The 144,179-nt window shown below is 45.1% G+C and overlaps 2 protein-coding genes across 2 annotated transcripts in view; one reads left to right on the forward strand and one right to left on the reverse strand.

Moving 5' to 3' along the window:
• Positions 1-2,899: 2,899 nt before the first annotated feature.
• Positions 2,900-101,950, reverse strand: reck (reversion-inducing-cysteine-rich protein with kazal motifs). Its single transcript, XM_054751395.2, has 21 exons — positions 101,748-101,950; positions 55,365-55,423; positions 40,364-40,438; positions 38,500-38,536; positions 37,884-37,969; positions 37,748-37,795; positions 36,793-36,826; positions 36,486-36,683; positions 34,936-35,200; positions 34,685-34,858; positions 33,280-33,492; positions 30,929-31,065; positions 30,423-30,566; positions 30,164-30,352; positions 29,730-29,846; positions 29,171-29,342; positions 21,925-22,114; positions 21,497-21,707; positions 21,354-21,427; positions 14,085-14,240; positions 2,900-5,419 (listed from the first exon to the last, which is right to left on the reverse strand). Exons 1-21 carry the CDS (start codon positions 101,815-101,817, stop codon positions 5,216-5,218), a joined length of 2,853 nt encoding a protein of 950 aa, XP_054607370.2. The 5' UTR covers positions 101,818-101,950; the 3' UTR covers positions 2,900-5,215.
• Positions 101,951-141,415: 39,465 nt separating this feature from the next.
• Positions 141,416-144,179, forward strand: part of LOC107382602 (holocytochrome c-type synthase) — a 5,693-nt gene continuing 2,929 nt past the window's right edge. Inside the window, exons 1-4 of the mRNA XM_054751392.2 lie at positions 141,416-141,602; positions 143,172-143,284; positions 143,483-143,616; positions 143,704-143,852. Of these exons, the coding sequence (XP_054607367.1) occupies positions 141,517-141,602; positions 143,172-143,284; positions 143,483-143,616; positions 143,704-143,852 (482 nt within the window). The 5' untranslated portion in view covers positions 141,416-141,516. The remainder of the gene's footprint in view (positions 141,603-143,171; positions 143,285-143,482; positions 143,617-143,703; positions 143,853-144,179) is intronic.

Below are 144,179 nucleotides of genomic sequence, written 5' to 3' on the forward strand. Positions count from 1 at the left end.
TTCAGAAATGGATTTAATTAATTGGTCATTCAACGAGATTGGTAAGATTTTTTCTACGATGAGAATGGAGGAGGGGGCTCGCGCTTGCCCTCACGGGACACACGCAGCGGGATATATGCTCAATTCCTGGAAGAAGTGGAATGTCATCTGTCTCTCTCAGCTGTCCATTGACGACATAGAAGATATATGGATATTTGGCCTGATGATCACTGGATTTCTTCTGATTGGAGTGGGAGGATATCTGGTTTTCCGAAAAATTGGGATGACGGGAGCGATTGGAGGGCGAACCGCACCCATGGGCGGCACCGTCCGGGCGGAGACCTCACAAACTGGGACGTTACTCGAAGTGAATCGCAAGCTGGACAATGTCTTAGCTGCGTTACCGGTGTCAGTGCGTAAAATGGATGTCATCTCGGAGAGGGTCACCCGACGGTGTGGAGATGTTTAATCACCGAATTGGCTTCACTGGAGGACTTGAATGATCAATACAGACTTTAAGGCAGAGAGGAAAATTATCTCTGCCTGACCCAAACAAAGTCCTGTTATCCAATCTGACGCCATAAGCAGCCTTGGAGTTGCGTGCAAAACCCCCCACGATGGAAGGAATGCAGACAAATGCTGTGAAACCCTACCTACCCCCACGTGAAACCCCCCACCCCGCCTTCAGATTGTGGTCTCTGCATCGAGGTCATCAAGATGGAAGCACTAACTGTGCTTTGTGCTTTCCCATGACCTCCCACCCACCTGTGGATTCAGTTGGCCGAGCGCCACACAGGCTGCTCCCGCTGAGGAAACCAGGGTCCCAGGCCCCCCCCCCCCCCCCCCCCCCTTTCCGGGTCTCATATTGTGAACTGTGACGTTCGTGCTTATATGTTGAGGTGTTTTTTTGCATAGTAGAGCTACACCCTGCCGGTGTAACTCTGTTAATGCCTTTTTCTCCATCCCCGAACTCTCCTCATGTAATCCCCTCTTCATCTATTGAAATGAGCGCCGTTATGGCTGCTCTCGTGGTCTGCCTGTATCTGTCCTGTCTAAATGTGTGTGTGTAATCTTGGTCAGGCTGTTCTGTGGAGTCAAGTTCCTATGCTCTGGTTCGCTGGAGCGCTGGCAATAAAACTCTTTCTGATTCTGATCTCAAACTAAAAATGATTCAAATGTGAGTAGAAGCCTTTGATGTAACTTTAGTTACTTAATTTAGTTACTTAATTTAATTAAGTAACTAAAGTTAGCTGAAGTTAGCTTAGTATAGCATGAATACTGGAGATAGACATTTGGACAGAAGTTATCAGAAACATGCATGTCTGTGTGTCCCTGTGATGGACCGGAGACATGGCCAAGCTGTCCTCTGGTGACACAAGTCCCCCATGACTCGACTGAGAGGTGGTTTAGATAACAGATGGATTTTAAAAGGGTACGAAGTGCACAGAGGCTTCCAGGGGAGCCTCTGAAATGGGGGACTATTTTCCCTTGGTCACCACTGGAGCATGGGTGACGAGCTCCGCTGCAGCGTAGCGCCTCAGGCACGAACAAAAGACAGAAAGTACCAGAGAATATGAGCGGACATGAACGATCGTGTGTTAACTGTATTTTTCGGTGGTGCCTCTTTGAGAATGTTGATGTAGCCTTGAGCAGGATGCGGCTGCCTGGAGCGCATCAACAATCAGCGCTCTGCGCCCTCTCCACTAAAAAGAAGTCCTGGCATGCTGAGTCCGTATAAATAATGTAACATAGGTTGAAACAGGATCTTTTTTTCGAGCTCGCCCTGGGTGTGTAAGTCGAGGGCATCTAGGGGAGCCAGTCACCCTTTTAGGAGAGCCAGGCTCCCCTTAGCTCCCCGTGAGTCCAACCCTGGATGTTAGACTGATCTGACAGAAGTGAGTAAATGTTGAATTTGGCAAACTGAAATACGAGCAACAAGTGAATTCTGAAGCTGCCTGTTTCTGCAGGAGTGATCTGGGTGAAACCCACTTGGTGGTGCAGCTGGAATGCCTAACAGATGTCGGGTCTCCCAGGCTTCAGAGAAGAGTGTAAAACCAACACCCTATCTTCTGTAGGTAAACTACAGCTGCTGCACATCACCAGCTCTGGCGGTCATTGACTTTTGGGGCTAATATTGATCCAAACCTCAGAACAAGGGGATGAGAATTGTGTGATAAGAATTGAATGAATGAACTAAACCTCCTCACCTTTGACCCTTCTGTTAAATCCGGTTTTGTTTGTTCAGCTGCAGCTCCGCCTGCTGTGTGGAATCTGCCCACAGATTCCACACAGCAGGCTGTAGTACACAACACACGAACAATGAGTTTGGTTTGAGTGTTTCAGACTAATGCAGACTCCAGGTTACACCCGACCTCTGATCTTGGTTTCTGACCTGATGCAGATCAAGCAGGGGCTGAAACGTCGTCACTAAATGAGTGTGCAGGTTTACAGCGAAGAACCTTCTCCTCAGTCCTGTGTGTGAACATTGTGAGCACGTTTTACAGTTTTTACACAACCACACGGAACTTCTGAGTTGAGCAGCACAATATTAAACGTGACCCGATGCCCAGCAGTGTAAACAAAAGCATCCATGTTTTCATCTCTGCTCCTTTTCCAACAGATCCAGAACAAAGACCTTCCTCAGTGGATATTTAGATGAAAAGGGGAGGTTTTATTATTTTTTTGTGAGGCTCTTAACCTGGAACAGTTTTACCCAACAGCAAAATTAGAAGACAATTACACAACTTATGGTCCTTGAACCCCCCAAGGTGCTTTACAACACAGCCGTTCAGAGCTAATGCAGGTCGGAGTCCAATCAGAGCATGCGTGGCGTGGTGCAGATCCACACGAGGAACTGCAGAATCTTTCTGCATGGTTTCTATATTTTTCAAGATGCTGCATGAATGATCCACACAGGAAGTGAGTGTGCCTGCATCCGGTTTATTTCAAAACAAAACCTGGGCTGCCTCGTTCTGTTGGCTTCTGTTATTGTTTTGAACAACAGGGATTTTAGTTCAGTGTGTGGTTGTCCACATTGGTTTTATTGGTGTATGTTCAGGAAGGTTTCAACTCATTCCAGCAGCAGAAGAAACATCATCTCAGACTCAGAACCGGTCCAGGCCCTGGGTTAGACTCTGAAACACGCGCTCCGTTTCACAAAGACATGATGTGAGATAAAATTTATTGATCAGAAAATATTCTTCTGTAAATAAAGTTCAAAACAATCAAAACAACAAAAGCACTTTTACAATTTGACACAATAATAGTAGAGATAATATTAATTATAATAAAAATACAAATAGTTATAGGTGAGGGCTCCCTGCTGCAGAGATGCCCAGCACTAATACTGTTACACACACACACACACACACACACACACACACACACACACACACACACACACACACACACACACACACACACACACACACACACACACACACACACACACACACACACACACACACACACACACACACACACACACACACACACACACACACACACACACACACACACAGGTATAAAGAAATTGTCACAAAGGTGATCATCAGATTCATATCAAGTGTCCTGAACAAACAGGAAGTTATTGCATCATCATCATCATCATCATCATCATCATCCTTTCATCTCAGACCCAACAGAAGGCACCATGAGGAGAACTCTGCTGAATCAACAGCTGATTGTCATCTTCTCTCAGTCAGGAAACCGGTCCTAAAGGCGCCCCAAGACCCACAGGCACTTTGGTTGGAGTGGTGCTTATTAAGCCCCGCCCCCCTACAGCAAACTTCCCTCTGCAGGAGCTGAAGTTTGAGATGTGAGTCAGAAAATACTTTTGAAACTGAAACATTTTTATAAATTCTGACAGAGTCAGTCATGATTGTTTAACTCAGCTCTTGTCATCCAGAGTTGACATACAGAGTTCCTGTGTTAAGGAGACTGTGGAGATGAGCTGTTAATGACAAGCTCTGGGAAGGCAGCAAGAGCATTCGATAAACCTGAGAAAAGCTGCTACGGTGGCCCAGAGGGCCAAACAGGGAGAGGGGGTAAACACAGAGTTCATCAGGATTGTCCACGCTTGGAAATATGGCTGTGTGTGTGTGTCCTTATGGATGTGCAGCATATACGGTGCGTGTGAGTTCAGCCTTGGAAGGGTAGCAGGTGTGTAAACACAAGGTAAAATAAAAACATCCCTGCCAAAAGGTTTGCACTAAATCACAAAAAAATCCTGATTTTTTTCATGTTCGTTTTTGTGATCAGGAGCAGAAAGCTGAATAAAACCATGGATTTGATCAGTGAACTCATGTTTCCTGCCGGACTAGCAAAGAGCTGCAACATCTTCCTGTTTTATTCTAACTAAGCAGCTTCACAGTCTCTGAGCTTCCTGGTCATAAAGGTCTGGCTGAGACACGGAGCTGAAAACACCCGACTCAGGTGTGTTTGAGTGACTGAATTCTTCCTGAACACCACATCAGCTGATGCGGGTCCAGGTTCTGACCCAATTTAACAGAAGCGCTCCAGACTCAGGGCTGAAAGCAGCGCCAACAGGAAGCTTCCTGTAAAAAAACACCAGATTAACAAACAAATAAATAAATGTGGAAATGAAACAAACTAAATAACAAAAGTGGTCCCTATATTTTATTTTTAATATATGATGAACTGTATCTCAGTGATATTCAACTTTGACATTTTGATGCTTTTAATTTGTAATCAAATGTAATAATTTATAGTGTTTGTTAATAGTGCGAAAATTAAACGTGAAAAAGTGAAAAAACTATACAAATGTTGAAAAAAAAAACCCAAATCATCAACTTGTTCCGATCTTCATATTTCTCTGTGTGTTTGCATTTCCACAAGAATTTATCCTTCAATGTTCCTCATCTGTGTGTGTGTGTTGTCCTGTTGGGCCAGAAGTGATTCTAGAGTCTGGATCAGTTCTGTCGAGGGCTGACTGTCTTTGAGCAAGGCACTAATACTGCTGAGGTTTCACATTCAGACATTAGTCTCACACACACACACACACACACACACACACACACACACACACACACACACACACACACACACACACACACACACACTAATACTTTAATATAAAAGCTCTGTAATAACTTTTCTGACAGCTTGATTGTAGCGACGCAGGTGAGTCAATTACAATGATTGTCATTAAGCTGCCCCACCCCCTTCTACCCCAGGGGACGGGGCTCTGGGACACAGGGGAGGAAGAGCCAGGCACTTAGAGCAGTAGGAGACCTGGAGCTGCTGCAACAAGGAGAGCCAGGAGGAGAGGAGGTGAAGGCACGGAGCTCTTGGAATGGATGGAGGAGGTCCTGATTTCAGAGCTCAGGAAGGCTGACAGGGGCACGTGGGACACCAGAGTGGGGCTGGCGTAGTTGATGAGGGCGTCGATCTTCTCGGCCTCCTTACTGCAAGCTTCAACCTGAAAACCATGACATGTTTGAGGTGAGGAGTTAAAATGGACTCAGGTTTAACAGAAGTGTCAGAAAGCAGGTCGCTATGGTTACAGATGGTTCTAGTTAAAGTCACACCAACACGGATAACGAGGCTCCGCCAAGCTGAGTTAGGCCTGTTCCACCTCTCTGTCCGCATGCTCCAGTTATTCCCAGATTATTCCTGTTAATGAGTCAGGTGGAAACAGGAAGTAAACCATAATGTGGTGGACGTTCAGACCAGTCATGCACGCTGCCGGCTCTAAGTTCGACACCTTTTTAAAACTAGTAAGACTCCAGCGGTGGTCCCTGATGCCAGGAATGACAAACACTTATTTCTATTTATGTCTCTTCTACAGTCCTGCCGCTTGTGGTCATGATGTTCTTCATGATGTTGCCAGGGACAAACGGGAGTGGGCTTCAGGAAATGACAGGAGCAGGAACACGTGTCTGTGACCAGTAACCACACTGGTTTCTATTAAACCCACTATCATTTATGGGGCTGTTCTGTAAACAAGAAATAATCAAGATGACTAAATAATGAAGAGGAAGCAGAAAAAGACAGTGAGACAGATGGACCCTCCCCCTCAGTTTACCACCGTAAGCCCAGCAGACACAAACACAGCTATGCTGTTTGTGTTGTGCTCATTTCAGTAGAAGAAGAGATGAAAGCCAAAAGGAGCACCTGTTGTTAGAGCAGCAGATCATGTGCTTCCTGTTACAGGTTAACCAGAGATCAGCTAAGCAGAACTCTAACTACAGCCTGAATCTGGAGCTTCCTTCCCTCAGATGACACAAGAACAATCAAGAGTAAATGAAACATGGTAATAAAAGACTACTCAAACCTCTCTGCCTCTTCCCTGGGGGATGCCACAAGGCTTGATTCTGGGACCTTTACTTTTCTCACTTTACATCCTTCCCCTGGGCAACGTTTTTGCTAATTCTTACATTAACTACCACTATGTATATCCTGGCAAGTCGTCCTATATATGAATACACAGTCTAGCCATGACCCATAGAGAGAACTCAGTTGTAGGGTGGGATCTACAGTTGTCTTTTAAACCATCTCCGCATTGGAGAACCATTGGGCACTGAACAATATGACATTCTCACCACTACGGATGTTAGTCAACAAGGCCGTCTGCCGTACTGTTGAAGAAGATGCACATACGTCCTTTTTCTAAATAAAGAACTTAAGTACTTCTATCAGCTCTCGACTCAACAACAAGCCCAAGCCTAAATAGTAAAAGGTTGACGCTAAAGCCATTTCAAACAAGCAGCTATTTTTGTTGTTCCGCTCTGTTCCATCATCCCATCCACCAAACCAATAGAGTGCTGTGATTGGCCAGAAGAAAATACTGGTCTAGCCTGCTGAGGCTCCTATGACGTGTGACTAGAACAACTTGCAGCGTTAAATCATTTTGCTTCGACTACCGTCTGTCTGGATTTCTAGGTGAACATCTATGCTGATGACTACCAAACCTACCTGGCTTTCAATCTACTTAACTTGATTCAGTCATTCCTGGATTGTCTCTTGAAGGTCAAGAACAGGTTTTCTGTTAAAGCGATACTAAGCACCATGGGACGTCACAAACAGGAGTATAATGGAAAAAGTTGATAATAATGTGTCTTAATATTAAAAGATCAACCCCACACCAACATACATTCATAGTCGATTAATTAGCACAGCATGTGTGCAGTGTTATGTCTTGTGAATCTGGTGACACTACAGTGTACAAGACTTTTAATGTGTTATCATGAGCCGTTTCTAGTGTTTATATTTGCTGACGGTGTCATGTTCTGTGTCCCTTTGGTCCCCAGCCCCCTCCAGGTTTTCCTCATGTTCTCTTAGTCTCCCCACTGTAGTTTCTATAGGTTTATTATTTCAGTTCCTTAGTCTCCTTTAGTGTGTGTTCCCTTCCCAAGTTAGGTCTGGTTTCCTCCCCTGCTCCGTTCTGCTCCTCCTCTCTGTTATTAGTTTCACCTGTACCCAATTCCCCACGTACCTGCTCCTCGTCTCCTATCACCCCAGCCCTGAGTATATAATCCTGTCTGTGTCTCCAGTGTTTGTCGGTTCATTGTCTTTTGTCAGCGTTGCTTTGTCCCCCTCTAGTAACTATAGATTCTGGCTCATGAGGGAGCTTTTTTTTTTCTTCTTTTTTTTTTTTTGAACTTTAGAACTTTGGCTTAGAGTCCTGCAGTTTTTGTTTTTTAGTTCTCATCCTCATCCTAAATAAAATGATTTTTTTATTTATACAACCTCTCCAGCCTTGAGTTGTGGTGTTCTGCGTTTTGGGTCCAATCCTCCTGCGCTCGCAGCGTGACAGACGGCCCCTGAGAGGAGCGGTTGTATTAGGTTGTAGCTTTTTCACTTTCTTCTGCCACAATACCAAAGAGGTATTCTGATCAGAAGGTATTGAGGTGTAAATGTTGCATCTGTTATATCCTGCCAAATTTACTGAAGTTGTAAATGATACGTAAATACGAGCAGATCAAGTGTAGCAAGGATGGGAGGCAAGATTTAACCAGGATGGATGGGAGTGGGTCGAGCTGACAGGTCGAGCTGACAGGTGGAAGGCTTGGATTTGCAAATTAGGTCTGAGATAGAAGAGGCGTCAGGTGCTGAAAAACAGGAAAATGATTCAGTGAAGGTCAGATCATCAGAGGGAAGTGAGTGGAGGTTAGTTAGACTATGACTCTGGTGGACTTTGTATATTTTCTGGTTAAAGAACGAAAGAATGCTGTTGCAGGTGTCAGTAGAAGTATAAAGTGTGTGTGTGTGTGTGTGGGGGGGGGGGGGGGAACAGAAAGTCAGGAAGGGGTTTAGGCAGACGGTAAATAACAGCAATAATGGTGGGAGTTGGTCCAGGGAGCTGAAATGCCAGGCATTCCATAGAGCTGAGCGCAGGAACAGGCATGGGGAGGACTTTCTAAGTTTCACGGTGTATGACCGCGAGACCGCCTCCTCGTGATCCGCGGGATTTAGAAGTGTAAACATAGCCTGGTGGAGTAGTGTCGTTCAGCAAGGAGAAGTCGTCGGGATGTTGCCACGTTTTGACCAAACAGAGAAAATCCAGATTGTTGTCGGAGAGGAGATCGTGGATATGATGGCCTTTGTTCGTCAGGGAGTGGATATTGAGCAGGCCAAAGTTGGCGGCGGAGGAAGACTGCAGGCCATCTGGAACGTTAGCCATCCTGGCTGGGTAGGCTAACGCAGAGTGGTCGACGCGGCGGGGAGGCCTCCTTGGAGGGCGACGGGTTGCAGACCAGAACGAGTGAGGAGAATTATGAAATTGAGGTTGTGACTTCTACGGGTGCCCTGGTGTATCTATCTCCGCCGGGGAGGGAGGACAATGTCAGGGCACCAAAGCAATCCAGGAGGTGGAGACCCGGCGTGGGAGGCCCCAAGTCGGAAGAACTCAGCGGCCTGATACAGGCCAGTCACCGGATGAAAACAGTCAGGAAGGAGGGCAAAGAGGAGGACATACAGAGCAGCGATCTTGATAGCCCACATTACGGTTGGCTCGATCCGGCAGGTGGTTGGAGTCTGGGTGTGCAGCAGGTAGGCTGATCACTGTGTCTCCAGGGTCCGCGGGTGTGGGCGGAAGAGCAGGCGGCCGAGTTACAACGTGGAAAGGTTGTAAAATCAATGTTAAAAGCCATATAGTCCAGGTGGTAGAGTCGTAGGGTCGGTCCTGACACTGAAGATTTAGTGTGGACTCAAAACATCTAGGAGCCAGTACAGTCAAAGCTCAAAGGGTCCGGTGAGCAGCGGCAGCCATTCGCGCCAGCGTCCGCTCTGTCCCGCTACTGTGCTGATCATGGGCTCTCATAACACCTGAGCGGTGCCACAGACTGACGGACTGTCGCTGCATGCTTGCTTAGTATGAGGATTGCTGTAAAGACTCTGAAACTAGTCAGTGACTTGATGCAACCTGCTGGTTCCTTATATAGGAAACTTTTTACTGATTGGCTTATTGGCCTGAACTGTATTGAAATGTTTACTGTGTGAATTTCCTTGAGACGGCTCTTGGCGCTATAAGAATAAACGGAATACTATTAAAAATAGAATAAAGAAGCTTGCTTTTTGTTGGCATCATGATGGAATCTGGAATTGAAAGTTAGGGAATTATTTATAGCCCACACTCTTTTGAGGAAGCTGAAGAACTGACTGATAGTGGCCTGGTTTTGTTGCCACCGGACTTTTGTCCAACAGTGTGAATCTTTTGACTTCGTGGCTTATTTAGTAACACTTGACTTGTGTCAGTGTTAGCTCGTTGTTAGTGCTAGCTAAAGCAGGCTGCTGTAGGGTCATTTATGACAGTTCTAATTACACTTTCAAATTAAATGATGAAAAAAAAAGACGCAGTTGTTTTTTCTTCTAAGAAAATCTCCTAAAGGTTCAGAATGCCGTGGCTCAGTTCCTGACGAATACGGACCACCACAGTCCCATCTCTCCTGTACATGCAGACTCGCATTGGCCCCCTGTGCTTTTTCGTATCAAAGTCCTTGTCTTCATCTATAAAATTCTTAATGTCCGGGCCCCTTCCTACCTTTCCAGAATAATTACTCCATAAGTGCCATTGCAATCACGGGGACAGCGGATACATGCTCTTATCAGTACCCAAGGTACTTCGTAGGAAGTGAGTGTTTTCTTACGCCACCCCAAAACTCTGGAATGAGCTTCCTCTGCACGTGAGGCAGGCCCTGGTGATAGTTTGCATGAGTCCACTCTTCACGCCCAGTACTGTTATCGTTTGAATGCTGATTTTGTCTCCTTGTATTTCACTGTGTAACTTTTATCTGTCTAGTATTTCATGTTCTTTTCATCACTGCTGAGTTCTATATCTTTGTTGGGCTGTCATGCTGTTTTTAAAATGTGTTAGAAATAAACACGGTATGGTAACAAGTCAGGTTTGGTCCTGATGATCCACAGTAAAAGAGCCTTGGTGCTAGCATGCCCACCTATGTCTCTCCTGATGGATGTGTGGTGGGGCACCAGGTTCCTGAGGGGTCCTGAGACATCAAGGACATTCTGTGGTTCCAAACTGTCGACTAGATGTTTAAAATAAAACCTTGAACCACTTGAAACAGTAAAGATCCATGGAAGACGTGGTGGCAAGACGAAGCTGGATTCTGTAAATCTGTTAGATGTCGTGTCTTTAGAGAACAGCGATGAGACCACATGGTAGACTGGGACTAAAACCCAGAAGGCTGATGGTCCAGCCAACCCACGCTGGACATCACTTCCTCTCTGCTGCTTCCCCTCAGACAAAAGGTTATTTATCGAATGACAGATTTATTATTTCTCATATTCTAGATAAATTCTTGTGACTTCAAGGAAGTAGTCCTATCAGACTGTGTCACAGCTGGACCGGCGACCACTTGTCTGACCAGGCCTTTCCACTGGACCTGTAAGCATCATGTAACATCCGTGAAACGTGGTACGCAGCAATCAGTAACCGGTAAAGTGTTTGTGTGTTTCCACCGGCTGTGGTGTGGAGGTTAGTGTTGCTTCTTTTTATATGCTTCCAGAACACTTCAAGCTCAGCGGTTCAGATTGGACCAGACAGAAAGTGAAACATGAAAGCAGAGTAAAACAAACAGACAACATTAAAATAAAAGTCATGTGCTGATTTCCGGTTGTTTAAGTACCGTATTTTCCGACTATAAGTCTCACTTTTTTTCATAGTCTGGCTGGTCCTGCAACTCAAGGTTGGTTTATGCTTGACGCGTCCGCGAGGTCCGCACGGCTCCGCGCGGCTCCGCGCGGCGAAATTGCGTCGTTTTACCAACCACGCCCCTTCACCGCGCCTCAGCACGGCCCAAACTTTCCTCACCGCGCACCTCGGAAAATTTCTAACCACGCGGACGGTCGGACGCGGAAAAACATTGCGGACCGGCAAGAACTAGTATGGCAGAGGTTCGTAAATACAGCTCTCAGAGATCACCGTGATCAACATGTTGTTAATAATTCTTGGAAAGAAATAACTCGCACTGTCGGAAAAGACGAGGACGCTGTTAAAAATGCTGGAATGCCATGTTGTAAACAGTAATTTCTACTTCTACTATGGTGTAGTGTTGGATGCATGCCATAGAGCTCCATGCTGCCTCCTACAGTTTGGGAGAATATTGGCTCACCGCAGAGACAAGCCGCACGAACCATAAACGCTGCGAGTTGTGAAGCGTGTTCCATCCGCGAGCCGCATCACCAAGCGGAAAGTGAATGCGTCAAGCATAAACCAAGCTTTATACTCTGGAGCGACTTATAAACCAAATTATGTAGGCTATACCGTGCTGCTGCGGGCCGGCTCCAGACCAGGAATGAGCTCCCCTGCCCCGCTGTGAATACAAAACACACAGCCATCACCTGCCGGAGCCTGTTGCGCGTCGTTGCGCGCTGGATCCGGCCCAGATTTCAGCTCTTCTGCCCCGCCATCACCTGCTGCAGCCTGTGGCGCGCTGCTGCGGGCCGGCTCCAACCCAGGAATGAGCTCTTTTGTCCCACTGGGAGGGTTTGAAACACCGCCATCCTCTGCTGGAGACTGTGGCGCGCTGCTGCGCCCTGGTCGTTTATTCTGTTATTGTTACCAGTACTTGTCTTGCAATGTGAAGCGCTTGGTCTCAGATTTTGTAAGAAAAATAATAAAGTTTCCCCCCAAAATGCGACTTATATATGCTTTTTTCTTCTTCATTATACATTTTATGGCTGGTGCGACTCAGGCCCTGTCCACACGTAGCCGGGGATCTGCCAAAACGTAGATATTTTTCTACGTTTTGGCCTGTCATCCACACGAAAACAGAGTTTTTTCACACGAAAACGGATCTTTTTAAAAACTCCGGCCAAAGTGAGGATCTGCGTTTTCTCCGTTTTGGGTGTCTGCATGTGGACAGACAAAACCGGAGTTTTAAGGTCCGCAACGTCACTTTCCGCGACAAAAAAATGCTGACATCACGTGTGCGACCTGTGTTTACACTAGCCGACAGCATGGATGCCCTCGGAGCTGCGCTCGCTTTATCAATTGTCCAAGCGCTTTTTGCTTGTTTGTTTTTGCAAGCGGAATTACTGCTCCTTGCGGAAGACCACAGACGAAGGACAAGGTTAAGAACGGGGGAAGTACTGCCGCCTACAGGTCTGGCATGTCCTTAACAACGTATTTATCCGGGTACGTGTGGACAGTTTTTTTTTTAAAACGAGGTGGTGAGGATGCACGTTTTTGGAGGGGCGGATATTCGTAAAAAAAAAACCCGGCTACATGTGGACTAGGCCTTATTCTCCGGAAAATACGGTAGTAAAAATGTACATCTATTCCTGTGAAAACTCCGTAGCTGAAAATTAACCACAGACCTTTTTGGTAACATGCTGCCATCTTTCTCCTGGCTTGTTATTGCATGAACTTTTAAATTTTAAGGTTCTTTTAATGGTTCTAAATGTCTTAATGGTCTTGGGCCTTCTTATCTCTCAGAACTGCTTCATAAATACGAGCCTTCGCGGTCCCTGCGCTCCTTTGGCAGCCATCTCCTCATCATTCCAAAAGTCAGGACACACTCCCAAGGCGAGGCATCCTTCCAGTTTTATGGCCCTCGCCTCTGGAACAGTCTGCCAGAGGACCTCAGGGCTGTAGAGAGTGTTCTTGTTTTTAAGGCCAGGCTCAAGACTCACCTTTTTAGTATAGCTTTTAAGTGATTTAGATCTATTTTAGCCTGTTTTACCATCTTTTATGTATTTTATCAGTGCTTTATTACTTACTCATTTACTTAAATGACACATATTTTCTTATATATTAATTTTAACTTGTAATAATTATTAGTTTTAACCAGTATTAATAATCTGTTGTACAATATTTTTATATGTTTAATTATAAGTTTCTACTTGGATATCTTTTATCACTGTGTTTTATTTAGATTTTTATTTATCAGCTGTTTATGTTTAATATGTTTCTTAACTTATCTTAGTCTCATTAGTAAACTAGTGTTTCCTCTGTGGGGGCCGGCTGCCCCGGGGGCAGCGGTGGACTGTGGTGAACGGGGTGCTTCCCGTGTCTACTCTTACCAAGGCTATTGCTGCCAATCTTGGTGCTCCCGGTGCAGTTGGCTCCTTTGATGGCATTTTCGTCTTATTTGTACCTACTACATCTCCATTCAGCCAGGAGGCCTTTCTCTTTTAACTATGTGTGTGTGTGTGTGTGTGTGTGTGTGTGTGTGTGTGTGTGCGCGCGTGTGTGTGTGTGTGTGTGTGCGCGTGTGTGTGTGTGTGTGTGCGCGCGTGTGTGTGTGTGTGTGTGTGTGTGAGAGAGAGAGAGAGAGTTTGCATCTGCTTGGGACGGGATTGAGGGTGGGAGAAGAGAGATACAAAAGGGATCTTGTTTGCGAATCTGTGTGGGAGGGGTGGGAAACCAACTGCTTCCTGTTTGTTTTTAATATTGTAAAGCGATTTCAGCTGCATTTGTACGAAAAGCGCTTCATAAGTACATTTAGATTTTTTGATTGATTGAAATGTTGAAATCACGCGTGATCCTGCAATTCTCTGGACATTTCATGACCTAGCGGGACCAGCTGTGCGCAGCGCTTTCGCTGCTGTTTGGTGTCTAAATCGCGCTGCTTACACATCTAATGGAAATGTGGGTTGAGACCTCCGAGCTGTGTGTGTGTTACCTGCAGCGGGGTTGGATGGTGGTCCACTGGAGCGATGAGGACCACCAACTGGTTGTTGATGCTCAGGTAACCGAAGACATCACACTGTGGCACGGAGACATAAAGCCTCAGAATCTGAAGGACGTCTCGGACTGTCACGAACTGGTTCTTATTCAGCTGCAGAGGAAACAGAAAACATCAGCGTAAGTGCTGCAGGTCAAACCCACATAGCTTTTCTGCTTGATTAAATCTGAGGTTGATGTTTTATTTATAATAATTTATCTTCTGAAGGTTAGAAAAAATCAGTTAATGTTTACAGTGACCCAAAGGGCCAAGATTAAAAGTAAATAGAACATTTTAAACTTTATCTTATTTAATGGAAAGTGTTTCTAAAATATCTAATCAACTTGAACAATAGTTTAACTCCTCTGAACCGCTACCTCTACTTGTTAGCTTTCATTCATCTCAGAATTATAAACATTCTCTGAATCATTGGAACATTTCAAAGCAACTGAAGGAATTCGCAAGAAAAACCTCAGTGCTCCTTGCAGGTCGAGTCGTTCTAAAGCAGCAACAGCCTCCTCTGTTCTGAATGCTGCTGCTGCTGCTAAACACGAGTATAACTCGTCTCATGTTTGAATGCTGGTACGGCATTCTCTACTTCTTCCATACACTTTTTGGAACAGTTTCAACTACTTCAAACTTTCATCTGTTATTGCAAATTTGGTATCAAAACAAGTTAATTCGCAGTTCATTCCAGGCATTACTTGTGTTATTTATAGCTTACATTGTTTTTTTGTGGGTTTTTGGCCCGTTGAAAGGAATGCAAAAGTCCACAGATCATTCAGCTTTTGGGATTTTAACTACTTCTGCATCCTTAGAGCATTCAAGTTTTAAAACGCTCACACGACTTTCAGCTACTACCACATGATTCAGCTTCTTGACATCTTTCTAAAGTCAGTTTTATGTATGATTAGGGACTGTTCAGAAATTTATAATGACAAATGGTAGATAAGTGGTAAATGGCCTGTATTTGATATAGTGCCTTATAGAACCCCCCAAGGCACTTTACAACACAACCAGTCATTCACACATTCACACCCTGATGGGGATGAGCTACGATGTAGCCACAGCTGCCATGGGGCGCACAGACAGAGGCGAGGCACCACCGGTCCCTCTGACCACCACCAGTAGGCAAGGTGGGTTAAGTGTCTTGCCCAAGGACACAATGACAGCGACAGACTGAGCGGGGCTCGAACCTGCGACCTTCTGATTGTGGGGTGAGCAACCTGTGCCACCATTGCCCCAGCAAAGTGGGAGAGCTGACCCTTCCATGCTCCATTTTAGACAAATGTCCTGGGAGAACTGTAGGTGCTATCAAAATGAGAAGAACAGATAAGTCTGCGTTTAGCCATAATTTATGAATGAACTCAAAAACTGTGGTGGTTGCGTTTAAAACTACTAATTTTTCACTAACCTTTAGCTTCACATCTTCTGTAAATGATTTTTACCACACCCACACTGAAAGAAACGATACCTTGAAATGTAGGCCTTTTCGTCAGCGTTTAGGGCTAGAATTTGTTGGCTGTAGGAATTACGGTTCTTCGGCTACATGCCTCACGGTGAGATGAGTGCCATGTCTGCTGTCATTGAGCTCATGATAAAAAAGGCCAGTCAAACACCTCTCTGCAATGCCTGCGAGTGATATCGGACACAACGGCTCCTTTAAGAGCCAGCAAACAGCCTCAGACGCAAAATACACTCCAGCTCCCTGAAGACAACCCAGACTAGAAGGGTCGTATTCTCAGCTGGCTACGAGCTCCAGTACCAGAGGTCCACGCCATCTGCAGTGTCCATCTCGACCTCCTGACCCCCTGGATCGCTTGGGAAACTTCACACAAGGGTGCGTAGATTGGCACAAATGGTGACGGATGGTTTTATAAACAAATCTCTAGCTTATCAAACCATACAGCCAAATAGATTTTACCACCCAGACTTCACAAGCCATCTCTGATACTTATAAGGATTTACTAAAACATCTACAGTCAGGTCCATAAATGTTGGGACATCGACCACAATGCTAACATTTTTGGCTCTATACACCACCACAATGGATATCAAATGAAACGAACAAGATGCGTTTATGTGCCTCCCACTTGTTAAGGGACCAAAAGTAAAGGGACAGAATAAGAACCATAAATCAAGCTTATACATTTCAATACTTGGTTGCAAATCCATTGCAGTCAATTACAGCCTGAAGTCTGGAACACATAGACAAATCAAAAATCAAATCATATCACTTTTATTGTCACGTCACACGTGCAGGTACACTGGTACAGTACATGTGAGTGAAATTCTTGTGTGCGAGCTTCACAGCAACAGAGTTGTGCAAAAATACAGTAACGTAAAAACGAGCAAAATATAAAAATGGCTAATCTAAGTAATAATATCTATAGTATGTAAGGTATGTACTTTCCTAAATGTGTGTGCTAAGTATTTTATTTTTTATTTTTCTACGTGTGTGCGTGTGAGTGTGTGTAATGTGTATATACATATTTAACAAATGAATAAAGTAAACAATAAAATAAGAGATATAAAATGTACAGAGGTTGGTATGTGCAAAACAGTGGCATTAATGTACAGTATGGAGTGTGTAATGTTGGAGTTTCAGTAGTGAGGGTGAGGTGTCTGTGAAGTGTTCAGCAGTCTGATGGCCTGATGGAAAAAGCTGTCTCTCAGTCTGCTGGTTCTGGACCGGATGCTGCAGAACCTCCTTCCTGATGGAAGTAGTCTGAACAGTTTATGGCTGGGGTGACTTGAGTCCTTGATGATCCTCCCTGCTTTCCTCAGGCACCGCTTCCTGTAGATGTCTTGGAGGGAGGGAAGCTCACCTCCAATAATCCTTTCTGCACACCGCACTACTCTCTGGAGAGCTTTGCGGTTGTAAGCGGTGCTGTTGCCATACCAGGTGGAGAGGCATCCAGTGAGGATGCTCTCAATGGCACAGCGATAGAAGGTCCTGAGGATGCGGCGGCTCATGCCAAATCTTTTCAGTCTCCTGAGAAAGAAGAGGCGCTGCTGTGCCTTCTTCACTGTATTGTTCGTGTGCACTGACCACGTAAGATCCTCTGCCAGATGAACTCCAAGGAAACGGAAACTGCTCACCCTCTCCACAGCGTCGCCGTTGATGGTGATGGGGGGGTGTATTCCTCTGCTCCTCCGGAAGTCCATTATCAGCTCCTTTGTCTTTGTGACATTGAGGGTGAGACTGTTGTCCTGACACCAGTGGGTCAGGGCGCTGATCTCCTCCCTGTAGGCCGTCTCATCATCGTTGGTGATGAGACCCACCACTGTGGTGTCGTCCGCATACTTCACAATGATGTTGGAGTTTCTCGTGGCCGTGCAGTCGTAGGTGTAGAGTGAGTACGTTGGGTTTCTTCCCTGGTGATGCTCTGCCAGGCCTCTACTGCAACAGTCTTCAGTTCCTGCTTGTTCCTGGGGAATTTTGCCTTCAGTCTTGTCTTCAGCAGGTGAAATGCATGCTCAATCGGATTCAGGTCAGGTGATTGACTTGACCATTGCAAAACAGTTCACTTCTTTCCCTTCAAAAACTCTCTGGTTGCTTTTGCAGTATGCTTTGGGTCATTGTCCATCTGCACTGTGAAGCGCCGTCCAATGAGTTCTGAGGCATTTGGCTGAATATGAGCAGATTATATTGCCTAAAACACTTCAGAATTCATCGTGCTGCTTTTGTCAGCAGTCACATCATCAATAAATACAAGAGAACCAGTTCCACTGGCAGCCATACATGCCCACGCCATGACACTTCCAGCACCACTGATGAGGTGGTATGCTTAGGATCATGACAGTTCCTTTCCGTCTCCATACTCTTCTCTTCCCATCACTCTGGTACAAGTTGATCTTGCTCTCATCTGTCCATAGGATGTTGTTCCAGAACTGTGAAGGCTTTTTTTTAGATGTTTGGCAAACTCTAATCTGGTATTCCTGTTTTTGGGACTCACCAATGGTTTACATCTTGTGGTGAACCCTCTGTATTCACACTGGTGGAGTCTTCTCTTGATTATTGACTTTGACACAGATACACCTACCTCCTGGAGAGTGTTCTTGATCTGGCCAACTGTTGTGAAGGTGTTTTCTTCACCAGGGAAAGGATTCTTCGGTCATCCACCACAGTTGTTTTCCGTGGTCTTCCGGGTCTTTTGGTGTTGCTGAGCTCACCGGTACGTTCCTTTTTCGGGAGCAGCAGTAGTACAACAGGTTGAGCGGGTTGTCCAGTAATCGGAAGGTTGCAGGTTCGATCCCGGCTCCGGACAGAGAATTCTGCTGTTGTGTCCTTGGGCAAGACACTTAACCCACCTTGCCTGCTGGTGGTGGTCGGAGGGACCGGTGGTGCCTGTTCTCGGCAGCCTCGCCTCTGTCAGTGCGCTCCAGGGCAGCTGTGGCTACATCGTAGCTCATCACCATCAGTGTGTGAATGTGTGTGTGAATGGATGAATGATACACTGTAGTGTAAAGCGCTTTGGAGTCCTTACTCTGAGAGGCGCTATACAAGTGCGGGTCATTTATCATTTATTTCTTTTTGAGAATGTTCCAAACTGTTGTTTTGGCCACGCCTAATGAAACCTGATAGGTTTCTTTTGTTTTTTCAGCCTAATGATGGCTTGCTTCACTGATAGTGACAGCTCTTTGGATCTCATCTTGACAGTTGATAGCAACAGGTTCCAAAATGCAAGTAGTACACTTAAAATGAACTCTGGACCTTTTATCTGCTCATTGTAACTGGGATAATGAGGGAATAACACACACCTGGCCATGGAACAGCTGAGAAGCCAATTGTCCAATTACTTTTGGTCCCTTAACAAGTGGGAGGCACTTATGCAAACTGTTGTAATTCCTACACCGTTCACCTGATCTGGATGTAAAAACCCTCGAATAAAAGCTGACAGTCTGCAGTTAAAGCATATTTTGTTTGTTTCATTTGATATCCATTGTGGTGTATAGAGCCAAAAATGTTAGCATTGTGTCAATGTACCAATATTTATAGACCTGAATGTAGGTCGCATTCCATCATTTCATTCATACTTTGTCATGTACAATCATTTCGTTTAGGAAAATAGAATTAAAATCATTTTTATAAACTATATTCTTGACTCTGTCTGGATTAATGTGAAGTGTGTGTTCCCTGAATAAGTCAAAGAAACTAAAGTCTTCTGGTTAAAGATCCAAAGACCAATCAGACTGATATTTCATATTTATATGGAACGTCACATCTAATTGATCCTTTAATAAATAAGTGACCAATCCTGACCGCTACATCACCTCGTCATATCCCCTACAAATACTAAGCTAGGCACAAACATTTACACCGTAGACCACTCAAGCCTTTAGCCGCTCATGGTTTTAAATGTTTGTACACCAGTTTTTGAATACAGCGTTTCTGTTTGGACCTTACAGTTTCGGGTTTTGGCTGCAGCTGTGACAGACCTGCAGCATATCAGTGATGTACTAATGAGGCGTTCTGGTTGGTTAGAACTTCCACGCCTGTTCCTGTCTGTCATCCCAACTCAGGGAGTGCTCTCAACAGCACAGTCCTACTGAGACCTGTGGTGTATTTATCAGTATGTCTGTCTGTCTCTCCCTCCTTCTATGCACCCCGAATCCACCATCCAACATTACATCCACCCATCTCTCACGCTCTCTCACGCACTCAGTTCAAGGATTTTTAGTTGTTTGTGACAAAACAAAGTCAACATTCTGAACATTTTTGGCTTTTAACGTAGATTTTACTATGCCCTGCCTTCTTTTTTTGGTCATATTTAGAGAAATGCTTTAATGGTTTTGGGAATGTTTTGGCTTTTTAACTGCAAAAACCTTTAGCCAGTTTTTCAGGACATTTGAACGTTACAGTCAGAGGTTTTAGCTTATTGCTTTTCAGAAATGTTTGTTTTTTTAAGCTTCACATTTCAGCTTCAAATTATAAATCTTCATGAACTTTCTTCAATTTTTACATTTGAGCTAATCAAGTCAAATTGACTATTACACCCATTCTTCTAAAATATTTGCTATTTAACTCATTAACTGCCATTGATGACTAAAGTAATCAGTTGTATTTTTTAATGGGGCGAACCTGGGAACAAGCCCCCGCACCATCAGAGTAAAAGTCACGGCTCTAAACCTTCACTCGTGTGTCAAACGTCACATGATCAGGAAACAGAAAATCCATGAATTAGGAGATCGTTTTGGGACGCTGCTGAGGCGCTAACCGGAAAAGCTTCTGCAGCTCACACTTCAACAACGGATCTTAAAAGAACAATTAGCACCAAAACACACCGACTCTTCCTGATGTAAGAAGTGAGTCTGCTCCTTTTTTGGGTAGTTTTGGTGTTTAAATGATCATAGAGCACAATGTTCGGTGACTCTTCAAAAACAGTAAAATCGCTCAAAAACGCAGACAGTCAGGGGCGCTCTGATCAGAAAACGGCTGGCAGTGAATGAGGTAACCAGTGCAATATTGTCCAGGACTCAAACTTAGTTCAGATGTTTATGCTTTCTGCTAATTAGGACATTTTTTTTTACCAATTTTCCATGACATCCTGTTAACTTTGACAGCTGAACTACATTTTAGCTTCACTTGAGTTCTTAGGCCTCTTCAGCTATTCAGCTTTCAAACAGCATTTCTGCAACAAATGCAATTCATTTAGTTATATTTTGTTGTTTTGTAGAACCACCATACGCAAACATCAGAACATTATTAGTCTGATTTTCAATAAAGTTATTTTTATTAATGAGGAATATAAGAATATAACATTTCAGGTGTGTGTTTGATACCACGCTGTTAGTCTGTATGGGAGTAGAAATGGTGAACATGTAGGTGTGCTGCCCCCTGGTGGATCAGCATTAGAATGACTGCAGAAACAGCTCAAATTCATAAGAGAATATCATAATTAAATTGTTAGCTTTACTTATAAGAGGAAACAGACATTGGTGACATTTAAACCGTCGTTCTAGCTTGTGTCCTCTATAGGGTGTAAATCAGGGTGGTCCTCTAAAGCCTCCATCCAGGTGAGTCGCCGCTCCAACACACCTGATTTTAACCAGCAGGGGATCATCAGACTAGTGCAGAGCACGATGAGACGCTGAACAGGTGAAGTGTTGGAGCAGTGAAACAACTAAAACATGTAGGATAAGGACACAACACTGATACGTAGCAGCTAATGAACATCTGCAGCGTGTTATTCAGTAACAACAGCTGAACTCTGAACTTCATACCTTTGAAAAGGTGTTCATTTGCTTCTGGTTCCAGATGATCTGTAGCATGCTGGCGCATATGGGACAGCAGGCTCCTGGAAACCAGGTCAGAGGTCAGGGCTCGGTCTGTACTATGGGTCTGTGCCACCTTTATAACAGCTCACCTGGTGGGGTGATGGGGTGGCAGCCTGGGGTGGACACAGCTGGACAGGACACCAAGCTGCAGGCTGAGTCAGGGGCCATGCCAGACACGTGCCCCACAGCGTTGCACGGGCCCTTGTAATCCACCGCCACGCGGTCAGAGAAGGCGTGGCACACTGTGTCGTAGGTCTCACCATTATGACCACAAACTTGCTGAGGTTTCCTGCAGGCTTCCTGAAACAAACACAACGTTATACTGATTTAGAGACATTTATTAGAAAGATTGGAAGATAAAATGTGACTAAAAAATAACATCAAACAGACCTGAATGAGGTCCTACTGTAGGAAAACACAAACTAACCCTAACCCTAGTCCTAGCTCCTGGTTTGGTGCAGCAGCTGGAGCTTGTAGAGGTGAAGCCCAGTTCTGCCCCAGTTCTCCTGGTACCTACCTGACACTGACCCTGGTAGGCCAGCGTCTTGCCCGCCTGCTGCAGGTGGCAAACACTGGAGTGGACCTGGCCGTCGGTGTCACAGACGGGCTCAAAGACGTTCTTGTCACAGGCGCCAGGACGGCCAACGCACTCATACTGCTGACAGTCTGACAAGCTGCTCAGACACACACGACGCTTCAGGACGCACCTGGAAACACACACACACACACACAATCACACACACACACAGGATGGGGTCACATGTCCGTAGAGGCTGAGGGTAACACCTCCTCCTTTAACATCTGTTTGAATCTAAAATCGTGTGTTTGGTGATGATGGAGGTCATCCAGCAGATCTGACCGATAGGTGTTCCACTCACTTTACTCTCCTGAGAGATCTAGGTAGAAGCTCTTGACATCAAAGCTAGAATAAACACTTTGACCCATCTGTGATATGCTGAAGTCATTAGGAGCTGACTCTGATCCTGGGCTTGCGCTGCAGTGAGGGGACACACCCACATGTAGAGGCAGGATGCTGCCACTGGGGGCAGCATCTAGTCTTTGTTACCATCAACCAGGAGAGGTCGTCTCCTGGAGCTCTGAGGAGACTTTGGAGCTCTTAAAGGTTTCAGCAAAAAAATCTCTAGAAGACTCATTATAAGAATAGTGTTGCTTAAAAAAAGTCTTTAATGCAAGTGGTTGTGTGTATGAATGAATGAACGAATGAACGAACGAACGAAGATCAGGTTGTTTGGTGCTAACAAGGATTTTAAAAGGTTTGTTCTCTGAGGTGCATGTTTTTTTTTTCAATTCAATTTAAAGATACTTTATTAGTCCCAGAGGGAAATTAATTCACCTCCTGTTATTGATCTGACTGGCTCACACCTGCAGCCTGTCACTCACCCACCTCACTTAAGGTGAGTCTTAAGCCTGCTCTTGAAAACGTGAACATTCTCTACGACCCTGAGGTCCTCTGGCAGCCTGTTCCAGAGCCAAGGGCCATTAAATTGGAAGGACGCCTCGCCACAGGTACAGTATGTGTCCTGACTTTTGGGATCACAAGGAGACGGCTGCCAGAGGAGCACAGAGGTCGCAAGGGTTTGTAAGGTAAAAGCAGTTCCGAAAGATAAGAAGGCCCAAACCATTAAGACACTTAAAAACCATAAAGAGGACCTTAAAATCGATCCTGAAACATACGGCGAGCCAATGCAGCAATTCTAAAACTGGTGTCATGTACTATTACGTGTCTTCATCAGGACACGTGCTGCAGAGTTTTGTAAAAGTTGTAAGCCCGAGATGCTTTTTTGGGAAGACCAGAAAGCAGGGCATTACAGTAGTCTATTCTACTGGTGATAAAAGCACACATCAGCATGTCCGTATTGGCCCGAGGGAGAATGGGGCGGACTCTGGCGACGTTCTTTAGATGATAAAAACCTATTTTAGTGATGTTTTTTATGTGTGGGATAAAAGTAAGCTCAGAGTCGAAAGTCACACCCAGGTTCTTCACTTGTTCAGAAGGATTCAAAGACATTGATTGTATTTTTGGTAAAAGTTTCTCTCTCTGGGCCTCAGGACCAATACTGAAACTTCAGTTTTGTCCTGGTTGAGCTGGAGAAAGTTTTCTGCCATCCAGGATTTGATGTCTAAAATGCAGTTAAAAAGTGCATCTATTGGCCGTGTGTCATCAGGAGACACATAGATGTACAACTGTGTGTCATCAGCGTAGCTGTGGAAATTCACCCCATGTCTCCTGATGACCCCGCCAAGAGGGAGCATATAAAAGTTAAAAAGCACTGGGCCCAAAATTGAACCCTGGGGCACACCACATGTAATCCTATGAACCCTAGAAGAGCAGGTATCCAAACTCACCACAAAAGTCCTGTCTGTGAGGTGGGATGTGAACCATCTGTGAACAGCACCAGAGAGGCCGATCTGTTTTAAACGAGTTAGAAGAATAGCGCGGTCTACTGTGTCAAAGGCAGCGCTAAGATCCAGTAGAACCTTTTCGTGCATCATAACTTACTCTAAACCATCATTTAAAGTCTTCAGGAGGGCCGTCTCCGTGCTGTGGTTCACCCTAAAACCAGACTGAAATTTCTCTAGGGCATTATGAGTATTGATAAAACCACTAAGTTGAAATAAAACAAGTTTTTCTAGAATTTTGCTTAAAAATGGTAAGTTGGATACCGGTCTGAAGTTTTTTTTTAATCATTAAAATCTAACTAGCTCTTCTTCAACAGGGGTCTCACCACCTGTTGAAGAAGGTTAAAATCTCACCTCTAAAGGAATCATAGAATTGTGCAAAAACTAGTGGGAATAGGGTCTGGGACACATGTATCAAGACTCTCAGCGCAGACGAGAACAAAACTGTCCAGTGTTTCCTCAGGTAGACACACACTATTCAATTCATCACAAACCATACTGCTTTTGGAGTATAAAATATCACATCTGATGGTGTCTACCTTCCCTCTGAAGTGGGCTGCATCCTCCACACAGAGAGCATCTGAGGGGTTTTCTGAAGAAAGTTAGAGTTGTGATAAAAAATATTACCAATTGTATCAAAGAGAATTTTATGATTACCGTATTTTCCAGACAATAAGTCACCTTTTTTCCATAGTCTGGCTGGTCCTGCGACTTATATACCAAAGTGACTTATATACCAAATTATGTATACCGAGCTGCTGCGGGCCGGCTCCGGCCCAGGAATGAGCTCTCCTGTCCCGCTAGGAGGGTTTCAAACACCGCCATCACCTGCTGCAGCCTGTGGCGCGCTGCTGCGCCCTGGTTGTTTATTCTGTTATGGTTACCGATACTTGTCTTGCAATGTGAAATGCTTGGTCTCAGATTTTGTAAGAAAAATAATAAAATTTCCCCCCAAAATGCGACTTATACATTTTTCTTCTTCATTATACATTTTATGGCTGGTGCGACTTTTACTCCGCAGCGACTTATAGTCCAGAAAATACGGTACTCAAGTGTTCTGAGATGATTTAGGAAAAGTAATCGTTTCTGGAATTTCTAACTGCTTTACTATAGGGTTTTAGTAGTTTCGTGCAGGGCTGTGCAGAGACCTTTGAAGGGGCGGGTGCTCAAATTTAAAAAGGGGCACACAGAATAATATTTTCAAACACCATGACATAACCACAGTATACCTGGCTGAATAACAATTCATATTTATTAGAAATTCAAAATGGAAGCGAATCATTATATACACCATAAGGACAATGTAAAGCAAAAGTAACTTGGTCTGTATTTGTATAATGCCTTCTTAGGGTTCTACAACCCCCCAAGGCACATTACAACACAATCAGTCATTCACACACATTAACACACTGATGGTGATGAGCTATGATGTAGCCATAGCTGCTCTGGAGCGCACTGACAGAGGTGAAGCTGCTGAGCACAGGCGCCACTAGTCCCTCCGACCACCACCAGCAGGCAAAGCAGGTCAAGTGTCTTGCCCAAGGACACAACAGCATCAATCTCTGATTGAAGTCAGGATCAAACCTGCAACGTTCCGATTACTGGACAACCTGCTCCACCTCCTGATCTATTGCTGTCCTATTTTACCTGATGATGGGGTACAATGTAGCTGTTGCAGGGTTGCTCCTCTTGCTGCTGCTGATGATGCTGGAGGGCAAGGCTGTGTTGATCTCAGACTGTAGGTAGTAAAACGAACAGAGGAGAAATGTTAGTCAATTACAAAATTAATGTAAGATAATAAAAAATGGCAAAAATTGGTGAAAACTCTTAGAACTGTAAGACAGAAATATCAGAGACAACACCTGTGGTGAATAAATGGAAATCTAAACATTAGTGGATAATAGAGGAGTTTATGTCAGAGATAAGAATGTGACAGTAATATAAACAGAAAGAGTTGTGTGTGTCTTCAATCTCCTCGTGTGATCTATCACGCTCCACCTGCTGTCCATCTGAGAACAAGGCAACATTAGCTGTTGTATGAATGAATTATGTAGTTATTCACATTTAACAGGTCTTGCACCTAATCCATGATCAAGAGGCTAACAAAAAACATTTTCTGGCATCAAAACATTGCAGTTGTGTATATTATTGTTTCTACACTTGTTGCTGTGATGCAACTTACCTGTACTCTTTTTTTTATCCAGCTGGTGAGGGACCCACTGCCTTTAGCTGCCTCACATAGCTCTTTCGGTCGCTGCTTCCTCCTCCTGTCCTTACGAAGCATGTCTGTACAATGATATATCATAATTAATTTACAAATGTTTTTTCATGCATATAAAACTCATGCATACACATACTGGGACATTTCATTCCTTTTCCAGAAAACTAACTGTATATAATTTGGCCACAAATTAGCTTCATGATGCTGATCCAGAATATTTCCATAATATTTTAATCATAGTGCTTTAGTAATTATAATAAAAATAAAGAATAAAACAATGTTTATGCTTTCATTCAGTTTTACTATCTACTTTGTGCAAAACAGAGAACTGTACAGATAAAATAATTTTGCTGTGAAAACAGTAGTTTTTTTTTAAATGTACATCTTTAAAACATAATGTTTTTAATACAATGCATTCAAAAAGAGAGCAAATATAAACTCCAACATTGTGAGAATATGCATAGTATTAGTGAACTAAAAAACCCACCAGAAGGGCTGAGAAACCTTAAAATCTAAAACAAAACTATGTTCCCTAAAACGCTGGACCGAATTTACAGACAAGGACTGAATATTTTGTAACACAAAACTTGTGACGGATGTTACCTTTAGTATTTTTCTTATTTCCTTTCACAAAAGGTAGCTAAATTTAAAATTTGTTCAAGTTTTATTAGTCCGCGAACCAGGAAGTGATTGTGTAAACAGGAAGCAGGGCTGTGTGAGACCCTAGTCACGTGACACGCAGCAGCAATAGGAATGCAACTTTGCGGTACCTAGTTAACAACAATGACATTTTATTGGCAAATTCCCAATATTTAAGATTGAAAAAATATTTTCGTACAAGTACTTATGTACAGAATGTTTTTGGTTAATCCTAAAGTTACTGAGGTTCAGAATCGGTACCCAGCCACAGACACACACCCAGCTAGTTATATATCACACACCTAGGGCCACAAAACAACTTAATAATGTACAAAATAATCTAATAACTGTGTATAGTAGCGTGCATCCTACTTACCGGTGTTAGTCCGTTTCTCCCAATCAATATGTATGTCCTAAAAGCTCTGCACCACTCGCTCGGCCATGAAGAAAATGTGGGTGCTTGCTTGCAGCTTGTTGTGACTGGCTGTGCGCTCTGGCGTGAGGAAGAGACGGAATGGTCACGTGACGGTATGGTCACGTGACTCACGCCAGCCATATAACATTATTAAACAGAAATTTTATTAATTATTATTTTTGTTATTCTTGAGGGGGCACCAACAGAAAATTCTTAAAAAATAAAATAAATAAATATATATAAAAAAATCATTAAACCTCAAAAAGGGCACTTTGGGCACATGGGAGAAAAGGGGCAGGGTCTCAAGCACCCTCCGCCCCCCCCCTCTGCACGTGCCTGGTTTCGTGTATATCTGCTTATTAGTTGTGTTTTTATTTTTCCTCCATCTCCTCTCTGCCACCCTGCAATTTCTCTTCAGCTGTTTTAGGTTTTCATTTCTCCATGGTGTTGTAAGTTTTGACTGTAGTTTTTTGATTTTGAACAGAGGAAGCAAGTCAAGAGCAGCTTTATGTCTGCTGTTAAAATCATCGACATTAAAATCACACGAGGCAGATCAATTATTAGGAGGGATCTTTCTAAAAACTTCCAGAAAACCAGCAGCCACTTCAGGGGTTAGATGGCGTTTTATTAGTTCTGACAGAGGTCTCCCAGAATAAAAGTGGTGAGGTTAAAAAACACACAATGATGGTCAGACACAGCCAGGTCTACAACAGAGGCCACAGTGGTGGACAGGCCATACGTGATGACCAAGCCCACGGTGTGTCCTCTGTTGTGAGTTGGCTGCATGACATGTTGAGTAAAATCCATGAAATTTAAGATACTTAAAAAATCTAAGGCTAGAGGATCTAAAAGGTTATCTACGTGTAGATTCAAATCTCCCGCTGAAATAATCCCATCAAAGGAGTTGAGTAAAATAGATAAAAACTAAAAATTGTTGAATAAACAGTCGTCTGCTTCGGAGGCCGATATACTGTGACACATACAAACTGAGGCATACTAAAAACAGCTGCAGTGCACTCGAAAGTGGTCAAACTTTCAAATAAAACAGATTTTGCAGGAAGTGTAGAAGAAGATTTAAAAGATTTCACCTCCGTTTTTCCATCCCTGGTTGAATAAATAAAATTTTAGTTTGGTGTGGAGGCCTCTGTGAGAACAGCAGCAGCATCTGAACTCAGCCATGTTTCCGTTCAAATGAAAGATTATTGTCTAAAATCGGTCATTTATAATAAAAGTTTTGTTCAGCAGAGAGCGAACATTTAAAAGAGCCATGTTTATAGCGGCTAGAGATGGAATAACTGTAGGACTTATTGAACGTGGGACTCTGGACAACTGTTTGAGATTATTAAGGTTGGGCCGGTTAGTGTTCTGTTTTTGTGATCGCTCTCTGCTGATGACAGGTATGTGAGTTACTGTGAAAACCAGGACTGGGTTCATAGGTGCCTGGACCGGGGGGGGGGCATCAGGATGCGGGGGCAGGAGGCTGAGGCTGCTGAGATGAGCATACAGGAAGCTGTGCGCTTCATGTCAGAGTCTCCAAAGCAACACTGCTGACTTATGGCTCTTACACATCTGGGCCAGTACGGTTGGGGAGGATTGCATCAGTTTGGTCTCGTACGGGCAGTGTAGCGCTCACATGCAGCTCTGAGGAACGCAGAAATCCCCGAGCATGTGGGCGGTGTTTACGAGCGTGGGGAACTCTGTGGTGTCCTCCTCATTAAGGTAAACAAAGGCGGGAGTGAGCTGTTGCTGGATTAACTTTGTCCCTCTTCTCTCACTGCCATGTGTGTCCTCAAACTCCGCCCGCACACACACACACACACACACACACACACACACACACACACACACACACACACACACACACACACACACACACACACACACACACCACACACACACACACACACACACACACACACACACACACAAACGCTGCTCTCACCTCCCATTGAGACAGAGATGTTCGCTGCTCAGATAAAACCACCAGACCTTCTTCAACCCAAACCACCTCAAGCAACAAGTGTGTGTGTGGTGACGGTGGGGGGGGTTGTGCATCTGTGGACGTACCTCTGGTTTCTGGGGCAGGTGTTGGTGGAGCAGGGGTTGCTGAGGTGGCACTGGCCGAAGACGTACTGGTGGTCTTTGAAGCCCATGCAGCGGGCCACACAGCCACTGGGGTAGGTGCGGCCGTTAGAGGCACAGACTGGGATGAAGTGGTCGGGACAGCTACAGGGGAGGCCTGAGGGAGACGGCGGGGGAAACGGGGAGCGTTAGAACAGACACCAGCCACGCGTGATTTTAGACCACTAAGAGTTGATCTGAACACCGTCTGTAGGAAGCTGCAGATACTGAAGTAGACCTAAATAAAACTCAGGTCCTATTTTAGAACTCATCAGTCAGCAGAACCAGAACCTGTTCCAGCAAATAAAACAACATGTTCAGGTTCTCCTCTCTAAAGCTGACGCCCCAACGCCAGGGCCACAGCTCACATGTCATGGCCTCCTCTCCACCAGAAGCTCTGCAGCAAGCACTGAGCTGGTGACCCTGGTGACCCCTGGACTAAAGTGTGATAAGCACAGATCCCTTCTGGTTGATCACTGATTAAAGGTAAGAGAGACAAACCAACCAGCGATGTGGCCATCACTGGAGAAGCTGGAGCCCAGACATGTTCTGGTGGAGCAGATGGTTTCCCCTGAGAAGCAGCTGCAGGTGTTACAGTCTGTCTGGAAAGAAGAGCCATGGTCTGAAGGTACCACAGCCAGAAGACACCAAAGGCAACACGTCACTGGATCTGTTCCCATGAATCACCTCACACATCACAAACCAGGTCAACTAGAACAGGTGTGTACTAACTTCTTTCTCTGAAGTAAACATTTGAGGATTATTAAATAGCTGGGACAGAGGTCAATGAGGTCACACAACCTGATGACCTCATTGATGACCTGAGGGGTCGTGTTTCACAGTCAGATCACCCTGGGATAATCCAGACCATGTCTAAGATGCCAGAATCAAACCTACGTCTACATCGTGATGTTCTATGATGAACCAGGTGTGTCTTACTCTTCCTCTGCCCTCCTACGATGCACGCCTTGTCCGTGTCCACACAGGGCATCTCCACGCAGTTCTCCAGACGCCCACTGGGACCACAGACACAGACCTCGTAGCAGCCAGGAGAACCAGCGTGAGTTGGGACTTGGATGCGAGCGCCCTGCTGCACCAGGAACTCTGACGCTTCCCCCAGTTTACAACCTTAAACAGGCGGGTGGTGTGAGTCTAGGGTGGAGGCAGGAGAGAGCTGTGGATTCTGGGAGGGCCGTACCTGGCTCACAGACGTACGGCTCACAGCTGCTCAGGTCGGCACAGCCCTTCCTGTTGACCCGGCAGATGTTGTTGCTGGAGCAGGGGTTGGGGTTGCATGGGTGGATGACCTCCTCCACTATGCTGTCGCCAAGGGAACTGGGCACTGGAAGGAGAAACCAGAACCAGAATCAGAGCCTGTCTGAAGACCAATGAGCACAGATCCAGATTGGGTGAACTTGGCTTGTTTGCTTGGTTCTAGTTGGACGTTTTACAGGAGTTGGACAGAGGGACCATGCAGTGTCTGGAAGTTTCCTCCAGATAGTAACTTCCCACAGAACTACTCTGTAAGTGAGCTGGTGTCCTCAGACCGCTGGCTGAAAGCGCTGAACTGAAATAACAGGTTGTGAGTAATTTATGGTAGCTCCTCTGACTTCTAGACCCAGCAGCTGGTCCTTTAGAGCCTGAGTAGGTCTAGATCTGCTGGCAGAAAGAACACCCAGCACAACCTTCAACAGCACCACTCACTGAGGTATCGATGGAGGGGGATACAGCGCTCAGGATCATCGATGGGAGACAGAAGCTCACAGATCCTCTCTGGAGTTTGTCCTTCGTGGAAACGTTTCCTGTCTCCACATTTGGTCAAGATGTCCACACAGTCGGACCTGGGAACAGGGAGGAGGCACAGGCAGTCCACCCTCAGCACCATTTCTTTTTTTTTTTAGTTTATTTTCATTTATTCACAGTTAAAAATAAAACACAAAACAGGTTTGCAAAAACAAAAAAAATGAAAAAGGAGCGGAAAAAAGCAAAACTTGTGTTATCTGTTCCCCTTAACCAAAATAAATACAACTGACAACAAAGTTATTATAGTCAAAAAAAATGTCATACCTGGTTTACGGTTAAATATGTCTATCTCATAGCATCATAGCATCATAAAAGCTAAGTATTCATTTTTATGTTTATTAAAGGTGTGGCGAGGGCCGCCTCAGGAACGCTCCCATGACCCCCTCGGTGGCCCTCTTAGGGTAAACAGGAAACCGCGATGGTCAAACAGAAGACATTCAATTAAATTCAAATTCAAAGATACTTTATTAATCCCAGAGGGAAATTTAAGTTTCAGTACACACAATTCTGAGATCAGACGTACATACATAGGCATAGACACATGACAAGAATTGGTGACTGTGGTCATTCGCAACCCGAGTCGCGCTACCTTAATAGAGATCAGAGGGTTTACATGAGGACTGGTCAGGTGGAGGAAAAAAAAAGGCACTTCAGAGTTACCCTCCACAGGGAGGGCAGCTTTGCTATGCAAAAAACACCTCAGACAAAAATGCAACAGACTTTAGACATTACACAACATAAGTGTCCACTAGGTGGGCAGGTGGGGTTGGGGACTTTCCACACATCAGTGCATGCAGCCGCGATGAGCAATGCTCGTCACCTCTGTTTGGACAGGGGACGAAATTGGGTTAGAGACCACAGTGACTCCTGGAAACGGTTCCACGACCTTCACCGGTCTCAGTCCCGCCCAGGCTGGGATAGGGAGACAGAGTTGCCATGGCGACGGCAGCATTCCACATTTCTTCTGAGGGGGGAGGTAATCACTTCAGCCTGACAGGCTCAAGGGCACCAGATTCAGATAAGAACTTGTTTTGGGGCCAGACAGAGATAATTTCCTCTCTGTCTTAAAGTTCAGTTGGTCTCCAACCCCTCTAAATCCAATAATGGCATAAATTAATTTATTCCCAACCGTGCTGACCCGTCAACTTTCTTCTTGATCGAATCCACCTTCTGTGCCAGAGTCTGAATCTCAGCCAAAGTTCCAAGCTTACGACTCATCTCGACAATTATATGAGTTTGTGCGTTCATAGCGCAGTGTAATCCATCCCTGAGCTCCGGGATTGAGCCTATATTCCTCGACAGCTCATTAATTTTCCGGTAAGCCAGGTCACCACTCAGGCCAAACAGCAAGAAACCTGACACCAACACCACGGATACCCAGACGTCTTCAGAATCCTCTACAGACAGTTGAGAGAGGCAGATCAGGTTCCACTGTTTCCAGGAGTCCATGATACGCCCAGCTGGCTCTGTCCAAGAGGGGCAACCGGGAGCCCCTTCTCCCATTCTCATGATGTTCAGTGGGACCAGGTTCCGGATCTGAGCCTTCCTGCTAAAAGCACGCAGGAGACGCAGAGGCTTGGAGATGCATGAAATGTGCGTCACCCCGCTAACACCTGAAAACCACTGCGACACCACTGGGCGACAACATCTGCCCTCAAATGTTTTCAACATGTTTTGCACCTTTGTAAGCATGAACTTGACTTCGCCTTCATCTAGTCTCAGAATGTGGTTACACACCTATGCTGAAGACAAAAACAACTCCATGTCACATTGTCAAAGAGTCGGGATGTGGTTACAACTTTAAGAACACATAACAGCCCAAGCTGTGGTTACGCCTACGAAGTAAAAGGTCAACGATGTCACTGTCCCCTCATGAGCCAATGAAAAAGTGACCAACAAAGAACGAACAGGGCTCTCAGGTGCGATAGAACAGAGAGTCTTGCAGGACTTTAGAAAGCGCTCTGTGTGTGCGAACCATTTTATAATCAAATGTGTAATGAGCGCTGTGAACACGGGCCGCACCAAGACGGCGTAAAGGATCAGCGCTTTAGGCGCTGCATTTATTCGTATGCATATCCGTATGTACATAACCGAATGAACTACAATGAACCAACTGAGAACCACATTAGACCCAGTCTCCCATTAACTGGATGTCATGGTTTCTGTCAAGGCCCAGATGCTTCTGTCATGCTTACTCATGATGGTCCCAGACCACTGGGCCACACAGGAGAGGAGGCAGAGAAAGGACCTACTTGCATATGACACTTCCTCTGGATTTGCTGTGACACGGTTTGATCTGCAGAGAACAGGCCACAGCCTTCCACATGTCGGGGAGACACTTCCTGATGTCCAGAACCGGAATGTTCATGAACGGCATCCGAATCGTCCCGTTGGACCACAGCTTCATGTCGTTCATGGCTCCCTGATCAGACTGCACATTACAGCTGCGGAACAGCTCCGTAGGCCTGAACACACACACACACGCACGCACACACACACGCACACACACAGTGAGTAAGTGAGATGTGAGCATGCCATGCTGCACTGAAAACAACTTCCACCAACTTGTTGTGGTCATTAATAAATGAATCTGAATCTGAATAAAACAGCAATAACTAGGAGCAAAGGTCCATTTTAATCTCCAACCCGGTCTTGGAGCTCCACTATCCTCCCGCGTTTTAGTTGTTTCCCTGCTCAAACACACCTGCTCATCATAGCTGCTCATCCGTGGTCCAATCCTAATCCTGGCACTTCCACAGAGTGTCCCCATTCTCAAGTGCAGAAGTTGATCACTCCCCTTTTGCACCATGGATCCACACTTCACCCAGTCCACATCGATGCGGACTTGGGCGAAGGGTATTACCCACAATCCATTGCTGCAGGAGAATATGAAAATATGTATTTTCTAATGAAAAGAGTTCATTTATTGAGGTGATTAGTTGATGCTCTGAATGTTTTAGACGGAGCAGCAGTGAGTGTAAATGTATTTAAAATTATTGTTTGTGTGTTTGAAAGTTTTTCATGAAGGTTTTTAAAAAAAGCAGCACCATCATCCCAGAATGAGTTGCAGTCGATGCCCCAATTCGGTATTTGCACACTTGTGCACCACGCACTCGAAGGCTTATTGCGCACTTCCTCCAAGGGCGCAGTGCGAGTGTTGGGATTGGGCCTGCCTCTGCAGAGGCCTGTTAATAACCTGCTGACTAAAAACAGGTGTGTTGGAGCAGGGAAATAACTAAACCATGCTGGCTGGAGGGCCCGGGTTGGACACCGCTGCTCCTGATGCTTGATCAGTTTGGGCTCAGCCGAGGCAGCTGGGTTCCATCTGAACGTCTTTGGTCACCTGGAGGCGAGTCTGATCTCAGATCAGCGTGTTAAACAGCTGACTGGTATTAGAACCATACTGGTGTTCAGATGTATCACCACATAAAACAGGTATGAAGGCAGAGGAGCTCTGAAACAAACCCAGTCAAACCAGTTCTGGACCTCAGAACCACGAAGAAAACCACACGTGTGCCTAAATCTTCTATCAACATGAAAAAACTGGGACATCTGTGATACTTCTTTCTGGTGTGAACCTAGAGGGCGTTCTGCTGAATGATGAATCCATTGACCTGACTTGTTCTGGGTTCGACCCAGAGAAGAGCGGAGACCCACCTGTTGTTGAAGTTGGTGCAGTAGGTGAGGTCCTTGCAGCCCAGCTGGCAGGGCTCTCGGACATCTGCCAGGCAGGCGATGAGCTCCGTCTCCACCGGGCTGTACTCACAGAGCTGGTCAAAGTCCTGCCATGTCTGGCTGCCCCAGTGGGTGCTGATCTCTTTACACATGTCCCTGTCACAGCACAGAAGCACCAGTCATCAAGTCAGCCTGACTCCAGCCCGAGACCTGCGCTGAACGTGCCGCTGCACCTGCACAGAGACGTGTTCGCCTTGGAGCAGCAGTGAAGCTTCGCATAGTCCATCTTGGCAGGATGGGGGGGTTCCTCCTCAGGAGGTGGAAGAGGGTGGGCGCTCCCCAGAAAACACTGCCACATTGGGTCCTGAGGGAGGGGCTGGGAACCACACTCGCTTATCAGACCCTCTATGATCTCGTGCTCTGTGTGCAAGGTGTGGAGGATTCTCCGGCAAGCGTCCTGGCAGTGGGTGGCCTCTGCCCGCTCACAGCAGTACAAGCCTGCAGGACAAGGTCACCGGGTCAGATCAGAGCCTGCTCTGTGTGGTGGAGGCTCCTAACAAGTTCATAAGTAGAGAAAACATTTCACTGTGACATGCTGTAGTTGGAAATTGAAAAAGTAGCTTGAGATATTTTAAGAGCTGACTATCTGCTTCTAACTCACCATTAGCGTTGTTAGCTCAATGTTAGCCTCTAGCCTGCTTCAACAGCTTAAGAGTAAAATAAAAATCGTTTTCCTTTCTTTTGCTTCTGGGCCGCTCATGTTACTGGCAGCCTTTATTCTGCCAGCACAGACTCGAAAACCCTCAATATGATTGGCTCCAGATCCAGGAAGTATGAAGAAGGACAGATTGTAAACAGAGGGTGTTTCTCAATGTCAAGGCACCTGGCCTTGCGAGGCGATGTCTTACAAGGCCAGGCGCCTAACACGGTCCTTCCTTGGCCATAGAAAACGGTTAAATGGAACAGACTTGCATTACGTGACCACGGCGGTCACGTCACGTGACGCGGAGATAACGTCATATTTTTTATGTATTAGTTTCAATATAAATATATAACGAGCCTTTTAGTTTTTGACTTGTGTATATGTTTATTAAATTTAATATATGAGCGAGTTACTACCCGCTAGCCACCAAAGCTGCAACTACTAAGCAACTCACCAACAATAGATGACTTCTTTAGATCTAAAAAAAAATTTTTTTTAATTAGTTTACTTACTTTTAAACTTAAAATTTGCCCCCGAAGTAGCTGCCGGCTTCTGATCTGCCGTCCTTCTGAAAATACTGCGGTGTATTCTGGGTAATTTCTGACCAAGGCTAGGCTACAAGACACCTCCCGTGTATCCTTGCTCAGCTAGCTAAACGGCTAACAAACGGAGAACACACGCCTCGGTAGAACATGAACATTGGAACACGTCTTGGCGGCTCCCAATGACGTATCTCCTAGGCAACCGGGGCGGGGCCAAGACATCAAGGCGAGGTTCCTTGGTATTGAGAAACACCCAGAGACTTGTACCTCTTTAGCTTTTTTGAAAAAAAAAAAAAAAAAAAAAAACTGGCCTCCACCCAGCTCGCTGAGGATGAAATCTGTTTCATGCAGCCTTCCTTCCAACAGGATTGAGACATTAGAATGTTTTGGGATAATTTTGCTATCAAATTCATACGTATTGCATCTTTAAATAAAGAAACAAGCTCAATGGCGTCAAACGAAAAACAACAATGAACTCATGAAGCTCTCCAGAGCAGAATCACGGTGTGTGAGGGTCATCTCCAGCACATGGACCTACTGTCAATGGGACTGCGGGCGGGGTAGGACTCGGTGAAGTTGTTGACACACTCGACTAGCTTATGGCTGTGGATCTGGCAGTAGCCTTTAAAAGCCTTGATCTGGGACTCTGTGGGGGTCGAGTCCGTCCTGAAGATGGCCTCACAGTACTCTCTGCACGTGGTGTGACGGCCTGCAAAGCTGCAGCATGAAGAACCCACTGGAAGAAGACGGAGGATGTGGTAGACGGCGTTAGGATAAACACCAGCGATATACTGTGTGTGTGTGTGTGTGTGCGTGTGTGTGTGTGTGTGTCACTGACTACTTACTTTCATTTTTGGTGATGCAGCTGTAGAGGGAGTTCTAGAGAGAGAAGAGACAATTAACCCTAACCCCATATCAGACACAGCTAAAGGTCAGTCTTGTGTCAACAGTAAAGAGGGTGTGTGTGTGTGTGTGTGTGTGTGTGTGTGTGGGGGGGGGGGGGGGGGGGGGGTAGGCTCACAGATGAATGAATAAGGAAGGGTGCTTAAATCCTCCCAGTCTGGTGATGAACAATGTCTCCTCCGGTATGGTGGAGCACCAGACCGGAAACGGTGTTAGGCTCCAGGTCCAAGAAGCTCCCCAGACCTTAATCCCACTGATGTCCATCCTCCAGAGGCAGGAGGAAAAACACAAACCCACCAATTCTGACAAAGTCCAAACACTGATGAGGAGTGAGCTCCATCAGTCAGGATCATGTAGGTAACCTCACACCGAGGACCTCACCAGTGATTCATATAGTCTGCCTAAAAGGAGCTCATGTTGTGAGTCCGTTCATCCTGGAATCTCTCTCCAGGTCCATGCTTGCTAACAAAAGGTAGGAGCTTTGGTTTATTTCAATCAACCAGGTCCCGTCACACACAGGGTCGGCTGATCTTGTTTCCAGGTAGGGAGGAAGATTGCTCAGAGAGGTGCTGGTGGCTACTTCAGCAGAGCGAGTGAAGTCTCCATCAGACAAAGGTACAGTGGAGGAATGTGATGCATGCTGTTGTGTGGTTCCAGACTGTAGTGATTCTGGTGATGAATGCACACACCCAATGGTCAGCTAGCTTCATAAAGACGGGTTCAGATGAACCTTAGCCCCCCCCCCCCCCCCCCCCCCCCCCACACACACACACACACACACACACACCACACCCTCTTTACTGTTGGAACAAGCCTGAGAACTGGACAGCAGAGGGCAGCACATCATTCTGTCATCTCCACAGCTCCCCCCCCCCCCCCCCCCCCCCCCCAGCTCACCTCTGTCACCTTCTTGCAGATCTTGGTAATGTCATTTTTAGACGACGCCTGCAAGAGAAGCATCAACAAACATTTGTGAAGCTTTTGCTCACACCGGCGTGGAAGAGGTCGATGAGGTTGACGCCGCAGCGCTCACCTGTCTGCACTCCCTCCGACACTCAGGGGAGATGGCTAACTCACAGCAGCCCAGCCCGACCCAGCCATCGGACTTCCTGGAGACACCTGGACCAGATTTAGACAGAACTGAATAAGCCTGAACTAACGGAGGCTTTTATTAAAGCCATAAACACAAACTGTCTGTGACTGCAGAAGAACACACTCTGACAGAAAAACAAAGTCCTGGCATTTCAAAGTTTACACTAACAGAGTAAATGAGTCAAAGCTGCAGGAACACATCAGAGGAGAACGTCCACATCAGGTCCGATCCAACGGATTCCTAAGAAACCAGACCTTAACAGGTAAACATCGATAAAAAGGCTTTCCAATCTGGAGCAGGTTAACCTTCTGACAGGCAGATCGTTTCCAAAGGCCAGCAGCAGGACGGAAACTTTGATCCAGAGCCTGTTTTCATCTCAGCTGTTCTGAGTTTACAGCTCTGACAGGCTGACGCAGACAGAGCCTGGATGTGTGTACACAGTCAGAGGGCTCCTTCTGGTTCCAGACTCAATCTAGCAAGTCTTCACTAAACATCTGATGTTAATCATCATTTCTTCTCTGGTGGGTACCACAGGTGGTCCTCACGCGGGCCTTACCTGGGAGTGTAGAGTTGATGCACGTCCAAAGTTCATTCTAGAGAACAGAGAACATCAGTTAGTTGTCATTAAGAAAGCTCTTAACACCTTCAGGTCACCTGCAGCTACGACAGGTAGTCTGTCGACGTGATGACACCTGTAGGGACTTGAAGGCTGTCCAAAAACTTTAACAAAGTCCAGCTGTGGGTCTTCATCTTCATCCTTCCAGCTAGGTTTCATTCTGACCAGAACACAATAATGTGTGACTACATTCCTACCAATTACAGACGTAAACTCCTAATTTTTTATGGCCGAGAGAAACAGAAGGTTACGTAGTGACGTCCTAAGCCTCGCCAGGTCCAGGAGAAAGAGCAGTCGACTCTCCTGCAGCCTTCAGAAGGTCTGATCAAACATCTGATCAGGCACCTGGGAACAGGGACCTGCAGGGTCTGCCTGAGGCGGCCAGCTGGCAGGAGCATTTTGTCCTTCATAGGCTACCGTAGCAGCTCTTCCCTGCTTTTAGAGCAACAGTCTGTCCATGCGCTCTTCATCTGACCAATCAACCAACTAGAAGTTTAACTCGGACTCCATGTGTGTTTTAGTCTGAGTGGGTTAGGGTTACTTTTCTAAATAGTCATGATTACAGAGTAAAGCTTGTGTGTGTGTGTGTGTAGCTCAGTTTTGATGTGTGTTTGATGATTTGTGTGACAGCTGATAACTGATACAGCTGTGGTACACATGTTAGTGGGTGTGGACAGTGACCAGAACCCAGCGTCTTCAGCTGGAGCCATGCTGGGTTTGCAGCTTTCTTGGCTCACACTGGGGCCTTGATGTTGGTGTTAACCCTCTGATGCACATAGGATGGGCTTGACTGGGGGGGACTATCACTTCCCTAGATGCAAAGCCCCTGGAGAGAGGGTAAAGGACACACTAAATAAGCTCCATATTCCTAGAAATCCTCCTCAAAGGATTCTTCAAACCAAATGCCGAACACAGAAAAAGCCGTGAGAAGGTTTTATAATGTGACGGAGAACGTTAAACCCGGCTGAAAAACAGGAAAACATGAGTCTGTTTCTACTCCCGCTGGGCTTGTGTGAGATGTTGTGGGAATAATCATCACAAACAACTCCGTCGGTCTCCTCTGCCAACGTGTAAGGACGAGCTCCAGGAGGCTGAGCTGTGAAACACCACCACTGGTTTGTGTTTCTGCAGGGCCGAGCCCCGTGTAGAGCTGCTATGGACCAGGGACAAACATCTCCATCAGCACCGTAACAGCATCTTTACCCAGAGCCTGAACCTCAGATTTTACTCTAACATCTGGACGTGAGACAGGACCGTCACTCCAACCCTAACCCTGAAGCTCACCCTCCCTGTGATGATCATTTCTGTGAGTTTAGAGAAAATCCCACCATGTTTTATTGTTTTGATGATAGAAGCAGCCCGTCTGGATAAGAGGTTTTACTCGTACAACGGGTACTGTTCAAGCATCTGGCCTTCAGGACTCCTTGTGTTTAGCGATGAGCTTTAGCTGCTCTGGATCCAGGTCCTGACCTCCCAGTCTATTGGACATCCATGACCCATGAAGACCAGGCCTATCCCTTAAAGGCTGCAGGGCCAGAGATGTGCTTACCCAACATGGTAACAGGTACACCAACCAGGCCCCCAAATCAGAGGAAGTGTTCCAACGCTAAAGCTCCTCTGTAGCTAGGGGACTATATTGGGTTAGGAACCTGTGGGCTGTCCTCCTTTACTAGAGCCGACGAGGACCACAACCAGGACCTCAGAATTACAGATCTGTTAGTGAACTACTCTCCACAACCACCACCACAGCAAGGAGCTGCTGGTATCTGTTCTAGAGTGTTTAACGCTGTTGGACCGGACTCACCATGGACTCTGGACAGTAACCAGGCAGACTTTGCAGAAGATGCTTCAGACGTGACTCACTCTTGATGGTGGTGAGCTATGGGATGAAAACAAAACTTCAAATATTTTATACAATACAAGCAAACACATCAAATCCATCACAGGCGGACAACTTTCATCATCATCGACATCTTCATCCTCATTATCGTTGTAATCATCATCATTGTAAATTCAATTGAGTTTATTTATAAAGCGCCAAATCACAACAAGAGTCATCTGAGGGAGCTTCACACAGTAAACACTCCAATACAGGTCAGTTCATTAAGCCAATCAGTAAAAAGTTTCCTATATAAGGAACCCAGCAGGTTGCATCGAGTCACTGACTAGTGTCAGAGTCTTTACAGATATCCTCATACTAAGCAAGCATGCAGTGACAGTGGAGAGGAAAACTCCCTTTTAACAGAAAGAAACCTCCAGAGGATCCTGGCTCAGTATAAGCAGCCATCCTCCACGACTCACTGGGGATGGAGAAAACAGAACACACACACACACACACACACAAAGTAATGTGTCCATAGTTATATTGTGATGTCTTAGTAAATATTCTATTTGGTGAGAGATAAACTTTATTGTATTTATCCTAGTGGATCTATAATTCAACGGGTAAACTAGTAGTAGCACATTCAATGTCAAGGAAAGTAAAATGTTATTATCAGGAGAGGGAGAATGATTAAATGGTTAGCAGCAGTGTTCAAGACGATGGCCCCCTCCATGAGGCCACCACAGCTCAGCAGAACATCATTGTAGCTTCTTCTGGCGAGAAAAGTTAACAGCTGAAATAGCAGGAAATTATGCAATTAGAGAACTGGTAGAAGAAAGTAGCAGCGTGTGGAAAGTGGTCAGTATGGCCTCCAGCAGTCTAAGCCTATAGCAGCATCACTACAGAGATAACTCTGGATAACCTAGCTCAGGGGTCGGCAACCCGCGGCTCTGAAGCCGCATGCTGCCCTTCCACCCATCTGATGCGGCTCTCTGTGTTTGTAAATTAATGAATGAATATTTAATTAAATGTATTTTATTTTACTGCATTCATCTTTTATCTGTATGCCAGTTCTAAATGTAAAAATTGTCATCTGTCGAAATCTAGACCTGAAATGACAGATCACTGCTTGTGCATAATTAGATGTCTCTATAGGCGCTTTCTGAGCTGAAGAGGATTAGAGATTCGGGACTTTTGCCTCAGACAGGCTCATGGATGCGTCGCCACATTGGAGACAGGAAAAAGCGCTATTCAGCCAACGTTTCATAATAAGGGAACATTTTCTAAGGGACAAGTCTCTCTGAGAGACAGGGTTTGGAAAACACTCTCTTCAGTGAGGAATCTTCCCACATGCGCTCTGGTTCTTCTGCTGCCTGTGACCAACGTGCTACAAGCCACTCTCCACATCTACAGCTCGCTGTCCGCATTATTTGCATGCTGACAGTCAGCTGTGTTGAGCACAGTGTCCAGTATAATGCTCAGATGTTTTGATGGGAATCTTTTCTTGATTGATTTAGCTACCTCTGTGATGTGTGTAACGATTAAAATGTCAGTCCATCTGCAGCCTTCAGGAAAGGATGCTTCTAATCTTAGCAATGTTCCAGAGATGGAAGAAGGAAATCCTACAAACCTGTTTAATGTGGGATTTGAATGACATGTCCTGGTCAAAGATCACACCAAGGTTCTTTACTTTTTTTCTCGGAGACTAATTTAATGCCTGTCACACTCTGTCCCATCTCCCCGTTCTCTTCAGTCATGTGTCCCCATTAATTGCTCCCACCTGCCTCTCGTCACCCAATCACCCAATCTCCCAGCTCCTCATATATTTAAACCCTCTCAGTTCTGTGTGTCTTGTCGGTTCATTGTTTCTATGTCCTGCGTGCTCTGTGTAATTAAAGACTTTAGACATTCAAGTTAGCCTGCTTCTTCCCCTGCATGTGGATCCTCACCTCCGGCTCAACTCACCTGCACGTCGTGACAGAGTGAACCGACCAGACGAAGGATCCAGCGGGGAAGTTCTACCCTGGAGTACCTGCTCCGATGGCTCATCCCGAGCCACCAGCCGGCTTCTCCTCCTCCAACGCAGCCACGCCGCCGATGCCGCCATCGAGCCTCAGCAATCCTCTCCACCCTTCCGGAGCCAGATGGGAGGTTGGACTGGGAGACGCAGCTGGACCGTTCTTGCGTTGTGGGCACCAGGCTGGCTGTGTGGTCCCCCGGCATTGGCCCACGGTAGCGGGAAGGAACCCGGGCCCCACTAACACCACCAGCCCCAGAGCGGCACCGCAGGTTCACCGCCGCCTCGGCGTGCCAACTTGGACCCGCCTCCAGTCAGGTTGACGGTCCTGCCTACAGCGGACCCACCTCCAGTCGGGCCAGCGGCCCCGCCTCCGGTCCAGTCAGCACCTCTTTTGTCTGCAGGCGGAGGGGCCGAGTCTGCAGCCCATTGGACGGAGCTCGCCGGCCTCGGAGAGGAGCTAGGCTGGCTCCGTCAACTCATCAACCTCCAGGAGTTCCAGCTGGATACTCCAACCCCCCTGGTTCTCCAGGAGGGGGTTTCCATCCAGCCAGCGGTCCTGCCTCCAGTCCAGTCAGCAGCTACCTCATCTCCAGGCCAAGGGACCAAGCCGACAGCCAATCAAACAGAGCTCGCCGGTCTCCGAGCTGAACGTCAGATCCTCAGCCTCAAGGAGTTCCAGCTGGACACTCTATCCTCCCTTCTTTTCCAGTCATCGGCTCTGCCACCGGTCCAGTCATCGCCAGGTTCTGAACCTCCGGTCTAGTCATCGCCAGGTCCTACGCCTCCGGTCCAGTCATCGCAAGGTCTTGCTCCTCCGGTCCAGTCATCGCCAGGTCCTGTGCCTCTGGTTCAGTCATCGCCAGGTCCTGTGCCTCCGGTCCAGTCATCGCCAGGCCCTGCACCTCCGGTCCAGGCTGTCCAAGAGGCTCCGCCCCCAGCCCAGCCAGTCCAAGAGGCTCCGGCCTAGCCTGTCCAAGAGGCTCCGGCCCAACCAATCTAAGAGGCTCCGGCCCAACCAATCCAAGAGGCTCCACCCCTGGCCCAGCCAGTCCTGTCGTCAGCGCCTAGTCCGGCGTCTCCAGTCCAGTTTTCAGCTTCTAGTCCGGCACCTCCAGTCCAGTCGTCAGCGCCTAGTCCGGCGCCTCCAGTACAAACGTCAGCGCCAAGTCCGGCGCCTCCAGTCTAGTCATCAGCGCCTAGTCTGGCGCCTCTAGTCCAAAATAAATACTGCCACACCACCCTTCCTTAAAACGAGGAACAGTTTTGAGCTGTGTGGCTAAAATAACCAGACATTCTGCATTTTTCCAATAGGACTACAAAAATCTTAGCGAGAAGAAAAAATGGCAGATTGGCTGTGTTTAGCCAGAGGGCCATTGACCATATTTGGTAGTTATCCTGATGACATAAATTTCAGACGTATTAGGTGTTTTGAAAAACTGAACAGGTGGACAAATATGCCCAAAACTTAATAATCAAATATCTAAATACTAACTCTAGTGAACAATATAAGCCTTTTTGCACACTTAGACACTTAAAATGTGAAACACACTGTGTTAATGGATAAAAAAGTGAGTTTTTCATGTTATGTCTCCTTTAATATGAGGAATGCTGTAAAGACTCTGACTAGTGTAACTTGGCCAAGGCCATATATTTGTCCACAGCCACACCGGCTAGTGTAACTTGGCTGTGGACAAATACATGGCCTTGGCCAAGTTACACTAGTCAGTGACTCGATGCAACCTGCTGGGTTTCTTATATAGGAAACTTTTTTGTGATTGGCTTAATGACCTGACCTGTATTGGAATGTTTACTATGTGAAGCGCCTTGAGACGACTCTTGTCGTGATTTGGCGTTAAATAAATAAACAAACACATTTAGCCGAGTGCTGTGTGAACACACGAGGTGAGAGCCTGGGAGAATATAACTGCTGCCAGAAACCTCTGCGTGTGTGAGGTTAGGAAACCAAGAGGAGATTCACAGCTTCACCACACACACACACACACACACACACACACACACACACACACACACACTCTTTTCTCATCCACAACTCGTAAAATGAATTGTGACTGAATTCCAGAAATGCTTGATGGAGACCATCATGACTCCAGACCATCCTTAATCCACACTGACTGGAAAGTGATGAGTTACTATTAGTAACAGATATGTACAAGCAGGCTCTAGGGTTTAATTGAATTCAGTTAAATTCAAGTTTATTTATATAGCACCAAATCACGAAGAGTCGTCTCAAGGCACTTCACACAGTAAACACTCTAATACAGGTCAGTTCATTAAGCCAATCAGTAAAAGGTTTCCTATATAAGGAACCCAGCAAATTGCATCGAGTCACTGACTAGTGTCAGAGTCTTTACAGCAATCCTCATACTAAGCAAGCATGCAGCAACAGTGGAGAGGAAAACTCCCTTTTAACAGAAAGAAACCTCCAGAGGATCCTGGCTCAGTATAAGCAGCCATCCTCCATGACTCACTGTGGGGTTTAAACAGTAATGAAAGACTAGGTGGAGACTGAGAGGATCATTTTGCATCAAATGCTTAAGAGAATTAGTTTTCTAAGAGCTAAAGCTAATCTGATAATGTCAAGAAGACCTCCTGCTATTGCAGACCATGGATATATTCAGTGCACATATCTGTATTACCAAACACCAGTTTACCAACCATCAACCATTTTTATTTAAATTGGGTCTGTCTTTACCATATCATACCATACCAAATGCATTTCTAAAGCACATTAAAACACAGCATGAGAGCTGAGTGAAGTACTACACAATAAAAGCAGGCTTAAGATACAGGAAATAAGTCTAATTAATCAATGATGAAGCGTGTAGCAAAATTAAACAATCATTGGCCAAACGCCAAGTCACAGAAGTTGGTCTTCAGTAGTGACTTGAAGCAAATGAGGGACTGTGCCTGTCTGACAGAATGGGGAAGAGCATTAAAGTGTGAGGGCCACAAACACAAAGGCCCGCTCCCTCCGCGCTTTGTACTTCGTAGTGAAGTAATATGAGCTCAGCTGAAGTAGGGGTGATCAGGTCGGACAAATAGACCGCGGCAAGACCATTCAAGTCCAGAATGCGCAATCCTGGTCCTAGAGGGCCATGTCCAGCAGGGTGTGTTCCTCTGATCCAACACACTTGATTCAGTGTTTAAATCACCTGTTAAAACTGGTAATCACCAGTAGATCAGCAGCTCATCAAGCTCTGCAGAAGCCTGTTAATCACCTGCTGATTGATATCAGGTGTGTTGAAGCAGGGTTAAAACTAAAACCTGCTGGATACCGGACCTGCAGGACCAGGATTGTGCACCTTCTCATTTAAGGCTTTAACGCTTCTACTACGGTTGTGTCGGCGCCGACACAAAACGGCTTCCATAATTTCAACTACCGTAACTCTTCAACCATTTACGCAATCAATGTAATTCCAACGGATTTTGAAAGCTGAGCCTCTACGCTTTCCAGTGGTATACAACACTTATGGTAATGTTACGCAAGTCCCTGCCCAAGAACCAGGAAATGATCACAATTCCTCGAGGAGCAGAGGAATTGTTTGACGTGTTTTTTCAACTTCTATCCCTTCTACTGATATAAATAATAAATATTTTAAGTAAATATCTTACTTTATGTTTGTATATAGTAATTTTAGGAAATACTGAGTAATTTTTGACATTGTTTTGCCGTGTTTGTTTTCGTTTTACCACTCGTAGTTTTTTTTATCAGCTGCGTTTTTCACAGAGGCTTTTGATTATTTTATGTTAGATTCGTTTTTCTAAATAATGAAAGAAATCAGGAAATCTTCTAGAAAGAGGAAATTTCCCTCGAGATTTGTTGATGAGGAGCAAGATGTGCCTGCATCATTTTTCCGTCACAAATGCAGTATCTCTGCACTAAATATTTTCCACTAAACACGTTCCAGTTTTTGTTGTCTAGTACTTCTGCTAATACTATTATTATACTATTATACTACTACTGCTACTTCCAGGAAAACAAAACCTACGTGTACATCTGTAGTTGAGGATTCAGGTGTGAGTGAAGATGATTTCCCATCACAGCTGCAGTGAGTTTATCTACAGTTCAAATATATTTCTAGCTTTAGTTCTGTATTTTAATTTATTATATTCAGTTTTAATTTTCTCGTATTTACTGCTTGAATAAATGTTATATAATTTCATATATTTTTAATTTTAGAGATTCTTCTGATGAAGAGTCATCCACCATCACCAGCAACAGGCAATGTCAGAGACAGGATGCTGCTGGAGATGCTCCACATCTTCTGGACTCCTGGACAACAAAGTCAAACCCAGGTACCGCCGACCCATGCCACCCAGATTTATCCACAGCAGAACCCCTGGCTATCAGCTTCCCCTCATGGATGAAACAGGTACACTCAGTGCAAAAAAACACACTCCCTGGATGTGCAAAGAGTGCAAGAAAGGGTTTTGTCTGCAGCAGGACAGGAATTGCTCTGCAGAAGACCACAGCAGCTAAAAACGCCTGAACATTGACAGAGAATATCACCTGAAAGTCAGACACTGAAAGTTGTACATGTAAAAAAAATGAATACAAGGTTGTCATGCATGTTAGGTTACATTTATGCTATTTCAGATTTTTATTCATGTACATTTGTATTTTCTATTCATGAATTTTTGAAGAAAAATCAAATCTGTTTTTTTTTCTGTTATTACATTATTGTTTTGGGTAATTTCAAACAAAATAACTGCACAATATTTACAGATATAGAAAGCTAAGCTTGTCCTGATAATGAGGTAAATGTTTTTGTTCAGATATGACCTTTTTTGACAGATTTATTTAAAGATGAAGATAAACATGGCCAGGCGGACTTGAACAATGGCAGTACAAATGTCAGGACCTTAAACATCACCCTAAAGTGAACTGTCTGGGAGCCAGTGCAAACGGGTCAGGACAGGAGTGGTGTGGTGTTGTTTGTTAGTGTTTGTTAAAAATCTGGCAGCCGCATTCTGCATCTTCTGCAGTCTGTTTAGGGCTGAGGTGGGGACCCCGATGAGGGTCGAGTTTGCATAGTCCAGCCGTGATGTAATGAAAGCGTGTGTGATAGACTCCAAATGATGCTGCTTTAAAATTGGTTTAAGGCAAGCTAGGCAGCAGTCTGTAAATGATCAGGAGTCAGAAACTTCTGATGTTGACCCTGAATTAGTCTTGGGCGGCATACCGGTTCATACCGGTGTTTATTTTTGTTATGATATGAATTTTTCACATACCACTATACCGCTATAAAATCTGCTGACCCTGTGCAACCACTGACTGACTGCCTGAGTGACATCAGGTCCTGGCTCTCAGCTAATTTTCTCCATCCTAACAGCTTCAAACTGGAGGCTGTTTTCTTTGCCCCTGCTCCCTCTCGACTGTGGAGCCATCTCTGCCCTCTTTATTGTCAGTTTTGATGAAGCCGACAATTACAAATTTGGGGGTCACTCTGGATGCTTTTTTTAATGGATGCACAGATAAATCAGGTAATCAGATCGTGTTTCTTTCATCTTCGCCAGCTGACCAAACTAAAATCTGTCCTGAACAAAAAGATCTTCAGTCAGTTGTTCATGCTTTTGTAACGTCACGTCTGGACTATGTCAATTCTCTTTTATATGGTATTCCCTCCTCTTCAGTGGTACGTCTCCAGTTGGTACAGAATGCTGCCACAAGGTTTCTTACGGGCATAGACCGACGGCAGCATATCACCCGTTTTGGCAAATTTAAACCAGTTCAATTTCGGATTAAGTTAAAAATTCTCCTGTTGGTTTACAAATCTATTCATGAAATGGCCCCCACCTATGTGGCACATCTTTTGAGTCCCTATATTTTGGCATGAACCCTGAGGTCTTCTGACCAGCACCTACTGCTTTTCCCTCCTGCCCGCTATATGGCCTGTGGCGAATGGGCATTTTCAGTTTGTGCGCCTAAACTTTGGAACAAACTCCCCCTGTTCACAAAAGTAAAAGAAAGACACATAAAGAAGTTAAACAAACTCATAAACAAGAAAAAGAGGGAGGAAATACAAGATAACTCCACACCAAACACATGGGTATGTAACTTTTCACAATACGAACTAACAGAAGCAGAGGAGAGCATATTAAAGAAAGGTTTAAACTTTGCAGTCACACCAAAAGAAATACCATATGATGAATTCATTGTAGCAACAGAACTAGCATGTCAACAGATCACAGATGAGGGAAAGAAAGCAGAACTTAGAAATATCGTAGTTGGGATATTAAAAAACAGCCAAATTGAACACAGCAATATTACAAAAGAAGAACAATCAGCCATGACAGCTTTATCCAAAAATGAACAGATAATTATTCTACCGGCAGATAAAGGAAGAACCACAGTGGTAATGGACAGAGAAAAATATAAACAACAGATGAACCAGATGCTACAGGACAAAAATACATACAACATACTTAAAAAAGACCCAACAGAAAACATTAAGAAAAACATGAAAAAATTACTGAAGCCTCTACAAGACAAAAGCAAAATAACAGAAAAAATGTACAAACATTGGATTCCTACGGCGAACAGAACGCCAAGAATATATGGAACGCCAAAAATACACAAACAAAACACCCCACTTAGACCAACAGCTGACAGCATAGGTACACCAACATACAACATGGCAACAGATATCAGCAGAATCATCAGCTTGTTATTAGGAAAGACAGATCAACACTGCAAAAACAGCATAGAACTGGCAAAAGAACTAAAGGAGATTACAATAGAAGACAACGACATACTCATCTCACATGACGTCACATCTCTGTTCACAAAAACACCAGCCCAAAAAACCATAGACATAGTAGTTAACAGAATCAGACAGGACAAGACTTTACACAAAAGAACAAACCTCACTGCAGACAACATAGCACAACTGATAGGACTGCTAGCTAACTCCACTTACTTCACATACGACAACACAATATACAAACAACTGGAAGGCTTCGCCATTGGTAACCCGCTATCAGCCACCTTGTGCGAGTTTTTCATGGAAGACCTAGAACAAAAAGCCGTAGCCACTGCCCCCCCAAACTGTAAAATAAAACTATGGAAACGCTACGTAGACGACATACTGGAAATCATACCAAAAGGACAAACAGAAACACTAACACAACACTTATATAACATTGATGACACGGGCAACATAAAATTCACTTATGAGTTAGAAACAGAAGGCAGCATAGCATTTATGGACATGAAAATCACCAGGCAGACCGACGGGACCTTAAACATAAACACATACAGGAAACCAACACACACAGACCAATATTTATTATGGACATCAGAACACCCTACCATACACAAAATGTCAGTAATCAGAACATTATATCACCGAGCAAACATAATAACAGAAGAAAGAGACCGTAAATAAGAGGACAAACACATACAACACGCTTTAAAGACCTGCGGATACACGACATGGGCAATAAACAAAGGAAAACAACAAACAAAAACAGAAAGAAAAGAACAACCTAAGCAAAGAACCAGAAACCCAGAAAGACAAGAACCAAAACCAGTGAAAACCCTACCATACATCAGAGGCATAACAGAAAAAATAAGAGCAACAATGAAAAAACACAACATAAACACACCAACAAAACCATACACAACAGTTAGAAACAGACTAGTGCACCCAAAAGACAAAATATCAGCTGGACGTAAATGTGGAGTCATTTACGAAATCCCATGCAAACTCTGCAATAAAACATACATAGGAGAAACCGGTCGCCAACTCAACACACGAACAATAGAACACAGAAAGGAGTGCGAGAAAGAGGCACATCGAAAACACACAAGAGCAGCAAAAGAAGAAGCAGAAAGCACAATAAAGAAGTCAGCCATAACAGATCACTGCACAAGAGAAAACCGTATACTGGACTGGGACAACACAAGGATCATAAACATTGAACAACAGAAATACATAAGATGGATTAAAGAAGCAATCGAGATAAGGAGACGTGGATGTGGGACCATGAACAGGGACGGCGGAGTGTACACGTTAGACCGTGCATGGGACTGCATCGTCGGAGAGGGGAGAGCGGGCAGCAGAGGGCGACAATGTCCTCTGCTGCCCGCGGATAAACGGAGAAGGAAGTGACACGCCACCATCAGCGTCAGCCTGAGGAAGCCTGCAGCTGCCGGCGAAACGTAGCTACAAAACAGGTAAACAAAACTGTTTCTGTGTTTTAAAAAGAACGAAAGCATGGAATTAGAACCACGACACAGCAAGAACACACCAAAGATGTTCAAAGAGAAACTCCCCCTGACGGTCCGTCCGACTTGCCCCCTCCCTTCCCGCTTTTAAAGTACGTTTGAAGACATATTTATATTCCCTGGCCTTCCCAGCTGAGACTGTTTAACCCTTGTGCCTTCCTGTTTTTTTGTTGTTTTTTTATTAATAGTTTTTATTTGTTTTATCTATTTTGGTGATGTATTGTCTTGTACAGCACTTTGGTTGGCGTTGTCGCCGTTTAAATGTGCTTTATAAATAAAGGTTGATGATGATGATGATAATGATACCGGTGAATGGGCTAGACAAGGTACAGAACGTTCATAGTAGGAAAGTGTTTCAGCGGGGACTCATTTCACTGCTACACTCAAACACCACAGTGTGGTGAAACCAAGAACAGCGGCTGGCGGGAGCTGTCACGGCGACATCGAAACTTCGAACGCAGAACTTATTCCAAAAAGAGGAGCCACACCTGTTGCTTGGAGGTTTTTCGGGTTTAAAAGTTTGGATGTGGAGCAAACAACTATTATATGCAAATGCTGTCGAGCAACGGTGGTAGCCGGCGGGTGTAATACCAGCAACATGCTTCATCACCTCAGCCAAAAACACGTCTTGGAATACCAAGAATGTCTCAAGCTTCGATCTGCACCCTCCACCTCCTAATTTGGTACATATTGAATATTGAGCGATGCACATGTTACACGATGTTATTTGTGGAATTCAAACACTACTGTTAATTTGTTAAGGTCCTTGGTAGCCTAATTTAATTTGTTCTGTTTTAAACATTTGTACAATGTTTGATAGTTTACAAAGAAAATAAAACTTAATTCCTTTACTTACATCAGTGTTTCCCTTACATAGGTGTAGCCATGGCAGCCCGCCACGGCTGAAATCCCAGCGCCACGCCTACAAGATCCCAAGTTTTATTGATTTTTTTTTTTTTTTTGCGACATTTCCCGAAGAAGCAGCGGGAACTACTCTGTTGTTGCTTGTGATCACAGCCGGCAGGTAGCAAGGAGGAGGAGGCAGGGCAGGGTGGTTACAGCTAGGGATGAGCCGGATACTCGTTTCAGACGTGTATCCGGTACGGAAAAAGCATTTTTGACGAATACGAGCATGACACGAGTAAAACTCGTAAATATCTGTAATCGTGCTGAAGGAAAATCCTCATTGGATAACTGACTGTCTTCACGCTCTGTGATTGGCCAGTCACATAGAGCGCCCGCCCCTCCCTACACACAAAACTGCAGCCGGGAGCTCAGTCCATCCGGCCCATCCACGCACACACACGCACACACGCACACACACACACACACACACACACACACACACACACACACACACACACACACACACACACACACACACACACACACACACACACACACACACACACACACACACACACACACACAGTAACTGATCTATCTGTGCTTGCTTCACTGTTGCTGACGTTTCTTAAGTGCTCCCTAGGTTTTCCTCAGCTCGACTCTTTTTTGCTTGAATATTTAAAGTTACTTTTTTCATAACGTACGTGGTGCATTTGACAAGACGGAGCTGAAAGTGGCTCGTGCTGCCTCCGCTCCGGTAGTTTTTTTTTTTTTTTGTTATTATTATTTTAACTCTCTCTCACACACACCTCAGTCAATGTTGTTTTGTTTAACTGTGTGTGGGAAAAATGCCAACAACGTTAGGAAAAAATCAGTTTAATCAAATAAGAATAAAATGGTTCTAGTATTTCATATTTCCTAGTTCCTACTGCATGAGTCCAGATGCATTAATTCATGCATTTAAATATTAATGTTCTGATTTTACTGAAAAACTTGTTCTGTAATAGTTCCTTTACTATTGTGATCAAAACTATTTAATCTCAATTCTGAGGCTGCTCTGTAAATAGTTTTCAAATAAACAATACACATAGCAACTTCTGATCATTCCATATCAATTTCAGATTAAAATAATGTATCGATGTAAACCACACCCACTAATTTCCAAATAATAAGGTGCATTCATCTGTGTATGCCCTTTGATCCGCATTAGTGATATTTTCAGCACCAGAACAATGAAGCAAAGAAACAGATTCCTGATTTTATGCTAGTAATTTTATTTATTAGGTGCATCTGACCTGTTCTTTTTTTCTCTGAAATGAGATCAAATCAGTGCTTCTATGGGTTGTCTCCTCTCTGCACTAGAAAATTTAACTTTATTATAATGTTCACTGCAATGCATCTTGATGTTCTTAACAAATAAATTAAATCAAAGATATCGGTCAATAATGCCAAATATGTAAATTTGTGTTTCAGTCATTTTTATACTAGCTTAAAAATACTTCATTAATTCTACTAAGCCGGGGTGTTGAATGTTTTTAATAGGGCCAGCCCAGTAATGATCTTGGACCAAAATAAAGGGGGCAGAAAGTTAAATAAGGGGGGCAGAAGGAGATGTTTTTCCAGACGCCAAGAAAAATTAAATAGCCCCCCCCCCCCCCCCCCCCCCCCCCCCGTGCAAAGTGTGTCACTGAGAGTTTAAAACAAAAATTATTTTTGTGCAAATATTGGTGTACCGGTATTCACCTTTAATACTAGTTATTAAAATGCAGCAGTTGCTGGATTGGTGCTGATCAAAGTGGAGTGCATCAAATAAAACAATATTAACATAAAGGTGAGACGTAAAAAGTCAGTAAAATATACAGTAAAACACCTTCAAATCCCAACGGTAATGGAACGTACAACCAAAACTTCATTTTACCGCATTCAGTAACCGTTAATTGTGAGACTGGATCAAACTGTGTTTTTTTACTGTAATAAAATGTTGAAATTATAATTATTTTCTGTGAAAATAAATAAATTTACATAAATTTTACAATTAAATTTTGTAACGTTGAAAATGTCTGAAAACCTTAAATTTTACGGTATTATTCAAGTAAAACTACATCTTTTGGGGTTGTGCATATTGGAATTCACAGTATAAATCTGTAGATTTTAAGCAAACAAAAACCTTAATTTTTACAGAAGCAAGATGTTAAAAATAGGGTCCACCGTAATAATACAACCAGTAAATACCATAAAAAAGCAATTATCATCAGTAAAAGACAATACAATTGCTAGTAAGCTATTTTTAATTTTAAAAATCTGTACATCAGTAGACCTATAGACCTAAAAAGTTAGGCCTGCAGTATATCATTGTCCACCTTCTGATAAAAAAAAAAATCAACAGCAAAATGTGTTTAAAATAAAGTTCATGGTTTTAAATAAAATTAAAATCAATAATCTTTTTCAATTATTATTTTAAATCAACTTTATGTTATGTTTCACGCCATATTATCAGACCATCTGGGTCCGCCTTAACGAGCAATCACATCAAAATCAACTTTTTTTTTGTTGATAACTAGTATAGATGAGTGTCTAACAGTGTTGTAGACATGTGTAGTTATTTTTGCATTTTGATGAATTTTCTTTGAAAACTCTAAATTCTGTCTAAAAAAACGTCAGTCTAGCACCATCTTCAGCTCAAAAGTATAGAACATGTTTACTTTGAGTCGGTTTTAGCCAATGGCTAACGAGAACAATACTACGCATTTCAGAAAAGTACTACGTAGCAGCTCTGTGGCTGTAGGTTATACAGGGAGTGCAGAATTATTAGGCAAGTTGTATTTTTGAGGAATAATTTTATTATTGAACAACAACCATGTTCTCAATGAACCCAAAAAACTCATTAATATCAAAGCTGAATGTTTTTGGGGAACACATTCTTGCTTACAAGTGGTTAATTGATTGTTGTTTAGGCTCTATTAACATGTGGAGTTTGGTGTGTATTTAAATAATACCAGAACATAATCTTTTTGGTTATTAATGCAGAATAACTATTCCCCTTGAATTACTTCTTTAAAAGCTACATATTGATTTGAGCTAATTAGCATGTGAGTTAATCAGCAACAACCCATTATGAATGGCTTATTTTGATAAAACTCTCAATTCATGGCCTGTTAATATTAGAATTACAGCATTGGTAATAAGCACCTAATAACAGCTTAAAAATGACTAATTAAGACTTAGTAGTCTACTAATAAGCATATTAACTGGTAGCTAATTAATGGTTAATTTGTGTTCCCTAAGCTAAAGTGTTACCCAGGTGTTTTCTGTTTGCATTTATAAACTTTAGTTTGATTGGAGTCATGTTTCATATCACCCAGTGACATTCGAATAATCAAAAGCATTTTTTTTTAGAAATTAAAAGAACTTGAGTTTACAAAAATAATATCTGTGTCTATCATTCGATTCTCTGCCTCATTATTTTATTTTTTCTCTCAATGGGATCAAAATGTGATTAATCAAGATCAAGCTTCTGATTAATTCAGGACGTTAGGTACCAACACAACACAGATGCAGAAATATGGAGGAAAACATCAAACCATGCTGTTGGAAAAGGCCTATCTGTCTCTCTCCTTGTAACGGGGGACTGGAAGGTCACCTATGCCCAGGTGAAGTGGGTGGGACGAAATTAATTCTGCATGCCAAAAAACCAGGAGACAAAAACTTTACACAGTTCCCCTTCAAACTCTCCATTCATGTGCCGACTGCAGCCAGTGGATGAGTGAGTTTGGTGTGTGTGTGTGTGTGTGTGTGTGTGTGTGTGTGTGTGTGTGTGTGTGTGTGTGTGTGTGTGTGTGTGTGTGTGTGTGTGTGTGTGATCATACCTGGTCACAAGCTTCTTTGCAAGGTGATGGCTCTGCGGCATGTTGGCAGCAGGAGGGATCTGCAGACACAGACAGTAATGACAAGAATCGGTTCTGAGGCAAAACGCTCATGGGGCTAGATGATTTCAGAGTCAAGAGAGAACAAGGTCATCCTGTCATCAGGACTGGACCAGAATGTGATCAACCAAAACCAAAAGAAAATATGTTTGCACTCAAAAAGTTGATGTCTGAGTTGAACAGTTAGCTTCTGCTAGCTGAGACATTCTCAGTTGTTTCCTGGACGCTGAACCAACAACAGCCTTCCCCGTCGTGAGTCAAGATGGGTGAGTCCATGAATGTTAGTGACAGTGTGACATAGATCTGTCAGGATTTTCTAATCCTAGAGTTTGACCATCTGTTTTCTATCAGAAGCTAATGCAGGAGATAGGTGTAGGAGACTATTTTCATGTTCAGCCTGCATGAAACTCTCAGAGTGACCCGTTAGAATCAGAAATAATCATTAAATGTTTTTTTTCAGTGGTCCACACTTTTAAGAGTTTATTGAAAGGAATTCTACACTATAGAACGGCAATAGATGTACCTGGAAAAAGGGCCAAGGGAAGGGGTCAAAGACACCCGAGGAGGACAGAAGGAGGTGGTAACACCATCATCACCATAATTTTCACCATCATCATCATCATATTCATCATCATCACCATAACCACCATAAATATCATCATCAACATCATGAACATCATCACCATAATCACCATAATTTTCACCATCATCATCATCATCATCATCATCATATTCACCATCATCACCATAATCACCATAAATGTCATCATCATCAACATCATGAACATCATCACCATAATTTTCACCAACATCATCACCGTAACTTTCATCACCTTTATCACCATAATCATTAACATCACCATCATCATCATCATCATCATCATCATCATATTCATCACCATAATCATTACCATCATCATCACCATCACCATCATCCTCACCACCATCATTATCATCATCATCATCATTACATAACCATCATTATCATCACCATATTCATCACCATACCATCATCATTACCATCATCATCATCACCACCATCATCATTACATAACCATCATTATCATCACCATATTCATCACCATAATCATCATCATCATCATCATCATCACCATCATCATTACCATCATCTTCATCATCATTACATAACCATCATTATCATCACCATCATCATCATCATCATCATATTCATCACCATAATCATTACCATCATCATCACCATCACCATCATCCTCACCACCATCATTATCATCATCATCATTACATAACCATCATTGTCATCACCATATTCATCACCATCATCCTTACCATAACCATCATTATCATTATCATCATCATTACCATCATCACCATTATCCTCACCACCATCATTATCATTACCATCATCATTACCATCATCACCATTATCCTCACCACCATCATTATCATTACCATCATCATCATCATCACCATCATCATTACATAACCATCATTATCATCACCATCATCATTACCATCATCATCACCATCACCATCATCCTCACCACCATCATTATCATCATCGTCATCATTGCATAACCATCATTATCATTACCATCATCATCATCACCATCATTATCATTACCATCATCATTACCATCATCACCATTATCCTCACCACCATCATTATCATTACCATCATCATCATCATCACCATCATCATTACATAACCATCATCATCATCACCATCATCATTACCATCATCATCACCATCACCATCATCCTCACCACCATCATTATCATCTTCGTCATCATTGCATAACCATCATTATCATTACCATCATCATCATCACCATCATTACCATAACCATCATTATCATTACAATCATCATCACCATTACATAACCATCATTATCATTACCATCATCATCATCACCATCATTACCATAACCATCATTATCATTACCATAATCATCACCATCATTACCATCATCATCATCATCATCATCATCATCATCACCACTGTCATTATCATTACCATCATCATCATCACCATCACCATCATTATCATTACCATCATCATTATCATATTCATCATCATCACCATAATCACCATAAATTTCATCATCATCAACATCATGAACATCATCACCATAATTTTCACCATCATCATCACCGTAACTTTCATCACCTTTATCACCATAATCATTATCATCACCATCATCATCATCATATTCATCACCATAATCATAATCATCACCATTATCATTACCATCATCATCATCATCATCAACATCATCATTACATAACCATCATTATCATCACCATCATTATCATCATCATCAACATCACCATCATCATTACATAACCATCATTATCATTACCATCCTCACCACTGTAACGTGAGGAAATATGGGTTTTCTGTGCCAAAGGTTGTATTTGGCCCGGCTGGGTCAGAGCTGGGTCGCTCAGAACTTTCACCCACAGATTAAGACCTTTGCCGACATGAAGTCTGCAAGATTCAACAGAAACCACAACATCTAACACCTACAGTGCCAGAAGATGGAGTTCTCATGAAAGCTAGTCATAATAAAAGAGTCTTACGCTTCCTTTGTTTATTAATAATAAATAATCATTTTTCCATTTTACTCATAAATGTGTTTTAATCAAATGAATTATTATTATGCTTTGGTTAATCATAATAATATAATGAATCAATGCTTAATTAAATAATGTTTTGAAGAAGTTTTAGTGATGACCTTCACACTCGCTCACACAGGTCTACTCTCACAGTAAACTCCAAAACACATTTGCTCTGACGCACACGTTTGCTTAGGAAGAGAACTGGGTTTGGTAAGTTTCAGTTCATGATTCAGTTCATGTTTGACAACGAAAGAGGGAGGACTTGTGAACAAACGCCAACGGGGAACGGGGCCGCCGGCTCCCCCCCCACGCTATTCCTGTCAAGCCAGACAGGATAGCTGAATTGCAACTGCTAACGCAGACTCGTCCAGAGTCTTTTGATTTCTGAGTAATTTAAACTTAAGAAAGCGCATCTATCAACCGCTTCATTAACGTGTACCGAGGTCAACTCTGGACCGGAGCGTCGGACACCTTCGTCTTCTCTGCCAGCCAAGGTGTCCCCTGGATGAACATCCTCCGGTGACGTCTGGATCTGAAAAGGGGGTCCTCGTACGGTGAGGCAGTACACGACAGATAGCGTTTGATGCCTTTTCCTAATAAGACCTAAGTTTAATTCAAATCATCACTGTTCACTCAGACACTTGTTTCTTCCTGAAGTAATCTCAGACACCTGCCCACACTCATTCATATCACATCATTCTCAATCTTAGCACATCCAACACAAGGTCAATTTGTGCAAGTTTAAAATATCAACTGTTAAAGATTGTCCAACAAGGTTGCCAATGTTGATTAATTTCCTATGCTTGTCCTTTCAAATCATTAGTTTAAATTAAGAATTAAAATTCTTAACTTTCAAACTTGTCTCTCCATTGACCTGAAACACAGACAAACGGATATGATCGTCAGTTTATCGATGAAAACAACCTTTGAGTCTTCTTAATTCTATAAAATTTGGTTATTAATTTATTAAAATTAATATCTCAAATTAATATGTAGGATGGTTTCTCTTTCATAAAAAGCATAAACCATTACACTACACCACCATCAGTATCATCACCATCATCATTACATAACATCATTATCATTACCATCATCACCATCATCATTACATAACATCATTATCATTACCATCATCTCCATCATCATTACCATAACCATCATTATCATCATCATCATCATCATCATTACATAACCATCATTATCATTACCATCATCTCCATCATCCTCACCACCATAATTATCATTACCATCATCATCATCACCATCATCATTACATAACATCATTATCATAACCATCAGCATCATCATCTCCATCATCATTACCATAACCATCATTATCATTACCATCATCATTACATAACCATCATTATGATTACCATCAACACCATCATCCACACCACCATCATTATCATTACCATTATCATCATCATCATCATCATCTCCATCATCAATACCATAACCATCATTATCATTACAATCATCATTATCATTACCATCATCATTACCATAACCATCATTATCATTACCATCATCATTACCATCATCATCATCATCATCACCATCATTACCATCATCATCATCACCGTCATTATCATTACCATCATAACCATCATCATCACCATCATTATCATTACAATCATCATTACCATAACCATCATTATCATTACCATCATCATTACCATAACCATCATTATCATTACCATCATCATTACCATCATCATCATCATCACCATCATTACCATCATCATCATCACCGTCATTATCATTACCATCATCACCATCATCATCACCATCATTATCATTGCCATCATCATCACCATCATTATCATTACATCATTATCATCATCAACATCATCATTACCATCATCATCATTACCATCATCATTATCATCACCATCATTATCATCGTCAACATAATCATTACCATCATCACCATCATCATCATTACCACCATCATCATCATTACCATCGTCATCGTCTTTTCTTACGGCACTCGCTGAGTACAGAAGCCTCTGCTTTTGCTCCCTTATCTTTTTTTCCCAAGGTTCTTTGTCCTGTCTGCCCACAGAGCGCTTCTCTGCATTTCGTCTGAAAACCCCCATTTTTTAGAATGGATTTAATTAATTGGTCATTTAACGCGATTGATACGTTTTTTTCTACGATGAGAACAGAGGAGGGGGCTCCCACTTGCCCGCAATGGACACAAGCAGTGGGATATATGCTCGATTCCTGGAGGGAGTGGACGATCGTATGCCTCTCTCAGTTGTCCATTGAGGATGTTGAAGATGTGTGGATATTTGGCCTGATGATCACTGGATTCCTTCTGATTGGAGTGGGAGGATATCTGGCTTTCTGGAAATTTGGGAAGACGGGAGCGATTGGAGGGCGACCCGCACCCACGGAGAGCATCGTCCGTGTGGAGACCTCACAGACTGGGACGTTGCTCGAGGGGAATCGTAAGCTGGACAATGTTCTAGCTGCGATACCGGTATTAGTGCGCAAAATGGATTTCATCTCGGAGAGGGTCACTGGATGGTAAAGGAGATGTTTAAAACCTGAATTGGCTTCATTGGAGGACTTGAATGATCAGTTTCAGACTTCAAGACAGAGAGGAAAATTATCTCTGCCTGACCCAAACAAAGTCTTGTTATCCGAATCTGACGCCATGGCAGCCTTGAGAATGCCAACAACAACCCCCCACGAAGGAATGCAGACAGATGCAGTGAAAACCCGACCTACCCCCCGCCTTCGGAGTGGTGGACTTCAGCCTGGCGAGGTCATCAACCTGCAGGTGTCAATGTGCTCTGCGCTCCTCCCAAGATCTCCCTCCCACCTGTGGCTACAGTGGCTGAGCGCCATACAGGGCCGCTCTTGCTGGGGAAACAAGATCCCAGCCCCCCCCCCCCCCCCCCCCGCCTTCCTCTCTGTGTCTCATGTTGTGAATTGTTGACGTTCGTGCTTATATGTTTGAGGTGTTTTTTTTTTTTTTTTTTTTTGCATAGTAAAGCTACGCCCTGCCGGGAGTAACTCTGGTATGCCTTTTTTTTCCCTCCCCCAATTTATCCTCATGTAATCCCCTTTTCATCTAATTGAAATGAGTGCCGTTATGGCTGCTCTCGTGGTCTGCCTGTATCTGTTCTGTCTACATATGTGTGTAACCTTGGTCAGGCTGTGCTGCGGAGTCAAGTTCCTATGCTCTGGTTCGCTGGAGCGCTGGCAATAAAGCTTTTTTCTGATCATCATCACCATCACCATCATTATCAATACCATCATCATCACCATCATCATTACCATCATCATAACCACCATCATCATCTTCATCGCCATCATTATCATCATCATTACATCATCATCATCATCACAATCACCACAACTTTCCTCACCATTATCACCATAATCACTATAAATTTCATCAGCATCAGCATCATGATCATCATGATCATCATCATAATAATCATCACCATCACCATCATCACCATCAACATCACCATAACTTTCCTCACCATTATCACCATAATCATTATCATCACCATCATCACCATAATTACCATACATTTCATCATCATCGGCATCATGATCATCATCATCACCATCATCATTATCATTATAATCATCACCACCATTATCACATCATCATTACCATCATTATCATTACCATCATCATCATCATCATCATCATCATCACCATAATCATCATCATCATTATCATCATCATCATCATCATCATCATCATCATCACCAATGTGTGTCACACACACTCACTTGGTAGTTCCACCTGGAAGCCCACTATTTCTTCCACCAGAGGAAGTAATCAGTTCTGCTGAGCCCGTATCGTCTTGTCCTTATTAGGAATTTTCACTTCAGCCCTGAGGACACTTTATAGAGTAAAGGGTCCAGCTGACAGAAACCACAGCTCCTTCTTATCGTGGTGTGTTTAGTGCTCACTTCAAGTGTGTGTGTGAGTGTGTATGAGAGCGAGAGAGAGAGTCTCCTCCTACAGAGAATTGCTGTTGTTATTTTTCTGACGTCCTATTTAAACTCTGTTATGGTGTTATTCTACCCCTGCCCTACAGCACACGGAGCATTTTGCCGACAGTAGCAGGTGACATAATTGGGGGGGGGGGGGGGGGGGGGCTGTTCAGTCATGTGCAGAATGAAGCTCATAGCTGGCTGCTAATGAGCTCTGGCCTCATTCGAGCTCTGCACAGACTCAACAGGGATAGTTCTCATTCTGCAGAGCCGGACAGACATACTGGTTACCTGTACACCACACTGGGGTGGGATACAGGGCTGCATGGGCGATACTTGGAGATAAAACTTTCAACAAGGACTGATTGTTTGATGTCAGTAAATCTTAACGAGTAAATTACTTGACACCCTGTTTGGACTTTCTGAGTAAAAGATGAATGACCTGCACTTCTACAATCCTGAGTCAGAGCCCTCAAAGCACTTTACAGTAACCATTCAGGGTAGCCACAGCTGCCCTGCGGCATGCTGACAGAACCCAGGCTGCCGTACACAGGCACCACCAGCAGGGGGATTTGTCTTGGACACTTTGATGGACACGGATGGATCTGGGTTCAAACAGGCAAACTTCTAATCCCTGAGCCACCATCACCCCCTCTCCTCCAGCTATAAACTACTTCCTGAAACCTGAGCGCCACGAAGAACGACTCACCAGGCATTCATTTACTAGAGAACACTGCAGATTTATTTATTGACCTTAGGGATGAGCGAGTACACCACTATCTGTATCTGTATCTGTTCAACCATCTAAATTATCTGTATCTGTATCTGTACTCGGAGTGGGCGTAGCCTAACCCGGAAGTGGGTGTAGTTTACATCAATACGTTATTTTAAGTCTGATCAGAAGTTGCTATGTGTATTGTTTATTTGAAAACTATTTACAGAGCAGCCTCAGAGTTGAGATTAAATGTTTTTGATCACAATAGTAAAGGAACTATTACAGAACAAGTGTTTCAATAAAATCAGAACATTAATATTTAAGTGCATGAAGAGAGAGAGAAGAAAAGATATTTTCTATAGTGCCTCTCAAGATAAAAATCACAGGGCGCTTCACAAAAACAAAACATGTAAAATAGAAAAAAGAATTGAGAAAATGATTAAAATATATTTAAAATGAGCAAAAAATAGACAATTGTGATTAAAAAATGTAAAGAAAGAGAGAGAGTGAATAGGAAAGAGGGAGTGGATCCTGAGGAAGAGGAGAGAGAGAGAGAGAGAGAGAGAGAGAGAGAGAGAGAGAGAGAGAGAGAGAGAGAGAGAGAGAGGAAAAAAACCCGACTGGAGCGGAGGCAGTGACTTATGCAGCACGAGCCGTTTTCAGCTCTGTCTTGTCAAATGCACCACGTACGTTACGAAAAAAGTAACTTTAAATAACTTTAAAGTAACTATAAAAAGAAGTAAACTGAAGAAAACATAGGGAGTTCTGAAGAAACGTGAACAATGAAGCAAGAACAGAGAGATCCGTTACTGTCTGTGTGTGCATGGATGGACATGACGCGGACTGAGCCGTCAGCTCCCGGCTGCAGAGTTTTTTGTGTAGGGAGGGGCGGGCGCTCTATGTGACTGGCCAGTCACAGAGCGTGAAGACAGTCAGTTACCCAATGAGGATTTTCCTTCAGCACGATTACAGATATTTATGAGTTTTACTCATTTCATGCTCGTACTCATCAAAAATGCTTTATCCGCATCGGACACTCGTCTGAAACGAGTATCCGGCTCATCCCTAATTGACCTCTCCTTCCAGCTGTCATGATGACTTTAGCTGCAGCATTCTGACTTCAGCTTGTGTCAGGTTGGATGGTTGAGGACTAAAAATCTGTTCCTGTGTTGTCCGCCTCACCTGTCATGGGTTGACTATAAGGCTGGGAACACCAACAGCTAGCAGATCACGCCAACAATAGAAGCTACAACAGAACAGACTAAAATAAAACAACGGCAACTGTAATAATTATTGAATTTTATGAAGAAACAGAAACAACAGCGTAGCTGTAAAAAATTATGCCTTTCTGTTCAAAGCTAACATTGCTTTACATCAACATGATTTATGTTTCAGTTTCTCTACAAATAATTTATTTTTTATTGCAACAAAAGATAAAAAACAAACAGAAAGTCTAAAAACAATTTTGCTTCAGTTTTCTATTCTGCCAACACTCAAGAACGTTGGTTACGTATTGTAACCCCAGATTCTATGAGTCAAGTCTCAGCCCTTAAGCTAGCTGCTATTGGAAGGGTGATCTCAGCATCAGCCAATCATGAAGAGCTTAAATGTACGCCCACCAATGATGGGCACCCCTTGTGGGTATATAAGTGGAGCGACTCCACTGTTCGCCTCCGATGGCTCTTAGTCCTAACAGAACCAGTGAGGCCATTGGCTTAAGGGCTGCAACTAGACTCAGAATCTGGGGTTACAATACGTAACCAACGTTCTATTTCGTCTAGTCTTAGCCCTTAAGCTAGCTGCTATTGGAATAATGCGCAGCTGGATGGGTTTACGCCACACTGGTTAGCTTAACCAATGGACACACCCAACATGTCTCCTTTTAGCGAGGGTCGCTCAGCCTCAGCCCAGGGCTTAAAAGGTTGAGGCAGCCAGAGACAAGAGTGGGGTTCCCACTAAAATATCATCCACAAGATGATGAAATTCATTCAAGTAGGGCTGATGTGGTGCCATAATGCTTTCATTCAGCCTGCTTAGGTCCAAGCACTGAACGAGAGATGGAACCTGAAGACACATCTTGTAAATAATAACGAGTAAAGGAACATGGGGAAGCCCATGAAGCAGCCTGACAAATGTCTTCCGTCGACACACCACTGTGGAGCGCCATAGAAGAGGAAATCCCTCTGGCTCAGTGAGCCCTGAGTGTCTCAGGAGGATCCCACCCTGAAGATGTGTAAGCGAGTGAAATGGCGTCACATAGCCAGTGTGAAAGATGCTGGGTCGACAGCGCTTGCCCAAGAATCTCTGTAGTGCACAAACAGGCTTTGTGAGTGGCGAATCCCTGAAGTGTGTGACACATATCGTGCGAGCGCGCGCACCGGGCAGAGAAAGTGGGAAGCCGACTCCTCATCAGAGCCGCCGCCTCATCAGAATTATGGGGAGGAGGAAAAAGTCCAGCCAATGAAAGTGACCTGGATTTGAAGGAAGTATTAATGTTTTTGGGCACAAAGGCTGGGTTGGGGCATAAAACAGCAGACTCGCCATCTTCCCGGATCCTGAGGCATGCGGGAGCCACTGAGAGGGCGGTTAGGTCACTCACTCTCTTGGCTGATGCCAGCGCCAGCAGCAAGGCAGTTTTGAGTGACAGGAACTTGAGACCTGGTCCAAGGGTTCTAATGGGGCTTCAGATAAGCCGCGCAGAACCACCGTTAGGTCCCACTGGGGAAATAGCGGGCGGGACACAGGTCTGTTCCTTCTGACACATTTTAGAAAACGTTTTGTGAGGGGATGATTGAAAACAGATCTATCACCAAAACCCTGGTGACAGGATGAGATAGCTGCAGCATATGAATGCAAGGCCCCTGTCCATCAGCATCTGCAGAAACGATAGGACATCCGCCAGCTGGCAGGAGAGCGCTTGAACATTCCGCTCTGTGCACCATTTCTGGAAAGCTGCCCATTTAGCAGCATAAGATGTGACGGTTGAAGGCGCCCGCACACTCTGAATCGTGGCGACCACATCATGCGGCAGCCCAGAAGCCTCTAAGCGTGACCGCTCAGCGGCCAGACCCACAGCCGTTGGCCTATTTCTGGAGGATGTTTGATTATCCCATTCACCTGGAGAAGGGCATCCGCCCTCCACAGGAGCCTTCACTGGGAGACGGACGCTCTTGCAGGTCCAGAAACCATGACGCGGACAAGCGTCTGGGAGCTACCAGAATTACAGAGAGCTGTTCCGGCCGAACTCTGTCCAGGAGACGGGGAATCAGTGGGACCGACGGAAATGCATACAGGAGCGTCTGAGGCCAGGGCTGGAGTGAGAAGGCGTCCGCTCTGAGCGGGGGGGGGGGGGGGGGGTCCCAGGGACTCAGGGAAAACCATAGGCAACACTGAGCGTTTTTGCGAGCCGCGAACAGATCCACAAAGGGTTCCCCGAACTTGATCCAAATCTGTGACATCAGTGCGGGATGCAGATGCCAGTCGAAGTCGCTGGGTCCCCCTCTCGACAGGATGTCTGCTGCCACAATCAGGACCCCCGGAATGTAGGTGGCTTTGATGGACAGCAGGTGGACATGTGCCCAACACAGTAAATATGTGGCTGCGCGCAATAGTGGGAGGGATCGAACTCCACCTTGGCAATTTATTTAGGCTGCCGCCACCTGGTTGTCTGTGTGAACTTCGACATGACGGCCCTCGAGAAGGGCAGCGAAGTGTCTGATCACATTCCTCACTGTCATAAGCTCCAACACATTTATGTGCTCGTGCGTGTGGGAGGACCAGCGATCTGCCACCGTATGGGACAAGCACATGCCCCCCCATCCCAACAGTAACGCATCCGTAAAAACAGATACGTGTGACGTAGGACGTCCGATGGGGACCCCTTGTGAGAGGATGCAGGGATTCCCCCAGTGAGCGAGGTCCCCGCCCACTGAAGGGGGAACCCTCAACAAATGTCTCCTGTGATGTATCGGGTGTACCCGGAGGCAGATGAACCAACGCTGTAGGCGTCTCGTGTGCAGTAAACCTAACGGCACCACAGCGTGGGCTGCAGCCATCATGCCCAGAAGTTTCATGACTAACAGGGCTCTCACAATCTTGCGGGGTTGCACGCGGGAGATCACTGTGGTGAGATCTGCTGCTCTCGCCGGTGACAAATGTGGTCTCATTAGGGAGGCGTTCAGCTCCACCCCGAGAAACACAATCGACTGGGGTGGAAGGACGGAGCTCTTTTCCCAGCTTATGGAAAACCCTAGAGTTGACTGATGCTCTATTAAGTTCCCATAGCTCCAGCTCCAGGGCCTGCAACTGTTCCTGTGACGTGAACGTCGTCTCCACAATCCCATTGAAGAGAGGTGAAGTGGACTGAAAATGGAGTGTGTGACCGCAATGAATGGTGTCCGATATCCATTTGCTCAGAGGTGATGGGGCCTTCCAGCATCTCTCTGTGCAGGTTTTCAGGAATGGAGGGCAGGGCCTTGAGCCACAAGGCCCGCTGGATAAGGGTCTGCGAGGCAGCAATGCGAGCAGAACCGGTGAGTACAGCAGCGCACAGATTGAGAATGGCATCAGCAGTTTTAGTAATGATGGTTTTCGACTCGTCAGGCACGTCACGCTCTTCCACCATTTTGGAAAATCCAAAGGCAAGAAGGGTGATGTTATTTCCTGCAGCGCCAGTCTGGAAGGTGCACTGGTGTGCGCGATCGGTGAGCTGCGTCAGCAGCTGGTCATGCTTAGATGCGGGAAGTGCTCGTGGTTCAGTGAGGTGGTTCTTGGCGCCCAAACAGCGAGGCCAAGTCCGGCTCCAGTGGAGGAACGGATGGCCAGCCCTGGTCGGAGAAGCACTCGACTTTGGTAATGGGCGCATATATGGAAATTGGCACCTTGAGCTTAGCAGGTTCGGAGAAGGCGGCGGACCAGCAGCTCATGGCAGCAGGGAAGTGCGGCCAGATGGGGTATGGACAGCGCGTTTGTGTTGCCCCAAAAATTCCCGCCAAATCATCTGCTTCAGGCGGAGCTGGTTCTGGCACGGCTAGCCCCTTGTGGACCGCAGCCGCGGAGATGATGACAGGCAGCTCCTGGAGCAGCGCTCTTAACTGCTGGCAGGGAGGAGCGAGAAGGCACTGGAGCAGAGGAGCCCACTGAGGGAGGCTCGTCGACCTCTGTGTTGTCCAGGAAGAAGGGCTATGGCAGCCAGCCTCGCCGTACTCCTCGTTGTCGATGACATTGTCTAGTCGGTAGGAGCCAGCCGGCTCCTGGCCAACGCTGAAGAACTGTAAGGCCTTGTCCAGTGAGTACGTGTTGGCCACCGGAAATTCCTCGTCGGTGGCAGGGGTGAAGTACTCGACCCGGTGGATCTTTTCAGCCACTGGCAGAGTGGCACAAAATGGGCACGGGCCTGGGGGGTCAAGGCCAGGCCAGCGTGATGAGCCCCGAGACAGACCTCACATTTGACGTGCAGGTCGCCGCTGGAGATGGAGCCCGTCTGGCAGGCCGGGCAGGTCCTGGCGTCGCTGGACATGGTAGGTGAGTTGAATGTTGTTTTAAGATAATTTGCTCTTTAAAGAAAGCTCTTAAGTTTGGCTTGAAGAGATAACGGAGGCGAACAGTGGAGTCGCTCCACTTATATACCCACAAGGGGTGCCCACCATTGGTGGGCATACATTTAAGCTCTTCATGATTGGCTGATGCTGAGATCATCCTTCCAATAGCAGCTAGCTTAAGGGCTAAGACTAGACGAAATAGAACAGAAAGATTTCAGGGACAGCAGCAGCTCAGGAGGCAGAGCGGGTTGTCCAGTAATCAGAAGGTTGCAGGTTAGAATGCTGCTGTTGTGTCCTTGGGCAAGACACTTGCTTGCTGGTGGTGGTCGGAGGGACTGATGGTGCCAGTGCTCGGCAGCCTCGCCTCTGTCAGTGCGCCCCAGGGCAACTGTGGCTACATTGTAGCTCATCACCAGCGTGTGAATGAGTGATTGTGTTGTGAAGCACCTTGGGGGGGTTGTAGAACCCTAATAAGGCGCTACACAAAAACAAGCCATTTACCACTTACCATTGTAGCCTGCTCTGCAGTCTTGTTAGAGTTGCAGCCTGATGTTTATTGATACATTGGGCATCAATCGTGAGTCTAAACTTTTTCAACCCCTGATTGGGCAATGCTCGAGCACAAGCGGTAATCTTTTTAACTAATTTCTTTCTTAATCTTAATTTATGCATTAAATTCCCTTTTTCATACATCTACTCTATACAATATACGTGTGGTACACATGTCTACTATTTATATGGTCCCCTAATGCAGGAAAGACCCATGATTAAGGTTCTGACCTTGTTTTGACCATTACAAATAAAGAAAAATCATTTGGAGTCATGTTGTCTGGTGTGCTTTAGGTTGTGTGAAAAAAGATCAGCAGTTTTTATTTTACACAGAAGCTCTGTCAGTGGTTGTCTATAGTTATAGTGGAAGATCAGAATCTGAACATAACTTAACATCAGATCTGAGTTAGAAAGCCAAACTAGACAAAGCATAACTATTATTTCTTTTTAATTTTTTTTATTTTTATTTTTTTAAATAAGAGAAATGAAAACACGAACCAAAATAAAACTATCTGAGCATCTAAATGGATCCCAACATCCTGGCAATTCCAGAACGTCCCAGGACCCTTTAGATCCGCCGCTCCACGTTAGACCGACAGGAAATCAGCTACAGCTAAGAAAAACAATCTGCAGCGGCAGCCGCAGAGCACCCGATCACAGCAGAGGAATCTCAGCACAGCCCCTCTAGAAAACCTTCCTCTGGCTTCCTGACACACTCTTTCCTGTGGCTGAAGGACAAAGCTGGGCAAGTCCGCAGCTAAACATTGGTAATGAGTCAGTAACTCTGCAGTTTACCACGAGTTCACTGTAGAGTCGAAAACAAGTTGCAGAACGGAACATGTAACTGGGTTTGGGTCAAGTTACCACTTCCTGAGTTTCTGGAGCATCCAAACAGCTAGGAGGACATTTGATCATGATGGGTTAGAATGTGGTGATGATCTGTAGAACCAGCCAGAGATGTTCACAAGCCGTTTTGTTCAAGTCAAGGTTCCTCTGGTTCGTTCCAGCCCCTGTGGGACACGTGGTCCAGTGAAGGCTGAGTTTAGGGGAAAATCACAAGTCTTTCAATATTTTTATTATTATTTATAATAATTCTGAAAAATACTCAGCAAAACATTTTCAAAAGTAAGTGACATAGTTACGTGAGCATGAGCCCAACACACACAAAAACAGAAAACTGGTGGTTCACACATTTTCTTCTGCATCCCCACATGATCAGGGGGAAGAACACTTCCAGAATTTTTTTTAGCAAATTTTAAAGGGGCCATGTGAAATTGTTATTCCCTCATGAAAAGTATGCCAAGCCCATTGTTGGCTGCATTCCTGCATTTTCCTGTCTCAGCTGCAGTTTTTCAGGTTCTGAGGTGAGACACAATGATGGAAACTAAAGCCTGGTTTATGCTTCTCCGTCAGCTCCGCAAGGGACAGACACGCACGGACTGACGGAAGCGTTTTGCTCTTTTACTTCTCCGTCTCCTGGAGAGTGTTGCAAAGCAATTGCCTGACAGGACCACAGAGGGCGTAGCGCTGTTCTGTGGTATCCTGTCATGTATCGGTCCAAGATCGTTTGTTTATATTATGTTTTTTGTGTTTATAAGAGACTTTTTAACACGGACATATTTGTCTCTCATTCTCCCACCGCTTCTTGCGCTCCCCACCTCTAAACCCACGTTTCCTGTCATTTCCGCCCACAAATAAAACGCTTGCTGCGCATCTTTTCACTCATCCAGTCACGGGAGAATTAAACGTTCATATTTTTAGAGTTTTTTCGCGAAGTATTCTTCAAGCTTCTCCGTGTCTGCCGCTAGTTATCCTCGGCTCTCTTTGCAATGATGGCGCTGTAAACAACAGCGGCGTCCTGACCAATCACAAGCTTGCGTAATCCGTCTCGTTCGACGGATGTTTAAAAAAGTGGGCTCGACTCCGTACGTACTTGCGTGCCTGCCGGAGCCCTACGCAAGGACAGATAATGGCGTTGCGTGTCTCCGCACTGACGCAGACGGAGAAGCATAAATCAGGCTTAAGTGTGTCATCAGGCCCTGCTCCTCCCCCTGAAGTTAGTCTCAGTCTTATATTTGTAATTTATATATACATATAAAATGTTCTTTTAAGTTTTTTATTTTTCATATTTATTTTGACCTCATTCTGGAAATGCTTTACAGCCATATTTGACATGCAGATTTGTTGGACTTATTTAAATTCAGGGTTGACCTTCCCTTAATGCAATGATTATTTGATCCGAGGAACGTTCCTTATGTGAACCAGTGGCTGAAATTTGTAGAATGTTCATATTGAGTGTTACATACTTTTACTTTTACTTTCACATCTACCGCATCTGTCCATATTTGCATTTTTTATTCATTTTTTACATTCCCATTACATCTGTCACCATTAGTGACATTAGTGGCATTTTAAAATTAAAAACCCAAGACTAAAATCTTAAAATCAATCCTAAAACATACAGGCAGCCAGTGCAGGAAGCACAGGATAGGGGTGATGAGGTCATGTAGTTTGCTACCGGTGAGCCAGTATTCTGGAACGTCTAACCCAACATCGGCAGCTAAAACAGTCCAGTGCAAAGGTTCTTAAAGCTTGAATCACTGTTTCAAGGCCTTCATATGGCAAGTATGGTTTGACTTTGCTTATTAACTCCAAATGATAAAAACTTGACTGGACCACTGCACTAACCTGCTTGTCAAATTAAAAAGCAACCTCCAAATTCCTGGTAACAGTACACTTTAAAAAACCTACAAGACCAACAGAACAGCTGCATTCTGAGAGCAGGTATTAAAAAATCCAACTCCAACCAAGTTGTCAGCTAAACAGTTGACCAGATTTTGGACTGAGTCAATACCAGTTGACCCTATTTTGCACATCTTCTGCAAAGCAGTGGAAGGTCAGACCGTACTTTCAAACGTTCAACCCCAGGGGAATCATATAGAGGGAGAAAAGTATAAATCCCAAAATGGGGCTCTGAGGAACCCCTCAGCTCAAGGGGGCCTCAGACGAGAAGAACTTCCCAGAGAGACAGGAAAGCAAACCAGGTAAAAGCCGTGCCCTTACGACCAACAGACTGATAATAAAATCTTATGGTCCACAGTAGAGCTGAAACAAATCTTTGAATCATTCGAATGGTTCGATTCATTTAATTCCTTGAATAATTTTTTTCTGAATTGAAGCATCGTTAAAAATGCGCACAACAGTCTGAGCACATTTTACTGGCACACAATGTGGAAATCTAGGTGCTGTGGAGGCATACAAAAAAACGTACAGACAGCCAGTGCAGAGAGGACCTAAAGAAACCAGCAGATACAAACATTGTAAAAGGCTGAAATGGTCCAAAGTTTGAGATCAAGAGTGAAACTACGAGTAGAATTTCTAATGCTGAGCTAGCGCGCTCACGATCAAGTGTGGTTCAGAATAACGCGATGATTGTGAATGTCTAAACTTTACAAGTGGAAGAAAAAACCCCAACATCCCATTTTTTTTGTAGATGTGTGCAGCTGCAGCACAATAGAGCAGAGCTGCAGCTTCTAACTGGGTTGTTGTTATGAGTCTGCTCTACACACCGCTGCATGTAATTCACAAACTCTTCTATACTTGAATACGATTTAGGCTGGATTATGTGGCCTACCTGTACATAATTTCATACATAACCACCTTAACAAGTGGGAGGCACATGCAAGTTGTTGTAATTCCTACACCGTTCACCTGATTTGGATGTAATACCCTCAAATAAAAGCTGACATTCTGCAGTTAAAGCACATCTTGTTCGTTTCATTTGATATCCATTGTGGTGTATACAGAGCCAAAAATGTTAGCATTGTGTCGATGTCCAAATATTTATGGACCTGACTGTAAGTCGCTCCGGAGTATAAGTCACATCAGCCATAAAATGTATAAAGAAGAAGAAAAAAACATATATAAGTCGCACTGGACTATAAGCCGCATTTTGGGGGAGAATTTTATTATTTTTCTTACAAAATCTGAGACCAAGTGTTTCACATTGCAAGAGAAGTACCGGTAACAATAACAGAATAAACAACGCAGGCGCAGCAGCGTGCCACGGTCTCCAGCAGAGGATGGCGGTGTTTGAAACCCTCCCAGCGGGACAGGAGAGCTCATTCCTAGGTCGGAGCCGGCCCGCAGCAGCACACCACAGGCTGCAGCAAGTGATGGTGGGTTAGAGGAGCTGAAATGTGGGTCGGATCCAGTGCGTAACGGCACACAACAGGCTCCAGCAGGTGATGGCTGTGTTTTTTATTCCCAACGGGGCAGGGGAGCTCATTCCTGGTCCGGAGCCAGCCCGCAGCAGCGCGGCATAGCCTACATAATTTGGTATATAAGTCGCTCCGGAGTAGGAGCCGCAGGGCCGGCCAGACTATGAAAAAAAGTGCGACTTATAGTCCGAAAAATACGGTACCTTCTCCAAAACCTCCAAAGTTTGACAAACCTTATTATAAGTTGCTCTTTCTAAGGAGAGGTTGGACCACAGCATGTTTTACAGCAGCTGGACACAACCCACAGAGAGGGAGGTGTTATCAGAGTAACAATACTCATACCTACAGCACTAAAGACCTCCTTGAGTAGCTTGGGTAGAATGTTGTCATTTGGGCAAAAAGGTTTCAGTTTCCAGACTATTTCTGATACCTGGGTGAGAGAGACAGGTTGAAACTGTTATACATTTCAATTGTAGAAGTCTAAATTCAAATTTTATAAAGATTATGCAATGTTTGAAGCAATAAAACATCAATTTACTGTAATAGCAATCTCTGAGACATGGCTCCAGGAAGGGAGGATATCTATGTTTCAAATTGAAGGATATAATATGTTTTCCACAAGCAGAGATTGCCAAAAAGGTGGGGGTGTAGCTTTGTATATTGATAAAAACTTTAAAAGTAGATTGGTGGGAGATATTACATTAGTTATGGATAGCATTATGGAGTGTGTATCTGTGGAAATACAAATGGAAAAGTCTAAGAATGCATTAGTCAGTTGTATGTATAGGAAACCAGGAGCTTGTATTGAAATGTTTAGAGAAAAAATTGTTGATATGTATGATGATATAATCAACAAAAAATGTGTTTTGGCTGTGGGGATTTAAACATTGACCTGTTGAATCCTCAAATGCAAAATGCAAATACAGTTTATTAATTCTATGTTTAGTTTGGGACTGTATCCACTAATAACTCGGCCAACTTGAATTACAAGAAACAGTGTGACACTGATCGACAATATTTTCATAAATATTCTTGAAAATGATGTGTTAAGTGGTCTTATAATTACTAATATATCTGATCATTTACCGGTTTTTACAGTCGTACAAAGGACAACTGTAACCACTCAAACTCAATCTGTTGTTACAAGGCAAAAAAGTCAAGAAAAAGTAAACTCATTTAAAACTGACGTAATGGAACAAAATTGCAATGAAGTTTATGTGGAAGACGTAATTATGGCTTATGGAAATTTTCTAAATATTGTTACTACTCTTTATGAAAAAATTGCCCATTGCTTTATAGGGTGAATAAGAATAAATATGCTGAAAAACCGTGGCTAACTAAAGGGATTCAGAAGGCTTACAGGAAAAAAATAAGCTGTCTAAAGACTTTTTAAAGAAAAGAACAGAGGAAGCAGAACAGAAATATAAGATATATAAGAATAAATTAATAAGTATTATGAGATCTAGTAAAAGAAACTATTATTGGAAGGAAATAAATCTAATAATAAAAACATGTGGCATATATTAAATGATATAATAAAAAAGGGTAGTGGCACTAATAGTTTTCCAAATAGTTTCTAACAAAAGATAATCAAAAAATGAATCGGTCTAAAGAAATAGCATATGAATTCAATAAGTATTTTACTGAAATTGGGCCAACTTTGGCAAAGGATATAGCAAATACTAATTTAAATGCTGATGCTGTAAGTAAAATAACAAATTTAGATTAAACCATATTTATTCAAGACACAAATTAAAATGAAGTTATAACCCTTGTTAAAAAATTCAAAAGTAAAAAGTCAGCAGATTTGCATGGATTTGATATGTCTGTTGTAAAAGAAATCATTGAGATTATAGCCAAACCGCTTGCACATATTTGTAATGAGTCTCTCCAATCAGGAGGATTTCCTGAAAGGAGGAAGGTTGCAAAGGTCATTCCTATCTATAAGGCTGGAGACAAACATGAATTTTCTAATTACAGGCCGATTTGTATTTTATCTCAATTCTCCAAAATACTAGAAACAATATTTAATCAAAGATTGCATATTGAGCATCATGATATTCTTTCTGAACAGCAATATGGTTTTAGACGTGATCAGACTACTTCTCTGGCAGTTGTTGATCTAGTGGAGAAAATATCTGATGCAACTGACAACAAACAATATGCTGTAGGGGTGTTCTTAGACCTGACCAAAGTCTTTGATACAGTCAATCATGACTAATTAATCAGCAAATTGTGTAGATATGGCATCAGGGGAGTGGCCTATTACTGGATTAAGAGTTATTTAGAGAACAGACTCCAATATGTCCACATTAACAACACTGATTAACAGCCGGTATCCCACAGGGGTCAGTGTTAGGTCCTTTGATATTTATTCTTTATATTAATGACATATGTTTAGTTTAAAAAACACTACATTTCATATTATTTGCAGATGATACAAATGTTCTAAGTTTTAGGAAAGATTTAATAACATTAATGGACAACGTTGAGAAAGAATTAAATGCATTAAAGTGATGGTTTAATTTAAATAAATTAAATTTAAATCTAAATAAAACAAAATTGATCATATTTACTAATAAAGCCATTACTGTGGATACGCATCTATGAATAAATAACACAGAAATTGAAAGAGTGAGTGAAATAAAATTTCTTGGCGTAACCATAGAAAAGGTTGGAAACCGCATATTGACTCAATTAAAGCAAAGTTATCTAAATCATTAGCAGTTCTCTATAAAGTTAAAGAATTTTTAGATGAAAAAGCTTTATATCTTTTGTATTGTTCCTTAATTCTGCCTCATTTCATGTATTGTGTTGAAGTGTGGGGAAACGCCTACGAAACCCACTTAAAGCCTTTGTTTATAATCCACAAGAGAGCAATTTGACTTGTAAATGAAGCAGCTTGTAGAGAGCATACACATTTACTTTTTATTCATTTGAAAATATTAAATTGTGCAGTTCTAAATATAACTAATTATCTTAACTTTATGTATAAAGTGATGAATAATTTGATGCCAAAACAAATTCAGGATCTGTTCCAGCTCAGAGAGTGTTTATGATCTCAGAGGGTATAAAATGTTTAGAAAGCCAGTAAGAACTAAAATGAAACAACTTTGTATCTCTTGTGTTGGGGTTGATGTGTGGGATAATTTAGACCAGGAGCAAAAAGATTGTTCAACTGTTGCAAGCTCTCGCATGCCAGAAACAATGGAGGAGGTCAGAAGGAAAGCAAAGCTAAGCGAGAGTTCGCTCCTGTGAGTGGAATCAGGCGAGTGATAAGGAGGAGTGGTCCAACTGAACAGGAAGCAGCACAGGAGGTGGGACAGAAGAAGGCCAACTGAAGAGACATCTTAGGATGTGAAAGTCCTCCATGGGGGAGCTCTGGACTTTGGGTGGACCTGAAACCAGCTTACAAATATAACAATAATACGGGTTTGGCTGTCTTGTGTTTGACTGAGGTATGTAACTGACAAGTAATCACATTGTTTTGCTGTCTTGTGATAAAAAGATGTATGTAACTGACAAATGATTACATTGTTTAGGCTGTCTCATGGCTGGTTGAGATATTGCTTCACTATGGAAAATGTTTTGCTTGGCAGTTTTTTAGAATGATATATAAAGGGCAGTTAGAAGTAGATACAGAGAGATTTAGTGTGTGACAGTTCGTGTTGACACAAGTCGACGAGGTAGCACCGACAGGTGCAGGAAGAGAGAGCAGTTATTCTCAGGAAAATTTTTTGAAGCAGCATCCTCCTAAGGGGATTTTTTAATCTCAGATTTACTCTTTTTTGTATTTTTTAATCTTGAAATAAACTTTTTGGAAAAAGAATCCTCATTCTCGATTCTTAAAGGTCTCTTTTAGCCTTTGAGTTGGGAGCCCCGACCAGATCTAGAGAGGTAAGCCACCTTAAACTGCTTGTTCCTGTGCTTCAGGACTTGTTTTCAGGTTGTGACAGATTAAGAAAAGATACCTTAGGTCAGCGGTTCCCAAACTTATTTAGCCGCGCACCCCCTTCTATGTCCCGACCATGTCGACGCACCCCCCAGCCCCCACATCAGGGCATGGATATATATATATATATATATATATATATATATATATATATATGTGTTGGGGTTATTAGGAGCGAACAATTTGTAAGCTTTAACTTACTTTTGGATTCTTCAATAAATTCTGTAAATATGGGAATATTTACTGATTTATTAATTAATTAAGATATTCTTAGATATACGGGGCACCATTCCCCTTCAACCGGGGAAAAATTGAATCCAAAACTTTTATCAGTCCTTCTTGAAGTTCGTAGAATCCTCAGAGCAGAGACTTCTCTTCGACACAACAAAGCTACTGGAGACGAAAATCTGAATTTTATAACGTTTAATTAACAATTTGTCAAATGAATAAACAGTGGCATAAATGAATAATAACCATGTGATATAATAAAAGGATGTATATTCAAAATAATGTTCAAGGTGTTTTGTGTGTATGTATGTGTGTGTGTGTTTCTAAAATGGAGTCTGTATGCAAGATGGCTGACCCCTTTGTCTGGCTAAAGTGTGGGTGGCAACTTGCACTTTAACTTCCAAGGCACTTAGAATCAGTAGTAACTTAACCTTAAATCACTCAAAACATTTCAAAGGATCATGAAACAACGCAAAAGATTAATCACGAATAATATCTTTTAGTTTAACCACGTGGCCAAGCAGAAAACATTTAAAGATACCAAACAATGATCAATAAGCAGTTTATTCTTTCACAATGACCCGACGGACGTGTTTGGGAACGAAAGAGGAAAACACGAAGCTACTTTTTAAGCAATAGCGCGGTTTTATTGCTTATTCTGGACTATAGAGGAAACGGGAGAAGAAAAGGAGAGAGAGAACCGAGTTTTCTGATCACCAGAACAGCAAGGCGTCCCCGCTGTTTGATTTGACGGTTCTCCGTGTTTCTCCGCAGTTTGGCGTCGTCCGTCGGTTTGATGCTTTCTCCGTTGTTTTGGCCCCACGAGTGTTTCTCCAACGGGCTGGACACAAAGAGAACGAAGTTTCTTTTGGGCTGAGTTTGACAACTTACAGCGTCTCTGAGAGCTGGATGGAGCTCCGCTCGTTCCCAGTCAGGTCCTGATGGAGTTGGAGTGTAGTTTCCAGCAGTTCCGTGGGCTCAACTTGGGCACTTAGAGCTTCCGCGTGCTCAAGGGAGTCGGAGCGTTCGACAAGCGTGTCCTTACCGCCAGGTATCCTGTGCAAAAGAACGAGGTTTCTTTGTCTCTGCTGAAGATTTATGGTCTTAGTTCGCGGGGAAAGCTCCACGGCCTCCCGCACATGCGCAGAACGTGTTTCTGGTATTAGGCGGTGACATCATCCCAATGCTTCCGTGTGCAAAGCATCATGGGAAATGAAGTTTCTTGGCGCTGATGTGATTATTTGCTTTTCAAAGCAATTTAAGCACAGTCATTTTGGAGAAAATCACTGCATAGTAATTTCCTCATGAGGTCAGACCCTCAACATTCCCCCTTTTGGTTTCGGGGATCGCGCCCAAAGCTCGATCGTCAGAAGCACAGATGGGTTTGTCCCTCATGAACGTAGGTCGACTTGATTGTCGGAAGCACAGGTGGGTTTGTCCCTTAGGACGTTGGTCTCCTTGGACGCCTTTGTCTTTGGTCTTTGTCTTGGATCCTGGCGCCTTTGGTCTTTGATCCTGGTCAGGCACAAAGAGGATAGGAAACGGGATAGTCCCCAACGCGCATTAACGAGAAGAAGCCACTCACGCAGGTGGTACGCAATGATGATGTCGTCCATGCGAGAGGTAGTAGTGTAGAAGGAGGAAGGTCGGTGGGCGGTTAACTCCACGAGGGGACACAAAGGCATCTCACCGCCGGCCATACAGTTCAGTTTATGGATCACGCGGTGATGTACGAGGTCCATAGTTCGCAAACGCGCATTGACCTATGTGGTCCCAAGATTCCCCCCTTTTTGGTCCAAAGGGTGGATCAGGACAGTCTTTGGGCTAAAACAAGGACCATAAAACTAAGAGGTACTACAATGTGCTGGTGCATCAGACAGAGTCATTGACAGACTGAGCTGGGCCGGCACATAACCACTAGTTAATATGTGACCAAGTAAGAAACAAAAATACAGAAAACCCAAAAAAAAAATAAAAACATATAACATCCAAGAAAATTCATAGCAACCTTGAGGTCTCATAAAATACATTCTTAGGTCATACATTCAGTGTGTAGCTTATAAAGAATGTGACATAATGCAACACTCAGATAAAATGTGAGGTAGACTAAAGTGAGAACTACTCTTAGGGTTACAAAATAACAAAGAAAATGTTGCTCACCCCCTTTAGACAGGTGTGGTACATTCACGCTTGGAGTCTCCCCGAACGCGGTTACGAGGCACACCGTAGGTGAGCAAGTGCATCTTATCTTGGAGTTTATTAACACGCCTGTAGGAGGAATAAGCTATCACGGCCGTGATGAGCCATCCCATCCCCAGGGCGACCAATGTGCAGATTAAGGTGGTATAATCTGTGTCAATGTAGCGTCTTGGGCATCTATTCATGGGCGTCAAAGTAAGCGGGGTTTGTGTGAACTTAACAAATTTGGTTCCTTCAATCAGTAATTGTTGGTCAATTTCTAAATCGAAGGCAAAGTTATAACCCTGGAAAGCGTCCATGATCTCAATCTCGGAGTCATGCTGTTCCGAGGTTGAGATGATGGAGTGCCAGGTTTGTAGTTCAAGGTGGAAATGCCTACCGTCCTTTCAAATACCAATGTCCAGCATCGACTTAAACCTATAGATGTGAGGTGTCACAAGTATGGGAACGTAACAGGAAACCGAGTTCTAATTTTTTCTGCATCAACGTGAATGGGAATTGCACTGCCTAGGCTGTACGCTAGGTGGATTTGTGAAAGGTGCACAGTAGAGGGGTAGCAGCTGTCAAGCTAACTTTGAGCAGGTCCAGTGGTACCAAGTACAGGGAAATACGACTTTCAACCAAGCTGTCTAGCGTGAAGCTTACTTCCCTGAGCAGGTCCTGCATCACATCTCTCACCACTCGTGTGTACACAATATCCTGATGTATGGTGTCAGACAAAGTCTTGATTGCACGTAGAGATTCATTAATCAGAACATAGTGTAGGTTGACAGGTACCAGAGTACCCTGTAAGGTTTTAGTAAGTACTTCCTGTTAGCGTTCTAGGAGGAGGAGGTTCTCTTGGTTAGTGAAAGTGACGGGGGGGGGGGGGGGGTGGCTGGTTCTTTGTCGGTTAGTACATGTTAGTGGGTTAAACGTGCACTTCCCCCCTTTCCATTTCCATGCATAGAACTATGTAGAGACTACGTCTACCTCCTGCGGGGAGTCTGGTCTCTGTACCCGCGGGGATGGTTTGACGTAGGGTTTGATTTGGTTTGCATGCACCCATTTGTAGACAGGCTCCTGTCTTACTTTGGTGATGCGTAACCTGTATGCAACTGGAGAGAGTTTTGCCACGATCTCAAATGGTCCTGACCAGCAGGGCAGGAACTTCTTAGGTTTGCGTGCCGGTTGGGCGAACCGAAAGTAGAATACTTTGTCACCCACCTCGTATTCGCGGCTGGTTGTCTTTTGGTCGTAGTAGGCTTTAGCGCCTTCTACGTTGGTCTCCAGTTTCTTCTGAGCGTGCGCGAACGTAGCTCTGAGGTGTGTTTTCAAGTCTGCCACATACTGATGAGCGGTATAGGCAGTGGCAACACTGACATCCTCTGGGTGATACAGGAGGTGCAGTGGTAGAGTCATCAGTCTGCCGGTCATCATCTCAAAGGGCGTAACCCCCGTGGATCGCTAGGGAGTAGACCGTATGGCCATCAGGACCAGAGGGAGCTTGACGTCCCAGTCCTTCCCAGTGGAGCAGACGTACTTTTTGAGCATGGAGACGACCGTGCGGTTCATCCGTTCGACCTGTCCGGATGACTGTGGGTGATAGGGAAGGTGGAATCTCACTTCCACTCCCAGAAGTTCAAACAGGGACATCATTACACTGGATGTGAAATGAGTTCCCCGGTCAGAGTCAATGCAGAGTGGAAGTCCCCATCGACTGAAAACGTGGTTAATCAGCAGTACAGCGGTTGTGATGGCTGTATCTCTTGGTTCTGGAAGGCATTCCACCCACTTTGTGAAACTGCAAGTTACAGTTAGCATATATTTGTTTCCTCTTGCCGATTTGGGAACTGGTCCAACCCAGTCGATCTGCAGGTGGGACCAAGGGAAGGTTATTCCCCTGCGTTGCAGTGGTGCTCTAGCAAGCGGCTGGGAGGGTTGAAACTGGGCACAGATGAGGCAGCCTTGGACATAGCTGTGTACGTCCTTGGACATCGATGGCCAATATGCTACTTCTGTCAGTGACGCGAGGGTAGCGTTTGCTCCGCGGTGACCTCCGACCGGAGCGTCGTGGGCGTAGGCAAGCATTACTCCTCTGTGGTCGAGTGGAACAACCCAGCGTGGTGGGCTGTGATCGTCACGCATGTAAACTAACAAATCGTTTTGTAGTTTCAGGTGCGCTAGTTGACTATGCAGGTTTACCAAATCTCGGCTTGCGCCAGTAGGTGGTGACGGTTGTTCAGGCATCGGGCCCTTTTGAAGAAGCTCGCGGATGAGCTTCAGGTCAGGATCTTGTTCCTGCATGGTGACTAGGTCTGCGTCCTGTGGTTTTCTACCTAGAAACACGGGTACCTCAACGGTCCGAGGTTCGTCTGCCTGTTTAGCATGGCGACGAGTAATCGCACAGACCTCGTGAACGGCCTTGGGTGGAAGCCACTCGTCTTTGAATTCCCAACAGGTTCCCTGGTCAGCACCGAGCTTAGCAAGGCGGTCCGCTTCGTCATTACCATCTTTCTCCGGACCTAGGGTCCTGGAGTGACCTTTGACCTTTTTCCAGTAGACCATTATGCCTTTCTCAGTGGTGAGCAGATCACACGCTAGGAATAACTCTGAGTGTTTCACGTCTCTGTTCCTGGCATTTTTCATGTTGTTCTCCTTCCACATGGGGAAGTGAGAGATGAAGCTGTGTCTAGCGTAGTTTGAATCAGAGCAAAGGACGATTTGAGTGATGTCCAAGGCTTCCGCCTGCTGGAGGGTTATCAACACTGCAGCAATTTCGGCGTACTGACTAGAATTTTGGCCCAACCGGTAGTGATTTGGTTGCTTAGTGTCACAGTCCACCCAAACGACTCCAACCCCAGCACGGAGCTGGCCTTCGTGAAGGTAGGCGCATCCGTCAGTGTAAACTTTCGGAAGCCCTTGGCAAACATTCTCATCAAAGTAGCGATGATTGGATGCGGTTGGGTAGACTGCGGCAGGTGTGTCCAGGGGGCCCCTGACGGAGTCAGAGTCACAGTGCTGGCAGCCTGCTAGCCCTTGTCCTAGCGCTAGCTTGGTGTTCTGACCATACTTGACCTCAATGTTATATCCTTGGAGCACCATCATCCACGTCGCAATGCGGCTGTTTGACACTCTTCCTTCGCGCAGACGCTGGCTGTTTAGGAAGGTGACAGGCTGATGACACGTTTCAATGATCACTTTCTGTCCACCGATGTAACTACGAAAGTGTTCGACGGCCCAGACTGTAGAGAGGAGAGCTCTCTCGCAGTCTGAGAATTGGAGTTCCACCTTGCTCAGAGGCTTGCTGGCGTATGCCACAACTCTCATGTCCTGATCGTGTTTCTGCTTCAAAGCAGCGCTCAGGCAGTGAGAGGAGAAAGTAGCCTCTATGTAGAACTCTTTATCCTTGTCTGGGTAAGCCAGACAGGGTGCGGACGCCAACTTCTGTTTTAGGAACTGGAAGGAGAGTTCTTGGGGTCGGTCCCACACGAAAGGTGTGTCGTTCCGAAGCAGCTCAGTGAGGGGCCTCGCTGTTTCAGCGTACTCCTCAATGAACTGCCTGGAGTAGTTGCAGACTCCGAGGAAGCTCCTGAGTTCAGTCAGATTAGCTGGGGCTTTGATGTCCTGAATGGCTCTAATGCGTCCCGCTTGGGGCTCGACTCCATTAGGGCCAACCAGCAGTCCAACATACTCCACTTTGGTTCGACACCACTGTCCCTTGAGAATCGCCAATTTAGCTCCGGCGTCAGCGAGCTGTTGCAGCACGTGACGGAGTTCGGCCAGGTGCTCCTCAAAGGTTCGACTCCTCATCAAGATGTCATCGACATATATGAGGTTCCCTCTGGAAGCAGCATCTGACATGGCTTTGTGGAGGAAGATGTTGAACTCTGCAGGTGAGTTAGAGTAGCCAAAGGGGCAGCGGTTCCAAGTATATTGGCGATTTCCAAAGGAGAAAGCCAGTTTATACTGGTCCGCCGGCTCAACCTTCATGGTCCAGAAGCCGTTGGCTACGTCAACCGTAGAGAAGAAACTAGCATCTCTGACTCTGGCTAGCTCCTGATCTAAATGGATCATAGGCCACCTGGAGAGAGGTACTTGTTTGTTCAGTGCACGATAGTCTATGGTGAGACGCCATTTCCCAGTCGGTTTCAGAACCGGCCAGATGGGAGAGTTGTAAGTGGAGTTACACTCTCTGATGAGGTTTTTCTCCTTCAGCTGATTGAGGATCTCCTGGATCGACTCATAAGCAGCGAGGGGAATCTTGTACTGACGTACAAAAGTAGGAGGGGCATTCGGGTTCGTTGGAATGCGAACCGTGTGCAGGTTTGTGAGTCCACAGTCCAGGGAGTCCCTGGACAAGACGGACTGAAACTCATAGAACAGGCTTCTAAGCTCTGCTCTCTGCTCCTCTGATTCCAGCGCATCCGCTTTGTCAAGCTGCTGGCTGACTTCGGCTTCAAAGCCGTCATAAGGTTCAGAGGAGGAGGGTCTCTGGTGTTCCGGGCTTTCAACCGGTGACTCAGAGGGTTGAGTATTTATTGCAAAAACCGTTAGACACTGACCGCAGTCAGTATCTAAGGTTGCACTGCAAATGGGTTCCTCAGGAAGGGCTTCATGCCGCTTGATGGTAATCATTTGTGAGGGGAAAGTACTGAATGTGTCTGCACCAACCTGTCTGTCGTTCAAGAACAACGGAAGTTGTCCGATCACGGGGACTGAAAGTTCGAAGTCATGGAATGAGCTATCTATCAGCATGCCCAAGAGCTTTCCTGCCGGCATGTGGATAGGACTCCGGGTCGGATTTTCGACCAACAAGTAGGCAGAACGATTGTTCAGCTCCAAGAGTGGCGTGCCACAGACGGCTAAGTTGAGCTCCAAGAAGTGTGGTGATGGCTGGAAGAAGGCCTGTGTGCCTGGCAGCTTCTGATGCTTCATCAGAGTCAGACGAACAGGCACTCCTTTGACCAGTGGGGGCAGAACCGTGCTGGCCTCAACCACTGCACGGCAGGCCTGTGGAATGGTCTGTCCGGACAGCAAGTGTTCAGGGCCTTCTGAGCAAGGCTCAGAGGATGGTGTGGCTCGGACCCAAAGGACTTGATTGCAAGTGTCCAGCTGGGCACCGAGTCGAACCAGCAGATCTGCTCCAATGAGTGCAGGTGGATCAAGCTGTGGTATGATGCTGAATGTATGTGTGAGCTGTCTTGCTCCAAGCTGGATAGTCAGGGAGCAGACCTCTGGCGCTTTCAGGAGCCTCTGCGGCCAAGTAGGTGACAAGAGCCGATGGCTACTTGTCACACTGACCAGAAGAGGGTCCTTCTGACGCAGGTGTTCAAACGTCTGCTGGCTGATGGCTGACTTTTCCGACCAAAGAGCAAGGCGAGCATCTGAGATGTGGGTGCAGTTGATGGTAAGACCACCAACTATGTGTGGTGCATATGGCTGCAGGCTGACGTTCTTCAGCGAGCAGAGAAAAGATGAATGTGTGCAGAGCGGAGTTCCAGGAGCGGTTTCGTGCCTTTGCAGGCGGACATCGTCTGTGGGAGCCGTAGGGAGGGGCATGACCTTGGAACAAGGGTTTTGCTGCTCACTTATGCTGACTTCAAGAATGGAGGATGGTCGGCTGCTATCCGGGTTCCAGGGCTTAGGTGTGTCCACCTGGGCCCACAGTTGACCCTTCTGGCAGTCGATGAGGGGAGCTAGACGTTCAAGCAGGTCCTGACCAATGAGAAGTGGTTCAGTGTCTAGCTGGCAGACATAAAACGGGTGAACCAGAGTCATGTCTTGGAAGGTGATGTCCAGCCACGCCCGGTGAGGTATACACTCCCGGGTCTGGGTGTAGCTGGTGATTTTCAGGCCACAAGGTTCTACCTGGACTGGTTCCCGAGCGACCGCATGGTGTCAGACACGCGATAGAACAGTGTGGAGCACATCAGGGTGATTTCTGAGCCGGTATCCAGCAGAGCATCAACCTGTATGCATCCACCTACGTTGGTGCTACAGTACAAACGGCGAGCATGATCATGGTTTGTTAAGTCACCAAGGAACTTCAGAAATTTAGTATCTGGTTTCTCTGGGGGGTAGATTTCAGGAGACTCTTGTGATCTACCAGTAGTGTTCCCCCAACTGATCAGGTAGGTCCTGGCCACGCTGGGGGGTTGAGCCACGCCTAGTCATGCGGACGTTGGCTCTGGGTCTGGCTTCTTAGAAGAAGACTTTGGTGCAGGGGTTTCTTCTGCAGTTCTCAACTGTTCCTTCTGTTTAGCTAGGAACTGCTGAAACATCTCCTGGACGTTGGCTTTGGTCAGGAACTCATCCGTGGACTCGCGTTCGGGACCTACCTGTGGGCGGCGCTCCTTAAACCTTCCATTGTTCCGACCTGCCTTCCGTTGGTTTTGGTTGGGCCACTTCCTGTCTGATCGTCCAGACCTAGGCGGCCAATCAGCACCCCCCTTTCCCTGTTGAGGAGATTGGGACTGCTCTCGTGGTTTAACAGGTCTAGGTTTAGCAGATTTTGGCTTAGTGGGTGGAGCTTCTGTGCCTTCGAGCTCCAAACGCGGCTCGGTGTCGGGAGCTAGGTGCATGACGCGGTGATGTGCGTCAGGCTTTTGGGGCTTTCCGCCGGCTTCCCAAGCCTGTTGAGCGTATCTCCTAATCTCCTGAGTTGTCAAATTTTTCATCCAACAATACATTGAGACTTCGGATCGAACACACTCGTGCAGGTTGTGAATGAACAGGGATCTGAAGGCAGGGTCTTCCTCGAGCCCAGGGCCGTTTCGACCTTGGAAATAAGCACTTTTGAGTCGGCGATAATACTCTCTGGGGGGTTCGTTCCTCCCGTGTTTGATGGAGAAGGCCCCCATTGTAGCTGACGCAGAGTCTGCATACGTGGCGTATTCATCCCTCAACGCTCGGCAGAGCGAGGAGTACCGATCTCGAATGTCAGGTGGTAGAGTTTCCATGAAACCGTGCACCGTTCTAGATGTGGTTTTCCAAATTAGCTTGAGCTTTTCCCTTGAAGAGGGTGCTGGAAGATCAAGCAGACAACGTTCTATCTCCCTGAGATAATCGTCGACATTGGATTCGCCGGTGTTAGGATCAAAGCGTTCTATGTCTTTAGCTAGCGATTCAATTTGACGTACCCGGAGCCCTGACTCACGGTACAGCGCGTCATCCTTTGACTCTGACCCACGGTCTGTCTCAGAGGGCGCTGGATATCGCTGGTGTGCTCTGGGCTCCCAATGTTGACTCCTGGGGCCCAAATCGGGGTCCGGCATGCTGTGGCGGGCTGCTGGCACGTCACGTGGGTGTCTTGGGAGGTCCTCCTCCCGGGGCACGTCTGCGTAGTGCAGCCTGCGTCTTTCAACTGGGGCTTCTGCGTAATACACCTTGTCCGGGTACGGACTGGCGTATGATGCTTTGTCCTGCAGCTGGTTGCTTGCATGCCGAATACCGGAGTAGCTAGGATGGGTAGATGGTTGAGGTGCAGGTTGGGGTGCATAACCCCAATCGGCACCTTGCACTCTTCGTGGACTGGGGGAGCGGTCTAAATAGAGGAGCCGCTCGGCTGGTCGGCTTCTCACTGATTGAGAAGGCCGTGAAGATGAGGGTGGTGGTCCAAACTGGGGTTCAAGGGCGAACTGCTCTCGGCCCCTAGGTGGTCCTGAATGCCCTATAGTGTGTGTAGGGAACGGGGCCGAAGGTTGGGACAGATAAGCTTCATCTCTCCCCTGCGGCGTGCGTCCGTCCAGAGAGTCATGGTGTTTTCCCCCTTCCCACTGTTTGTTGTCATCAGCAGAGGGGGGCGGGGTCTCCTCCCCATCTTCCCCAGAATCGGTGCGGGTGTCGTCTTCCTCAATCAGCCTTCCATTTCGCTGTTTTTCAGCTAGCATACTCTGGAGGTTCATGATCTTCTGACCACGTTGAAGTCCTCTCTGATAGAGGATCAGGGCTAACTTAGCCAAGTGAACCTGGATTGGTTTTGTACCATCCGGGTTTTCTATTTGATCAATTACAGCTTCTAGCTCGTCGCTACGCTGTTCTTCAGTGAAATCCCTAGAAGGGTAGTCGGGTTCTCGAGCAACCGCGACCAGTTTGGACAATATTTGTCCAGAAAGTAGGCCAGGTTCACATTCGTGGGCCGCAGCGCCACCTGGTTGCTGGGAGTTGGTCAGTTCACTACTCTGTCCCTCCATTTTAACAACCGAACCAAAATAGCCTAGTAGAGCTTCTGCAGATTGCTCAAGCTGCACCTTTTGGGCAGCAACTGCTAGCTTTGTAGCAGAAAAACACTAAATTAACCTTTGTGCGCACAGGTTTTAGCGTTTTAAGATTGCACGGAATGCCGTGACTGACGCTTAAAATACTATTCCTTTCAGTATTTTAGCAAAAGCTGGTGCGTTGCCGTAGCAACGTCTTACAACACTTGCAGTGTTAAATGTGCTATTATTCCTTCAGAATATTAGCAAACAGGGTGTTATCAGTCTTTGAGTGAAGGTTTCAGTTAGTTACAATAGCCACTGTGAGTTAAAGTCGCTAAATTAGCAGTTAATTTTAGCCTAAAAGGGTTAGTCAGAATTACTTACACGCTGCACCTTTAATGAGTAACTGAATTTTAACCTAAAAGGTTAGCCAGAATTAATTACACGTTGCACCTTTAAAGAAGCACTGAGTTACTGGTGAGAGTTCGATGCAGCTTCCTGCTCAGCGAAATCAGCACCACTCTGTTGCTGGTTCAAGGCAGAACAACTGATTATTTTAATTCAAGCTAAAGATTTGTTTGTTTGTTTGTGCCGGATAGAAAATCTCTGTGTATCCAAGCCTCACACGGGCTGCACCAATTAATGTTGGGGTTATTAGGAGCGAACAATTTGTAAGCTTTAACTTACTTTTGGATTCTTCAATAAATTCTGTAAATATGGGAATATTTACTGATTTATTAATTAATTAAGATATTCTTAGATATACGGGGCACCATTCCCCTTCAACCGGGGAAAAATTGAATCCAAAACTCTTATCAGTCCTTCTTGAAGTTCGTAGAATCCTCGGAGCAGAGACTTCTCTTCGACACAACAAAGCTACTGGAGACGAAAATCTGAATTTTATAACGTTTAATTAACAATTTGTCAAATGAATAAACAGTGGCATAAATGAATAATAACCATGTGATATAATAAAAGGATGTATATTCAAAATAATGTTCAAGGTGTTTTGTGTGTATGTATGTGTGTGTGTGTTTCTAAAATGGAGTCTGTATGCAAGATGGCTGACCCCTTTGTCTGGCTAAAGTGTGGGTGGCAACTTGCACTTTAACTTCCAAGGCACTTAGAATCAGTAGTAACTTAACCTTAAATCACTCAAAACATTTCAAAGGATCATGAAACAACACAAAAGATTAATCACGAATAATATCTTTTAGTTTAACCACGTGGCCAAGCAGAAAACATTTAAAGATACCAAACAATGATCAATAAGCAGTTTATTCTTTCAAAATGACCCGACGGACGTGTTTGGGAACGAAAGAGGAAAACACGAAGCTACTTTTTAAGCAATAGCGCGGTTTTATTGCTTATTCTGGACTATAGAGGAAACGGGAGAAGAAAAGGAGAGAGAGAACTGAGTTTTCTGATCACCAGAACAGCAAGGCGTCCCCGCTGTTTGATTTGACGGTTCTCCGTGTTTCTCCGTGTTTCTCCGCAGTTTGGCGTCGTCCGTCGGTTTGATGCTTTCTCCGTTGTTTTGGCCCCACGAGTGTTTCTCCAACGGGCTGGACACAAAGAGAACGAAGTTTCTTTTGGGCTGAGTTTGACAACTTACAGCGTCTCTGAGAGCTGGATGGAGCTCCGCTCGTTCCCAGTCAGGTCCTGATGGAGTTGGAGTGTAGTTTCCAGCAGTTCCGTGGGCTCAACTTGGGCACTTAGAGCTTCTGCGTGCTCAAGGGAGTCGGAGCGTTCGACAAGCGTGTCCTTACCGCCAGGTATCCTGGCCAAAAGAACGAGGTTTCTTTGTCTCTGCTGAAGATTTATGGTCTTAGTTCGCGGGGAAAGCTCCACGGCCTCCCGCACATGCGCAGAACGTGTTTCTGGTATTAGGCGGTGACATCATCCCAATGCTTCCGTGTGCAAAGCATCATGGGAAATGAAGTTTCTTGGCGCTGATGTGATTATTTGCTTTTCAAAGCAATTTAAGCACAGTCATTTTGGAGAAAATCACTGCATAGCAATTTCCTCATGAGGTCAGACCCTCAACATATATATATATATATATATATATATATATATATATATATATATATATATATATCAGACGTCAAGCTAAACAGACAGGGTTAAAAAATATGATCGACCTTTTCCCCATCACTTTCATTTTTTAAATAGTAATTAATAAACATTCGATACCATTACAATTTCCTTTGATTTCATTTTAAAGAAATATTTAGAGTGCCCAGGTAGCACATCAAAAATGCAATTTAATGGTTTTCTTAAAGCAGGAATGTTTAACCTGAGCGGCCAGAGCGCTCTCCTTCCTTCTGCTCTGCGTAAACCTGAACTGATCACCTACTTGTGCGTAATCAAATGTCTATAGGGGAAAATATGGAAAGCTAACCATGAGGTTCACTTTTGCCTCAGACCGACTTATTGCTGTTTTATGGTGTGGCTGAATCTGCGATCAGCTGCCACGCGGACTGGAACAACAAATGCTGCAGGTTGGGAGTCACTGGCTGGAGCGGACCCGATAATACGTCATCCCAAAATAGAAGCTAATATCTTAATTTGACCTGGAATTAAAAATGTTGTTATAAAACCTCTTAAAAGTTTTTATCACAGAGGAGGCAGCGCTCATCTCTGCATTCAGTCTGACAGCACAGCCCCGGAGTTCGTGAGTGTGTGTGTGTGCGCGTGCGGGCGCGGCACAGCTCCGTGAGCCGCTCCAGTGACCGCGTCTTGTTATTTGGCGCTATTTAAACCAATGTTGTAAAATTACTTCTGCCCAGCCCAGATGTGCTCACTTGTGCACCCGTGAGCCGTGGTTCCGCTGGAACACGTCTGACTGACAGACGCGCTCTGAACTTCAGATCTTCAGTGCGCTGTTAAAAGAATAATTTCTTGATTTATTTAGTTACATCCACAATGTTCTGTGTGTGAGGTTTACAATGTCAGAACACCTGCATGAGACAGGTGTTAATTACAATCTGCCAGAATGACTCGCCACCTTCAGATTTCTCCAACACCGTTAAAAATGATCAAATACGGAACATATCGGCGTGCGCAGGCCAGAGTGCTGAAGCTCGGCGCATTGTTATTATGAAGCTAGGGAACATGTGGAGGATACACACACACGCGCAAAAATATACTTGTTTTCAATTGCATTTATTGTGCCCACTTACTTTTTCTTAGGCCCACCCACAAATGAGTTTCTGGCTACGCTAATGGTGACATATGACAGACTTCTCTGAGCTCGGCAGCCATTACACTTTTCACCTCGCGCACCCCCTAGCGGCAGCTCGCGCACCCCCAGGGGTGCGCGCACCACACTTTGAGAATCCCTGCCTTAGGTAATGGGAGCTAGTCTCCCCTCCACCCTATTGTAGCAGGACACCCTAAGGATTATAAACCATAATGGTTAGTTGGTTCAAACAGGCTCTGTTCTGCACGTGTGAAAAAGTCTCTGTTTAGAGTGGGAAGGAACCATTTCAAAGGGTGGATTAATTAGATTAATTGATAAATCCATGTTAGCCTGATCAACTAACAGGAATCATTTTCTAATTACCATCACCCACATTGCTGACAGAGGCGCAAATTAATCCTGATAGGACCCAAATAATAGTCAGCTGTGTTGGCCTCCAGTAAACTTTCGCCTTAGTATTCAGAACCACTGAATAACAGGAAATTAAAAGGAAAGTGTGTTGTCACAGGAAAACAAGTACGGCAATCTCATTCCACCTTAAAATAGAAAACAAGTTCTAATTAGGGAGTCCAAACCAGGGTCTGTACAATAGAACTCACTTGCGGCCTCAACCTCCCTGAAAAAGCAGCGTATTCTAAGGTTCTAACGGAACCAGTAAAAGTGCACACTAGCTACACAACAATGTTAAAGTTCAAGGGTATGTTTAAATCAAATGTGATTAAATATGATGAGTCAAGTCAATGAAAAAATGCATAAAATATTTAAGGTTATTATTAGTTGTAAAGCAAGAATGGGGATTTGTCTATATTCTCATAAATTTCAATAATGGTGTATAAATTATGGAATCGGTATGCTATTCTAAAATTCTGTTAAAGTTTCAAATGGTTTGGGGGGTTGGGGTTATAAGCTTATGCTTCTGCCTGTACCCATTCTTGAATTGTATAAGTTGTGTGTTTACTTGTGTTTACTTGTAAACCTTCAAGTGTTTTTTTTAATTATTATATATTAAAGATATTATTATTATTATTATTATTATTATTATTATTATTAAACTGGTCTAAATCAGCACAAGAAACTGGTTACAGGGCAGGATCACTAATGGGACCAGAGGGAGATGATCTGAGAACCTTCACTACTGACAAACACGTTTTAAAGCGTTTCACAAAGTGAAACACAGGGAACCAGATCGGAGCAATCACACTGATTCAGGAGAGACTTCAAAGAGCTAAGAAGAACCTGAGGCTCATCATTGTTATCAGACACAAGCTTAGACACAGAGTCTTTGCACCCTTAACCACAGCCCCGGAGCCTTGCAAGATCTCCAAGGAGACATGAAGCTTGTCCTTCTAGTTTCCCTCCGTGCACCGGCAGGTGGTCTCAGCAGATCATTGAGCCGTCACTACTTAGACTTCAGAGGGGCGACCTCGCCCAAAATAGTTATACAGTTAAAACCCCAAAGAAGCACATCAACATCTCCACTCTGCAGAAACTACAGAGGAAAGCTCAGATCCTGCAAACGCGGCTAAAACAGTGGCAAAGTCTGACTTCATCTGCATACATCAGCATAATCCCTGTCCGCCAAACCCCAAAGAAATGCTTTTTCATACTTTGGCAGTGGACGGATCACCGCACACAGCACTAGGATGTCACCTTGAATTTCCCCGAGCTGGACATTGAAGCTGGAGAAGTGGAAGATGCCATCAGAAGAACATGGATCGGAAAACCAGAGCAACCCCTCCACCAGCTAATGAAGCCAGAGTCTGGAGGAACAAGCTCACGGGCATGCTCTTATTTTGATATGCCTTCTGGATTGATGATCATTTCCTCTTCTGAGGAAGTCCTGTGGTGTTTTTAAAAAGGAAAAGCAGGCTAACAACCCATGATGTGCAGTAGAAAGGACATCAGCCACATTCATTATCCAAGGCACATTATAAATAAAGCTTTGATTGATTGAAGTGAAACTTGTTGGACTTTTACTTTATAAACTATCGTCGTTTGACTAAAAAGCAGGAGCGAAGAATCTGACGCTTCATCCAGGCCTGTGATGAACGGAGATCTGTCCTCAGCTGGGATTCTCACCTAATGCTCCAACCAATGAAATGTCCCTAATATGGACAGGGGTCAAAGATCACTTCCTGTCTACTCATTCATTTACATCTGACATCTGGAGCTCAGCAACACGAGAAGAAGAGTAAAGACTCCACAACAACTCCATTTAATCTCCTCTGAGCTCAGCTAAGACTACCATCGACCTGCAGTGGGGTCTGAGGTGTTTCACAGAGAAAACAACAGAAACCAGGAGAATTATTAAAAACCGATCAGCATGAAGTGTGGTCTTCAATGACCGGATACCAGTGTTGGCTCTGAGTAGAGCTGCTGGTCCTCCTCATCACCAGAAGTCCTCTGAGCTGGTTCACACATCTGAAGCCCGCTGGTTTCCTGGGAGGTCTTCCAAAACAGGCTGGAGTGTCCTGGGCTAATTCATCCCCCCCCAAAAAAAATTGTTGCTGGGAAAAGAGTGGTTTGGGGTTTTGCTCCAGGACCTGATATCTGAGACCAGCCCCTGGATAATTGGGAGAGTGTGGTGGGAGCGTTTCTCATCTTACATCTTCTATCCTAAATGGTCTAGACGTTCAGCTAATAGGGTCACTAGATCCTAGATCTAGCGCTCACTTCATAAATAAAACAACCCACGTGAACAAGCGTCATTCTAATATCTGCTACGGTTATGAAGTCACCAGTATGAAACCAGAGGTGATAACTGGTAAACGCACAGAATAACGCAGGTGACACACTCTGACGTATCTGGATCAGAAACTGTTTATGCTACACGTTAGAAGACTGATGTTAGGCTTTGCTCTCCTAAGCTGTCTACAGGCCCATTGGCATCATTCTTTAGAAGACCATGTTTACTCTATGATGTGTGGGACGATGGAGTGACCAGTCAGCCAGAAGATGACCAGATGCAACCACATGTTTCCTCATGTCACATCCCACTAACACAACCAAAAGAGGACACAGACCCGACATCGAGTGTAACGAGAAATGACGTAATGAGCCACGTGTCCATGTGGAGTCAGAACACACGAAGAGAGAAGGAAAACAACTGATCCTTCGTGGATCTCACAGGATCACTGGGCTGAAGATACCTGACACCAGCCCCATGATGTACCGATGGGTCTACCAGCCAGTCAGATTCCTGGTTCCAGGCTCTGGAATAACTGAACACACTTCAGAACTGTCTGGTGCGTTTAGTGCTTCTGTTCATCTCACTTTAAGAAAACACACGCACAAACACACACAAGTGTTTAGCAACAGGAGCTTAAAGGAATCCAGCTGTGCCCACATCACTAACAGCTGCAAGGTAAATACGACACATTCTGTAATAAAAAAAAATGTTCATATTTTAAATTATTGTTCTTTAGATTCAGCGATACGTGTCCAGGTTTGACATTTGTCTCTCTCCAGCAGCACCAAACACACACATGCACGCACACATGCATGCACGCCCACACACACCCGCACACTCACGCGCACTTACACACACACAGAGGCTGGGTCTGAGGTGGATTCTGGGGTGTGGCTACCCTTTGATTTCCATATGACCATTTCTAAAACCATCAGCTGACAAAAACATTCTGTGAGGTTCTGAGAACAGATCACAGCTGTAGCCTGTGAAAAAGAAACAGAACACAGCTTAGTTGTAAACAACTGCAGACCAATCAAACCGCACAAGGGTGCTTTTAAGAAAGCATGATGTAAATATGAATATAATAATCATGCCATGTCATGATGAAGGAGAAGATCCAGCTCCTCTCATCTCCTGTTTGAGCTCAGAGACTCCTCTGGCTCCGTCTCTTCGCTAAACTGATCTCTGCACCCGAAAACCTTCACTGGTGTCTCCATTAGATGCTGTCTGTGGCTCTGAAGCTAGAATCTGATACTGATCCTGATCCAGAACATGATCCAGACCCAGATGCTGATTCTGTACCAGAGCCTGACCCAGATCTAGATCCAGAACTTGATCCAGAACCTGATCCAAATCCTGATCCTGACCCTGTTCCAGCTCGAGAACCTGATCCTGATACGGATCCAGATCCAGATCTAGATTTTGATCCAGATCCTGACCCTGTTCCAGATCCAGATCTAGATCTAGATCCAGATCCTGATCAGGGTGGCTGGGCTCTCCCTTAGAAATAGGTTTAGAAGCTTGTTCATCAGGGAGGGGCTCAAAGTAGACCAGCTGCTCCTCCACATCGATAGGAGCCCGTGGAGGAGGCTCGGACATTTATGATGCCTCCTGGCAGTGGTAGCTTGTCTATAGGGGGCGCTAGGGTGCTGCCTTACTAGTTGAAGAAGAAGAAGGAGAAGATAGCAATGACAAAATATCATAAAAACATGAAAATGAAACTAAATGATCTATGCATCATAAAGACTATGAGTGCTGTGTAAGCTGCATTTAAATATAGTTTAAAAATGTTCTCTACCATGACCGTATCATCGTCTGATGTATTTCCTGTTCCTCTTTGGACGCAGCAATCTCTACCATAGACCTACGCTATAACGCATGTGTGGTGGAACCACTCCAATAGAAAGGAGAGCCGTTGGGCGCAGATGTTTGCGACCGATATCGGGCAGAGTCCCAGCTCAGAGCAGGATGTTGACCCGGAACTGGAAACTCTCCACAATTCACCATTTCTTTTTTTTATCATTTAATTTTTAGCTCACCGTTCTGTTTTAGAGCAGCTGAGTACACCTAGTGGAGTTTTTTCCTTATGAAGAATGGGAAATTGATGGAATGTAGCATCAGAGAGATGTAAACACTCTCCAGCAGGTAGAAAATGCCCCAAAACTCGATTTGCGAGATAAGTTGGCAGGAAATGACGCAATGAACTCGGAACTCCGAGCGGCAAACGCGGAGATTTCAGAGGACCACGAGATCCCAAATTTAAAGATGGCTGCACCCAGTGCTACCAGAAAGTATTTATTGTCTTTATTTTTTTCTCATTTATATGTTCTGTTTTCTTTCTTTTTGCTATGCAACAGCACCAGTAAGCTGTTCATTGTTGTTATCAATAGTTATGTTGTTGAAGAATTGAACATCGCTGACAAAATTGACCGTTGTTTATGGTTTTTACTTTTCCTGGCATTTATATTTTTACATTTGATTTGTAATGTTTTTCTGGCTGTATGTGGCGACTGACGAAGGGCGTCTATGTCACTATTATTTAGGTTCAGAGAATACTTCGTTATACAATTCTTTTGGTTTAGTCCTCAACAACACAGGTGGCGTCCATTTTTTCCGAATTGGAAGCTGGAACGCAAAACGAGCCCATTATATAATTTCCTACTTGGAAAATCCGAGTTCTGAGGACAACTGCAACGCAGCATCAGCCTATATCAGCAAGTCCCCCCACAACACTCATGGCTCAGTCATCGTCCTCTTGGCCTAGTCGTTTCTTGTCTTGCATCAGATCAAACAACGCCTCACTCGAGTTTTTAGTTCCCTTTTCAGCTTTTAATTTTTCCCACGCACCAGCTCAATAGGTCACATTATGCGCCCTCAGCTTCTGTGGCTTTCTGGCTGCTGCGGCTCAGAATCACGCCGGGCGGTCACAGCTTTCGCCGTTCCTGTCTGGCTCCCAGTTCCACGCCAGGCAATTCAGAGCTTTCACGCTCACCTCATCCAGCTGCACCTTAACAGTAAGCCCGTTCTCGTTACTCTCTAAAACGCCGCCGCATCTTTGTTTCCCTTTGAGGCTGGTGCCGGTGTTCCAAGATTAACAGACGTCTCCTGCGTTTGGGTCTTATCACACGCTACAACCTTCCTCACTGCTCACTACATTGAGCCAAGGTGAGGAGCCTGATGGGGTTTTGTCATGAGAATGGTAATTTGGCACCCCCTAGTGGTGATAGTGGTTAGTGCACCTGAAAACAGACTGCACAAATGCGCCTGTCCAAAATAAAAATTCACCAGCCGTCACTGATGAAGTCATTCCAAATCTTTTAATGTTATTTTAAGTTTAATCTCACGTAGAGTCGTGGGGATTAACCGGTTTGACTATTGACCACAGTGTGAAATGATGTGGTTAGCCCACCTAAAGTCTCCTAAATCACAAATAAAAAAAAAAGACAACCGACCCGTCTGGATCAAAACAAAAGTGATGCTGGAATGGACACACACAGCAGAACCAGAACCTGTGACAACAACCACCTGGACTGTACCTGATTCCACCTTGGAAGCAGCTGAAGTCTCCTGTGTGGGAATATTTTAGACTCTCAACGCTGCTTAAGAAGAAATTCAAGACGACGTCTGTTGTCCATCTGCAAAGCTGGTAGGAAAATGTTGTGACACCTTCATCTTGTTTCATCATCTCTGAGATCATCACTCAAGCTCCAACTGAATCAGATTATAGTGACTGAAGGGATTTAACAGTAATATTAGATCAATCCAGGGAACAAGGGTTCATTTAGTTAGTCTACGTTTCCCCTGCATTTGTATACAGTAAGCCTTCATGGCAAGCCATTTTAACATTTATTCAACAGCAGCTCTGTAATTCCTGTAATAAAAATAGCACCTTTGTAATAGTAATAATCTTAATCTGCAGTATTGAAAGTAAAGATGTGAACAAGCACGTCCATAATAACAACTGCACGAGTAGGGCTGCACCGATCAGGTTTTTTGTTGCCGATCACCGATACCGATATCAAAGAATGCTGATCACCGATACCGATCACCGATACCGATCATGTGGATTGGCCAGAAATTTTCTACAACATTATAATGAGTGCTACAAACTACATAATCTGGGAATAAAGGAAATGTAACCTAATCTAAAATGGTCTGTATTAAGGTTGTCACGGTGTGAAAATTTAACCTCACGGTTATTGTGACCAAAATTACCACAGTTTTCGGTATTATCGCGGTATTTTTTTAAACGTGTTACATTTTCACACTATTAAATAAACCCTGTATGTCAGGAAATATTGTCCTCAGTTTGTGTCTAAATTTTGCCTAAAATGTGTTATTTTGTAATTATGTTGTTTATTTGTTTACATTTTTTCCCTTTAGTCTTTAAAATACCAATATTTGCCCATAACTTCTTATTTTATGTCTGTTTGATGTCATCATTTAAAAAATATTAGATCAGATGATACTCGGTACTCAAGTAGCCTTCTAATCAGATACTTTTTGACCCTTACTTGAGTACTAAACCCTATATCAGGAAAATATTGTCCTCGGTTTGTGTCCTTCCAGTGAGCTTTGCAGATGTGGGAAAATGTCATCAGGCAGTAATCATTGTTAAATTCATAATTATTCTCGGAGAGAGACCAACTCTTATCTGCCCCTGGGAGCCCCATAATGCATAGCGTCATTTCAACATGGCGGTGTCCGCGACATGGTTTATATGCAGGTAGCGGCGCTGCGGCTGCTTTATACAGCGACTCGTTGCATTCTCCCTCAACCCAAATCCTTGGATCACACATTTTAGCTAAAACGCTAACGTTAGCTTGCCTTGCGTTGACTGTAGAGTTGTGGGTGATGGTCACGCAGATGTGTCATGAGATTTGAAGCGTTGCTGCCTTTCACAGACACTTATTCTGCACGTGCTGCAAACAGGATAGCCGTCTTCTATAAACTCCCTCGGCATTCTTCAAATATCCAAACGATGTCCGTACTTCCCACTTTGTCTTCTTTGAGGGATAATAAATGTCCTGAGTGCTGCCGTCTCCTCCTTTGGTCATTATTTCAGCTTCAGCTTCAAGAAAGTTTTGGTCGTAAACAACAAAGCGCGCATGTGCCGCCGGTCCTGCAACTTCAGCAGATGATACGGTGGCTGGTAAGGGTCACCGCGCCTACACCACAGCCACGGTAATCCACCGAGATAATATAGTTTTTTTAAAAACAAGACGGTTATTATTATTGTCAACTTTTTTTTTTACCGGGGTTTACCGCTACACCGGTTACCGTGACAACCCTAGGCTGATCGGTCTGCTTTGATCTATTTTGAAACCTCCGATCAAAACCGATAGGGGCGCTATCGGCCGATTACGATCAAATGCCGATCCATCGGTGCATCCCTATGCACGAGTAGGAATTCAGCAGGTTGTCAGCAGTTAAACCTTTTGTCTCTTTAAACTCAAAACAGACTATTAGGCAAACTTAATTTAGGGTATTTTAAAAGTTTTAAAATGTGAACTAAAATTTACAGAGATTACTTTGATTTTACACATGAATTTTTCTAAGCAGAATCTCTGAAAAACAGCATAGATATCTTCTGGTGTGTGTGTGTGTGTGTGTGTGTGTGTGTGTGTGTGTGTGTGTGTGTGTGTGTGTGTGTGTGTGTGTGTGTGTGTGTGTGTGTGTGTGTATGTGTGTGTGTGTGTGTGTGTGTGTGTGATTTATTTACATAATACAAATGTGAAATCAGTTTGTGTAATCATGAAACCGTGATTATTTCTCAGGCTATAATCGTTGCAACTCTGGTCTCATCTCACAGGAAGAGTGAGGTTAGGTCTGTTCATCACTGGCTGTCGTCGTTTCTGCATGTGAACCACCTGAGGCAGAGAAGATCTGCAGCTACTAACTGAAATAATCTGAAGCTAGCTTTCTTTCTGTCTTTTTAAATGGTAAATGGCCTGTATTTGATATAGCGCCTTCTAGAGTCCTGGAACCCCCCAAGGCGCTTTTCAACACAGTCAGTCATTCACACATTCACACACTGGTGGGGATGAGCTACGATGTAGCCACAGCTGCCCTGGGGAGCACTGACAGAGGCGAGGCTGCCGAGCACTGGCGCCACCGGTCCCTCCGACCACCACCAGCAGGCAACGTGGGTTAAGTGTCTTGCCCAAGGACACAACGACAGCGACAGACTGAGCGGGGCTCGAACCTGCAACCTTCCGATTACGGGGCGAGCTCTTAACTCCTGTGCCACCGTCGCCCCACCTCTCACCTGAAATCAGAACTCAACCTGGACCCATTTCACTTTGAATGCATGCTCTTATTTTGAAAGGTCTTCTAAATGACGCTCACTTCCTCCTATGAAGAATGATGTCACCTGAGTGTTTTAACATCTGCAGAACAACAGCAAATCACACCATGAACGTATGAGTTGTGATAAACACACACACACACACACACACACTCCTACCAACTTCCTGTTTGGACCTGCAGCCTCCTGTAGCAGCTCTTCTCCATCATGTGTCTGACGGCTGGATGAAGACTCAATCCTCTACATGTCCATCACAGGAAGACGATTTGTAAAGACAGACAGAGAAGTGCTGCTACGGAAGCCTGGAGGTCCAAACAGGAAGTCAGGAACAAAATGTGTTTTTCGGGGGTTGATGCCTTCTAAAACTGTGTGATAAAAGGATCAGAGACACACTGGTGATGTGGGTCTGATTACGACATGAGAACTGCTTTAGCTGCACACCAACTCTCAGTGCTACAGAAGGACCTGGAACATCTGGACCACTTCTTCTAACTGGACCCAGATCAGCGTGAGGAACTTGCTGAAGGTAGATGTGCCCCCCCCCCCCTCCTCCATTGCAGCGAGACTGTTTACTGAAACTCTCTGTGAACAGACTGCTGATGCTGGCGTCGATAGCAGAGCTTTGAACTGAACATCTCAGGGGAACCAGCCGGGCGGGTCAGCAGTCTGGTTTATCAGCTCTCCAACCCTGACTCTCTCCAACGTGACACATCCAGCCCAGAGCTGCTGACTTTCAACGTGGATTTGATCATCATCACACCAAAGGATGTGCAGGAGCCTCAGCTGTGTGCCACGCTCTAATCTGGTGTTCCCTACACTATAATTAGGTTGGTGAGACTCAGAGCTCACAGTGGACCCCTCTCTCTCTCTCTCTCTCTGCCCCCCCTCTTCCTCCTCCCTCCTTCTTTGTACAGTCAAATTGGTTCCAGATGCATTCTCTCATGGCTAGCCTCCAGAACAAGATCGCTACATGAAAGAAACAAAAGAGAGAAGTTTCACAAAACTGCACAAGATCAGAAATGAACGGAATTCCTGCAGGATGACCGAGGAGAGGAAAAGTCTGTCTTTTCCACATGTGGTGTCTTTATCACACCTAGAGCACTCTGGGAGTTTCTTTATTGCGGTCCTCTGGCAGACAATGTGCTGCCCAAATGAGGATCTAAGAGTTCTGCTTCTTTCATGTTCCAGACAGATGTGTTGGAGGAAAAAACGTCGGTACAAAGTGATGTTTAGGCGGAGCAAATCCACATCCTGCACCCATGTGCGCTGCACTTCAAAGGCCGACCCACCAGCATGCTGGACCCATTTATAACCCTGCTACAGATAAAAACACTGTGGTCCAAACTAAATGAAGCAGGGACATCGGCTGAAGGTCTCAGAAGGCTCGGAAACAAAACAGCCTCTAAAGATCCTTCCTGTTTTATCTGAACTCCCTGGTTCTTCAGTTTCTGTCTTTAAATCCCCTAAAAGCAGCAGGGAGCACAACAAAAACACCCATCTGAGCTCGACTTTAACCCAGCAGCAGCTCGAGGTTGGTTCAGAAACTCGAAATGAAGGAATGTGATGGTTTTAACGCAGAAGATCATCAAAAAGCTGCTCCTATTAAGCTAAAACACTCTTCCTTCCAGGTCCATGCACGCGTGATGTTTACTCTGATGCAAACAGCTGTTTGTCTACAATAGGTGACGTCATCAGAGTGAGTTAAAACGGTTCCTCGGTAAACAGAAAAGCCCTGCTTCCTCTGGTCTCTGTCCCACCGCGGGAAGGAAACTGGACCAAACTCAACTCAGACACGCTTCGAGGCCACTTCGACTAACAGACCCGGTGGTCGACAGCAGAACCGGTCACCACCAAAAGCATTCAGCCAGCGGTTCTGCTGTGAGTGGGGCTCGGTCTGCGGTCCTGGTCCCGAGCTGACACAGAAAGATGACAGACGGAGCTGGGATCAAACCCGAAGTTCGCTCGGACTCACCCTGAGCTCCCAGCTGGCTGTAGAAGTTGGCGGCGAGCAGGAAGCTGGCTATCTGGAAACACACACGCATCTTATAGAAGTCCTAAAGTGCATCGTGAAGGAGAAGAGACAGAAAAGTCCGCAGCTGTAACTCTGACACGCCACTCCATGGATCCCGTTAACTCGGCTCTGCGCGTCCTCTGCCCCCGCTGCGTGTGCGCATGCGCCAGACGCAGCGCCAGCCCCGTTCAAATGTGCGTTTATGAGATTAAAGCGCCGGAAGTTCACCGGGTTTTAGGAGAGACGTTAAACTAACGGTAACCATGCACATGAGTGTTGATGCTTCTATTAAAATGAAACCAAACACTTGAATGTGACAGGTTATAGAGCAGGAGCGGATCTAGAGGGACAGTAAAGGTGCCTGTAACACGGCAGGGGCGGGGCTTATTATCATGTGCATGGGAAACGAAAATGACATAAGTGGTTTAAACACACACACACACACACACACACACACACACACACACACACACACACACACACACACACACACACACACACTTGTATTTATATGCTTGTGTGGACCCTCTAGTGACTTCCATTCTTTTTTTATTTTATTTTTTTTCATGTTCGTGACTGTATCACGCCTCACCCCAACCATAACCACTGCTATTCTATTCCTAACCTTAACCTAAACAAAAGTTAATTCACACCAAATCTGTAAAACCACGTTTTAGGGTATTTTGTCATTGTGTGGACCAGCCAAATGTTCCCTCAAAGTGAAAATGTCCACACACTACAGGTTAAAAGTTCAAATTTGTCCACTTAAAACCTATGAATACAAGTACTGCTTTATTATAATTTACAATAATCTGTAATTATTACAATGGAGAAAACCCAAATCCCTAATGGGACTCTTTGGTTCTTTAAGGTGATGAATATCTTTTTAGTGGTATTTTTCAGAGCTCAGTGTTGAAAAAGCAGGTTGGAATCATCAACTTGGACTAAGTATTAACCATCTCTGCTGGTGAGATTTGCCACTCCCAGTCCCATTGGTGGGTTAAACCATTTTGAAATGTACATTCAAGTTTGAATCAGTGACTTTGGTAGAACCTTTTAGCTCCGTGCAGAAAAACCCAGAAACGCAGTGGCGTGCCATTACGCCTGGTGAAATGACAAAGACTTGTTGTTCTTATCTGAGTCATGGGAACACGATATTTAGTTATTTTAAAACTGACACTTTAGAACGAGCATCAAAAGGCAGATCGGTCTCCAGACTCTCTGCTGCTTCTCGTCTCTTTGATTTATAGCTGAGCTCTATGAAAGACATAGAAATAAGAAGCCCCTCCCTTAAAAGATGAGGAGATGAAACAGATGTAAAGATGTAGGGGGTTGGGGGTTAAACCACGTTGTCTCTGTCAGATTAAGAATCAGTAATGAAATGGTTCTAACACAGACACGGTGTGATAATCAGGAATGTCTCAGCAGGAACAAATGGTGACACCCACCACCCAGAACAAGCAGAAGGGCAGCCAAGACATCCGTTGACCTCAGTGGATGAAGTGACATCTTCTGGTTAGACAAGAGGTCTGTCATCAGATCTGTATGAGGAGATACCTGAACCCTACAATCTTTTATTTGTTCAACATGAGAAGCATCAGCTATAAAAGTTCAGACATGAAGTTTTACATGGATATGTTTGAGAAGTAACCCTCGTGTGTATTAACTATAACTGCTGTTAATGTATATTTGATCTTCAATCACATAAGATAACGTGTGAAGAAGTCCGCAACATTAACCCAATCCTTTAGTTTTGAACACGGGCTCTCAGAAACACAGGATCTTTATTTTAAAGGATTTAATTTTTCCTCAGCCTCTTAAAAATTCTTGAAATATTTTTCATTATTTCACAATTTAATTTATTCGGCCTTAATGTTTAGTTATGTTGAGCAAACAAGAAGCGAAGATGAAAGTACGCCCAGCATTTGTCTTCTTTGTTATTTTTTTTTATTTTAATTAGAAATAAAGAGTCTGCTGTATTTATTGATGTACCTCAACTCAAGACAGGCCGTTCGATTTGCACAAAGGTTTTTATTTTAGTTAAAACATTCTGTTGGCCAGTATTCCAAACACTGTGTCAGACTTAAAAAGTGGCATAATCCTTTAACTAAGATGTGTGTGTGTGTGTGTGTGTGTTTATTTGGGGTGGGGGTGGGGGTGGGGGACTGTGACATGATTATTTCAGAAAGAAGTGATTTTCCAGAATTCCCAACAAGCAACAGGAAGTGCTTTTTTTCCACAGAGGCCTCGTCAACTGCCTCCCATTGTCCCCATTATGCCCAAGTCAACAGGGCCAGGCGTCTTTTTGTGCAGCGCAGCTGGAAAACACTAGAGAAACCTCTGTCCAGGGAGACATCTGTCTTTGTGAGGAGTCAAAGGTCCTGAGTGAGGAGCAAGTCAGAGTCTCGAGTCATCGCATCGACCCCATGTGGCCTCGAGGGGCCCACAGAGCCCAGTGGGGTCACATCAAGCTGTCAGTAGGCATGAGCTGGGTGTGTCACTCGTATTCATCCGGAACATGATACACATGTTAGTTTGTGTTGAAGTCTAAATGTGAATCTGAGTTTTAGTAAGACATGTTTCACCAGCATGGGCGCCATCTGGGAGGTTGTCTTCAGCCACATGGAGCCTTTACTGACTGACAGGCTGTTGGATATCAAATCAAATACAGGCCATTTATAACTGGCTGCTGCTCTAAAGAGATGGAAGGTGTCCAGTTTTCCAACATGTCAGCGGCTCAGAGATCCGACTCATCAGAGCCTCGCTGTCAGTCGGAGCTGCGTCTTATTTCTGTTACTGACAACATAAACATTAAAGAGAAAAATGAACTCAGATGGTACTTTGAAGTTAATGAATACAGCTGATCTCTTTGACTTCCTCCTGTGATGCATGATGGGAATTGATTACAATGCTGCCTTCTTTGTCTTGTTTTGTGTTTCCTGCTCCGTTTTAAATGAACTGAGGCAGCATCTGCCCACAGAGCAGCAGCCTGACAGAATAAAGGACCTGTCTGTGTCCAGACGTGGACCTTAAGGCAAGAATCTCCATCCATCACACACCAGCCAACTGGTCCTGTGTTTCAGCACAACGTTTCTTTGTAGGGGTCCATACAGTTGGAGAATCCAGTGTTGTTGTTTTGTGTTTGCTCTGTTGCTGTCTCCACATACCAGATGTTGTTGGATCCCAGTCATTACCCTTCTTTAAAACATGTCTCCGTCTGAAAGGTTGCATGTGAGTCTGAAGTAAATCAACCCACTGCAAGTGATCGAAGTCCATTCTTCTCCAGATGTTCAGCATGTTGATCCATCTAGGTTCCAGTTTAGTTCAAATAATTTAAATTTCACTATCAGTCAACTTGTCAGGGATTTCAGACAGTAAACCCAACGAGCCTCTCTCGTGTCAGAGCAAATAACCCCATCCTGACTAGTCTTAGCTCCTCACATTGTCACGTTGTGGGTTGGAGGAGTTGGACCCAATATGCAGATACCCAGAATGACACGAGGTAGGAGAGGATGTAAAGGAAAACATTCTCTATTAAGAATGACAATGCCTAAATAAAACCTAGAAGGGCACAAAGCCAAAAAAACCTATAGGGGCATGAAGCCAAAATCCTAATAGACCTAAGATGGGGGGGGGGGGGGGCAGCACTGACAAGGACAATGGACCAACAACACACTGTGATGCAGACAGGGTTATATACCCAAGGGCTGGGTGATTAGGGAATTGTGCACAGGTGAGACTAATAAACATAGAGGAGGAGCACACCGGAGCAGGGGAGGAAACCAGACCTAAAAATGGGGAAAGGAGCAAAATGAACTAAAGGGAGAATACTGACTAGATAAACACGAACAGAAGACTACTGATAAGAGGTGGCTAAGAGAAAAGGTGAGGGAAACCTAGAGAGAGCCTGGAGGGGGCTGGGGAACCACAGGGACACTGAAACCTAGGGGGAACACCTAAGGGGAGAAAACCTGGAGTGGGCTGGGGAACACCAGGAGGCACATGAGGAGGGATGCAGACAAGGAGACACATGAGGAACTCAAGGAGACACATAAGGGAAACCTAGAGAGGGATGGAGAACACAAGGAGACACATGAGGGAGATGCAGAACGCAGACTGTGACAGTACCCCCCACCCCCCCTCAAGGGGAGGATACCAGACGCCCACAAGACACGCACAAAACGAAAAACAAGGGGACCAGGGTAGTCCGGAGGGCCGGCGACGGGGAAGCAGGAGCCAGGACCAGGAGGCTCTGGGAGGTCGGCGACGGGGAACCAGGAGCTGGGACTCAGGAAACTGAGGGGACGAAGAAGACTCTGGAGGAGGCTGGGGGGACGAAGACTCTGGTGGCGGACTGAGGGTTTCTGTAGGATGGGATGGGGACTCTGGAGGATGGGACGGGGACTCTGGAGGATGAAGTGGGGACTCCGGAGGATGAAGCGGGGACACTGGACAATGAAGTGAGGAAGCTAGAGAATGAAGCGGGGATGCTGGAGGATGAGGATGATGAAGGGACGCTGGAGGGTGAGGATGATGAAGGGATGCTGGAGGGTGAGGGGGATCTAGAGGATGAGGGGACTCTGAAGATGAAGTCTCTGAAGCGAAGACTCTGGTGACTCTGAAGGCGAAGACTCTGGAGACTCTGAAGACGAAGACTCTGGAGACTCTGAAGACGAAGACTCTGGAGACAAAGACTCTGGAGACTCTGAAGACGAAGACTCTGGAGACAAAGACTCTGGAGACTCTGAAGACGAAGAGTATGGAGACTCTGAAGACGAAGACTCTGGAGACGAAGACTCTGGAGACTCTGGAGACGAACACTCTGGAGGCTCTGAAGACAAAGACTCTGGAGACTCTAAAGACCAAGACTCTAGAGACCCTGCAGGCATAGACCCTGCAGGCGTAGACCGGGACACTGCAGGCGTAGACCCTGCAGGCAAAGACGAGAACTCTCGGACCGGCTGGGCTGGGGGCAGAGCCTATTGGACTGGCAGAGCCGCTGCAGGCAGAGCCTCTTGGACAGGCTGTGCTGCTGCAGACGGAGCTTTTTGGATGTTGTTGTGTCCCCCCAACAATGCTGACAAGGACAATGGACCAACAACACAGTGAGACGCAGACAGGTTTATATACACAAGGGCTGGGTGATTAGAGAATTGTGCACAGGTGAGACTAATAAACAGAGAGGAGGAGCACCACGGAGCAGGGGAGGAAACCAGACCTAAAAATGGGGAAAGGAGCAAAATGAACTAAAGGGAGAATACTGACTAGATAAACACGAACAGAAGACTACTGATAAGAGGTGACTAACAGAAAAAGTGAGGGAAACCTAGAGAGAGCCTGGAGGGGGCTGGGGAACCACAGGGAAACTGAAACCTAGGGGGAACACCTAAGGGGAGAAAATCTGGAGTGAGCTGGGGAACACCAGGAGGCACATGAGGAGGGATGCAGACAAGGAGACACATGAGGAACTCAAGGAGACACATAAGGGAAACCTAGAGAGGGATGGAGAACACAAGGAGACACATGAGGGAGATGCAGAACGCAGACCGTGACAGTACCCCCCGCACCCCCACCCCCACCCTGTCACGTTGAGCGAGGTGGAGACGGCTGACCATGTGTGGATGAGCTGACCAGGAGGTAAAAATGCAGGCTTCGGATAAAGTAAAAATGGTTTTAATGGCAGGATGGGATGAACAGGACAAAACAACGATGACTACTAACAACAACAATGATCTGACAAAGGACAGGAGCAAAACAGGTGGTATAAATACAGAAGGCTAATTAGGGAAAAATGGGCAGGTTAACGAGGGACAGGTGAGAACAATACGGACTAATCAGGGCAGGAGAGAAACACAGTCAGGAGGGCAGGGGCAGAATGTGACAGTACCCCCCCCCCCCCCCCCCCTTAAGGGCGGATACCAGATGCCCACAAGGCTACACAACACAGGAGACTGGGGACTCGAAGACTCGACTGGAGACAGGGACTCGAAGACTTGACTGGAGACAGGGACTCGAAGACTGGACTGAGGACAGGGACTCAAAGACTGGACTGGAGACAGGGACTCGAAGACTGGACTGGAGACAAAGACTCGAAGACTGGACTGAGGACAGGGACACGAAGACTTGACTGGGGACAGGGACACGAAGACTTGACCGGGGACAGGGACTCGACTGGAACGGGAAGACTTGACTGGAACGGGAAGACTTGACTTGACAGGAACGGGAAGACTTGACTTGACAGGAACGTGAAGACTTGACTTGACAGGAACGGGAAGACTTGACTTGACAGGAACGGGAAGACTTGACTTGACAGGAACGTGAAGACTTGACTTGACAGGAACGGGAAGACTTGACTTGACAGGAACGGGAAGACTTGACTTGACAGGAACAGGAAGACTTGACTTGACTTGACTTGACAGGAACGGGAAGACTTGACTTGACAGGAACGGGAAGACTTGACTTGACAGGAACGGGAAGACTTGACTTGACTTGACAGGAACGGGAAGACTTGACTTGACAGGAATGGGAAGACTTGACTTGACTTGACAGGAACGGGAAGACTGCAAGAGCAGACGTGGGACCCAGGCAGAGAACTGCAGGAGCAGGCGTGGGACCCAGGCAGAGAACTGCAGGAGCAGGCGTGGGACCCAGGCAGAGAACTGCAGGAGCAGGCGTGGGACCCAGCAGAGGCTGCAGCAGCATGAGACCTGCAGGCATAAGCCCCACAGCGTGGACCAGGAAGTGGACAATCTGTAGAAGCGACGCGAGGAAACCAGGATCGGGGGCAGGCACTCGACAGCCGGTCAGAGCAGGTGCACGGCACGATTAGCTGGATCTCAGGCAGAGGCTTGGGTGCAGGGAAGCAGGAGACGAGCGGGGAGACCAGCCCTACCACCCCGGAGAACGATGGCGTGCGTAGGGGGTGTAACTCCCTTAAAGCTCCAGGATCCGCGGCTTCCATGACAAAAAACGGGACAGGGGCAGAAAGCAGGAGAGGAGAAGGGTTTGACCACCACAGGAAACGAACTAGATGCGCCGAAACCCACCCAAAGGCTTGACCACCCCGGAGAACAGGTAGGATGCGCCAACACCCTGGGCCAGAATCTCCTTCCGCTAAAGGAGAAAAAAGTAAAAAATAAATCCTCCAGCAAACAGGTGTTAGCTCACCACAGGTCCAGGTTTGGTCAGATCATTCTGTCACGTTGAGCGAGGTGGAGACGGCAGACCGTGTGTGGATGAGCTGACCAGGAGGTAAAAATGCAGGCTTCGGATAAAGTAAAAAATGGTTTTAATGGCAGGATGGGATGAACAGGACAAAACAACGATGACTACTAACAACAACAATGATCTGACAAAGGACAGGAGCAAAACAGGTGGTATAAATACAGAAGGCTAATTAGGGAAACATGGGCAGGTTAACGAGGGACAGGTGAGAACAATATGGACTAATCAGAGCAGGAGAGAAACACAGTCAGGAGGGCAGGGGCAGAATGTGACACACACCCTCAAGGGGAGGATACCAGACGCCCACAAGACACGCACAAAACGAAAAACAAGGGGACCAGGGTAGTCCGGAGGGCCGGCGATGGGGAACCAGGAGCCGGGACCAGGAGGCTCTGGGAGGTCGGCGACGGGGAACCAGGAGCTGGGACTCAGGAAACTGAGGGGACGAAGAAGACTCTGGAGGAGGCTGAGGGGACGAAGACTCTGGTGGAGTACTGAGGGACTCTGTAGGATGGGATGGGGACTCTGGAGGATGGGACGGGGACTCTGGAGGATGAAGTGGGGACTCTGGAGGATGAAGCGGGGACGCTGGACAATGAAGTGGCGAAGCTAGAGAATGAAGCGGGGACACTGGAGGATGAGGATGATGAAGGGACGCTGGAGGGTGAGGATGATGAAGGGATGCTGGAGGGTGAGGGGGCTCTGGAGGATGAGGGGACTGAAGACGAAGTCTCTGAAGCAAAGACTCTGGTGACTCTGAAGGCGAAGACTCTGGAGACTCTGAAGACGAAGACTCTGGAGACTCTGAAGACGAAGACTCTGGAGACTCTGAAGATGAAGACTCTGGAGACTCTGGAGACAAAGACTCTGGAGACTCTGGAGACGAAGACTCTGGAGACTCTAAAGACGAAGACTCTGGAGACCCTGCAGGCATAGACCCTGCAGGCGTAGACCGGGACACTGCAGGCGTAGACCCTGCAGGCAAAGACGAGGACTCTCGGACCGGCTGGGCTGGGGGCAGAGCCTCTTGGACTGGCAGAGCCGCTGCAGGCAGAGCCTCTTGGACAGGCTGTGCTGCTGCAGACGTAGCTTTTTGGATGTTGTTGTGTCCCCCAACAATGTTGACAAGGACAATGGACCAACAACACACTGAGACGCAGACAGGTTTATATACACAAGGGCTAGGTGATTAGGGAATTGTGCACAGGTGAGACAAATAAACAGAGAGTCAGAAGTCATTAAAACAATGACTCGAGTCGGACTCGAGTTCAAGTCATGTGACTTGAGTCCACACCTCTGGGTTTGTGTGTCCCAATGATCCTAGGAGCTAAATAGTCTGAGGCTTTATGCATCTGGTCAGGTCACCCATGGCAAACATGTAGGTGAGGGAACAGACAAATCACAGCCCAAAGACCTCTTATGATGATTACCACAAATGGAAACAGTGTTGCCTTGCCTGGACGTGGGTCACCGTAACCCCCCTCTAGAGCCAGGCCTGAAATTGCGGCACATTGGTGAGCGCCTGGTAACCAGGCTTTTATCTATGGAGCTGGGTCAAGCACAGCCTAAAGAAGAGAAGTGGGTTCCCCTTCCCATGATCTCACCACTTATGGGAGGAGCCAAAGGGGTTGAGTGCATTGTGTGTTGGGTGGTAGTTAAAGGCAGAGACCCTGGAGGTCTGATCCTCGGCTACCAAAGCCATCTCCTGGTACATGAAATATCACCTCTCTGGTGGGGAAAGAGCCAGAGTTGATGTGAGAGGTTGACAGGTTCCAGCTAGATTTAGTCGGACTCACCTCAACGCATGGCTCTGGAACCAGTTTCCTTGAGAGGGGTTGGACTTCATATCACTCAGGAGTTGCTCCCACTGAGAGGTGTCGAGCAGCGGTGGGCTTATTAGTTGCCCCTCATCTTGGTGCCTGCACGTTCGCGTTTACTCTGGTAAACAAAAGGGTTCTTCCTTCTGTGGGTGGGAACAGGCCCTTATAGTGGGTTGTGCTTATGCACCAAACAGCAGCTCAGACTGTCCATACTTTATATGTGTCAGCGCGCTGCGGAGTGGAGCGGAGGAAAGGCGTGGATCCAGACCGGGGAGTAAACAGGCAGCAGGTAGGAACGGTCAAACAGGATTTATTAAGCACGCTGGACAATGAAACAATGATCCGACACAGTACAAAGAACCAACAGGGTTTAAATACAGGAGGGTTGGGAGCTAAGGTGATTGGGAAACGAGAGGCAGGTGGGAATAATTAACGAGACACAAGGCTGAACTAAACGGGGAGACATGACCGGGTGTGACAGTACCCCCCCCTCAAGGGGCGGATCCCAGACGCCCACAGGAACGAGGAGCAGGGTGGGAGGAGGGGAACCAGGAGGAAGTGCCCAGAGGAACAGAGGGACCACCAGAGGGGTAGAGGAGGAGGCGACGACAGGCTCTTGGAGGCCGGCGTCTGAGGCAGAGGAGGCGACGACGAGCACTGGAAGGCCGGTGTCTGAGGCAGAGGAGGCGACGACGAGCACTGGAAGGCCGGTGCCTGAGGCAGATGAGGAGGCGACGAGCCCTTGGAGGCCGGCGCCTGCGGCAGAAGAGGAGGCGACGGGCCCTTGGAGGCCGGCGCCTGCGGCAGAAGAGGAGGCGACGGGCCCTTGGAGGCCGGCGCCTGCGGCAGAAGAGGAGGCGACGGGCCCTTGGAGGCCGGCGCCTGCGGCAGAAGAGGAGGCGACGGGCCTCTGGCGGCCGGCGCCTGCGGCAGAGGAGGAGCACTGCAGGCTGGGCCGGCGACAAAGTCACTGCAGGCTGGGCCGGCGACAAAGTCACTGCAGGCTGGGCCGGCGACAAAGTCACTGCAGGCTGGGCCGGCGACAAAGTCACTGCAGGCTGGGCCGGCGTTGCCCTCAAAACCACCATCGGAACCGGAGACCGTGGAGACGCCGGGCTGGATGGAGCGTCGGCCTCTTGACTGCAAAGAGCCTCCCCAGACGAGGCAGCGGCGATGTCATCGGACGAGCCGACTTCAGAGGACGAGGCAGCGGCGACGTCGTCGGACGAGCCGACTTCGGGGACGTCATCAGAGGACGAGGCAGCGGCGACGTTGTCAGACGAGCCGACTTCGGGGACGTCATCAGAGGACGAGGCAGTGGCGACGTCGTCAGACGAGCCGACTTCGGGGACGTCATCAGAGGACGAGGCAGCAGCGACGTCGTCAGACGAGCCGACTTCGGGGACGTCATCAGAGGACGAGGCAGCGGCGACGTCGTCAGACGAGCCGACTTCGGGGACGTCATCAGAAGAGGCGGCGACGTCGTCAGACGAGCCGACTTCGGGGACGTCATCAGAAGAGGAGGCGACGTCATCGGACGGGACGTCATCAGAAGAGGAGGCGACGTCATCGGACGGGACGTCATCAGAAGAGGAGGCGACGTCATCGGACGGGACGTCATCAGAAGAGGAGGCGACGTCATCGGACGGGACGTCATCAGAAGAGGAGGCGACGTCATCGGACGGGACGTCATCAGAAGAGGAGGCGACGTCATCGGACACGTCGTCATCAGAAGAGGAGGCGTCGACTTCGGACACGACGTCATCAGAGGCGTCGACTTCTGGACAGGCGACGTCATCAGAGGCGTCGACTTCTGGACAGGCGACGTCATCAGAGGCGTCGACTTCTGGACAGGCGACGTCATCAGAGGCGACTTCTGGACAGGCGACGTCATCAGAGGCGTCGACTTCTGGACAGGCGATGTCATCAGAGGCGTCGACTTCTGGACAGGCGACGTCATCAGAGGCGTCGACTTCTGGTCCGGGGGCGTCAACTTCTGGTCCGGGGGCGTCGACTTCTGGTCCGGGGGCGTCGACTTCTGGTCCGGGGGCGTCGACTTCTGGACCGCCGACTGCTGGACCGCCGACTGCTGGACCGCCGACTGCTGGGACCAACCCGTCCGCTTCGGGGCCAGAACCGGAACCGTCTGCTTCTGGGCCCGTCCCTTCTGCTTCTGAGCCCGTCCCTTCTGCTTCTGGGCCCTCTGGAGTGGAGGCGAGGCAGCCGCAGGAGGGGCTGCCTGGACAGGCTGGACTGGAAGTGGTGGAACTGGTAGGGCTGGAAGCCGTGAGAGCAGGGGGGACAGCCTGTCCAGCTGAAGCTCCTGGAGGTTGAGGGTTCGATGGAGCTGGGCCAGTTCAGCCCGGAGACCAGCGAGCTCCGCGGGGTGGACGGGCTCGCTCCTCTCCTGGCGGTTCGAGGAGGATAGAGTGTCCAGGTGACTCTCCTGGAGGCTGACGAGCTGGCGGATCCGGTCAAGCTCCGCCTGGAGCTCCATCAGCTGGGCTGTGGGCGTGGTTCTTCCGCCTGCAGATGACGAAGGCGCTGGTTGGACCGGAGACGGGACTGCTGGTCTGAATGGGGGCGTGTCCAAGTTGGCGCACTGAGCCGGAACTGCAGCGAGCTCGCGGCTCCGTCCAGGGACCAGCCGCTGCGGTGGAGCCCGGCATGCCTCCCCACGCCGTGGGCCAACTCCCGGGGAGCACACAGCCAGGCGGGTGCCCACGAAGCTGGAGCGATCCGGAAGCGGCTCCCGGTCCGACCCCTCGTCCGGTTCCGGGAGAGCAGCGAGGATTGCAGCGGCTGATGGCCGAGGACAGCGTTTTCGGCGAGTCAGAACTGGAGCAGGGGAAGGCGATGGAGAAGCTGGGTGGTGGCTCGGGGTGAGCCACTGAAGCAGGTGCTCCCACGGGAGAATCTCCTTGCTGGATCTCACAACGGGTTTGGGTCGGATCATTCTGTCAGCGCGCTGCAGAGTGGAGCGGAGGAAAGGCGTGGATCCAGACCGGGGAGTGAACAGGCAGCAGGTAGGAACGGTCAAACAGGATTTATTAAGCACACTGGACAATGAAACAATGATCCGACACAGTACAAAGAACCAACAGGGTTTAAATACAGGAGGGTTGGGAGCTAAGGTGATTGGGAAACGAGAGGCAGGTGGGAATAATTAACGAGACACAAGGCTGAACTAAACGGGGAGACATGACCGGGTGTGACAATATGTTTATATATTTAGCAAACACTTTTGTCCAAAGCCACTTACAGGTGATAATCAAGCCAGCAGGTTGCCCTCGAGGCTTAACAACAAACACTATTCAGTCAGTCCTGATTTTTTGGAGTCCCTGGTGGGGGTGCTGGAGAACGCTCATTCTGGTGACTCCCTTGTTTTGCTGGGAGACTCCAGTGCTCATGTGGGCAGTGACCTTGAGACCTGGACAGGTAGACTGAGGTGGTGGTCCCACTATTTAAAAACGGGGACAGCAGAGTGTGTTCCTACTTCAGGAATCACAGTCCTGAGCCTCCCTGGTAAGGTCTACCCAGGGGTTCTGGAGAGGAGGGTCCGTCGGATTGTCGAACCTCGGGTTCAGGAGGAACAATGTTGTTTTCGTTCTGGCCGTGGAACACTGGACCAGCTCGATACTCCTAGGGAGGTCCTGGAGGGTGCGTGGGAGTTTGCCCAACCCATCTACATATGTTTTGTGGATTTGAAAAAGGCGTTCGGCCACACCCTCAGGGGCCTGTCGGGGGTACTTTGGGGGTATGGGGGAGCAGGCCATTTGATACGGGCTGTTAGGTCCCTGTATGACCGGTGTCAGAGCTTGGTCCACATTGGCGGCAGTAAGTCGGGCTCATTTCCATTGTAACGTTTTGTAAGTGGTTACTTTTAATAAATTAATTATTAATGAATTATAAAATAGATAGGTTTTCAATCAAATGAAATTTTCTATAAAAATATGGATTATCAATATGATTGAAAATGTATATTTGATTGATGATGAAAACAGTATTACTATGTTTCTGTGACTAATGATCATACAGGATGAATGATTACAAAGGATGATTTATGGTAACATCAACTGAGACAATAATCACACTCTGATGAAACACGATCTTAGATGTTATTAACAGTCTAGTTAAGGGTCTTAGAAAGAATAAGATGTCTGGGTTTGTAAAAATAGTCTGGCTGAATTTAGGGTTCTTAATAAGTTATCAAATTAATCGTAACCATCCAACGCCAGAGCTACTCTACCCTTGTGATGGGAGTTCTTGGCAATCCGGCTGTCTGACGAAGTTAGCTTGACACGGCTGTCAAATGGAATTAGACTTCTGGTATCCAAAGGTTGTAGCTTCCTTTGAAACACAAATCAGCTGGTCAAAAGATACCCCCTTGGGTCTGCTGGTGGATCGTTCCTCGTCTGATGAGTTGTTTTGCAGGTTAAGCAAATAAAGTTGTTTGGTTCTGAAAAAGTATGGTTCTTGCAGCTAAAAGTATTCCATTGAAAGACTGGTCTAATCGCCTAATGAGAGATTCATTTAGCATGAAGGCTGGACATCTTGCTTGAACTGGTTTCAGTTTCGTGACTACTCTTTAAAAGGTCCGTTTTTTTCTAAGTTTTGGACCAGTCAAAAGTCAGAGTGTAAGAGGCGTTAACAAGAATCCTCAGACGTCACACCTTTTTCCAAGAAACTGAAAGAGGCTTATTTAATTTAATATGTGAAGTAAAAAAGATTTAACAGTTATTTGTTAACATACTAAAATTAATATGTGACCTAACTAGTAATACATCATTATTAAACAATCAAGTAGACTTGTTTGGTGTATTTAAGATCTGAATTAAATAATTTCAAGAATAAAATGTTGATTAATTCACTACTGTCAAGTAATCAAGACTTATTAAAACACTTTGAATAAAATATTCATTGTATAATGTAATTGTAATAACCTGTAAAGTGGTGAAAATTCTAAAGTATAGAGTTCTGTCTTTTGTCTGGAGTCTTGTGCCTTGCAGGTACACATAAACAGGGCAGAAAACCAGCCTTGGTTTGAAGGATTCCCAGATGGCGAGGTCAGAAACAGCATGTGTTTTGGATTGGAAAGCACAAAGCATTCCGGGCAGATGAAGCTGGCTGTGGACAGAGTACTGTTCTGGTGACCTCTAACACTGCAAGTCACCGTTGAGAGTTGGACTCCACCAAGGCTGCCCTTTATCACTGTTTGTAACTTTTATGGAAAGGATTTCTAGGCACAGCTTAGGTGTTGAGAGGATCTGTTTTGGTGGCCTAAGGATCAGGTCTCTGCTTTTTGCAGAGGATGTGGTCCTGTTGGCTTCATCAGACAGTGATCTTCAGCTTTCGCTGGAGCAGTTCGCAGCTGAGTGTGAAGCGGCTGGGATGACAATCAGCTCCTCTAAATCTGAGACCACGGTCTTGAATCAGAAAAGTGTACAATGCCTTCTCTGGATCAGGGACAGGGTCCTGCCTCAAATAGAAGAGTTGAAGTATCTTGGGGTCTTGTTCATGAGTGAGGGAAAGCTGGAGCTTGAGATCGATAGGCGGATTGGTGCTGCATCTGCAGTGATGCGGGCGTTGTTCCGATCTGTCGTGGTGAAGAGAGAGTTGAGCCAGAAGGCGAAGCTCTCGATTTACTGGTCGATCTACGTTCCTACCCTTACCTATGGTCATGAGCTTTGGGTAGGGACCAAAAGAATGAGAATGCAGATACAAGCGACCAACATGAGTTTTCTCCATAGGGTGGCTGGACTCTGCCTTAGAGATAGGGTGAAAGGCTTTGTCATCTGGGAGGTGCTCAAAGTAGATCTTCTGCTCATACTCCTCAAGAGGAGCCAGGTGAGGTGGCTCAGGCATCTGGGCAGGATGCTTCCTGGATGCCTCGCTGGTGAGGTTATCCAGGAACGTCCAACCAGGAGGAGACCCATAGGAAGACCCCGGACATGCTGGAGGGACTATTGGGCCATTCCCATCTGTACCGGGTCGGCCCGGGCCGGGTAGCGTAGGTTGTTTACATATCTGGGTGGCCTGGTATTTTTCCGGGCCAACCAAGGCTCATTCTCAGCCCTCTTCTCGAGGGGGTCTGCTTCAGGCCGACCAGGGCCATCACACTCACTGCTGACATCAAATTCACACCTTCCATTAGAGCAAGCCTCTGATTGGTGGATTTAAACAGCCCACATGGGCTTAAGGCAAGGATGTGTGGAATCAACCGGGCCAGGCTGGGGCCGACTGGGGCTACCCGGCCCGGGCCGACCCGGTACAGATGGGAATGGCCCATATGTCTCAGCTGGCCAGGGAACGCCTGGAGGAGCTGGCCCAAGCAGCTGGGGCGAGGGAAGTCTGGGCGTCTGGACTTAAGCTGCTGCCCCTGCAACCCAATTCCGTATAAGAGGCTGAAAATGGATGGATGGATCTTATCCATCAGATATACGTCTCAAATGACGAGCACACAAATCACAGACTTTCTTACAGACTCTTCAACAGTCATTTTGTGTAAAGAGTATGGAGTAGTACTGCTGCTGCTCTACACTCACCTAAAGGATTATCAGGAACACCTGTTCAACATCTCCTTAATGCAATTATCTAATCAACCAATCACATGGTAGTTGCTTCAGTGCTTTTAGGGGTGTGGTCCTGGTCAAGACAATCTCCTCAACTCCAAACTGAATGTCAGTCCTGCATGTTTTCCAACTATCTTTGTTGTTCCTGTTGTTGATTACCTGGATCAGGTGTATTCAGCCAAGTAGAAGCTGCAAGTTCATACATGGCTGGAAAGCATGCAGGACTGCGACTCTCTAGGACCAGGGTTGCCTACCACTGCAACCTGGATCACACATATATTGTACTTCAGTTTAAATGGAAAGTAATGATGCGTGTTTCGACTACATCTGTCTTGTACTTTGAAATTTATCAGCTTATAAAAAGTTTGTAATTAGCATGACTACAAATCAGACATCGGTACGACGCATATATGACATCACTACATGATCTTTGCTCCCCTAGTTAAGGATGGGTACCGTAACTGCTACTTTTAAAGGCACTGACCGAATACCGTGGTACCGACTTAGGACTGATTCATGTGGTGCCTTGTTTTGGTATCATAGAGTTCTGTACCTGATTTCCCAAGATAGACAGCAGCGCATGCGCAAGAGTGTTATGTCATCAGTCGCTGTGGGCCAGCTGTAAACAGAGCAAGCAGCACGGTAGAAAGAACGAGCTCTAAAGTTTGGGTCCACTTCACTAAATGTGATAGGTGACTGGGGGATGATGACAACATTGTCCAGAGGGAAAAGGAGCTGGGTTTTAGTTTGTGAAACAATACAAAACTACAAACAGTTGTGTGGTATCAAAGTTTGTTTTAGGTTCATTTGTAGTTTATAATACATCGTCTCCTCATCATAGTTATTCCTGAGCACATGGAGGAGAAATAGGAGTACAAGGAGCTTGGTTTTAGTTTTTGCATAATTTAGATACATTTGTTGTTAAAGTTTTTTTTATTGAAGAATTTTGTACAACACTACGATGATAAACTACAAACAGTTTGTGTGTTATTCATCAAGATATTTGGTCTCATCTTTCCAAGCTCGGGCCCTCTACCAGAGGCCATGGAGCTTGAGGGTTTTGCAGTATCTTAGCTGTTCCTAGAACTGCGCTTTTCTGGACTGAGATGTCTGATGTTTTTCCTGGGATCTGCTTTAGCCATTCCTCCAATTTGGGGTTACTGTCCTGAGTGCCCGGGTGACCGTGGCCATCACCAATGTCTTCACTCTGCAGGCTTTCTCAAGTTCATCTTTGAGGCCCTGGTACTTCACCACCACGATGTCCGGTTGGTTCGCCATCACCATTTTGTCCGTCTGGATCTGGAAGTCCCACAGGAGCTTGGCTGTCTTGTTCTCTCCCACCTTAGAGGGTGTTACCCACTATGACATTGAGGCTTCCAGGACATACTCTGGACAGATGTTTCTGTACACGATGCAAGCCACTTGGTTGTGGCATTCCCTGTAAGTGTTGCCTGCCAGCAGCTTACTGTCATGATCTGGTGAGTGGCCACCTTCCTAATCTTGCCTGAGAACTTAATTGCAGGTAGGTGGCGACGTGGAGGAGCGGGCAGCTGTTTCCAATCTTCCATCAACCAGTTCAGCATAAAAGGAAGAGTGAGATGACAACACCTTGTCGGATGATTGGGTATTACCTGCCTTGGGTGTCTCTAGCCACTTCCGAGTAACTCATAAGTTTTCTCTAAGTCTTTCAGATGAATCACTTTGTGTTTTTTTTACCTCGCGCCTAGGATACCTGCTACCACATTCAACTCGTCATCAATAAAGATTTGGGACTTCTACTCTGGACTAGGGGTTGCCTGACTTAATTTTTTTTAAAGTCGACCGTCAAGTAATGAAAATCAAGTCGACTTCGACTAGTCGTTGATGACATCATACATCTGTGGGGGGAAGGGGGAGGGGGGTTGCGCAGGAGATTTTGACAATTAAAATTGCGCCCACATTTTCTAAGTTAACACACATTTCTTTTAACAACGGTAGTTTCTGCATCTTGATTCAGCCCCCCCCCCACACACACACACACACACACACACACCCGCGCGCGCAGCGGCCGCAAACTTGCTGATGCACCTGCAGCCTCTCAGAGTTCCTGCTGCTCTAAACATTAAAATAATTATTTCATTTTCTGTTCCTCACTTCTGATTAACTTCAATGGTGTCTGTACTGTCCTCGCTGAGACGTAGTGGTAGTTTCAACTAGACAGTGAGCTAAACTCTGACTCAATGACGAAAGATGTGTTCCTGTAGTCTCCAAATTTATTACACATACTTGCTGTCGCTTAGAATACAGAGTAAAACTGAAAAAGAAAAGAAAAACAATGGAGTCATCTCTCTCTTCATTGATATCTAATTCACAGTAAATATAAATTAGAATTCAAAGCCTATAACTGCTAAATAAAATCACCTGTGAATGAAACAGATTGCCCACAAACGGAGATGGCATATTTTAACAGGTAACAACAACTAAATGAATTATTATTAGCTTAATACGCAGTGCAACAACGCCAACTGCTGGTAGAAAGAAGTAGCCAGAAATGTCCACTTGTTTAGCTAGCTCCACAAACTTGTCTTTAGCACAAATGTATCAATAAACTGTGTAAAACAAATATGAATACATACAGGCGTTGCTTCTTCAAGAGTTAAGCAAAGGTTTGCCGGTTTTCTGATTTTTTAGAACGTCTTTCCCTCTTTGACCAATCTCTCTGCATCAGCGTGCGTTGCTAGTAAACGGTCACTCACGTACACAGCACTTCCTGTTCTACGGGTGTTTTCCATGTCAAAATAAAAGCATACACAGCACTTCCTGTTCTACGGGTGTTTTCCATGTCAAAATAAAAGCACATAAATAAAACTTTTACACAATGAACTAAAATGCCTGGAAGGCAGAACACTCCCCGTCTGAACTTATTAGGTCATTTTAACAAAGACTACCTTAGTCAGTAGGCAAAAGAAGAACTACTTCTCTAATCGGCCTCTGAAAAGTCTTTAAAGAGCCTTGACTTGATGCATTTAGCTGGACTTCTCTGACTTTGCCATCTCGTCCTGGAAAGACCGCAGTGATCTTAGCCATAGGCCACTTGTTGCGTGCAACTTGACAGTCCTTCAGGAGCACAATGTCTCCAACTTTCAGATCCCTCTTCATATCTGTCCACTTCCTTCGGGTCTGCAAAGTGGGAAGATATTCCTGCCGCCAGCGGCGCCAGAACTCGTCAGCGAGGGCTTGCACTTGTTTCCACTGTTGATGATATTGTCTCACTAGGAGCAGAGAGATGTGACTGTTCTTCGGCAAGATTATGGGGTTGGTCTCTGCTGCGCTCAAGTCTGCATGTTTTAATCTGCCACCAATGCAGATCAGACCTTCTTTGAGGATAGGGTTCAGCTTATAGAGCGTACTCTTTTTGGACACAGTGTGTGTGAGTGAGAGATCTGAGATTTCACTGGAAAGAAACTCTTCCTGTGTCGCTTGGGTGATGATGAATCTAGCTTGGGATAACTCATCAGGAGTGTGTGGGAGTTTGCAGTAGTGCCACCCTTTACATGCACTATACTCCCTCTGTTTGTAGGTTTTAACTATGTGAATGAGCATAGCGAATGCTCTGGTGAGAGAGCGCATGGTTGAAAAGTGTGTGAATCTTGCGGCACCAAGTCCCTTTCCTTGACTCTGTGTGAGGTAACTGGTCACTTCAGAACGCACCTCTGTGTCTGATTCAGGGTTTACGAGTTCATACGTTATTCCTAAGTCTTCCCCACTACTGTCTTGTTTGTACAAAAATGCCAGTCCTGTGAACCATATGGTGTGTGTTAGTGAGGATGCAGGAACTGATCTGGATGCGTAGTCTGCAGTATTCTCCTCCGAACAGACGTAGAACCACTGACCTGGTGTTGTCGACTGATGAATGCGTCGAATTTGATTGTGAACGTAGACATGGAAGCGTTTCGTTTGGTTGTAGATATACCCTAGTACGACCTTGCTGTCGCAGTAAAACCTAACCGAGTCCAACTTCAGGTCCAGTTCATCTTGGATGATATCTGCAACTTCCACGGCAAGTACCGCAGCACATAGTTCCAGCCGAGGAATTGTAGGTTGGGAGAGAGGAGCTAGTTTAGCTTTCCCCATAATGAATCCCACTTCCACTTTTCCTTCGCTTTGGACCGTTCTGAGGTAGGCTACAACTCCAATGGCTTTGGTGGATGCATCCGAAAACACGCATAGCTCAGTGCGTTTGGCCTTGGAGAGTGAGTTTGCAGTGTATGTTCGAGGAATTTGTAGTGTGTTCAAATCATGTAAAGACTCTCTCCACGCTTCCCATTCTTTGAGCTTGTCTTCGGGAAGAGGTGTATCCCAATCACATTTGTCTGCACTGCACTCTCTCAATAGACTTTTTCCTTCAATGGTTACTGGTGCGAGAAGGCCTAAGGGGTCGAAAATGCTGTTCACTGTAGAAAGAGCACCCCTGCGAGTGAACTGCTTTCTGTCTTCTGACACCTTGAATGTGAAGGTGTCCGTTGTGGTCGCCCATAATAGGCCCAGACTGCGCTGCACTGGTATAGCCTCGCCACTGAGGTCCAGATCTTTCAAAACAGCGCGATCTTCAATTGGGAAGGCTTGGAGGACAGTGTCACTATTCGACGCGAACTTGTGCAGTCTTAAGTTTGATTCGCTGAGGGAGGCTTGGGTTCTCTGCAGTAGGCTAATGGCTTCAGCATCTGAGGGCACACTAATGAGGCCATCGTCTACGTAAAAGTGGCATACGACAAACTTGACTGTGTCTGCTCCGTGTTTGTTTGTTCCCTCCTGAATAGCTCTCCTGAGCCCATAGATGGCCACGGACGGAGACGGGCTGTTCCCGAACACATGCACCCGCATTCTATAATCAATGATGTCTTTGGACATATCGTTATCTCTGTACCACAAAAATCTCAGATAGTTCCTGTGGTCTCTGTGAACGAGGAAACTGTGGAACATCTGCTGTATGTCGGCAACCACCGCAACCTGCTCCTTCCTAAAGCGGATCAAGACACCTATCAGGGAGTTGTTTAGGTCGGGACCCTTTAGAAGGGAGTCGTTTAGAGACACGCCATGGTATTTTGCACTAGAATCAAAAACCACTCGTATGTTTTCTGGTTTCTGTGGATGAAAAACTCCGAAGGTCGGCAAAAACCAGCACTCCTCCTCTTCATTTAAGGGTGGAGCCTCCTCTGCATGTTTGTTCTGGAAAATTTTGTCCATGAATTCAAGAAACTGGCTTCTCATGCCTGGTTTTCTTTCTAATGTTTTTTGTAAAGAGTTGAAGCGAGACATTACGTACTCACGGTTGTTGGACAGCTGTTGTCGTTGAGCTCTGAAAGGTAAGGGTGCAACCCAATGACCTGACTTGTCCTTGAACATTTCCCTGTCCATTTTTTCCAGGAAGATTGTGTCTTCAATGGACGGGCCAAGTTTGTTGTCAGAACCTGTTTCGCTGAAGACGCTCCTTCCCAGGTTCTCCAATGACGTTTTACCAGCGTAGCTCATTTGCCCCCTTCCTTGGCAGGCGTTCTCAGTTAGCCTTATGGTGTTTTTGCAGGGTGCGCAGATAGAGGGACGGCCATTTTCTAATACACTTGTTTTGTACGCATTCACAGTTGGTTTATGTGCATTTCCCAAACACACATCCCCAATCAGGACCCATCCAAGGTCTAGTCTCTGTGCAAAGGGAGCATTGTGAGGTCCATTTACTTGCTGACGAACTTTGTGGACTCTCAAGATGTCTCTTCCCAGCAAAATAAGGATTTGTGCGTTGGGGTCGAGCTCTGGAATGTACTGAGCTATTTTTCTCAGATGAGGGTGACTGCGAGCTGCATCGGGTGTGGGGATTTCAGTCCTGTCATTTAGTATTTCATCACACTCAATTAATGGCGGGAGGGAGAGGACGATTTTTCCATCGAGAGACTCGATCTGGAAACCTTCGGCTTTGCGACCAGCTGTTTCGATCGGCCCGGCACATGTTTTTAGTCTGTAGGGGAGGAGCTGGCTGTTTACGTCGAAAAGGTTAAAGAAGTCTGAGCGGGCCAGCGAACGATTACTTTGGTCATCTAAAATGGCATACACGTTAGCTGCTCTCTCGCGCTGTCCATGGTAATATACTCGAACCAGACAGATCTTGGCGCATGATCTTCCTATTCGTCCTGTGCCGCACACTTGGGTGCATTGTGAGTTAACTGCTGTAATGCTGCCAGCACTTTCTTCCTCCCCGCCGTCACTTGTTGGGGGTGAGGCCCTTGTAGGTACTTGAGGTGTTGGGTCTAAATGCATAGCGGTGTCGTGGCGATTGCTGTCACACTGTGTGCACCTCACCAGAGCTTTGCAATCCTTTGCTAAGTGGCTAGTTGAGTTGCAGCACTTGAAACAGATTCCGCTCTGTTTTAGTATAGCTTTCCTTTCCTCTATATTTTTTGCTTTAAATGCTCTGCATTTATTTACTGGGTGTGGTTTGTTGTGAATAGGGCAGTTCTTCTCTAGTCCATCTGCTTTCTGTGCAGGTGGGTTCGTTGGTAATCCTTTCTCTGTAGAGATATTGGTTTTGTGAACAGATATTTTACTGCCATAGTTCTTTGGGGGAGCCTGATTTGGCCTTTCGACTGTGTTTGGCAGATGAAAACTTGGATCATTTCTCCTACGGGCTTCTTGACAGATGAAGCTTGTGAAGTGTTCAAATGGCGGAAATAGTCCATTGTTTTCTTCTTTGAACTTTGAGCCGACTGTTGTCCATTTATCTTGTATTCCATAAGGAAGCTTTCCCACTATAGGTCCTATGCCTCTGGCAGTGTCCAGGTATGTTAGTCCTGTCAGGTAGCCTTCTTCCTTAGCTCCTTGTATTTCCATGAGAAGATCGCCCAAGTCTCTTAATTTTCCATAATCTTTGATAGATATCTTAGGGAACTCATCAAGTCTTTTAAATAGTGACTTCTCCATCACTTCTGGTGCAGCATAGTATTCCTGGAGACGTGTCCAGGCCTTCTGAAGAGCTGTGTCTGGGTTTTCAACGTATACAGAGCGAATTCTTTTGACATGTTTGCCAGACTCCGGCCCAAGCCACTTAACCAGTAAATCTAACATTTCATTTGCTGTGAGTCCTATATCTGAAGTCGCACTGTAAAATGAAGACTGCCATGCGCGATAACTTTCAGGTTTGTCATCAAACTGGTAGAGGCTGGTACTCACTAAGTCACGACGAGCCAAGTATCGAGCCAAGTGCTCTGTTTCTGGTGTTACACTGGTGGGAGTTACCAATGCTTGTGGGGTGAATGTTTTTGTTATTGGGTTTGGTGAGGGGCTGTGGTAGTATTGAGTTGGCTTTTCCTTTGGTTGGAGTCTGTTTTGTCCATAGTAAATGGTTGTTTGAGCGTTGTTTACGTATTCGTCTTGAATGTCTACTAATGTTTTGCTTTGCAGTTCGTCATGCTTGTTACTGTCTTCATCATGTACCTTTAAGTTCTTTTGTGATGGAACATCCCACGTGACAAGGCTCTCCTCTGGTAATTCTGTACCAGGTGTTGGAGGATGTGCGGCGGCCTGACCTTGCTGTGATTTGAGCTCTGCTTGTTCTTGGACGTATTCCTGAGTCCGTGTAACAATGCCCCTTTGTAAGATTTCACGTGCATGCGAATCTGTCTTTACTAACTCCAATTCTTCAGCTGCCTCCAACGCTTCCGCTTGTGCAACGGCTGCAGCTGCTTCTCTCTGATACTCCAATATCCCAAGTTGTGCATCCAGTCTTGATTTCTCTAATTGTAGCTCTGCTTCTCTTGTAGCCTTTTCGATTTTTAGCTTTGCTTCCTTTTCTGCGAATGCAGCCCTCGCCTTTGCCGCCTGTGCATTGGCTCGCGCTTGTACTGTGGTGGTGGACGAAGAGGAGAGAGAGCGTTTCGTGATCTTTGAACGTACTGATGCTTGTTCCATCGTTTCTCCCTTGTGCTTGGGACCTTTGGTGTTGAACTCTAGGTTACTCAGCGCCTTTTTACTGTACTGTCCTCGCTGAGACGTAGTGGTAGTTTCAACTAGACAGTGAGCTAAACTCTGACTCAATGACGAAAGATGTGTTCCTGTAGTCTCCAAATTTATTACACATACTTGCTGTCGCTTAGAATACAGAGTAAAACTGAAAAAGAAAAGAAAAACAATGGAGTCATCTCTCTCTTCATTGATATCTAATTCACAGTAAATATAAATTAGAATTCAAAGCCTATAACTGCTAAATAAAATCACCTGTGAATGAAACAGATTGCCCACAAACGGAGATGGCATATTTTAACAGGTAACAACAACTAAATGAATTATTATTAGCTTAATACGCAGTGCAACAACGCCAACTGCTGGTAGAAAGAAGTAGCCAGAAATGTCCACTTGTTTAGCTAGCTCTACAAACTTGTCTTTAGCACAAATGTATCAATAAACTGTGTAAAACAAATATGAATACATACAGGCGTTGCTTCTTCAAGAGTTAAGCAAAGGTTTGCCGGTTTTCTGATTTTTTAGAACGTCTTTCCCTCTTTGACCAATCTCTCTGCATCAGCGTGCGTTGCTAGTAAACGGTCACTCACGTACACAGCACTTCCTGTTCTACGGGTGTTTTCCATGTAAAAATAAAAGCATACACAGCACTTCCTGTTCTACGGGTGTTTTCCATGTCAAAATAAAAGCATATAAATAAAACTTTTACACAATGAACTAAAATGCCTGGAAGGCAGAACAGTGTCTGTTTGCAACCACCAGGTACAAAAACTAACTTGTTTTTATTTGACTATTTTTCTGTCCTGTCTGTTTATTATCTTCCTGCATCTGTCATGAGCCGGGGTGAGTACTCCTCATCTTCTCACGATCTCTGAGTGCTTGGTTTCAGGAGAGGGAGCAACAGCTGCTTCTAATCAGCTGATCAGCGGGCCGGTTTATAAGGAGGAAGGTGGACATGACTCGACGCCGGATGATTGCCATTGACTGGTAGTTTCTAGCCCTCGCTTATCTCTAGCTCTAGTTTCTCTAGTGTGTTTTTCTCTCGTGACTTGGATTGATACTTTTTTATGGATTTACTCACTTTAGGTCTGGATTACCATCAGGATTTTTCCGACGCTGTTTTGGATTATTCTCTGGTTCGTCTCCTGGTTCACCCTCCTCCACATGCCGACCCGATCTCCTCCACCTCTCGCTCCCTCTCCAGAACCACCCCGGTCCGGATCCAGTTTCACCATTCACCTCAACCGCTCTACATTCATTCCCTGGACTTACCCCGGCTCACCCCTCCCACATACATCTCGTCTCTCTAAGCCGTAAGTCCCTCCGTCAGAAATTCCCCTACCATACTACTACTTCCAAACTCACCCCTGTTCCTCTCCCCTCTAGATGCTGCTTCCCATTTCTGCACCCGCTGGTTTTCCAGTGCGCTCTTAGTTCATCGTTTTGTGAAAAAAAAAAAAAAATTTTTTCAAACAACCCGACTCTGACTCTGATTCTGCATGTCCTAGGTTAGACTCTTGCCCCACAACATGACAGTCCTAAACAGTTGATCCTAAAGAAAAATCCTATCCCAGTCAATCCTAAAGAAAAACTGCTACATGGCTTCATATATATTCACCTTATAAGTTACCTTTGAACTGCAGTTCTAAAAGATCTACCGACTGCAAAAACAGCGGAGTGTGCTCTGCGCGCCAGCCACACTGGTGAAGTGTGTCACCGGAGGATGAAACAGGTGATGCACTCCACTCCACAGCAGTGAAACACATCAGTCACAAATAAAAGACAGAAAACATAAAAGGAAATGAGCCGACATGAAGGATCGCTGTTGGATATTTTTATAATTGTACCTTTTTGAGGCCTAAAAGATGTCCATTTTGTGTTATTAACACTTCATGAATCTCTTGTGTTTGCCAACTGTGGCTGTTTATGAAAGGTTGAGCAGAGAAGCTTGTTTGCAGTCAAGGATGTTGATTGTGGATTTCCAGGATGTTGATTGTAGATTTCCAAGGAAACCTCTGTACCTCTGTAACCTGAGAAGGCCCGCCTTCTCCTCCATCCTTTGTGAATAAAGCTCCTGACGAACTGGGAGCACATGGGAGTGACGTGGGGAAGCCTCGGAGGAGGTTCCTCTGCATTAACTCTCCATATTTTGGGGACTCAGGGTAAAATGTCTTCCTTGTTGTCATGTGTGTTTATTTCAGGTTCCAGGGTTATGGAGATTAAATATTACCTAACAGTCTGGTCTCCTGATGGAGACCGCGGGTATGCAGAGCTGGTGAGGTGAAGGCTTTGAGGCTGGAGCAGAGTGGGGGCTGGTTGGTTGAGTCCAGCTTCTCGCATGTTGATTCACGCACATGGACATTACAAATAATCAAGATTTACTCTCTCTCTCCGGGTGTGTCGTCCTTTAAGGTAATATGGGATAAAATTAATTACCTATCAATCGCATGTTAAATTTGTTTTTGAGGTGGCGACACCTAATTTGATAATGTTACTGTGGCCGTGCTCAGAACACAGATGTCTGGATTGTGTCAACAATCAGAGCTCTGCATGTGCAAGCTGGTTAAGGTTAGGATAGGGGTGAGGGGAAGGGCAAATTGCAAGAGGGTAAAGGTCACAATTTGGTCAAATGTCAATTTTACAGCAGGCGTCAGATACCGACGCTCTGACACAGTGCGTCACTTCCCAATGTGCTGGGACTCGTCACCTGCTGTCTTTTCCGAGGACTGCATCTTGTCAGTCATTATCACGTGACAGCGACTAGTCGATGACAGGCATAAAAAGTCACTACAGAGCAGTGAAGTTGACTAGTGACTAGTTGATACAACCCCTACTCTGGACCACGCTTCACTCCTGCTTTCTACTGACCCGCTCCCCACCACCCACCAATTCTCGTCCTGGACCTCCTCTGACACCAGCCTCCCACAAACGGCCTCTCAGACCTGAACTCTCCTCATCTTGAACCCCACCCGAAAACCAGAGCAAGTAAGCAACCGGCAATGTAGTGCAACTTCCCGCTACAAACTACACACTAACCTATGTTCATTTCCAGACGTCCTGGACAGCCAGGTTTCAGTCTCGCCTCCTTTTGATGGTGCTTTTTCAGTTATAAATAAACTTTGTTCTATAATTTCATGTCCTGTGTCTTGTGCTGAATCTGTTTGTCTTGAGTCAACCGCCTTCCCCAAAACATGGCAGAATCATCCACGGATGTCTGCTTAGCACTATTAACATAGCTATTAAACAGTTTTTAATACTTTTATTAATAGTTTATTAATGCCTAATAATGCACTAAGTAATGTTAATAAAGGAACCCTTCTTCTAAATTGTTACCAATAATTGGTGCCCCGTTCAAAAATAAGCATTTTTGACATCAGAATGCATCTTCAAATTTCACGGACATCATATGTGAAATAAACTGCACATAGCAAATGCGATCAGAAAGTAGCGTTTTTACTCCCAGTGACTTGCTTTCCTTCTATTTGTTCACTCGGGGACCCATGGTCTGGAAGCAGATGAGTGTTACTTCAGCTCCTGTAAATAAATGCGCTGGAGGTGAATGGAGACCCATCCAAGATGGCGAGCCACTGCTACGACAGCTCCAATAGGCGGCGCCAGACCACGGGGTGTCTTTGGCCCAATCCCAATACTCGCACGTACACACTTGTACCTTTCATTTGAACATTCCTGGCCAGGGGTGCGAGTGCACAGGATGTCACTATTCTCAAGTGCGGAAGTTGATCATGCCTCTTTTGCACCCGTGATCTGCACTTCGCCCAAGTCTGCATCCATGTGATGAAATGAAAGTAGTTCATTTAAGAACGATTAATTGATGCTCTGAATGTTTTAGACAAAGCAGCTGTAGCATGGTGGCTGTCGATACATATTTGTTAAATGATCGATAAGATGCGATATTCCATATAAATGGGAATATTCGATCTGATTGGTCTTTGAATATTTGATTTAATATTCTTTGGACTATTCAGGGAACACACACTTCATATTAATTCAGACAGAGTGAAGTTTAGAGTATATAAAAATTAATTTATTTCTATATTTCTAAACTAATACATGACAAAGTATGAATGAAAAGGTGGTTGTACAAGATTACAGACAATGAATGAAATGATGGAATGTAAGCTAGATGTTTATTTAGCAAAGCCTTATAAAGCATGTGAGAGATCTTGTGATGTCTGGGTTGTAAAATCAGTTTGACTGTAAGGCTTAACAAGCTATAGATTATTCATAAACTTATCTGATGCCAGTGTGCATCTACGATAACCTTGTGTTGACGGTTGGTCTCGCTGGTCCGGAGAAGAGGCAGCCAGGGTGGTGAGGCCACCGGACACAATGGCTTTGACCTTGGCTTTGACCTTGAGGTCAAAAGAGAGGACCAAATCAAATCAGATTTATTTATGAAGCGCTTTTCATACAAATGCAACTCAAAGCGCTTTACAATATTAAAAACAGACAGCAGTCGGTTTCCCACCCCTCCCACACAGATTCACATACGAGATCCCCTTTGTATCCTCCCTCCTCCCACCCTCAATCCCGTCCCAAGAAGATGCAAACTCATGCACGCACACACACACACACGCACGCAAGCACGCACACACACACACACACATACACACACACACACACACATACACACACACGTAAAAGAGAAAGGGCTGCTGGTTGAGCGCAGGTGTAATAGGCACAAAGAAGACGGAAACGTCATCAACGGAGCCAACTGCACCGGGAGCAGCAGGATCGGCAGCAGTAGCCTCGGTAAGAGGAGGCACGAGAAGCACCCCGGCTGCCACAGCCAACCGCTGCCCCCGGGACAGCCAGCCCCCACAGAGGAAACACTAGTTTACTAATGAGATTAAGTTAACAAGTTAAGAAACAAATTAAACATAAACAGCTGATAAATAAAAATCTAAATAAAACACAGTGATAAAAGATAACCAGGTAGAAACATATAATTAAATTTATAAAAATATTGTCTCGTCTCGTCTCGTCTTCCTCCGCTTATCCCTGTCCTGGTCGCGGGGGCAGCATCCCAACTAGGGAGCTCCAGGCCGTCCTCTCCCCGGCCTTGTCCACCAGCTCCTCCGGCAGGACCCCAAGGCGTTCCCGGACCAGATTGGAGATGTAACCTCTCCAACGTGTCCTGGGTCGACCCGGGGGCCTTCTGCCGGCAGGACATGCCCGAAACACCTCCCCGGGGAGGCGTCCAGGAGGCATCCTGACCAGATGCCCAAACCACCTCAACTGGCTCCTTTCGATCCGGAGGAGCAGCGGTTCTACTCCGAGTCCCTCCCGAATGTCCGAGCTCCTCACCCTATCTCTAAGGCTGAGCCCGGCCACCCTACGGAGGAAACTCATTTCAGCTGCTTGTATCCGCGATCTCGTTCTTTCGGTCATTACCCAAAGCTCATGACCATAGGTGAGGATTGGGACGTAGATCGACCGGTAAATCGAGAGCCTGGCTTTCTGGCTCAGCTCCCTCTTCCCCACAAATATTGTACAACAGATTATTAATACTGGTTAAAACTAACAATTATTACAAGTTAAAATTAATATTTAAGAAAATATGTGTCATTTAATTAAAAGAGTAAGTAAAATGCCGATAAAATATATAAAAGATGGTAAAACAGGCTAAAATAGATCAAAATAAATTAAAAGCTATATTAAAATACAGGATGGTCACAAGTGCTTGCTCTCCCGGTCGGCCTGTCCGGGAGGCGGCTGAAAACTGGCTAGATCAGGAAGTGACCTAGCCTTTATTAACTACTGTTGACAAGTTTAAAGGCATCACCAAAATACCTCAGACATCCCTCTTTCACTCAGACACTTAGAAGTTGTATCCTAGTGTGAAGTAAAAATGTTTTAACCATGAATGATAATATAGTGATATTACTGTGTTCATACCAAGCCCCCACAATGCGGCTCAAAAATTGAGGCCAACTCGGAAGTACCAAAAATTGCAGTTCCACCCTCATCCACTAGGGGCTGGTGTCAGAAGCGAGCAAATCCTCATTGACTCCCATGTTAAAAATAGCAATTTCACAGCAGAAATAAACATGTTTACAGCCTGGTACCAAAACATGTTTTTTGTTTAAATGATCTAGTTTACACTCATGACAACTCTGAGGGGGGTGAATTTTTTTCTCACTCTTCTGTTTAAGTGTATTAAAAGCCTAAAATTCTGTATGATTATTGAGCATCAGACCCACGTGACCACAGAGCTAGCTCCGTGGAAAGACCTCAGTAGAGCCTCGGTCTGGCTTGGAAACTGTTCCGGGATTTTGAGTCTCTGTGATTGTGTATTCTTTTTGGATATTTTTTGTGCAATTGTTGGACAAAATGACTTGCTGTGGCATTAATTGCACTAATAGAGCGTCCAAGAAGTCTCCACTTCATATTTTTCGGTAAGTAAAATTATATTTATGTATTTTAGGTCACTGCCGAGCTGAGCTTAGATTTTAACATGTACTGTTTAACCATGAAATTTAAATGTAATAGGGTAAAACTCAGTGCATTTAACATAATGCTGCACTTTAGAAAATGGGTTGAAATATAACATGGTGGTGGAGCTGGGTTCCGACTATCGGCTTGTGGAGCTCTCGGGAGACCTCTGTTTTCCACCCGGTTCTCCCCTCCCCACAGCTCGGCGCATCTCTGTCTGATCGCAGCTTCTGTCTGCTGCGTGGGCTGCTGGCTTGTGGAGCTCTGGGATGGAAACCTTTCCACCCGGTTCTCCCCAGCGGCAGCTCTGTGCATCTGAGATCGCAGCGGCGCTTGTCTGCTGTGCGGCTGCCGGCTTGTGAAGCTCTCGGGAGACCTCTATGTTCCACCCGGTTTTACCCAGCAGTCAGCCCGGTGTATCTCTGACTCAGAAGCTCTGGTGTTGTGCACAGTTAACTCCGGTTGTAGCTAGGTTGCTACCTCCGTTAGCTTGGCTCCCACCTCCGCGTTAGCTTTGGGTTAGCTTCAGGTTAGCTTGTAGCTAGATCGACCGGGTGTCGTCAGTTGATCCCAGCCTTACAGCCCCACCCTCAGCTCCACCTCTCTTCCCTTTTGTGGAATTGTCTGGGCTTGACGGAACCTGTGACGCGGTCAAAATGGCGGTGGTGGCCACCTCCCATTTAGCCTCAAAAACGTGTTATTGGAGCCTATGGAAATGAATTGTCCAGTATATATGTTGATGGTTCATACTGATAGATTAAACTATTAAAATCAACAAATACTACTCTGGTGTAATTTAAGCTCTGAAAATAAATCATTACAGGAAAAATACTCATGTTAACACATCATTCATTAACGTAAATTATAGGACACATTATTAAAACACTTTGGATTTAAACACATGTTCCATTTAACAAAATATGATTATATAAGCGTATAAAATTATAAAGTCGTTTTTGGGCCAGGAAAGATGGACTTTATTCAAAGAGGATAGATAAGAGGTCCTGTGTCTTCTGCAGCCTTGATGACTCGTGACGTACTGCAGGATAAGTTAAGAATATCAGCTTCAGTTCAGAGCCTTCATAACGGCACCACTGTGCCAGACTTGCCTGTATGAAGAAGTTTAGCCTGTAAGTTAAAAGTTAATTTCTGGTCATTTTGGTGAAATACTTGGCCCTTTGGTACGCTACACAGCAATGCATGTAAGTCTATTTAAAATAATTGTTTGGTTGTTTGAAAGTTGTTAATAAAGGTGTTTTTTTTAAAGTAGCACAGCATCCTGGCATGCGTTGCAGTCAGTAGATGATACAATGCTCCTGTCCCAATTCGGCGCTGATTTGCACACTTGTGTACCACGCACTCGAAGCCTTACTGTGCACTTCCTCCAAATGCACTTAAGACCGTAGAGTGCGGAGCGAGTATTGGGATTGGGCCTGTAAGTGTGTTCTAATGTAGGCTGCGTTGAAGTGGCAGCCTGTTCATTGGTCTGAGCACTGCTGCCACCTAGTGACTGGAGGACTGTTCATCAATCCAAAACAAAAAAAATGACACCTAAAACTAAACTCCCACACCAACAAAAGCACACACACCTAAGCTTGCACCACTGTTTGAGAAGTACTGTTATAAAGTATGCACCATCTCCTGATGAGCTAACCTCTTTCTGCAGGAGCACCTGTATAACCATGGTTCTGGGGTTCTGCTCCATTCTTCTGTTCTTCATAGATATTCTGTACATCTTCACCAGTTGGGTGGCCAGGCTCTTGCTGAGCGATCAGACTGTCTCCTTCAGCCCTTTAGAAATAAAACTTATTCAGACATTGTCCTGTCATGATATTTGACCTTTGACCTGCTAACTGAGGATGGCAACATCTGAGATGGAATTTTCTCTGATCGTTGATCTCAGGGCAAACCATCTCTGGGAAGATGCTCAGCTGTTGGAATGTGTTTCTCTGACCTTTGACCTTCCCAGCTTGACTCACTTGCTACTGTGACAGACACTGATAACCTTCTGAACACAACTCCAGAAAGCCAAATCTAGAATGGAGACTCTGATTGTGGTACATTTGGGCTCCATGACCCCAGCCTCTTTTGGGATGTGGGACGTAGGTTGGGTGGTTGAAGATCTCTACCAGACCTTTGCAGTTTGCCCTCCTTACTCTTTGGGATCTACCAGGTTGGTCTGGTATATTCCTATACCACCAACTAAACCAGCCTCACCACCCGTCTCTTTGTTTCAAAGTGTCCGTGGGACTAGCTGACATGATTGAATACAAAAGGAAATAAAAAAGAACATCCCGTTATTGTTCCCCGGTGAGAAAACGTTGGTGTCACAGCAGCAATTGTAAACATTAAAAGAGCAAAAATAAACATATTTCAGAAGTACTTTAAGATTCAAAATACTCAAAAATAAATATTTTAAGAAATAAAAATATAAATATTCTTCATGGATAAAAATATTGATAGAGCATTGACAGGAAATGGGAAACACAAATGCAATAAGTGTGTGCAGTTAGAATAGCAACAGAAAATGTGCAAATCATAAAAGCAGCAGAGGTGAATGAATACAAAAGCGGTTATTTAGTGGTTTTAGAATCTAACAGCTGCTGGGAGGGTGGACCTACACTTCCTTTATGCATCTAGGATTTAGCAGCATGTCACTGAAGGAGCTCTCCAGCTCCACGACAGCTTAATCCATGGTGTGGGGGACATTGTCTAACAGTGGTTTTGCTAGAGTCCTTCTGTCTCCCACCTCCTGCAATAGAAACCAAGGAGACATCCTTGGACAGAGCCGGCCTTCTTAGTTAGCTTATCCAATCTGAGTCTCTCAGCAGCAGGTAAGCTGCTGCCTCAACAAACCACATCAAAAAAGTTGGTTGATGCTGTAGCGTCAAGAATGTCCTGTTTTTGACCTAAAGGTCACCCATCCTTTACAATGCCACCACAGAGTCAAAGGAGGCCTTCAGCAGTGCCCCCTACACTCCAAAGGACATCTGTCTCCTCAGAAGCTAGGGTTTGCTCTGACCCTTCCTGAAAAGAGGTCCAAGTGATATGGCTCCATGAGTCCAGTTTGTTGTTAGGGTGAACATCCAACCATTCTTCTTCAGGAGTTGAGTTTGAGACCCTAAGCTGTGTTTAGAAGTCAGCCCAACTACTGCTGAGCCTCGGTAGGTACATGGCTAACTAGTTCAGCTGACATGAAAGACTGGAACACATATTTTACCAACAGAGAGCTGCGATGTATTTTATTATAGCAGTCTGCTAAGTCAGTGCAGGTCAGTAAAGGTTACATTTCACTCTCAGTTTGAAGAAAAACATCTGTAAAAATACTCCCTTCTGAGGTCACAATTACCCCTTTTCTGCCCAAAATGGCTATTTTTGTCTCACGTTGTTTAAATAAAGCAGACACAGATGGGTGTGTGTCTTTGTGGAAAACATTCAGGCTCAAGCAGCATGTGGAATGGAGCTAACACTTTTCTGTCAGCGTAGACTTTTAAAGAACTTTCTTCGCCCTGTTTCCAGCTGGACCACATCACAGCAGCAGCAGCAGAATGTGCAGCTGACCCAACAACCTTTATGGTTCTGATGCAGCTAGACAAGATGAGCTGAAACTACTGTTTGATAGCAGCAGTGTAGCATGCTGATCTTCGTCAAAGTAGAAGGAATCAGTCATCACAGATGGAGGCTTGTCTTGTTCAGATGCACATTTTGCACATGTTAAAGCTGCAATGGCAAATTTGAAACACAAATTATCTTAAAACATGTTTTCATCTTAACAACATTCTAACATTGTGTAGTGATAAATACATTGTGGAGATTTAAAAAGTGAAGAACACGAATAAAGTTTTTCTCTCACCTTTGTCTAAAAACCTCCACCAATAACACGCTTTGGACTGAAGCCAACCATTGGACCATCTGGTTGTTAGTGTGGCCAAACCGCTGCACTTCCCTGGGTCCTACACACTCATGTATTTAGCAACAGAACATAAGTGGTGTGAGAGGTTCTCCGCTCAATAACATCAGAGCAGGAGAAACAGCCGACTGCTCACACTTCAATTTTAGGACCAGCTACCAGAGTCCCAAAAAGAAGTAGAGCTTCAACTTGTAACAAGAAGAAATGGGAGTGAGACATTCTTTTGAGCAGAAAGTTACTGAAAACAAATCTAGATTAATCTAGATTAATCTAGATTAATCTAGATTAAAATGGCTCATTCAAATTCTGCCAAAGTCATATGTGTGTGTGCTACCTAGATAATGAATAAAAGCAAGTCTTTGAGAATGGAGGCGTATTTCTTGTTTCAATAATGCATCACAGACTGATAAAGCAGTTTTACTACTATAACTGATGATGAAAATAAATAATGATCAATAAGTACTTGTGCTTAATAGCTGTTTATTCAGTTCAACAAATTCTGCACTGTAGGTCTACAGAATATGTCATGATTAACTATTTACAGTTAGTAGCATTTGGTCAATCAGTCCAAGCTCTATTTCTCCTTCTTCCACCAGTCACTCAAGCAGACCAGCTTGTTCACATTGTCTGGTGACAAACTAGATCTTCTCTTCTGCACAATATGGCCTGCTAAAGAAAAAAGTATAGATATACACACACACACACACACACACACACACACACACACACACACATACATACATACATACATACATACACACACACACACACACACAGAAACTATCTGGCCTGGGGAGGGGGTTAAATTTCTGGGGTGCCCTTCCAATGCCCCCCTTTAGTTTGCATGTAGGATCGCCTCTGGTGAATAGGAGCGAGAGCTGGAAATGATGCCACAGCTCACCTGTATGAGCAGAAGCCAACTGTTGCTGTTGCTGTCTCTGAAAACGGCAAGGGGAGTTATCCTAGCTCAACTTTTCTAAACAAATATAAACATTTATGAGTAAAACGTTTATTATTACAGGTGAATTTGAGTCGAAGCCACATGAACAACGACCTGTAGAAACAATTTATCACTTTATCACAATAAACAGCTGCTAAAAGAGCTAAACTTAGTTGGAAACCGCACCTGTCTGAGAAAGTCTTGTCTCGGTTTTCTCACATCCGAGCGCTGCTTCGGCTACGGACGTTGAAGTGTGGCCCGGCTGGAAATGTCGGAGGTAAACAAAACAAAATAAAAAGAATGAAAGTCAGATTTATGGATCAAACTCTGGTGAAAGTACATAAATTATTTACTTGTCCCGCGCGATGAGAAGGGAGAAGCGCTGCTGGTGGCGAAGGTGCGACTGTTCGGCTGCACGGGGAACATTAAACTCCGCGAGCCTGGCGCCCGTCCATACGTACGATGATCCGCGCCGAGTATACATCTGCGCCAAACAGGTATCCATTCACGCAATGTGAAAGCCATCATAGCTTACTTAGTATAGACCCAGATCCCAACCCAACTTTGAGAATAGATTAACGGCATCATTTTTTTTATCGCGCGATAAGAGTCTGGCTTTGCCGCAGCGCGTTAACGCCGATAACGGCCCACCCCTAATATATATATATCGATGCATTCAGTCAGACGGTATTGGCAAATTTTCAGACTGAATTTGTTATTGGAAAATTCAATTAACAGTCCAAACTGATACTTAACATGTTTAATATGAGGTATCTGAACTATAATAGAGGGATTTACATTTCAATGGTGAAAACAGAACCCGTTGCACACTGCTGCCCACTAGCGTTCGGCGTTTGAATTGCACCAAAAGAACAGAAAATACACAAATGTTTGCATGTAAATTCTTCCAAAAATTAGATACACGACTTTTGAATATTGATATAATACCGCTGGGAAAAATTCCACAATATATTGCCATATCGATATTTTCTTACACCCCAAGTAGATAGGTAGGTAGGCGGGCAGGCAGACAGACAGACAGCTCTTGTTCAGTCTTGGAAATCTTTGAAATTGATTTGTTTGACATAAAACTATTTGTCATTGTTACTTTGTAGCCTGCTGAGCCATTACAGGAAACATACACATTCTGAAGATTTTGATTTAGCTTTTCCCTCTCATGAGTCCTCACTTTAACTGCTGTTTTCTGTATCAAGTCTACTAGTATTGGATCATCGGTGCCCAGTATAACCGGATATGGAAGTTTAGTTACCAAAGCTACTGACATACGATAGGTAAAACAAACTTCTGCTGTAGGATACACCTTTTTATCCCCATGAACAGTGTTGGGAAAGTTTGTTAAAAAAAACTGAACTAGTTCAAAGTTCAGTTCATACATTTTAAAACGAACTAGTTTGTTTCTTAGTTCATAATTTTAAAAAATTTTGAACTAAATTCACTGTTCCAAAAACAAACTAGTTCATAGTTCTTTTTTCTCCTTTATATATATATATATATATATATATATATATATATATATATATATATATATATATATATATATGTGTGTGTGTGTGTGTGTGTGTACATATATAAAATGTATGAAATAATTTTCCAATTGTTGGCACCCGTTCAGTCCACACTCATACCCAGTGGCAGTTTTTCCCCAACAGTATATTCTCAATAACAAGAGGAAAACATTATTTGAACAGTTTTTAATGGGAAATTATTAAACAGTCTTAGGGGGCAGGCTGAGATAGAAAACTCAAAGTGCTATATTAAAAGTGCAAAACATAAAAATATGGATATATTTAGAAAGAAAATGAAGGGTTCTGTTTCCAAAAGTCTCCCTGCTCATCCAAACCCAGGACGCCTCCCCGTGACCTCCTCTCAGTCTAAACAAGATCAGCAACAGAGACGAGGTCTGATTCTCTGGTTATTTCTGGGTGATGTGGTCTGGATCCAAAGTTTTGCTTCTACATGTGATTTTTCTCTCTGTGGTCTTTACATCATCCCAGTTTAGATGGAAATTACAGTTTGGTGCTGTCACTAGAGCGCTGCCGTGACAACCACGGCCGTTCTGAGAGAACAATAGCAACAGCAGGTCCACAGAGGACAGATGTACAGATCATTGCACACCAACAGCTGCTTAGACCGTTCTTAAAAAATGTCATTTTGGAGTCTGGTTACATTCATCAGTAATAATCATGTTGTTTCATGCATTTAAAAGCTGATTACAGACTCACAGCCAATAAGTTGTTCAGAAGTAGATTAAAAACGTAACAAATATAAAAAAGTTGAAGCTAAGAGGAATTTACTTGCTGCCGTTAAGATCCTGCAGGAACACTGTGTCAGAGTCCATTTTTATGCAGATGACTGTGATGTATTTGCTGATGCATCAGCTGGTGACGTGATTCAGACGCTCACTCATTCAGTCTGGAAGGCAGCTGAATTCTTGGGTTTTAATTAGAGCAAAAACAAAGGTTATTGTTCTTTCCTCAAGCAGCACGGTCTCTGCCTCTTTTCTTTAGCCAGTGCAGGTTGCTGCAATGAAACGTGTTGTGGATGAGTGTTGCTTTTTCCAGCTCCAGTGCGTGAGTAGGATTAGAATTTTGATTTCAAAGTGTTAGGGATTTTATGATTATGTGTCTCAATAAACCCATTTCCCGTAGTGAAGAGAGAAGGAGACAAAGAGCAGACAAGTCAACCAGTTATAACTGTGGCACATGCACAAGGCAAAATGACCCGAACATCTGATCACAGAGTTTATTTAAACAAATAGAAAAGAATGGGAGTGAGGTCATTGTGTGAGAGAATGTGTGTGTGTGTGTGTGTGTGTGTGTGTGTGTGTGTGTGTGTGTGTGTGTGTGTGTGTGTGATGAACAGTGTGTGGGTGTGTCTGAGTGTGAGAATGCCTCAGGACATTTGTGAATAAGATTAAAGCAATGAAATATAAAATGTCCATAACACAAAGTCAAACCAGGAGATTGTGATGCATTTTTTTGTTTTGTCTAGGTTAACAGTTGCAGCTCCTCATACACTGGCTGGTGAGAGGCTGCATGGTGCAAATGCTGCAGCCAGATTCATTTGTGAGTGGTTGGGGCTGGAGCATGTATCCCTGGTTCTGGCAGCCTGTACAGAACTAGATTGGTATTAAAATCTTGGTTTTTGTTTTTAAGCCTTTGGCAGGTTCGTCACCATCCTGCCGCTGCTGTCTCAAACGTCATGCTGATCTTCAGAGCAGTGCTTGGTGGTGGCTCCGAGAGCTAGATGTGAGTCTTGTGGGGAATTGGTGTTTGCAGCGCTGGATCTGAGACTAGGGAACCAACTCTTCCTAGCTTGCTTTTGCACCACCACTCATCCTCATCATCTGTTTTATGTTTTCGTGTGTGTCGGTGTGCTGTATGTGTGTGTGGGGGAGTGCTACTCTAATGGTTTCAATAGTTTTTTATCTGCTTTTTTAACTTGAATGGGTTTTGTGCACACTTCTACCCTGTATATTTTAGTGCTAATCACTTAGGGCCACATTGCCTGGTCGTGGAATGAACTATAAATAAATGGAATGTCAGCTGATGGATCAGCTGTGTGGCTGGTTCTAGAATGAGATGACACAATCTCAGCCTTGTGTTTGTCTCCCTCTGGTGGACAGTCTGAGTTTTGTGATGTTTCTGCTCAGTTTAACTGTAGTTAATCAGAATCAGAAGGGTTTTATTGCCACATGTGCGAGATATCACATCGTTAGGAAATAGCTGTGGTAGGCCTACTTGGTGCAAAAAGAAATATGAAAATAAGAGATGAGTAAATATAAGAAGTAAGAACATAATCATGGTAAAATAATAACAAAGTGGGAATAATTAGAGAAACAGCTACTTAATACAAGACAGTGTAGGTGTTAATCAGAGCGGAACAGTTCAGGTACAAACACAACACAGTGACTTTTATTACCACTTATTCTGGACAATTCTGAGCCAAAGCTAAATGAGAGCTATAAGGTCAGCTTATGTTTAACTTGGTTGATAAACAGAGTCCACTGTTCTTCATCCTGGTGATCCAGAATCAGAACCAGAGGACCAGCCCAGTGACCCAGGGAAGAGGTCTGACTCAGAAAATCAACTAAACAGATGAGGTAGGAGTCCCACAGCTCTTCGGTAGAGGTCAGGAGAAGCAGCACCAACATCCTCTCTCCCATCTCACTGTGTGGTGAGGAGAGCACACTATACCCCTTCTGACCATCAGAGCAGCAGAGACACCAGTGGTCCTGTCTCGCACCCTGGCTGAGGCACACAGACCCCTCCAAACCCACAGATGAGATCTCCCTGTGGTTTGAATCAGCGCCAGGAATGATCAGTCTAGCTCAGGGGTATTCAGTTCCGGTCTGCAGGTCTCCAGCACGTTTTGGTTTTAACTATGCTTCAACACACCTGATTTAAATCAGCAGGTGATTAACAGGCTTCTGCGGCCTGACGAGCTGCTGCGCAGGTGAATCAAGTACGTTGAATCACAGGAAACCACTAACACGTGCTGGATACCTCCAGGACCGGAATCTAGCTAGATCGCAAGTTCTGTAACCATAGTGACGGTTGCAGTGTTTGACTAAAGCGGCGTTCGGTGCGCCTCGTAATTTAAGTTTACTGCATCAGAAACGAACCAAACTGCCAACGTGTACGGCGAGTTTGGTCGGCTGCAGAAAATAGACAACGGATCTAACGTTTTTGCTTCTAATTATGTTTCTGATATTCTAGAAAAAGAATACTAAAACAGAGATTGAGAGTTTAAAATTCCTTCAGCGTGATGACGCTGTGAATTACGTATACCACGTGACATGTTGCACAAGTCCGAAGTGACCGAGTCCAGCACGCTGACATTGGAACAGACTCGGATAATCACGACCGTTTCTGACCTCTACAGGTAAATGTTTCATTCACTGTTCAGCTCAACACTTAAACACAACAAGAACGAGACGTCCGGAAACCTTCACATTTATCTCACGGCCTAGAAACCACGCGAGTTAGCCGCTAGCTAGCTAGCTGCAGGCGGACGGTAAAATACATTTGACATTTTTTCTTTATCTTGAAAATTATTTTGTACTTTGAAACTAAGCCGGATTCCCAAATCAAACGGTTAATGAGACAGGGCTGTGTTAGAACCAGCAGGTGTTACATAGAAGTTTGTCCCCATCCATGAATGTTCCTCTTCCTAGTTCCAGCTATCGAAGTGTAGTTCCGTGCTAATCCTGATGAAGACAGCTTTTTCATACGAATATTATAACTCTCTACTAGTGAAAAGGGTCAAAATAATTTCCAGGTGTGTGTGTGTGTGTGTGTGTGTGTGTGTGTGTGTGTGTGTGTGTGTGTGTGTGTGTGTGTGTGTGTGTGTGGTGTACTCATTGCCTACTGAGGACCAGCATGAGGTTAGAGGTATGATGTGAAGTTTAAGGTTAGGGTTAGGAATAGATCAGCATTGGTTATGGTTAGACATAATACAGTCACAAAAATTAGTGTAACTCGATGGAGGGTCCTCACTATGATAGAAAGACAGAAGTGTGTGTGTGTGTGTGTTTGTACTCTTCTATACATTGAAGTGAGAACCAATGACAAGCTTTTTACCTGTAAAATGAGGACATTATTACCAAAATGAGGACATTATTACCAAAATGAGGACATTTTGTTGGTCCTCACTTTGGCACTAATGTTACAGAACCCTGCTCGTTGGTTTTAGTGTTATGGTGAGAATTAAGTTCTAGTTAAGGTTAGGAATACACTGGTTATGGTTAGGGTAACCCTGGCTTCACACTGAAAGCATCAGCGGCGTGGAACCAGAGTGGAATGTCGTTGCTTTAAATATAATCCATTCTAGTCTATGGAGTGTTTCAAACCAGCCGTAACGCTTACATTTCCAGTCGTGTCCCAGAGACAGCACGCTGCGCCGCTGAAGGTAGGATCAAGTTCAATTTTTGCTGCGAGTCGCTTCTGGGACACGACAATTTCCGCAATTAAAATAGGGCTGGACAGGAAGTGACACACGGTTTCAGTGTAAAATCCCTGGTAACTTTCAAAATTAAGGTACTGCAACGATGCAATTTCATACATATGAAGCTTATGTTTGACCCAACGACTTATTTTCTCCCAGTATCGTTCCAGAAGTGCAGCGTTGTGTTTTCATGGCGTTAATCCTGGCGGTGGAGAGGAACAACTTCATATGACATAAAACGTGATTTCCTTCTTTTTGGTTTAAGGTGGATTGCGTAAACAAACCGTGACCTGAAGTCTTGGGGGGTTTTGTGATCTCACGAGTCCAGTGAGGAAGCCATGTCGCTGCCAAGACTCCTGGTGTGAAAAGGACCGCTTAGAAGTTCACGAGTAAACCGTTTAGCGCCGTTGAGGCTTCCAGTGCGAAACCGGGGTTAGAGAGAGGGAGAGCTTTTTTAACATGTCTATCATGCGTCTCACATGTCCTGCTTGTCCTCTCACCCATGAGACAGACCAGGATGGGAACTTCCGTGTCCACCCCTGCTGTTTCGACAGTCCAAGCAGAGGCCATGGCTGCCCCACCTCCCCAGGCCTGTCCCATGCACCAGGAAGCTGCTAAAGGTACCAAAGTACTTATTGTATCACGTAAAGAAAATGTGTAACCTTTAGTCATCTGGTGGGACGTGTTTGTCATGTTTGGTGTTTTAAATATTTTAGTTGACTAAAATAAGAGTAGAACTAAAATATCTGGTTAAAATGATCACGTCCGGGACCTTTCCACCACGGCCACTGCGACTCACATGGGTGGTGTTTCCTCAGCGTCTCCTCCGCCAGAGTGTCCGATGCACCGAGCAGCACCAGGCCCAGTCCACCAGGATCGGGCCTATGACTTTGTGGAGTGTCCCATGAGAGCTGCTGCAGGCGTGAAGAATGACATCGATCCATCTAACATGGTATGCAGGGGTGTGGTCCTCCTCGTTTCATCCTAAAATCCAATCGGTCTTTATGTTTGAGGTGATCCATCCTTCCTCTGTGCTCAGATGCCTCCTCCCAACCAAGTTCCAGCTCCAGACCAGCCCTTCAAGCTGTCCGTCTCCAGAGAAGAGTCCACCATTCCCCGTCACGACACAGACAACAACTGGGTTTATCCGTCTGAGCAGATGTTCTGGAACGCCATGCTGAGGAAGGGGTGAGTCCTGCCCACCCAGTAACTGAACATATGAAATACGGCATGGTGGAAACTCGCATCATTACTTTTCATTCAAACTGAAGTACAACATGTGATTCAGGCCATGAGGCAAAGAGGATGTAGCGTCCAGAAATGGTCAGTTTTTCATCTACAGTTTGACCTTCAGTTTCCGGTCATATGGAGACAGGAGTCTACATTTGTTGCCTTTAATCTGCCGGATCCTGCCATTCTATCAGCTGAGGTCCAGGCCTCTGCAGCTCTGCACAGTGTTTCTGTTTCAAGACCTTAAGCTTCCCTTATCGCTTCTCCAGGATTCCTCCTGCCTCT

Source organism: Nothobranchius furzeri, chromosome 7 (assembly GCF_043380555.1).
Source record: "Nothobranchius furzeri strain GRZ-AD chromosome 7, NfurGRZ-RIMD1, whole genome shotgun sequence".
NCBI lineage: Eukaryota > Metazoa > Chordata > Actinopteri > Cyprinodontiformes > Nothobranchiidae > Nothobranchius > Nothobranchius furzeri.

What these genes read in the sequence shown, in the direction of transcription:
- reck (XM_054751395.2), bottom strand. Translation starts at nt 101,817, where the DNA reads ATGCGTGTGTGTTTCCAGATAGCCAGCTTCCTGCTCGCCGCCAACTTC. An exon ending in CGCCCGCAGTCCCATTGACA is followed by an intron (nt 35,201 to 36,485) that starts GTAGGTCCATGT and finishes CTTGTCCTGCAG; the next exon opens with GCTTGTACTGCTGTGAGCGG. An exon ending in AAATGAACACCTTTTCAAAG is followed by an intron (nt 14,241 to 21,353) that starts GTATGAAGTTCA and finishes TTTCCTCTGCAG; the next exon opens with CTGAATAAGAACCAGTTCGT.